The sequence below is a fragment of the Syzygium oleosum genome, unplaced genomic scaffold (genome assembly GCF_021117445.2).
Source record: "Syzygium oleosum isolate NSW1041296 unplaced genomic scaffold, Sole_v2.1 Sole_v2.06, whole genome shotgun sequence".
NCBI classification, from domain to species: domain Eukaryota; kingdom Viridiplantae; phylum Streptophyta; class Magnoliopsida; order Myrtales; family Myrtaceae; genus Syzygium; species Syzygium oleosum.
This window is the reverse complement of record NW_026607490.1, coordinates 8,947,073-9,091,251: the sequence shown is the minus strand read 5'-3', so window position 1 is coordinate 9,091,251 and position 144,179 is coordinate 8,947,073. Positions and strand designations below refer to the sequence as shown.

The 144,179-nt window shown below is 40.5% G+C and overlaps 2 protein-coding genes, 2 long non-coding RNA genes and 1 pseudogene across 4 annotated transcripts in view; 1 reads left to right on the top strand and 4 right to left on the bottom strand.

The window, feature by feature from the left end:
• Positions 1 to 30,582: 30,582 nt before the first annotated feature.
• Positions 30,583 to 91,156, bottom strand: LOC115669491 (probable serine/threonine-protein kinase PIX13; annotated as a pseudogene).
• LOC130138451 (uncharacterized) lies at positions 66,974 to 70,307 on the bottom strand. Its single transcript, XR_008816854.1, has 3 exons — positions 70,221 to 70,307; positions 69,157 to 69,474; positions 66,974 to 67,112 (listed from the first exon to the last, which is right to left on the bottom strand). It is a non-coding gene; the product is annotated as an uncharacterized LOC130138451 (long non-coding RNA).
• Positions 87,331 to 89,088, bottom strand: LOC115667997 (uncharacterized). The gene is made up of 2 exons (XR_008816852.1): positions 88,533 to 89,088; positions 87,331 to 88,333 (listed from the first exon to the last, which is right to left on the bottom strand). It is a non-coding gene; the product is annotated as an uncharacterized LOC115667997 (long non-coding RNA).
• A 16,951-nt stretch (positions 91,157 to 108,107) lies between the features above and the next one.
• LOC115668891 (protein LEAD-SENSITIVE 1-like) lies at positions 108,108 to 109,291 on the top strand. The gene is made up of 2 exons (XM_030590249.1): positions 108,108 to 108,219; positions 108,822 to 109,291. The coding sequence occupies exons 1-2, from the start codon at positions 108,108 to 108,110 to the stop codon at positions 109,289 to 109,291; spliced, it is 582 nt and encodes a 193-aa protein (XP_030446109.1).
• Positions 109,292 to 135,440: 26,149 nt separating this feature from the next.
• LOC115690827 (probable serine/threonine-protein kinase PIX13) overlaps positions 135,441 to 144,179 on the bottom strand; it is an 8,770-nt gene continuing 31 nt past the window's right edge. The window contains 8 exon segments of the mRNA XM_056312719.1: positions 135,441 to 135,810; positions 135,967 to 136,031; positions 141,017 to 141,033; positions 141,643 to 141,685; positions 142,077 to 142,216; positions 142,397 to 142,465; positions 142,468 to 142,528; positions 144,041 to 144,104. Of these exon segments, the coding sequence (XP_056168694.1) occupies positions 135,441 to 135,810; positions 135,967 to 136,031; positions 141,017 to 141,033; positions 141,643 to 141,685; positions 142,077 to 142,216; positions 142,397 to 142,465; positions 142,468 to 142,528; positions 144,041 to 144,104 (829 nt within the window).

Here is a 144,179-nt window from a genome sequence, read left to right as displayed (position 1 = left end):
AGTGCATTTATCTTAATTATGAAAAAAATAGGTTGGAATAAATAGATAATTAAAATAGAATTTCAAAAAATGGAGTAGCGGAGATCATGAGAATGAGGCTGCGCATGACAATGATTCTGTGCCTGGGAACAGATTTTGCTCAGAAATGATTCTTTTTTATTCTGTGCCTAGAATTGATTCTGAGCATTTTAAGGCGTTTGTTAACTGCCCAAAATTCCATCCGTGGAATAGAAAAAGAACATAAATGCGTTTGGTAACGCCACAAAATTTCTTTTTATTAATAATATTTTTAAATATTTTAATATTTCTTTCTTTTTTTTCTTTTCTTTTTTTCTTTTCCTCCTTCTTGGCCATGGCCTGCTCGCCGGCCATGACCGGTAAAATATTTTTTTATTAATAATATTTTTATTAAAAGTAATTTTTTCTTTTTTTTGGCCATGGCCTGGTCGCCGGCCATGACCGGTAAAATATATTTATTATTAATAAATTTTTTTATTAAAATTTTTTTATTAAAAATATATATTATTATTTTTTTTGGCCATGGCCGGTAAAATATTTTTTTTTAAAATATTTTTATTAAAAATATACATTTTTATTTTTTTGGGCCATGGCCTGGTCGCCGGCCATGGCCGGTAAAATATTTTTTTATTAATAATATTTTTTATTAAAAATATATATTGTTATTTTTTTTGGCTATGGCCTGGTCGCCGGCCATGGCTGGTAAAATATTTTTTTTATTAAAATATTTTTATTAAAAATATATTTTTTTCTTTTTTTTTGCCATGGCCTGATCGCCGGCCATAGCCTGTAAAATATTTTTTTATTAAAAATATACATTTTTATTTTTTTTTGCCATGGCCTGGTCGCTGGCCATGGCCGGTAAAATATTTTTTTTATTAATAATATTTTTATTAAAAATATATATTTTTTCTTTTTTTGCCATGGCCTGGTCACCGGCCATGGCAGGTAAAATATTTTTTTATTAAAAATATATTTTTTTCTTTTTTTTGCCAAGGTAAAATATTTTTTTATTTTAATAATATTTTTTATTAAAATATTTTATTCTCATCAGATCTAGCGAGGGCGGTTCTCGGGCAGAACATTAGAAACTACATTAAAAACCAAGAAAAGGAAGAAGAAAAAAAAATTGATTCTCAAAATTGTTCCCAGAATCAAGAAGCTACTTTTTTTTATTCTTGAAAACTGATTCTGGGAATAATTTTTGATAAAGTTGTGCCCAGAATCAAAAAATTAAACAAACGTATTTCTATTTCCAAACTGATTCTGAAAATAAAAGAACAGAATCAAATACTGTTTGGCAAGTTATCATGCTGAGCCTGAACGTGCGTGTGTGCGGATGTGCAGTGCAATTACCTCAACCCTCGTATCATCATCACTCTATGTAGTGTTTTCACGTAGGCATTAAATGGGGTGTTATCGAACAGTTAGTAATTATGAGGGTTGGAAAACATTTATGATCGAACAGTCAATTGGAAGACGTGGACCAACTGCCGTCCAGGAATGAAAAAGATTCAGAAGTACATCGATGTCGTTTTAGGGTCAAAACTGTCCTGTCCCCTTTTGGACACTTCTTTTTAATTGAGTTAATACAACAAAAAATTTACACAGATACATATATGATAAATTTATCTCAAAGTAATTTTTCGATCATAAAAATCTCAAATTGATACGCATCAATTTACCTCGAATTAATTTTTTTATCACTAAAAATTATAAATTGGTACGTTTGTGATAATTTTACATTTCGTTAGGTTCCGTTAAATTGGATTAATACCACGAAAAATTACAAACTAATACACCCGTGATAAACGGAAGGTAAAATCTCAAATTGATACACCCGTCGACTGCCGCATGACATCCAACTCATCAAATTGACGGTAAATTTAATGGAAAGTAAATTTGTTACAAGTGTACCAGTTTAGGGTTTTTGATTAATTTTAGATAAATTTATCATAGATGTATCAATTTATAATTTTTCGTAGTATTAACCTTTTTATATTCGCTTCTCTCACCACCAGAATCAGCCCATCAATCCATCTCCTCTCTTTTCTCTGCCCCTCATTTCTGATTGTGTGAAACAGAGCTCTCTCAATTGAACCAAAAAAAAAAAAAACAGAGTTCTCTCTGTCTCTCTGATTCATCACCAACCAAGGTACTCCAAATCCTCTCCTAAGTTGCGATCAAGAAAAATCCTACCCAGCTCCGGGAGGAAATGGCGACTCGGATTATCAACAAGGTGTTTCCGGTAGTGGTAACTCACGAAGAGATCGAACCCGGGAGTCACATTTATACATGGCGGCGGTATGGCTTGTACACCCACCATGGCAAGTGATTCATCCTCTTTTTTCCTTTCACATTATCATTATTATTTCTGCGTCGCATGGTTGCCTGAAATAGCTCGACTGAATTATCATCTTTCGTTTTGCCGAAGAACGATAGTTGTATCAGCTTGATAGATCAACTCGGCGATGATCAGATTTTGCTGTTGTCTTCGTTGTTTTCATTTCAATGGCTATTCATAAGTCTGATTTTGATCAAACATGGAATTCCATGAGAGACGAGTCACAGAACCTGAAGGGACCAGAAAGGAAATAACGATGATAAGGTAGTCCTCTGTTTCCTCTGTTTCTTCTGTTTACGAGGAAAGAGAGACCTTCCATCGCGTTAGAAAGAAGAAAGAAAAGATGGTGATTACTAAACACTCTTTGCTCCTGATCAAAATACTATGAGTCAAAGTCACAAAACCAAAGCTCTCCTAAACACGAAATGCGATGAGAAGCCAAGCCCTGATTCTTTTTCCCGACAATTCATGGTGTTGACATCAATTGATAGAAAATTATCCGATTCACATGGTTTTGCTCTCCTCGTTTCGTAATTATCATAAGCCTAACCAAGCTTTGTGATTGTACTGGGAATTTACGTCAGAGAGGGCATTGTGATTCATTTCACGAGAACAGGAGTTGACGTGACGTGTCTCGACTGTGTCCGACGAGAAGGCGAGAAACTCTACCCCCTCCACTCATACGCATATGGGCGGTCATCACCGGGCATTATGCTGACGAGATGGGGTACTTGCACGACCTTACTTGATACGAAATCGCCCCGGGAAGTCGCGAACAAGGCTCGCGAGCTTCACAAGGGCAGCGGTTTTGGCGAATACGACCTCTTCAATAACAATTGTGAGCATTTCGCCACGGTTTGCCGGACTGGCGTTCGGGAAAGTACACAGACAACGTAGATCTGTGCTTGTGAGCAGAAGATAAAGAAGGTAAAAGCATGGGCCTTAAAGCTTCTCAGATAATTAAGTTCAAGTGACCTAAAATTCGCGGTTACTCGGGCATCGAGAGTAGAAACTTGATCCTGCTCAACAAAATCCTTAAGCTCGGAGAACAGGGCAAATCACGGCGGCTGTGTCTTTCTCTCTCTCTCTTACATACCCCCACACACAAACATGCAAAATCAGCCAAGCAACTTTAGACACAAGTTCTTTACGGCCCAGATAATCTAATGGACTCATAGACATGGCACTGTCGAACTCATGATCAAGTGAGAAACGCCGGACACACAACAGACACAAAAGTGAGACAACAATTCCCATAAAATCCATATACACGAAAACTTATTGCCTCCACAGCTCGACTACCTTCCCTTTGCAATAACTACCTTTCTTTGCTCTACGAAGTTACAATCTCTATCTATCCCGTTGATAGTATCGTGCTATAGTGCAAAGCAATTGTTGAGAAAGTGTGTCAAGAAATGCCATGCCGGATACATATTGAGCAAAGGACTACAATGTTTCTCCAATAATAAGATTCAGATGTCCCCGTGATATAATTCGAGCTTGTAGTATGGCCGGTCCATTAGATAAATAAGTTCTCTGTTAGTATTTGTGTTGTGTTCTCCATCAGTAGAAAAAGCAATTTTCACGATTTCATTTTAGGTTTTTCTGATAGTGAAATTGTCTCCCACAAAGCCCAACCCTTGAACTTGATTTGCATGTCTACAGTAACATGATGAAGCGATCAGTTTTTTGGTAAACCTTCCTCGTTTGATGACTTGGGCCCTAAGAACTTTGGGGAAGCCCGATCTAAATCCGTCGGCCTAATCTTATGAAACCAGTCATCAGGGCTGGACAAGTTGACTGCGCACTATGGAAATGGCAAGAACCCACACGCATGACAAGAATTTTTCTATCTCCGGAGCGAAGCGAAACTGGCCAAAGTTGATCTCGCAGGGTATCTTGAAACCTCAAGGAATAGAAAATCTGGCCAACATATGAAGGGATTGAAATGATATGGATTCACAAGTGAATTACAACCGAACAGAATGCATCTATTAACAGGGTGCCACTATCTCTCCTGCTGATGCAAAGTAAGCTGAAACCCTTCTGTGACAAAAAAGAAAAGAAAAGAGGAATCTTTTATTTATTTTAAAATGACTTAGCATCACGTTAGCACCATTTGCCTTCCGCTGTCCACGTAGCGGTGCTCGTTGACGCGACCATGACAGAAGGTACATATGTCTCACAAGTACAAGTTTGGAGTTTTTGATGATGCCAAAAAAAATGGTGTATTGACATTACAATAAGCACAATTTAAGATTTTTGGTAATAATAACTTATATAATATCATCCAGAGATTTCTATATTACTTCCCCCTCTCCTTATGACAAAGGGTCGCACTGCATTAAACGAGAAATGCTCACAAGCATGGTTGATAAGAGCGTGGTCGAATTAATCTAGCACTCAAATGGGAGAAGAGGGGTTTGGGGAGAATATGTAATTTTGGCTGTCTTTCGTTGTCTGTTACTACAAGGAGGAAGCGACAGGTGGAGGATTTCCGGGGGCTCCAGGTGAGAATTATTACTTGAACTCTTAAACAAGTATTGTGTACGTAACGATGACATGTATAGTTTATTGAACCCTCCTGGTCAATCGGTCAACTCTGGAAAGAGTTCAGACCAGCCATCTGCTGCATAAACCAGTTTCGTTTTCGTTAATCTTCCTTTCCTTTCCCTCTTTCTGTTTCCTTTATTAGAGCTGATTTGTTGTGCAACTTGCACTTTGATGTGTGGATGCGACCTTCTACTTGGCCAGATTGGTGAAAATTTGATGAGACTAGCCAGGGGAAACCAATATGGGGTGGACATTACCAAATATTCAAACTGAGGCTAATTTGTTTCCTTTTTCTTTTTCTTTTTTATAATTTAAGTGCGCGATCGTAAGGAAATAGCGCAACAGTTCCAACACAGGGCCTCCCACTTAAGTCCGAGTTCCCCAGGGCACATCAATCGGATCACAACCATCGGTTCCTGAATCGGAAGTGTGGAAAGGCTTTTATCGTAAGGTCAATCTGATGGTGGGCCAGATGAATGACATCAATTAATTTAATGCACTTTGAATCTATTGAGAGGTCCGAGTAAACTTTATAATATAAAAGAAAAACCATCCATTAATTGCCAAATAATATAAATTAATCAAGGGTATTCACATGTTTCTTTGACGTTGCTCACGCACTCGTGCTCTTATCCGTGTTCATTCCCGGCCAACTCCTTCCTTTCCGTCTCTTCCCATGTCTCCATAATTCTTCTTTTCCTCCTTTGCCATCATCGCTGCCGCCATCAACCTTTCGAGACATGCGAGGGCTCAGCTTCTGGCACACCCGCAACAGCAGGAGTCGTGCAGGTGATTAGCTTCCAAAGGGCTTTTTTTCCTTCTTGTTCTTGTTCAACTTCAAAAAAAGAAAAGAAAGTCTCCAACTGTGTAGCTGGGAATTTCAGACCTCCCATACCAGTCTAACCTTTCACTTTTCTCTCTCAATTCCGCTTCACTCTTTTAGGAGCGTCGAAGCTAATCTAAAGCCAGCTCAAGCACACCAGTCCAGGAGGCCGACGAAGGGCCCCAAGAGAGAGAATGGTGGCTCAGATCATCGACAACGTATTCACAGTTATGGGAAGACAGGAAGATCTTAAACCCGGAGATCACATCTATACTTATCGGCTACATGGCTTATACACCCATCATGGTTAGTGATTCATCCTCTTCTTCCTTTTCCATTATCATTATTAATTTCCATCACTTGAATATCTGAATATGTGGCCCAACTAAATTATCCTTTCTGATCTTTCGTTTTTTGGCCAAAGAACAGTAGTGTATCTGGCTGATAGATCATTTCTGCAATCATTGAATCTTGCCCTTCCAGCTTCCAGCTCCTGTGTGTGAACCCTTGTTAACATTTGCACAGTAAGAGACGATAAACGCTGAATTCAGTACTCCTTCAACAGTTGTTTCCTTCTTTTCATTTCAAGGGCTCTATATCTGATTTTGATCACACATGGATTTCCATAAGAGGCAAGTCACAAAACATCGAACAGTTTACGAACTTCTTGGAAGTCACCCAAAAGAAAATAACGATAGTAATCTTGTAAACCCTATTTTCTTGGTGACCTTAGAGAGAAACTCCATTTTTTGAGTTGACACGCAACCGATCAACCCAAAAAGAATGAAACGCCACAAAAAAAAAATAAAAAAAATAAACAAACCCCTTAAATGCCAAAGTTAAGCCTACATCTTATCTTAAGCCACAGACATCAACTTATTTCTCTATTTGCTTAACCAAGAACAAAAATCAAACAATCAACTTTCTTTTGTCTGATCGGCAGCACTATCTCATGGACTTTTAAACAGGGTCTTGTTATTATACGAATTAGATCATCGCGATCATTTCACTTGAAAATAGAATAAAGTACAATTTCTGCAAACTTCAGCCATCTATGAGATTGAATTCACACGATAACCCATGTTTAATATCTTGTCCAACAAATATAAATTAATGCCGGCCTGGAACATTCGAAATCTCTTCTACTTGAGTGGGAACATGCCCGCAACAGATGGCTTTAAGCACCTCATTTGACTTAAGTGGGGACTAAGACGAAACTCAGATAATAAAATCCGGGATAGTACGACGCCGTGTGGAAAACGTACCTTAATTAAACCACGATAAAAATGATTGAAACTTGTGATTTGTCGTGATCGGAGTTTTTTCTCAATTAGCCTTTGAGTCTCCAACACAAAGATATGTTGGAGTTGGCGAATACTTCGGGGACTCTTGTTTCTCATACCGAGCATGTCCACATGAGCTTAGGGAAACCGAAATATGATCCGACGACATGTGACCCATGCGCATGGAATGTGGGGGTTCGGGGGCAGCGCCCCCGAAATGGGGGTCCCGCTGATCGGACAGCGGGCGGGGGTTCCGCTCCCCAGTGAGCGGACGTTGGCCCCGCTCGCCGGTGAGCGGGCGAGGGCTCGGGGGCAGCGCCCCCGAAACAACAACGGGTTTGCTAACCCGTTTGTTGTGGGATCAAAGGGATTTGAATAAGCTTGGGCTTTGGGCCCATTTTAAGTCCCATATAAATTGTACTCGTATAAGAAATCATTGTAACGAGTGGTTGTGATTGTAAAACCTAAAATATCATAGTAGAATCCTTTTGTAAAACGTAGCCCTATTCTGGAGTGAATCTGATTAAACTCGTGTGTCAATTTTTCTATTATCTGCGTGATTGTTCTGATTCGGTTCGGATATAACCCCATCAAGATAGACACTCGGCTAATTGCAAGTCGCGTTGCAGCTAATTTAATGTGGCTCGATCTGCAACTTAATCCATCTAAACTTGTAAATTATGATTCACTTGTGATAATCCTCTCTGGCTCGTTGATTCGACATACTCATTATTGGTTATGATAGGAATCTATGTTGGAGAGGGTTACGTGATTCACTTCACAAGAATAGGAGTCGACAAGACGTGTCTCGATTGCTTCTGGCGAGAAGGCGAGAAACTCCATTCCCTCCACTCGTATGCATATGGGCGGCCACATACTAGGGTTTATGCTGACGAGATGGGGGACTTGCACGACCTTACACGATACCAAATCGCCCCAGGAAGTCGTGAACAACGCTCGCAAGCTTCACGAGAGTGACAGTTTTGGTGATTATGACCTCATCAATAACAACTATGAGCATTTCGTCTCGTTTTGCCGAATCGGCGTTCGGGCCAGCGCACAAACGGCAATTGTTAGTGCTTGTAATTAGTGTTGGAAAATTTGGTTTGGAAATGGAATCGGAATGTAGTTGAACTTTGAGGCATGTAATCACTTTCTTTTAGGATCAATTTGCCTCACGAAATTACTCTAGGTTACTGGCAAATTCCCTTCAGGATACAACAAAGTCACGATGGGAATACTTGATAGCAATTCCAGTAAATCTCCTAAAACTCTTTGCGAAATAATTAAGAAAATTGCTGTCTCGTTTTTTTTCTAAAGAAGATGAAAATGAAGGAAGTTAAGCTGTTAAAAACCGAACAGAATTGTCCTATTTATAATACAAATAGAACACACCTCTTGGTGTCTAAACTGCCAATACGAACACACCCTTTCATGTCCGAAAAATTGCAATTTGGACATACCCCTTCGTGTGTGAAAACCGCCATTTGGACACAACCATTCATGTCCAAATAGTCATGAGTCAAAATAATAATAATTATTGATTAAGGCTTATTTTGGTCCACGACGCGCAAGCGCTGATTGCGCGTTAAAATCGCGCACCCGCACGTGGGTATTGTGGGGTCTAGCCCACTCATCCATTTTCTCCATTTACAAAAGTAAATAACACTTTAATTTATAAAAGTGGTCAAAACTTTCCTTTCTTTCCTATGTGGAATAAAGGAAAAGCCTTATTTGTTTGTTTTACAAACAAACATCAACAAGTAGAAGATCAAGGAAGTCGAAGAATGGGCCATGAAGTTTCTGCAGACGAATTAAGTTTAAGTGGCCCAAAAATTCTACCAATCTATCGATACACACACTTATCATGAACTTGGACAGAATAGTGTTTTTTTTATTGGTCCGGAAACAGAATAATGTAATGTAAATACGAATTTATTTGGGACTTATCAATTCAAGGCCAAAAGTTAAGAATAAAACAATAGCGAACCGAAAACCTTTCTTTTCCCCTATTTTATCTCCACCCCCTATTTTTTTTTTCGAATTTAATTGATCTCTGATCAGCAACATATTCTTCAATCAGCTCCAAATAATCTATCATCGAAATCGAGGCGAGCGTGACAGATTTGAATTTCAGACATCTAATTCCAACATGTTCCGGAAGGTAATCGTTGAAACATAATATTTTTGTTATATTTGTTCGTTGGTGCTTGTGCCTAAAGAGCGGTGGCTTTAGTTTTTGGAATTAGAAAAGAACTTCGCACGAGCGGCTCGCGTACGAGTCCATATATGTCTGCATGAGAGCACCACGTCAAGCGAATTTGACTCCTTTAGGAAGCTTATTTGATCATTTTCCGAAAAGAAAAATACTTTTGACCGAGACCTGTTTATTCGCGAAAAATAAATGGTTTGAAAAATATTTTTCCTAAAAATGATCTTTTGTATCGCTTACAAAACTAAATAAACGAAAAAAGTTTTTATCGTCCACAAAAATATTCAAACATAAATTGTTGTCGGTAATTTAAATATTTTTCATCGACTAATTATTTCAAGCATATTATTTCACAGAAAATGAATGATTTGAAATACATTTTATTAAAAATGATCGCTTGTATTGCTTAAAAAAATGAATGAACGTTTTGTTGTCCACGAAAATAATTAGACATAAATTTTTATTGATAATAAAAATATTTTTCATTGACTAATTATGAAGCGATGCAAATGATTATTTGTAGGAAAATGTTTAGCAAATCATTTATTTTCCGCGAAATAAATAGAGTCTAAATGAGTTCGCGATTACGTGAGAAACTAGCCAAATTTGCCATTATTTTGGAACCAAAATAAAAAGTCTCTTCCAATGTCTACCAAATTAAACAAAAAAAAGCAATGTAAGATTTTATTCAAAAAATCAAGCCAAGTTACACGAGTACGCCAAAAGCCACAGGACAAGTATTTACTAAACTTTGAGGAACCGAATATAAGATTTGATTTTGGAATTTTCAACGGGGAGAAGTACATGGGTTGTCATGAAAATTCAAAATTGATAGCACGACAAAATATAATCATTTTTTAGGACTTCAAATGTTGAGTTCAAATATTTACAAGCTGGGTGCATGCCACTTGAAGAAATCAGGTTTTTGCATATGGAGGAGATTTTGAATTACTTTGAATAGTAGTACATGTAATAATTTTATTTTATTTTCTTCGCTTGAAAACCATTCGTATTGAAATATTATTTTTGCCAAAACCTGAGAAAGAAGTATATAATTTTAGAGTGCATAAGCGATCCTTTTTGTCCATAAACTTGCTAGTAAGAGCAGGTCATGGAGACACATATTTTATTTCTATTAAACGAGCGAATATGCATTTTTGAGTAATGGTGTTTGTTTATTTATTTATTTATTTTCTATTATCTTGAAAGAATATTTCTTAATACAAAGGACATCATTCACTTAAGAAAACATGTCATGCAGCAAGTAAAAAATTCAAATCCACGAGATGTAACAAATTGATAGTTGACATGATTTTCAAGATGTACCCACTCTATTAATAAGTCTACAAATAATAAGATCGCTTAATACAAAGTGCCAAAATATTATTTTTAATTACAATTATAATAAATTCAAGTTCGACCTTACCAAAAAAAAAAAAAATTCAAGTTCGTTCATTGGCCCCATTATTATTATTATTATCATTATATCTCAATGAGACAAAGAAAAGATCCTTCTTTTCTGTTTCTCTTCACGAGAGTGACAGGATGGGCCCCACGCGCACTTTCTTTGTCTGAGCATCCGTGGACAAACATACATTCTCTTTTATATAGCTTTTGACTTCTTTTCACAATCAATCAATCAATCATTATTGTTCACGTGCGCAGTTGAAAGAGCAATGTCTCTTTTCTGTCGACCATGCACACGTGGGGATGCTAACGACGAAAGACTTTCGATTTTGATATGAAAACGACGTAATGTCAATAAATATTGGTCAAATATGCGAAGTGATATTTGAACTTTTAATTTATTTAATGCGATCTTTAAATTTTATTTTAATATGTAATATAATTTTTTAATTTTTAATTTATTCAATATGATCCCTCAACTTTTGGTACATATTCAATTTAATCAATATTCGATATTATCCCTGAACTTGAATTAATGGAATAACAACAACATTGAACGATATAAAAGCTTAAACTGTTAGATAAATACGTTGTTTAATATTTAATTACTGTAACATGCTCTCTCTCTCCCTTTGAGTCGTTCTACGGTAACCTAACAAAAAAAAAACACCATACCAAGAAACAATAGCATAAACCTCAAACAATCTAACCACCAGTCAAATGTCAGCGGGCCGTATACTTAGAAAAAGTCAACGATAGGAGCACTCAATTCTCTCCAACCAGACCGAGGCGAGCAAAGTGCTTGTCGTACATTTAACGATATCAAAGCCTTCAAAATGGCTCGCGAGATCGCCAACTCTGGCTCACACAGTTTAGGCATTGGCCTCTTTACAACGGTCTCATCGTTCGTCACTTAACGGCGTCGTCGGTTAGTGTTCCTCTTGTTCGTTCGTCCCCCGATCTAGGGTTTCGTTTATTTTTTACTTTATGTTCTCTTTTTGTCTCTCTTCTTCACTCTGCCACCATCACTGCAGTGTTCTGCACTGTGCGCGCGTGTGAACAGCATCCCCAATAATGATGCCTCACGTCTTTGATTCTCTTTATTTCCTTAAGTTTTTCATACGCTCGGACCGCTCGCCACGAGACTCACACTTGGAGGCCCAATCATGGTCGGCTCAGACCTTTTCAATGAGACGTCAATAAAACCCACAACCTAAAATTGAGGCATGGACCGGCCACCAGAGCAGCATGGGCCAAGAAGCAAATCAATGGGCCTAGCTAGCCCATACACAAATCCCTTTCGGCCCATCCAATCTGGCAGACTCATGGACACGACACGCACGCAGGATCAAATACCTTCCCTTCTGCAGCAAAACCAACTTTTTTTGCTCAACTGAATCATGTAAGTAAGTCTATGTTCCCTTGTCCATAGTATCACACTAGTAGAAAGCAATTATTGATAGTAAAATCTCCATGGCCAATGCGAATATAGAAAAAGGTACACGTTTTTCCCAAATAATATCGACCCAATGCCTCGTCCTAATGGTCCGAAAACTTCCGCAACACTAAGACTGCATTTGATCGTCTGGATTTCTAGTTATGATAGGATTGTATAAGATATGATATGAAATCCAAGGATTTTGCCATATCCTATCCTCTGTTTGATGAACCGCTGTAATAAAACCGGATATTTTCATATTTTATCACGTCCATATATTGTTTGTTATTTTGCGACATCAATATAAATGAATCTAAAAATGCACAAACAAATATTGTAAAATCTCTCATAATTCACTGCCAAATCTAGTAAGAGAATAAAACTATGATCATTCACTTTTGTGATTACGAAAAGTATAGTATTTGGACTTCTTCGCTACTTTTGTGAAACTTCGACATGAACCACAAAATTATAGAGGAGTTTCGAGAATTAGAAAGATTCTTTTCAAATTTGAATTTGTTTATTAAAATCTGGGTTATTCTACCTCATTTTTACTTACTCAAATTTTTTTTATTTTTCCATCTCTTTTTTTATTTTTTATTCCCTCCCATCAGTCCTTTATAAAAATTTTATCGACTTATAAACTATAGTATTATACCTGAAATATGTAATAATATAGATATTAAATATATATTATAAAGTAGAAAGAAATTCAATTATATAAATAATATAGGAATATATAAAAACGAAAATTATTTTTTTGTTATTCTAAATTATCTTTTCAATATTATAATATTTAAATATTAATTTATTTTTAGTATTTAAAAAGTTTGTTTCGAGAAAAATAGTTTTTATACCATAAACATGAAAAATACTATCCACCTTTATCCCACCTCCCCTTGGGATAATTTTATCCAGGCTATATCCCATTTATATCCGGTTTTTTCCTGTTTTGAGCATGCATGAACCAAACATAGGATAGGATAAATGTTATCATATCTTGAATTTTATCTTGATTACCAAACGCAACCTAAGGACCTTGGACTTACTACAATGACTCCCAGACTGGCCTCCCCCCTAAGAATAGCGCAACTAAACATAACTGGCCACGCTTGCTGAGTCACAAAGATAGTCACGATGGGCAACCGCGAAGGGATTTAACTTCTCTGGATGGCCTCCTTTGTGTCGTGGACCTTGTGTCGCCAACGTTTCCCTGTTGAGGGCGTAGAAGTGGATTTAACTTCTCTGGATGGCTTCTTGAGGGCGTAGAAGTGGCAGCCGCCTCTTCGTGGATGATGGATATCGAGGTGGTTCGCGGATGATGATGATGGTGGTGGTGAAGGTGTGAAGGCGTGAATGAACCAGAGGAAAATTTCTGCCACCTCCTCTCTTTCTCAGCTTTTTCGTCTTTCTTCTCTCTTGTGAAATCCCCCTTCGAATTGCACACTGACGATCTATATATCTTCTGGGAATGTGAATGTATGTGGGAAATGCTCAGAATCGAAGAAGAATGTCCCTCAATCTCTCCAATTTCATGAAGGTGCCGCTGCTGTCAATACATGGAAAGATTATTCTTGTGTGTGCCTCCCTCTATATGTCCCCTTCCAATGACTTGGATGGGCGGCTAATTCCAAAAAAAAACACCAACTCTACCTTGAGTGATGATTCTGGCCCGGAATTTTTTTGTCTCAATAAAAAACACAAACTTTACTTGAGTCCCGAATCTGACTCCCGATGTAAAATTTTCAAATTATTCGAGCTAGATTTGGGATTTAAGTGAAAATTGATGATTTTTTTATGAGACAAAAAAAAGTTTAGCTCAGAATTGTCGCTCAAAATAAATTTGATACCTTTTTTTGGAATAAGGCCCTTGTCCATATGCATAATTTGGGAATATGTCCCCCTCAAGCTCAATCCATAATTTTCCTTCCAAGTGTGGATGGGTTTCTCCAAATGCAAATCGGTGGCCAAGTACACGATGCTCTGTCTTTATATCTGTTCCCTCAAATAGTTAAGCATGTATGAATATATTGGGAATCTATACCAATTGCTTCTTTGACACAAAAATATTGATAATATAAAGCTTATTGTTTCGAATTTTGATCAAATCAATTTTGGCACGCACAATTTCGGCTACCGCGGGCTTAGTCCAATATTAAGCTCACAACCATCCACCGCCGGTCCAACCATTTGAACTACTAACGCAGATGCAATTTAATTGATGATTTTTGTTTAGGGGCCGTGGTCGATCCTTAATTTTCTATGCAATAAATGGCTAACTAGGTTGCCAAAATTTGTGTCAACAATTATTAAAAATTGTCCACGCTAGTGCTGGCTGTATCACGTAGGATGGCCAATGTCCACGTGAGCGATTTCGGGTCATAATTGGTCGGATGGATTCAATTGGAAGATTTGAAAGGTTTATGACTCAATTGGCAAAATTGAAAAGTTTAAGACTATATTGACAAAAGTGCAATAGATTGATAACTTTTTGGATAGTTTTCCCGTGTGCTTCTGGCTGACATATCCTCCCTCCCTCTCTATATTCCCTACTATACACGCAGCCTTTTTGTCTTGATTAAAAGCGGCTTGTACAATAATCATTTTTAAGGATGCCCCCATGATTGTGGGTTTTGATTCACTTTTGCTAGTTCAGAAGATTAGTCAAATTGATGCTTTCTGGTCGAAAAAAGGCTAGAAACTATCGAAACACAGGTCAAATATAGAAAAATCGAGTAACATAAGGTCTGGTATATATAAATCTGTAGCTCTATCAGAGTCAAACCTTTGTTGTTCCCGAACTCGGACGGTCTATACATGCATTTGAGAACGTTCCCACGAGTGGAACCTTCCAAAATAGACATCGAATCTCACCTCCACATAAAATGACAAAGTGAAGAACAAATGTATAATGAAATGTAAAATCTCATTCGGGAATCTTTTGATAAACATCATCACCATGTTTTTGAAGACTTGACTTTTGCTGAAGGTGATGAATGAACACCATCGCTCAAAAAGCTGCGCCCGCCATCCATGAAGAGTCACAGTTTCCCACCTTTAACTTGACATTTTTCAAGTTCGGGTCGATAAGGTTCCAGCACCATGCCATTTGTGGAAGTGGATTGAATGTTGATGGCATCAAGTTACAGATGACGCGATTGTAGAGAGAAGTATACAACAAAAATGGCATGTTACCGAAAAATAGGTAGATTAGTAATTATATAGTAAGTTGTAATATCACGATTGGAAAAGGGGAATCCACCGTAAAAAAATCCATTAAACTCACTAAGAGGGGGTCTCGGGAGCTAAATTGTGTTTTGTATAGTGTCAAATTGAGGTTTATATGGTTCCAATGAAGCACAACCAATTGAAAAATGTGTGTTTTTTCAGAGAGAAGAAAAAAAGACGGCATTCATGTATGCATGCATCTTGTCCTCTCCGCATATGTAAATTTAGATGCACAAGTACACATGCATATTCAATTATTCATATAATCCCATGTTATCTAGAGAGACGAGGCCAGCTGGTCCCACGAGAACGACAGGATGAAACGTAATATCTTTGGACCATGATTTCCTCCATTCGATCTTTGATAGGTGGAGTTGCACACGTTTTCATGGAGATTAAGAGAAATGGACGGGATCATGCGCATCCACATTTACAAGCACGTCCATCCAAAGCTTAAAACCTACAGCCAAATTGAGTCGGGTTCAAATTGAAAGTGACCAAGATACAGGAATTGAACATAGATGTAGCATGAATTGAACATGTGTAGATACAATATGAGTACTCATTAAATCAAGATCCACTGAACAGCATAGATGTAGCATGAACTGAACATGTGCAGCAGATGCAATGAGTAATGATTCCTATGTACTGTATTATTAAGAGAGAGAACTCGTGCCATTTATTAACTATCTTTCCATTATAAGGCCGATGGAAGATTTCCCCGGTAAAATCCGATGGCTCAGCCATTTCAATTTCATCTTTCGTGGTCTTGGGCAACTTACCAATGAGTTGTGCACGACAACATTTGATCTACTTTCTTGAGGAATAGTTCCTCATAAATAGCCACTTAGAAAAAGACTTATTACATTATCTACATTGTACAATGTAAACACGATCAACACATCACATCAACTCACTACAAAAAAACAAGGATTTAGCCACAGAAAATTAGCGACGAATAATTTTTCGTCGCTAATTTCCGACGAAAAAAAAATTCGTCGCAAATTTGCGACGGAAAAAAATCCATCGCTAATTTGGAACAGAATTTGCCATGAAAAAAAATTCGTGGCTAATTTGCGACGGAATTAGCAACGAATTTTTTTTCCGTTGCTAATTTGGGACGAAAAAAAATGTCGTCGCTAATTTGCTATGGAATTTGCCATGAAAAAAAATTCGTTGCTAATTTGCGACGGAATTAGCGACGAATTTTTTTTCCGTCGCTAATTTGCGACGGAAGAAAATATCGTCGCTAATTTGCGACGGAATTTGCCACGAAAAAAAATTCGTTGCTAATTTGCGACAAAAAAAATCCGTCGCTAATTTGCAACGGAATTTGCGACGAAAAAGTATTCATTGCTAATTTGCGACAGAGTTAGCGACTTATTTTTTTTCGTCGCTAATTTTGCGACGTAATTTGCGACAGAAAATAAATTCGTCGCTAATTCGCTAATAGTCTCCCTCGCTACTTGTAATATACCCCTACCCCCAATTTCTCTCTCTCCCTGCTAATTCCTCATATCCCTCTTCGATGTTCTCCCTCCCTCTCCCTCTTTCATTTCTCTCGATAAACCTCTCTGAGCGCGCGCAAATCAGTCTCGATAAAGCTTTTCTACCGGTAAGTGGGGTGGCTAATTTCGTGGCTAATTAGCGACGAATACGGTTCGTCGCAAAACTATTCATTGCTAGATTCGAAATTTTTTTATTTTATTGACTTTTTTTTCTCTTTTTTTTTTCCTAACTTCTAACTTCGTCGCCGATCGCCGGTTCGGCGATCGACGACCGGCGAGACCTCGCCCAGATCTGGGCAAGGCCGAGCGGCCTCGCCATGGCTGCCGCCGCTGGACCTCGCCGTCCAAATCTGTGCGGCGAGGTCCAACGGCGCCCAGATCTGGGCAGCGAGGTCGAGCGGCGGCCATGGCCGCTCGGCCGCCGCTCGACCTCGCCGCGACGGCGAGGTCCAACGGCGCCCAGATCTGGGCGGCGAGGTCGAGCGGCGGCCTCGCCATGGCCGCCGCTTGACCTCACCGCGAGGTCCAACGGCGGCCATGGCGAGGCCGCCGCTCGACCTCGCCCATGGCCGGCGAGGTGACCTGGCCCCCGATGTAAAATTTTCAAATTATTCGGGCCAAATTTGAGATTTAAGTGAAAATTGATGAGTTTTTATGAGACAAAAAAAAGTTTAGCTCATAATTGTCGCTCAAGATAAATTTGGTACTTTTTTTTGGAATTAGGCCCTTATCCATATGCATAATTTGGGAATATGTCCCCCTCAAGCTCAATGCATAATTTTCCTTCCAAGCGTGGATGGGCTGGTCCATATGCAAATGACCGTGTACATGGTGCTCTTTCTTTATATTTGTTCCCTCAAATAGTTAAGTATGTACGAATATATTGGGAATCTATACCAATTGCTTCTTTAACCAAAAAATTCTGATAATGTAAAGCTTATTGTTTCGAATTCTGATTAAATCAATTTTGGCACACACAATTTCGGCTACCGCGGGCTTAGTCCAGGTAAGCTCACAACCATCCACCGCCGGTCCAACCATTTGAACTACTAATATCTAACTAATATTTTTGTTTGGGGGCCAAGGTAGATCCTTAATTTTCTATGCAATAAATGACTAACTAGGTTGTCAAAATTTAGGTGTCAACAATTATTAAAAATTGTCCACGCTAGTGCTGGCTGTGCTACGTAAGATGACCGACGTTCACATGAGCAATTTTCGATCGTAATTGACCGAATAGACTCAATTGGCAAAATATGAACGGTTTATGATTAATTTGGAAAAAGTGCAATAGACTTAAGATTTTTTGGATAACTTTTCCCGTGTGCTCATGAGTGACATATCCTCCCTCCCTCTCTATATTCCCTACTATACGCCCAACCATTTTTGTCTTGATTAAAAGCGGCTTGTACCATTATCATTTTTAAGGATGCCCCCATGATTGTGGGTGTTGATTCATTTTTGCTAGTACAGAAGATTAGCCAATTGATGCTCTCCGGTTGAAAAAAGGCTAGAAGCTATCGAAACACAGATCAAATATAGAAAAATCGAGTAACATAAGATGTGGTTTGTATATAAATCTGTAGCTCTATCAGAGTCAAACCTTTGTTGTTCCCGAACTCGGATGGTCTATACATGCATTTGAGAACGTTCCCACGAGTATAACCTTCCAAAATAGACATCGAATCTCACCTCCACATAAAATGACAAAGTGAAGAAAATGTATAATGTAATGTAAAATCTCACCGGGGAATCATTTGATGAACATCATCACCATGTTTTTGAAGACTTGACTTTTCCTGAAGGTGATGAATGACACCATCGCTAAGGAGCCGGGCCCGCCATCCACGTGAAATGTCGCAGTTTCCTACCTTTAACTTAACAATTTCAAGTCACCTGCAAGGAAAGCTTCAAATTCTACTTGAGCACTCAAATTCGGGTGTTGACACCTATTTTCAATTTGCCAAAAATTAATTATATAAAAATTAGGAATTAAATTTTTAATTTCTAAAATGAAAAAAATGTTTTTAATTTCGGAAGGGGCCGGGTCGACCCGGCCCTCTCCCTTTTTTCCTCCTCTTGCGGGCCCAGCTCGCCCCTTCCTTTTCTTTTTTTTTTCCTTCCGCCTGAGCTGGGCCCTGCCCATCCCAGCTCTTTCTTCTCCCTTCTCCCTGCTGCCGGCCTCTCTCTCTTCCCCCATTTTGCTCCGTTATCCACCATCCAACCAACGGACGATGGAGCGGCCTTCCCTGTCCCCTCCAAGCAGAGGATGGACAAGGAAACACGGCAAGGAGATTGGCATTGATAGCCAGTCTCCTCCTTCCTCATTTCCCGGTCGCCCCTCTCTCCTCCTTCCTCTCTTCCCCCCAGAGCCAGAGCAGCCCCCTGCACCGGCCTAAACGGCCACAAAAGTCCTGAGTAAGCATTAGGTCGATGCGGGTCATTAATGGAGGAGATGAGAGCAGAGAGAGTGGCTAGACGTCGGCCATATAAGCTGGTGAGAGAGACAAAGAAAGGGTCGGTCCCCTTTGAACAAAAAAGAGAGAGAGAGAAAGAGAAGAAGAGAGAGAGTTTGAGAGAAAACAGAGAGAAAGAGAGCATATCGAGGGATCACCAGTTGCAAGAAGGAAGCCATTAGCCTCACCGTCGCTCCCAGATCAGCCGGAAGCCCCCCAGATGCGTCGCCAACCGGTGAACCTTCCCGGCCTCCGTTCCGCTTTGTCTGCCCTTGTTTTTGTGTGCGGTTTGGCTAGAACTCGTGTCGGCCATTTCGCGCGAATCCCGACCCATACCGTCGTTCCCCGTAGCCTGTATGTCATCACCAAAGGTAGGTACAAGTCACCAGAGGACACCGGTGCTCCGAAATAGGTCCAAATCTCCCGTTGTCATATGTGCACACCATGTGTTTGTTAAAATGTCTCAATGAGACCGATTTGGTTTTGATTTCTGCTGGTGAGTATATATGGTTGGGCAGTGGCTCAAACGATTTACGATGGCTTTGTAATGGTCACTAGGGATTAAAAGAAGCCAAGATGCAGCCTGGGTACGCCGACCAAGCTCCGACCAGCGTTTGAGTTAATGAACTCCGGTCGAGGCCTGGCCGGAGATCGGTTCGGTCGGCTCTCCGGCGACCAGGCACTGGGCTCTCTTCAGCTTGATGTGCTGAAGAGAGTGGTGCCACTGACTGGACGAAACAGCCGGCAAATCGCCGGATTTTCGCCCAGTCAGTGGCCCTTCCCCCTGCGTCTGAAGCATGGAAGAGCCGGACCAACCGGTCCTATTTGACCGGCCTATTTTGTCCTTTTCGAATAAGCCGGTCCCTGGTCGGGTCCGGCCCAGTTAAAAGCTCGGTTCATTGGCCAGGGTCTGCCATGGCCTGATTCGGATCCGAAAGTCCGACCCGAATCACTGATTCGGGTCGGGTTCACGGATCTGGGTCGGTTTTGACCGGACCCAGATCTGATTGACCTGACCCGATGATTATTATATTAATATTTTTCAAAAAAATTAAAAAATTAATTTTTTTTATAATTTTCTTATTTCTTTTAAAATTAGGAAATAGTTTAAAAATTAATATTTTTGAATATTTTTCTAAATTTTGTGAATTACTTGATAATCAATCATGTTTTAATCGGATAATCCCATAGAGCTATGCGATAGTATTTTGCATGTTATTATTACTGTTGTATTATTATTATGCATGTTGTTTCTAATTAGAATATAATTGCATAAATTGTCGTGTTTTGAATGTTGTCGCCTTAGTTAGGATTAGAATCCTAGACTGCATATCTATCTTGACTGCTAATTATTAATGATTGTACACTCGCTCGATCACCTCACATGTTAGGAGAAAGATCCTAAAATCAATCTAAATCGTCTGACAAATATTTTCAGAAATGAATAAGGTAAAAAGGTACCCAAAGGGCATTAGTTATCCAACTAATGTAACAAAGTCCCCAAACTCATTTAATCTTTGGTTCGTAGGAGTAGGGTGATTCTCCTGTCATCTTACTTAGGTTTCTAATTGACTCACCTCAAACCGATTAGTGGCGACTCCTAGATAAAAATCACTTGTAGGTTAAAAAACTTAAACCCTAAGTCGCGATATGGTATGGGTTTGGAAGAGCCCAAATTAAGTCCCGAACCTAAACTTAGCGCATACCAGGTGAGATCCCATTTTTATTGATGAAAACCTGAGGTCGGTCACGACATCGGGTATGGCTCATGCCATATGTGGAAGTGGATTGAATGTTGATGGCATCAAGTTCTAGATCACGCGACTGTGGAGAGAAGTATACAACAAAAATGGCATGTTACCGAAAAATAGGTAGATTAGTAATTATATAGTAAGTGGTAATATCATGATTGGAAGAGGGGAATCTGCCGTAAAAAAATCCACTAAACTCGCTAAGAGGAGGTCCTAGAAACTAAATTGTGTTGGTATAGTGTCAAATTGAGGTTTATATGTTTCCAATGAAGTACAACCAATTTAACTAGGTGTATTTTTTTTAGAGAGAAGAAAAAAAGACGGCATTCATGTACGCATGCATCTTGACCTCTCCACATATGTAAATTTAGATGCACAAGTACACATGCATATTCAATTATTCATATCATTCTGCGTTATCTAGAGAGATGAGACCAGCCGGTCCCACAAGAACGATAGGACAAAAATGCAATATCTTTGGACCATGTTTTCCTCCATTTGATCTTTGATCGGTGGAGTTGCACACATTTTCATGGAGATTAAGAGAAATGAATGGGATCATGCGCATCCACATTTACAAGCACGTCCATCCAAAGCTTAAAACCTACAGCCAAATTGAGTCGGGTTCAATCTGAAAATGACCAAGATACACTAATTGAACATAGATGTAGCATGAACTGAACATGTGCAGATACAATATAAGTACTCATTAAACCAAGATTCACTGAACAGCATAGATGTAGTGTTAAATATGTCTTGAATTTTATGTTCTCGGTCCGGTTCAACACCCGATCCGATATATTTTTGTGTGACCCAAAAATTGAGATTTAGTTCGCGACGCAGAGAGTTGGGCCGATAGGCCCAACTCGTAGCAAGTGAACAAATCTCTATGGCGGTCCGTCCGAGCTGGAACAACGAACCAATGTTTCGGGGGCATAGCCCCCGAGGAAATTTTTTTGGGAGCATTATTTATACCGCGGCTAGGTTTTCTCATTGTGATATAGAGAGAATTTTGTTTTCGGAGAGTTTTGTGAGCCGTGAGCTTTTGTTGTTGTTTCGACTTCTGAAAACTGTACTCTCTTTGATTATAGTGGAATCTTGTCTTGCCTCGCCCGTGGACGTAGATCACGATGTGATCGAACCACGTAAATCCTCGTGTTCTATGTTTGCTTTTCCGCGTTTGCTACAACATGTAGCATGAATTGAACATGTGCAGCAGATGCAATGAGTACTGATTAAGAAAATTCACACTTTCACATCTAGAGATATATATTTGTTGCTGATGATGATGGTTCAATGTGACTGTATTATTAAGAGAGAGAACTCATGCCATTTATTAACTATCTTTCCATAATAAGGCCGGGGGAAAGATTTCCCCGGTAAAATCCGACGGCTCACCCATTTCAATTTTATCTTTCATGATCGAGGGCTACTCACCTGTGAGTTTTGTGCACGACAACATTTAATGTACTTTCTTGAGAAATAGTTCCTCATAAATAGCCACTTAGAAAGACATATTTACATTATTTACGTAGACAATGTAAAGATGTGCCACGCTAACACGATCAACAACACATCACATCAACTTCTGTATTTTGTATAAGGGCTTCACTTTTCTTTTCTCCTCTTTTTATGGCTCGGACAAAATGAATCTAAAATCAAATTCTCAGTGACTATATGTATCATCTGGATGGACCGTGGCATAGAAATTATCATGTGCTCCCCCTCATCTCCTTCTTTTGGCTGTTTCGGATGAGTCAGCAGCACCCAGCACCCCATTTCAACCTCGCTAACCATCGCTCTCTCTGCTTCCCTCTCTTTTCCCAGCCTGAAGCTCTTACCCAAGTTCATTCCCACCCCACATCACATCAACTTCTGTATTTTGTATAAGGGCTTCACTTTTCTTTTCTCCTCTTTTTTATGGCTCGGACAAAATGAATCTAAAATCAAATTCTCAGTGACTATATGTATCATCTGGATGGACCGTGGCATAGAAATTATCATGTGCTCCCCCTCATCTCCTTCTTTTGGCTGTTTCGGATGAGTCAGCAGCACCCAGCACCCCATTTCAACCTCGCTAACCATCGCTCTCTCTGCTTCCCTCTCTTTTCCCAGCCTGAAGCTCTTACCCAAGTTCATTCCCACCCCACATCACATCAACTTCTGTATTTTGTATAAGGGCTTCACTTTTCTTTTCTCCTCTTTTTATGGCTCGGACAAAATGAATCTAAAATCAAATTCTCAGTGACTATATGTATCATCTGGATGGACCGTGGCATAGAAATTATCATGTGCTCCCCCTCATCTCCTTCTTTTGGCTGTTTCGGATGAGTCAGCAGCACCCAGCACCCCATTTCAACCTCGCTAACCATCGCTCTCTCTGCTTCCCTCTCTTTTCCCAGCCTGAAGCTCTTACCCAAGTTCATTCCCACCCCACATCACATCAACTTCTGTATTTTGTATAAGGGCTTCACTTTTCTTTTCTCCTCTTTTTATGGCTCGGACAAAATGAATCTAAAAGCAAATTCTCAGTGACTATATGTATCATCTGGATGGACCGTGGCATAGAAATTATCATGTGCTCCCCCTCATCTCCTTCTTTTGGCTGTTTCGGATGAGTCAGCAGCACCCAGCACCCCATTTCAACCTCGCTAACCATCGCTCTCTCTGCTTCCCTCTCTTTTCCCAGCCTGAAGCTCTTACCCAAGTTCATTCCTACCCCACATCACATCGACTTCTGTATTTTGTATACGGGCTTCACTTTTCTTTTCTCCTCTTTTTATGGCTCGGACAAAATGAATCTAAAATCAAATTCTCAGTGACTATATGTATCATCTGGATGGACCGTGGCATAGAAATTATCATGTGCTCCCCCTCATCTCCTTCTTTTGGCTGTTTCGGATGAGTCAGCAGCACCCAGCACCCCATTTCAACCTCGCTAACCATCGCTCTCTCTGCTTCCCTCTCTTTTCCCAGCCTGAAGCTCTTACCCAAGTTCATTCCCACCCCACATCACATCGACTTCTGTATTTTGTATAAGGGCTTCACTTTTCTTTTCTCCTCTTTTTATGGCTCGGACAAAATGAATCTAAAAGCAAATTCTCAGTGACTATATGTATCCTCTGGATGGACCGTGGCATAGAAATTATCATGTGCTCCCCCTCATCTCCTTCTTTTGGCTGTTTCGGATGAGTCAGCAGCACCCAGCACCCCATTTCAACCTCGCCAACCATCGCTCTCTCCTTCCCTCTCTTTTCCAAGTCTGAAGCTCTTACCCAAGTTCATTCCCACCCCACACCACCCACCTCTTCTCCCCTACCCCGAACTCCTTCCTTTTCCTCTCTTCCCATCACTCCATAATCCTCCTCCTCCTCCATTACCATCATCGCTGCCTCCATCAACCTTTCGAGACATCCAGGGGCTCAGCTTCTGGCACGCACACCATAGGAGCAGCGCGTGTGAGTAGCTTTCGAAGGGCTTTCGATTTTCTTTCACGTTCTTATTCAACTACGATTGGAGCTGGGATATTCAGACCCCCCATACCAGTCTAACCCTTCATTTTGCTCTCTCAGTTCCGTTTCATTCTTTTAGGTGCTTCACAGCTAATCTAAGAATAGCTCAAGCACGCAAGTCCAAGAACTAAGCGCATTTATTTGCCCTCAGCTCGGACTCATAAGCTTGAACAAGCTCCAAAGAGAAGAGAAGTGAAGAAGAGCTCGAAGAGAGAGAAAATGGTGGCTCAGATCATCAACAACTTATTCACAATATTGATGCTAGTGACAGGGAATGTGGTAAGACCGGAAGATCTTAAACCTGGAGATCACATCTATAGTTATCGACGATATGGCTTATACACACATCATGGTCAGTGATTCATTCTCTTCTTCCTTTTCCATTGTCAGTAGTATTTTTTGGAAACATGGATATCTGAACACGTGATTTTTTATTTTTTGGTCGAAAAACATGTGGCTTGACCAAGTTATCCTTTCTCATCTTTCGTTTTTGGCCAAAGAACAGTAATTGTATCTGCTTGATATATCATTTCAGCAATCACCGAATCTTGCCTTTCCAGCTTCCTGCTCCGTGTTAATTTTAGTTCTCCTTCAACAGTTGTCTTTTTCTTTTGATTTCAAGGGCTGTTCTTATATCTGATTATGATCACACATGGATTTCCATAAGATCAAGATGCGAGTCGCAAATCCATGAACAGTTCATGACCTTCTGTTAAGTGGCCAAAATCTTGTAAGCCCTATTCTCTTGTGACCAGAGAGAGAAACTCTATAACAAGCAAGTAGGATCAACCCCAAGGACAAACGCCAGAACAGAAACCCCTTCAATCCCAATACCGAACCCCTTGTCTTATCTTAAACCACAGACAACCCCTTAAGCCCTTGTCTTACCTTAAACCACAGACGTCAACTTATTTCTTTATTTGCTTAACAAAAAAGAAAATCAACAATCAACTTTCTTTTGTCTGATCGGAAGCACAAACTTATGGACTTAAATATGGTGTTGTTATTATGCAAATTACATCATAGCGATCATATCACTTGAAAATAGAATAAGGTTTTATTTTTGCGAGAGACAGACTCTGTGAGAGAGTATTCACATGATAAACCATATTGAATTACTTTCTCACACAGATAGATTAAAGCTGGCCTGGACCATTGGATAAATGTCATCGACTTGAGTGGGTACATGCCCACCAAAGATGGTTTTAAGCTCCTTAATTTATTTTAGTAGGGACTAAGGTGAAACTCAGATAGTTAATCCGGGAGAGTACGAAGACGTAATAAGACCTTCATTTTCTTTTGCCTAATTTGAGTGACTATTTTGAATATTACATATATACCTTTTTATATCAACTTTAGCAAGAATTTTTCGAACATTTGGAGATCTCATATGGGTCGATATCAATGTTTTCATAACTCTCACACACTCCTCTTTTTCACACCTGTGACACTGCTCTCCTATTTCTTTCTTTTTTGTCAAACATTTTTTCTCGTACAATTGTCTCTATATCTGAAAATTCTTATTCACATTTCCTTGATAGTTGAAAATAATACGTACCTCAAATAAATCACGTAAAATACTGAAACTTGTGGTTTGTCGTGATCGAAGTTTATTCTCTATGAGTCTTTGATTCTCTAACACAAAGACTAATAAAATTACGATTCACTTTGTGACAATCCTCTCTGGCTCACCGACCAACATCTGTTTGCTTCTCATTCCCTATTAAAAAGTTGATTTTACGGTAACTATTTGCTATGGGTGATTTGGACAATCGTTTCTTTTCTTTATTGCACATTCTCACCATCAATTCTAATAGGAATCTACGTTGGAGAGGCCATTGTCATTCACTTCACAAGAATAGGCGTCAAGAAGACTTCTCTCGATTCCTTCAGGCGAGAAGGCGAGAAGGTACATTCCCTCCACTTGTATGCACACGAGCAGCCACTACTAGAGTTTTGGTTGACGACATGGGGGAATTGCACGAACTTACTCGATACCAAATCACCCCAGGAAGTCGTGAGCAAGGCTTGCGAGCTTCTCGAGAGCAACAATTTCGGAGGGTACGACCTCATCAATAACAACTGTGAGCATTTCGCCTGGTTTTGCCGGACTGGCGTTCGGGCAAGTGCACAAACAGCATGGATCAGTGCTTGCGAGTGGAAGATCAAGGAAGTCAAAAAATGGGCCATGAAGTTTCTGCTGACAAATTAAGTTCAAGAGACTAAAAAATTATCACAGTCACATCACTTCACTTTAGTTGTATACCAGAAATAATCCACTGGTCCATTTTGGACTGGACTATAAAAGAAAAAATAAAGTATATTCCACGAGTGATCTCCCTTCCGTGACAATATTGTCATTTAGTTTGTCTTTGCTTTTTGGCCATCATTGTTGTTTACTTTCTTTAGTATATTCATTTTGATGGCAGGAAGCCGCAACAGCAGGGTTCCAATTATAAAACATGATATGTTGACCGATCCTTGTACCGCATTTGATGATGTTAGATTCGGTCTGTCTGAGTAGCGATAGAGACGGGCACACGCTAAAAAGTATCTATATATTAGCAGCTTCTTTTTCAGGCTTTCCTTCCTGTCACTTGCTACAGTTCCATGGATGTCTTTCTCTGAACAAGTTATTATATCGGGATCCAAAATTTTCCAGCACACGTGGGGGATTTTAATTGGCAATTATGAGGAACTTTCGGCAGCAGATCATGACAATCTATATTCAATGATATTCGGGGTCCAAATCAGGATGTCTTTTGTAGTTATAAATTTTTATGTGGAGGTTCGAGGATTTGGATTCCAAAATAATTTGAAGTAATTTCGTAATTCTTTTGTAAGTTAACATTTTCATTTCAATGGCCAATTCAGACCATCGCTTATTCAGGCAGCCTACAAGAGCAGCCAAGCAAGAACTTGGCCAGCAAGATTTAGGATTAGACGGAAACTATTTCGTGACAGAAAGGTCACGTCTTTTTGTATCTAGCTTTGTAAACGCAGCTTGGCTCATTGCAAGGTTAAGGCGGCGGTCACAGACGCCTCGCACACGCAGACGCACACAATCAGCATGGGCCTCAATTTGAACTTTAGGCATGGACGGGTCAGGGTCAGGGCAACGTGGGCCAACAAATGAAATCCATGGGCCAAGCTAGTTCACACACAAGTTCTTTGCGGCCCAGATAATCGAATGGACTCATAGACATGAAAACTCATGATCAACTGAGAAATGCAGTACACGCAAGAGAAAGGGAAGTGCTAGAACAATTCCCAGCAAATCCATGTACATGAAAATCAAAGCCTTCCAGCACAACTATCTTCCCTTCTGCAATGACTAACTTTCTTTGCTCTGCCAAGTTACAAAATCTATGTACCCGTTAATAGTATTGCACTGTATGCAAAGCAATTATTGGCTAAGTAGCACCGACACCAGCATCGACACGCGACACGATACGCCGACATGTCATTTAAAAAAAAATATAGAATTTTGACACGTTGTATATTAATTGTATATTTTTATATATACATTATAAATTATCATTTTTAAATTTGATTCAAATTCATAAATAAATAAATAATAAAAAAAAGCCTATAATGAATTTACACTAAAAACATTTATCCATCATTTATGAATAAAAAAAAGTCAAGTTAATAAAAAAGATTGGAAATTTTGGAAAAAGAGAAGAGGGAGAAAAGGGGTGAAAATTAAGAGCCATTAATGGCCCATCACTTCACAGACAGGCCATCCCTATTTCTACCTCCCTCCTCTCACCTAACCCTAATTTGAATTTACTTCTTTTTCTACACACAAAAAAGAGCATAAAAACACTCGAGCTGATTGAGGAGGAGGTTGAGGCTGACGCCCTCAGCGCCGGAGAAGCGGGAGGCGAAGGAGTTGACAGCATGGAGGGCGTCCACCTTGAGAATGTAGCCTCTCATCTTGAACTTCCTCTGTACATTCTTCTTCATCGCCATGCTCATCTCTCTCTCTCTATGACGAATGGACTCGCGTGTTGCCAGCGTGTCCGGCACGTTGACCATGTGTCGGAAATCCTACACGTGTTGACTGCGCATCGGAGCATGTCAAACGCATGTCGGACACCGACATGGCGGCTCCCGGAGCGTGTCAGTGCTACTTAAATTATTGGCAGTGTGTGTCAAAGATATGCCATCCCAAATACATAACGAGAAAAAACATTGCAATGTTTATCTAAGAGTTTTTTTTTTTTTTTGGTCAAGATGTTTATCTAAGAGTTCAACATTACCTTTTCTGCATGGTGAGGTCACTTCCAAGCCATTCATCAGGAGGATCTTGGAGACTCTATATTAACTGAACCTTTCCTACAAGAGTAATGTAAATAAGCTTAGGCTGATTCCTAGCATGACTAAATATAGCTTGACAGGCCTGCTGAGTAGCAACAGCAATGACGTTGATTACTTCTATTGCGTTACTCGCATGCTATAACCTTCATCTTACGTGATGTTATGTTCATATGCATCTTATTTTTGATTGGTCGATTATATTATTTCATACTAGACATGAAATATATTCTCGGAAGGTAGGATTGTCCATGATGGAGCCTCCTCCGACTTGGGACAGTTGAAAGAGGAATGCCTACGCACACATGCGGGATTTAATGGTATGAGATTTTCAATTTCGGTATACTTTAGGATCAGTATAAATACCACTTTTTCTAGAGTAGTAAAAGCTAAAAAGTACTCTAATATAACGAGCAAATAGTTCGGTTTGAGACTTCTTAATTTCTGATTTCTAATTTTTGTAGCCCGCTCATTAGAGTAATTTTACATACTGAATAGTGAATACCTCTCGTATTTATTAAAGTTGCATAAGTATTAGCACTGAAGTTGATTTCAAGTGATACGGAAGTCCTAAAAATATTTCAGATTGCAGAGTAATTTCTAAATTTTAACCCCCCAAAAGAAATCAGAAGTAAAGCTTAAGGTTTGCCCAAACACACCAGCTAATAACTAAAGCTATCATCATTTTTTACGAAATCATATTCTCTTACATCACAATAACCAAAACGAATATGTTTTCCCTGAGATATCGTGTTCATAGTATCACAATAGCACAAAGTAATTATTGACAGTGCGTGCGTCTGGCGAAGAAATGACATGGTGGATTCGTATCGAGAAAACGAATACGTTTTCCCTGAGAATTAACCCGATGCCACCTCTGGACGGTTCGAAAACATTCGAAGCACTCAACGTAAGGACCTTGGACTCATCACAATGATCGCCGGACCTTCCCCAATTAGAGTTAATTGAGATTGACGTATCTATTGGATCCGACAAGAGTTTTAATGTGGAAAGCTCGAGTGCACCGCTCATGTAGAGAAATCTCATAACTCATGATTATGGACTTTATCCCTCGCTTAGTGGCTGGTGAGCCTCGCCGGAGCTCACCGGCCACGGTGAAAAGAAATAAAAGAAAAGAGAAGAAAAGAGAAACTAAATAAAAAATTGAAAAAATTGAAAAAAATTGTCCTTGTCAGCATCAATTGTGTCACGTAGGACGCCCGATATCCACATCAGTAATTTCCAATCAAAATTGACCGGATGGACTAAAGTGACAAAACGTCAAAAAATTTAGGACTAAATTACCCAACTTGAAAGTTTTAAGACTGAATTGGCATAAGTTTCAATAGGTTTAGGACCATTTTTTGGGGAGCTTCTGCTGATGTTCAAAGCCTAAGCATGAAAAATAAAAACAAAAGAGCTCGGACTTTTGAAGAGGTACGAACTTCCTTTTGTAAACCTTAGATTGCTGACAGAATTGAGGATTAGCCACAGAAAAACTGTTCCCCTATTAAAGAAAGTACAACATCTCAATTCACAAGTCGATGCATGTGCTCATATCATATACTTATCATGAATATTCCAAAGAACTTACAAGAAAAACACAACACCTAGTAACTGCTCAGTAGAATTGAGATGAAACATCCACAGCCCAAGATTAATCCTAGGAAAACGCAGAGCAACAGACTTTGATCACATGACATGAAGTACGGACAACATAACAGTGAATTCAGGCATCCCATGTCATTTTTTTAGCAATGGCAGCTTCAACCGATTCCAGTTCTTCCACAACTTCAGTAATGGAAGGCAAGTCGCGAGGAGTCTCTTGGAGGCATTTTAAAGTTAGCAGCGATACTTGGAATGCAGAATCTATAGGATAATTGTCTGCCAATCTAGAGTCCATTATAGTCTTCAGGTTTTCTTTACTGCATTACAGTGGTCTGGCCCACGCCACTAAATGACATTTCAATACCGGATGGTTCAGATCAATTGCACTTAAGCCTGCTAGTATCTCAAGGAACACAACACCGAAACTGTAAACATCACTCATTACATAGAGACACCCTGTAATGTACAGCAAATCGTGAAGAGACATCGCAACAATGTCCACACTCGACCGGAAATTACTCAAAGCATTCAATGTATGTATGCTGGATGCTACTGAACCATTGACTTATATTGGTGCTATACTAAATTAAATGTGTGGAATTGATTAATTAAATGGTTTGGACATATATATGGATGCATCAGAATAGATTCTTCGTCAGTTGGAAACATTGGTCTGGAATAGCACTGGCCAGACCAATGTTTCCAACAGGTCGTGCTTGCCTAGGGACGACACTATTGGGCCCGTGTCGAGCTGGGCTCTATGAATTAGAGGTCTCTTCCTCTCATTTTCACCTTCGTTTTTCTCTCACAAATTCTAACGAATTTCGACTTTCTAACGATTTTCATTTTGAATATACGATTAGTTCGCCGGTCGGGACGAAATAATTTATTCTACCTCTGGGGATCATGATGTCCCGAGAGTCATCACCATATGTTGACTGTCTAGCATTGATCCCTCGTCCAAATGTTGCAAAAAGCAGTAGTCTCTTAAAGCGAATAGTCAACCGTCTCACTTTTTCTATGGATCAGAGGCCCAAAAAGCAAGGAGAATATATCCGATTCCGAAGTCTCTCTGCCCAACATAGATATCTGCTTTTATATATGACCGTGAAAAGGCAACGACTAGGCCACGATGAGTCGATGACCACATGACTGACCCGATCAGGCGACGACCGGGGAGATATTTGAACCATCCACCCCATTACATCTGACATGGCTGGGGTCCTTTGGAAAACATAGGGGCTGATGGCACGTGCCCAAGGGTGTTCAAGACCCGCATGCAGCCCAAAAAAGACTTAGTTTAAGAAAGGGAAAATGATACAAATAGTCCATGGATTTTAACTCAACGTGCAATATAGTTTATCAATTTTTAATTTGTTTAATGTGGTCCCTGAACTGTAGTTGAATGTGCAATGTGGTCCCTAAATTTTCAATTTATTTAACATGGTCCTTGAACTTTTAGTACATGTTCAACTTAGTCCCTGAATTATATGAAAATATTCAATATTGTCCTTCTAGTAATTCAAGTTTAGGGACGACATTTAACATTTTTATATAGTTTAAGGACTAAATTAAATATGTACCAAGAGTCCAAGAACCACATTATATGTTAGGCCAAAGTTTAGGGACCACATTGAACAAATTAAAGTTTCGGGGACCACATTACACATTAGACCAAAGTTCAGGAACTGTTTGTGTCATTATCCTTTTAAGAAATCCTATAAAGTTGCCTTAGTGAAATCAATCAGGCCTTCGACAAAAAAAAATAATCAAGGCTATAATCTCCATCTATTTTATAGAAATGATGTTGAAAATATTTTTCTAAAAATGATTGCTTTTATCGCTTGAAATAATTAGTCAATAGAATTTCTTTTCATTATCGACAACAATGTAGGTCTAAACATTTTTCATAGACGATAAAAATATTTTGTTTTCATCTATTTTAGCAAGCGATACAAACAATCATTTTTTAGAAAAATATTTCCAAATCATTAATTTTTTTTCAAAAAACAAACGTACTCGTAGACATGGACCGTGCTTGTACAGAGAGAGAGAGAGAGAGAGAGAGAGAGAGAGAGAGAGAACTTTTGTAGGCTCAAAGAACTCTTACTTGGGCCCGGACCAACCCTGCCCGACCCAACAATTCAAAGGGCCGATAGGCCTTCGAGACAGCGTGAAAATGTCAAATAGGATATCTTCGTTTTTTAGGTAAATGATACAAATGGTCCTTGAACTTTGGCCTAATGTATAATGTGGTCCATAAACGTTTAATTTATTCAATGTAGTCCCTGAACTTTATCTCAATATGTAATATAGTCCCTGAACTTTTAATTTGTTTAATGTAGTCCCTGGACTTTCAGTAAATGTTCAATTTAGTACCTGCACTTTATGAAAATATTCAATGTTGTCTTTGTACTTGAATTAATAGAAGGATAATATTGAACATTTTTATATAGTTCAACGACTAAATTAAACATGTACCAAAAGTCCAGGGACCACATTGAACAAATTAAACAATTAAAAACCTCATTGTACATTGGGTCAAAGTTTAGGGACCGTTTGTTTCATTAACTCTTGTTTTTGAGACTTCTCCTTGATACACAATGAGTCACAAATTAGCTTGTGAAAGTGCTCTTTCACTTGTTTCTATTCTCCTCTTGCGTAGAAATGGGAAACAAGCACTCATTGGAGGAAAATCTGTAATGTATTCAAGTATTAAGAGAATTGTATAAGTGTGGTCGATCAAGTACTTTTTCCATATCGACCAAAAACAAAGTATTTTTTCCATATCAAAAATGGCATTTTTATTATTTTGGAGAAATTAATCATCTTTCACTAGGAAATTCAAGTAGAACTTTTGTTGAGATTGTCATCTTACGTGGGTGCCATCTTTTTAGAACTGAATATTCTCATATGTCTCGGCAAAGTGACATGTCACTTGTCCCAATAATATGAAATACACCTTATAGTCCATGAGATATACCCTATTTCATGTTGCCCTAGACTTACCCAACATATGAGGTAGCGATCGTCGTGAATTAAGAGCTATATTCATGAATCTAACATAGTTATCAAAATTGCCATAGAAAACGTAACAATCTCACAATACAAAATACAATCAAGTTTCCTTGGTTCCAGATACGGTCAATTGAAATTCACGAGTCTATCAAATGGATACATCGGCTTCAATAAACTAGATTTGAAGTCCGATACAGGACTTGATTAGAAAATTCATGCTAGTTCAAGGGCTCGATTGGAAGAAAAAAAAAAGATAATTTAGGGACCAAAAGTAGACCAAAAAGTGAAAATTCATATCTCAAATTATAACTTGGATGTTGGTGGGACACTTTTGGAGTGCCCAAGAATCGTGACACCAGATGTGAACGGGGTCAAGAGATGGAAAGAAGTTGTTCATGCATGTTCACGTGCCGCAACTTGACTTTTTCGCGTGGAATATAATCAAACTAGTGTACTTTTATAACTAATCTCTTATCGCCCGCGTAATGCATGAGAGATTCACAGTATAGATACCAACCTGGAAAAAACCATATATGGGTCCAAAAACCTGCAGGACAAAAAGGGAAGCGTGCGGAGGAAGACCAAGGAGAAATTGGAATTATATTGGATGGAAGGATGATTAGGGAAAAGAATTTGAAGGTAAATTACAGCTTAAAGCAGCATCGCACCACATTAATACTAGTAGTCCTTGATCAGTTCCAAAAGAATGTGTAAAAACCGCCCTTTGTTGACCCACATTGGCATGGTGACTGAATAATTGCAATCGGTTTTGCTTAGGTCGAAAATTGCATTCTTTTATGGGTGCTTGGTGAGATAATTTTGAGAGCTATGACTTTGAAAAACACATTCAAGAAAAAAAAAAAAGCCAACGACCTAGTTACACCACCCACCCCCCAAAATCTCATAGAGCAAACCATCACATGGATTCAATTCACTTCCTTCTCATTTGTCTTCCCCAAGGACAAGAACATAAATCCCCATAATCAGGGGCCCCAGCTCGCATGGCCCCTCGGTATGCTAATGGTCAAATGGTTACACGTAGCTTCCCTCTGGGATTAAGAAATTAAGGGAAATTTTTTATGAGATTTGACCAATGGTACACGCAACTATTCACTAATTAAGATTTGTCCTTGGGACTTATCATTTGAGTTCGTCCCTCTAATCTCACTGAAGCTATATGTGAACAAACTGTGTATATTTATCACAGATATATCAATTTAGATTTTTTTATGATCAAAAAATTAATTTGAAGTAAATTTATCACTGATATACCAGTTTGGGGTTTTTGATAATAAAAAAATTAGTTTGGAGTAAATCTGTCACATGTATACCAGTTTGGAGTTTTTCGTAGTATTAAACCTTTTTTTCATTTTGGATAATAAATATTCCTCTAGGAGCAACCACATGCATGTGATGATATATACGTTCTCACATTTCACATAATCTTATTGAATCTTTATTGTAATTTCTAAAAGATATATCATGCTTCTTTAGATTTAATATCACTTTACTCATAGAAATATTAAAGCACGAGGCGCAAAATTTCAATATTGTGACATGAATGTCACTATTAACATATTAGTATACACACGTAAGTAAAAAATCGAATGGATAACCAGTTAACAACTTTTTCCCAAAGAATTTTGTATATCGGTTAAGACTTTCAAAGAGAATCTTCCGAACCAGCTAACAAACCTACCAGTCAATTGTGAGAGAAATTTATGTTTCTTCAAGTTATTATTGAAATTGTTTGTGGGCCTCATAGAGGTTAACCAACATTTCGATCGAGAAGTTCAAACTTTCCAATTCCTTTTGACAATAACTTTTTTGCATTTTTTTTAAGTTGCTAAGGAAGAGACTTTATCACAAAAAAATTGTTTTTCCATTCATAAACAGTATCCGTTTTTTCTTCTTCTTCTTTTCTTTATGCCTCTCCTCTTAATTGGGTCACGTCGGCAACTCGGCCAACTCATTATTCTAGAATTGCATATGTTGCTTTTCCAACAAGTGCTTGCCAGACACGTGTTGTGTTGCTTTATTAAACCCTAAAATGTCTCCCCAATCTAAGAAAAAAGTCAGCAAAATCTTTGTCCGTTCTAATTAACAACTCGATAGATGCGTTTTCAGTCGTCTTCGCATTAATCAAATGCAGTTGTCCTTGTAGCGGGAGCACAATAGACGGAACACTGTAAATTGAATGGCCCTTTTGTGCCTTCATGTTGACTGATTAGAGGCTTTAAATTAAGCTCTCACCTAAACGCACATGAGAGATCTTGCTATTTATTACCATGAGTGCAGACTTTTCAAACCAAACACAGCACATTTCTTAGACGAGTTGCACGACCCTACATCTATACATGTGTGCATGTGTGCATTTATATGTGTGTGTGTGTCTCCCTTTATAAGCACACATGTATGTACATGTAGCGTTTTCGGAAAAATATCAAATAGATAACAACATAGAATTTTAGAAATAATATGAAATGGAAAGAAGAAAATGGAATATGTAGGTGATCAAATAGAAATTAAAAAAAATGGAGCGGTTGAGATCACGAGAGTATGATTGAAAGGGTATTACTCTCTTTATTGTGGAGTCTTCTAAGAGTCAAAGATTGAGAGTGGAATCCTGTGCAATATGTACGCATGCATCTTATCCTCGCCATATGTGTATATACAGATGCGCAACATATGCATGCATGTTCATATCATCTCATCTTAGTTTAAGTGGTCATATATGCATACATGTTCATACTGGAGTGATGAGAACAATCACACAAATAGTGACAGGGCGAAGTGCAATATGTTTGGACCACTCCATTCTATTTTTGATTGGTGGGTTTGCACACGTCTTCATGTTTGGTGAGAGATTAAAAAAAGTTCCCATCCAAATCCATCCATCTCTCTCTCTCTCTCTCTCTCTCTCTCTCTCTACTCTTAGCTACCTGCTCATTCTACCTACTCATTCCGCCTAGTTTTGCTTATGGGTGATTGAGTTTTTTCAGTAGAACATTTGTAACATTTGTCCCGAATGAACACTTCTCTTATGTTTGAGGAAAGTCTTGAAAACCGACATCCTTCCTCCTTCCGATCAACCGCTTCTTTGTTCTTCATTTTTTATGCTATTAAAATCTCCGCTTACCTGTACGTATGCATTCAATTTTTAACATGATGGAAATTACGGGGTCTAGACTTGACCCTTTCCAATCATACACAAGACCTTTTTCTTTTTACATGATTAAAGCGTTAGTGTGCGAACGACACCGATTTTCAGTGCTCGCAACCGTAGAGTCAAGGACAGGCAGAAAATAGATTAGTTGGAGAAGTCGTTAACGGTAGCTTGAGTGATATAGATCCTCCCAATCTGGATTCCCTATCGAGGCTATCATGCACTGCACACAACCTTTTTCTGACATGATTAAGCGGCTTAGAACGTTGTCATTTTTATAGTGATGCTCCCGCATTGGTGGATGTTAATTCATTATTGGCGATGGCCCCATAACCATAAGGTGTACAATATAATATTCTCAACCGGGAAATCGTTTCATTTTAAGTCGCAAATTTCATTTCGATGATCCTGATAATCTATCGAACATTATCACTATAAAGGGGGACCCACCATCCATGAAAAAGTCGCAGGTTCCCACCTTCAACTTCAAAGTTTCAACCTCGCGCCCAGGAAAGGAGACAGACAAACGCGAAACCTTAAAAATTTTGTTCTCTCTCTCTCGTACCTAACCATTTTATGGGCCAGAAGCTACTGCAGATGCAACCCTAAAACTAACAAGAATATGCATTGTTGTGCTAATTAAATATTAAAGTGTAATCGGTTCGGTTAATGTCACAAAAGTGATGATTGATTGGTTACAGCGCTATCCATCGTGTAACAAAATATGTAAAATACTTTAACGCATTTAACTTTTTTCTCATTTTGAAGTATCACAACATTCGTTCACCATCAAAAGACTTGTTTGACGAAGAGAGATTAAACTTTTAATTAACAGGTAATCATTTTCACATCTTCTTTCATGCGCCTAAACTTTGGATGGATAGGATGATTCTTGGCGTTCCAAGTGGTTTTACTCCGAGTGGATCTCTATGAATATGGAGCACTCGTGAGGTGCAAGACCTTGTCCCCATTGTAAGTGAAATTCAAACTTATTACCGTGTTTTATTATCACAAGCTCAGTGTAGTTTTGGAGTTGGATACCGAGTCATATATAATATGATGATATTCTAAATTGACGCAATAAGAAATTAAAAGCGTTGCAGATGTGTCGTTTCTTGTTCATCGGAAAAATTACCAAAACAGTCATAAACCTATTGCAATTGTGCCAATTCAGTCATAAACCTTTTTTTTTGCCAATTCAGTCCTAAACCTTTTGCATTTATGCCACTTTAGTCCATCCGGCTAATTTTGGCCGGGCGATTCTGATATGGCAATTTTTAAATTTTTTTTAAAAAAATTTCGAATGTTTTTTCTTTTTTTTTTTCTTTCCTTCTTCCCCTGGCCGGTCCGGCGAGGGCGACAACCTTGCTTTCGTGGGCAAGGTCGGCCCTGGCGAGGGCGAGCTCACCTCGTCCTTGCTGGGCAAGGTCGTCACCCTCACCACGGCTGACCTCGCTCACGACGGCGAGGTCGTCCAGCAATGGCCAGATCTGGGCAAGCTCACCTCGCAGTCGCTGGGAGAGGCTCAACCTCGCCGTCGATCTCGCCAGATCTGGGCGAGGTCGATCTGGCCCTTGCCATGGCCAACCTCGCCCGAGATGACGAGGTCATCGCCCTTGCCATGGCTGGGCGAGCTCGCCCTCGCTAATGCCAGCGAGGTCGTCGCCCTTGCCATGGCTGAACTGGCCCACGGCCATGGCGAGACTTGACCTCTCCCAGCGATGGCGAGGGCGACGACCTCGCCCAGCGATGGCGAGGTGAGCTCGCCCTCGCCATGGCCGACCTTGCCCACGATGGCGAGGTCGTCACCCTCGCCAGGCCAATGGCCAATGAGGTCACCTCGCCGGCCCTAGTTGGCCGGTCCAGTGATTGGCCAGGGGAAGAAGGAAAGCAAAAAAAAAAAAAGGCAAAAAAATTAAAAATTGCCAAGTCTGTTTCAGTAGGACGACTTGCATCCACATCAGTGCCAGCCGGCCAAAATTGGCCGAATGGATTAAATTGACACAAATGCAAAAGGTTTATAACTGAATTGGCCAAAAGAAAATGTTTAGAACTGAATTGGCCAAAAGAAAATGTTTAGAACTGAATTGACACAATTATAATAGATTTATGACTGTTTTGGTAATTTTTTCCTTATTCATCCTAATAGCCGTGTTTTCATGTTTGGGACTCGTCAATCAAATTTGGCTTATGATGATTGATTGGATGGCTAAATAGTACATCAATTTGTAATATAAGGAAATTTTGGGTTGTGGCATCGATCCTTCCTATTTTGGTACTAGTGTAGTGTAGCCTTTCCAACGAACGAAGTACATTGCTAGGATTCTTTATCAATACCGAAACTAAAGGTTCGTTTGTTTAAGAGAAAACTTCATGATGATAAAGAAAATACTTTTCGAGAAATCATTTTTCAGAAAAATTGTTAGTTTTCCTTTATTTGGTAATATGTGATAAAATTTTTTTTCTAATATTTGGATCTCATTTGGAAAATGATTTCAATCCCATGACTTTATCTCAGGCAAAAAAAAATCGAATTTTTATGTTGTATTTTCTTTCTTTTCTTTTTTTTTCTTTTTTTCTTCTCCTTCTTCCTCCTTCGCCAGTCGTCGAGCCTCAATGATGGTCGTGACAGGCCATTGGCAAGGGCTGACTTGGCCAGCCTTAGGCGAGGTCGAGCTCGCCGGGATATGGCGAGGCTCGACCTTGACCTTGCCGTAGCGAGGCTTGACCTCACTCGAGACCGGCCCGAGCCTGTGGCCGGTCGCCGGCCATCGCTGAGGCCTAGCAATCGATGGAGGTGGAGGAAGAAGAAGAAAGAAAAGAAAAGAATAAAACAGTAAAAAATTCAAGAGAAGCACTTTCAGAAAGTATTTTCACTTTCCTAATTTTATGCACGAATACTTTTCTTGATCGGAAAGTGTTTTCGATTGGCTAATCATTTTTGGCGAACCAAACCGGTGAAAATTCGAAAAACTGATTCCGAGAAAATACTTCTGCTCAAACAAACGCGCCCCAAACCTAGTCAAATGAAGCTTGAAATAAAAGCAATCGATGCTTTCTGGTCGAAGAAAGCCCCAGGGACTATCAAACCACAAAAGTGACGGGGTCCCCCCCTTCAAATAAACGTGAGACTCCCTCCTTCCTTTTGTTGTCTCTCTCGTTCCTCAGCAAGAAAATCCAAAAAACCAAAAAATAAAACAGAAAAGAAAAATCCAATCTCTCTCTCTCTCTCTAAGAATGATAATTAATTTTCAAGAAAGCCCCTCAACTGTTTCCGTACTGACAATTAAAAATAGTTGTGGAGCATTTTGGATTTGAGGCGACCAAAAGCAAAGTAATACTGTGGTTCCCTTCTTTTCACTTCCCATTATGGGCTCAAGCGTCACTAAAGTGGCCTAGCAGCAGCTCGGCCCACAACCTCGTCGGCCCCGGGAGAGATCGCGGCCGGAGAATCGTGACAACTTTCATGCATGTCTTTTTTTTTTTTGGCCGGAAACTTTCATGCATGTTCACGTGCCGCAACTTCACTTTTTTCGCGTGGCATATAATCAAGCTATTGTGATTTTTTTTTGCCTAATCTCTTATTGGACGCGTGTACATGAGAGATTCACAGTATAGGTAGCAACCTGGCCAAAAACCATATATGGATTGAGAGGGGAAAGTACTAAAAAAGTCATCAATATATTGCATTGGTGTTAACTCAGTCCTAAATTTTTCAATCGGACCGATTTAGTTCGAAATCTTATGCATTTGTGCTAATTGAGTCTATCCGATTAATTTCAACCGAGAATCACTGACTTGGACGATGCCCATTTTACGTGGCGCGGCCGACACTGACGTTGATATTTTTTAATATATTTCAAATTTTTTATGGTATTTTTCTTTTTTTTTCTTTTCTTCTCTTTATTTTTTTTAGGGGAGGGGCTAAGGGAGCTGTGTCATGGCCTCCCTCAAGGCCGGCGAGGGTCGGTCGGCGACCCTTGCCAGCCCTTAGCCCCCCAAACCCAAAAAAAAAAAAAAAAATAGAGAGAAGAAAAGAAAAATACCATAAAAATTATTTAAAAAATTATTGAAAATATCTACATTAGTGCCGGTCACGCCACATAGGATGATCGGCATTCACGTAAGCGATTAATGGCCAAAATTGGCCGGATAAACTCAATTAACACAAATGCAGATGGTTTTATGATTAAATTGGTCCAATTGAAAAGTTTATGAATGAATTGGCACAAACATAATAGGTTTAGAACTTTTTTTGTACCTTCCCCTGGGTCAAATGCTACCTCCGGGGAGAAACGGAAAGCGTTTGGAGCAAGACCAATGAGAAATTGGAATATACAGGCTGGAAGGATGATTAGAGAGAGAATGTGAAGGTAAATAACAGCTTAAAGCAAAATCGCATCACATTAAGGCTCCGTTCGTTTGGCGGAAAATATTCTCCCGGAAAATATTTTCCGGGTTTTCCGGTGTTCGGGGGGCGGAAAACGTTTTCAGTGGGAAAATATTTTCCTTCCCCCCCTCACAAAATAGCCTAAGTCTATGGAAAATGATTTCCGCTTCTTCAAAAGCGGAAATCATTTTCCGGAACTTCTTCTTCTTCTTTTTCACTAAGGTCATCGGCCGCCGCAGGCTGCCGCCGCCGGCAAAAAATATTTTCCGAAACTTTTTCATATTGGTCGCCGAATACCGGAAAATTATGTTTCTGGAAAATATTTTCCAAGAAAATGACTTTCGGGAAAATATTTTCCAAAAGGAGAATATTTTCCGCCAAACGAACGAAGCCTAATACTAGTAGTTCTTGATCAGCTCCAAAAGAATGTGTATAAAGCGCCTTTTGTTAACCCGCATTGGTATGGTAATTGCAATGTCCGAAATTGCAATCTTTATGGGGTTTGGTGAGGTACTTTTGAGAGCGACCACTTTGGAAAAACGCAGTCAAGAAAGAACAAAACCGAACAACCTTATCCCCATCCCCTAAAAATCTCATAAAGCAGACCACCACATGGATTCAATTCGCCTTCTTTCTCATTTTTTTTCCCAAGAACAAGGACAAATCAGGGCCCACCTTGCATGATTGCTCGGTATGCCAATGGTCAAATAGTAGCACGTAGCCTCCCCTCCGGGATTGGACAACAAAAGGGAAAAAAAATTATGAGACTTGACCAATAGTACACGCAACACGGAAATTTTTTCACTAATTAAGATTTGACATTCGGGCTTATCATTTGAGTTCGTCCCTCTAATCTCCCTTAAGCTATATGTGAACAAACTACATATATTTATTACTGATATATCAGTTTAAAATTTTTTATGATAAAAAATTAATTTCGAATAAATTTACCTAAAATATATTGATTTAGAGTTTTTGATAGTTAAAAAATTAATTTTTTATTAAAGAATTGCATACATCGGTTAAGACTTTCAAAGAAAATCTTCCAAACTAGCTAATAGACCTACCGGTGAACCGTTAGAGAAATTTATGTTTCTTCATGTTCCGATTGAAATTGTTTGTGGGCCTCATAGAAGGTTAACCAACGGATCGATCAACAAATTGAAACTTTCCTTTTGAAAATAACGTTTTGTATTTTTTAAAGTTACTAAGGAAGAGACTTTTATCACAAAAAAACAATTAATTTTCCATTCATAAACAATATCGGTTTTTTCTTCTTCTTCTTCCTTTTTTTTTTTTTTATGCCTCTCCTCTTAGCATGCATCCTCTTAAATGGGTCACGTCGGCAACTCGGCCAATTCATTATTCTAGAATTGCATATGTTGCTTTTCCAACAACGCTTGCCGGACACGTGTTGCGTTGCTTTATTAAGCCCCAAAATGTGTCCCCCTATCTAAGAAAATAGTCAGCAAAATCTTTGTCCGACCCAATTAACAACTCATCTGGATGCATTGTCAGCCGTCTTCGCATTAATCAAATGTTGCCCTTGTAGTGGGAGCACGACAGACGACACGCTTTAAATTTGAAGGGCCCTCTTAAGCCTTCATGTTGACTGATTAGAGGCGCTTTTGATCGAGCTTTTTTCCCAATGCGCACATGAGAGATCATGCTATGAATTACCATCAGTGCAGACTTTCCGAACAAAACCCCAAACGTACAGCACAATTTTCTAACTCCAGTTGCCTGACACTACATTAATACATGCGCGCGTACATGTATGCGCGATCTCTAAGGTTACCCCACGGCACATAAACCTTCTTTTTTTTTTCCTCTCTCTCTGTACCATGGTTTCACTTTTCTGCCATAATTCTAACACGGTCAATCTCAAATTGAGTACTCTCTCACCATATGTGTCCTCTAGATGGACCTTGGTAACACCAAATTCACTCAACGCGATCTCATGGCGTGGAGAGGAAAGGAAAGGAAAGAGGAGGAGGAGGTGCTTGTTATTCTTCTTTCCCCGTTTCTCCAACTTGCAATACCGGATAATCTTTGCACGAGATATTGTTTAGAAATTATTTGCCCTCTGGCGGAAGAAGAGCCCGGAAACCATCAAGCCACAATAGTCAAAGGAGGAGGAGGTGCTTGTTATTCTTCTTTCTCCGTTTCACCAACTTGAATTACCGGATAATCTTTGCACGAGATATTGTTTAGAAATTATTTGCCCTCTGGCGGAAGAAGAGCCCGGAAACCATCAAGCCACAAAAGTCAAAGGGTCCCATCTTCAAACGAACGCGAGATTGCCCCTCTCGTTCCTGAGCAAGAAAATCCAAAAGACCACCCACAAAAAAAAGAAGAATGACAAGAAGGAGGAAAAAGAAAATATCCAATCTTCGTCTCTCTCTCTGTGTCTGAGATTGATTATTAATAATATTCAAGAAAGTCCTGTCCGTCAACCGTTTCCGTACTGACAATTAGAAATAGTTGGGGAGCACTTTGATTTGACGGGAGCGAAGTAAAGTAATTTTCGCGGTTCCCATCTTTCCTAGGGAGAAAGATGCGGAAGTGGATATATATGCGTAGCGTCAAAAGCTCCGGATCACCACGCAAATCGTTGAGGGGGTCTTTCCTTCGTCGCCTTTTCTATCCGTCATCGTCGAGAGATTTCCCGGCCTCGTGGCAAAAAAGACCACCCGCGAAGAGCGAAACGAAAGAGCACATCGAGATAGATCGAGGAGAAAACTGGAATTCATGTGGAAGAGAAGGCATGTATTAAAAAGAACAGGGCTTCGATTAGGTTTGTCGTGATTTTTAATACGAGGTCCGGAAATCTCTCAAATTGAACTAGGATCGAGGAGAGATTGGAATACATGTGAAAGAGACTGATTTGCAAGGAGCTATCCACGACCCCACCACCACCGCCCACCTGCCACCAAGGGAAATAACACGGAACGACAGAAGAAAATCCACAAACGGAAGAGATGTGGTCATGTTTTGGAAAACATAACGTAACATGGAACTAAGCAGCCACCTCCTACAAAAGCTATAAAAAGATTATAAAAAAAAAATCGCCATGTTCAAACCCAGTTGCCCTACCCCATTTTATATTGTACAATGCAAAATCCTTCGCCGGTGGCATCCGTCAATCCCCTCCCCAGTTCTCTTAACCCTGTGGCCTGCCGCTGCTGCTGCTACATGGGTCAAAGTCGATCGCTTCACATACTTATACCTCGTTCGCAGCACTTCAGGACGCACATGATGACTGTTCCGTTTCTCTACTTTTTCTTTTTCTTTTTTTTTTTGTTTCCGGAAACAAGTTTAGAACGGAAATCCATTTGGCAACACAGCTTTCATTTTTCTAATTCCAGAACAAATTTTTAGTCCAGAAATAGGTTTGTAACAAAAATGAGAAGTAACAAATTTTCTACTTTTCTGTATCTGAAACAGAAACGGGAAATAAAAACTCTTCTCATCGCTCGCCCTCACCTTCCGCCTACACACCGCCCATTGATAAATGGAGAAGAGCATAAGAGGGAGAAATTTTATGCGTTATCAAACGCGTATCTCTGTACAGAAACTCATGCAGGGAATGTAAATAGAAAATCTATTTTCGGAACAGAATGGTTATCATTCGCGCCCTTAGATGCTAGATAATTTGACGTCTCCACGTGATTTGCCACGGACAGTGACCTCGCAAAAGAGCCTCTAGACCGAAATGAAAAATGCTTGCGAAAATATCCCCGCCCATCGGTCCAAAGCGATCCTCCAGACCGAAATGAAAAGCATGCCAAGCAAGATTGAGTGGCAACTTAAACTTTGGACGGAAAGATGATAGGAAAAAGGAATTTGAACGTAAATTGCAGCTTGAAGCAACATCACGTCATTTTAATATTAATACTAGTAGCTGTCGTCGATCAGTGCCAAACCACCCCCCGCCCAAAAAAAAAAAGTGTAGTAACCCTCTTTTGTTGACCCACAGGTATCGCTATCCCGGTCGATGATTTACATGACAAGAAAGTGGTGCAAAATCGTGCAAAAATGCAGCCCGATGGATCAGAAAGCAAAACCATCACAGAGATCAAATCACATCTCTCTCTCTCTCTCTCATTTGTTACTTTTTGGCTTGTCATTTTGTGAAGCGTCGGGCGTGGACAACGTCGACCGTTTAGAGAACCTTCGACGTCGAACCGAGCTCACGCGCCACCTTACGTTCACTGTTCAGAAAGTCCGCAAACAAATGTCTCCACCAAATCTCGAGAAAACGAACAAAAAACTAAGAGATCATCCCGGACGCTATTATTGCATATGGAGGGAAAAAAAGGGAAAGGTTTCGGTTGAATTCAGAGAATGCAAGTGGTCGTGTCGTGTCACGAGTTATCCCAGATCCTAGTCCGACCCACTTTGCTCCTTTTGTTTTTGTTTAATCCGTTAAGTATAGACGGACGAGAGGGAGGCCATGCAATATGTCCATTTTCTTTCCCTAAGGCTCCAAGATTCAAAATGGCCCCCACCCCCCCCCCCCCCCCCCCCCCCCCCCCAATCTTTTTTTTATTATTATTATCGGCTATGTAACCACTCCCTCCTTCACCAACCTACGGTAACTCCGTTCCTTCTCTCTATTATCTCTCTCTCTCTCTCTCTCTCTCTCATCATCATCACCATCCACCATCAAACCAGACCCAAGGCACCCTCTCGTTCAAACCACTCGGTATCAATCCAGACATGTGCTCCCCCCTTCTTCACTTCCTCTCCTAATTCACAATCTAGAAAAACCCTCCCATCTCCTTCTCCGCCCTCCCATCTCCTTCTCCGCCAAAGCGCACAGACCACGGAAGGACCCGCAAAGGGATAAAATGGTGGCTGAGATTATCGACAAGTTATTCGCATTACGGACGCCACTATCAGGGGCCGTGGTCAGACCGGAAGAGCTTAATCCTGGGGATCATATTTACACTTATCGGCGGTTTGGCATGTACTCGCATCACGGTTAGCCATTCGTCCTCTTTTTCCTTTTCCATTATTGTTGTCGTTTTCTCGCGCAACATGGTTACCTGCTGGACTGAATCATTGTTTGTTATCTTTCATTTTGCCAAAGGACAGTAGCTCTATGTGCTTGACATGATAGTTCAACTCAGCGATTATCAAATCTTGCCCGCCAAATCAAAATTATTTTATCTTCGTTTCTTTCTCTTGTTTTTCTTCTTGTTTTTTCTCCCTTTCGTCTCCTTCTTTCAGTTCTGCCATGGCAGAGCACCATCAACCCAGCCATGAGATCATCTTATCCCCGTTTGGTGGCCTTCAGGATGCCACCGCCGACGGGGATGTTGTGGAGGGCACTGCCGGCGGTCCCGTGGCCATGGCAGCTCTTGCAAAAGTGTGCAACTAAAAGAGGTCGTAGTTGTTGTAGTAGCAGAACTTGGTGCTGGTGGAATCGCGGCGAGGGCATTTCGGCTGCTCTTGCTCTGGAAGCTGAGGCCTCGTCGTTTTTCTCTTCTTTTTCTTGTTCTTTTCTCCTTCGTCTCCTTCTTTTAGTTCTGCCATGACAGAGCACCATCAACCCAGCCATGAGATCAACTTAACCCCGCTTGGTGGACTGATGCTGCCACGGACGGGGATGTTGCGGAGGTCACTGCCGGCGGTCTTGTGGCCACGGCAGCTCTTGCAAAAGTGGTGCGACTAAAAGAGGTTGTAGTTGTTGTAGTAGTAGAACTTGGTGCTGGTGGAATCGCAGCGAGTGCACTTTAGCTTTTCTTGCTCTGGGAATTGAGGCCTTGTCGCTTTTTTCTTCTTTTTCTTGTTTTTTCTCTCTTTCGTCCCCTTCTTTCAGTTCTGCCATGACACAGCACCATCAACCCAGCCATGAGATTATCTTAACCCCGTTTGGTGGCCTTCGGGATGCCGCCGCCGATGGGGATGTTGTGGAGGGCACTGCCGGCGGTCCTTTGGCCACGGCAGCTCTTGCAAAAGTGCGTGACTAAAAGAGGTCCTAGTTGTTGTATTAGCAGAACTTGGTGCTGGTGGAATCGCGGCAAGGGCATTTCAGCTGCTCTTGCTCTAGGAGCTGAGGCCTCGTCGTTTTTCTTTTCTACGGGGATGTTGCGGAGGTCACTGCCGGCAGTCCCGTGGCCACGGCAGCTCTTGCAAAAGTGGTGCGACTAAAAGAGGTTGAAGTTGTTGTAGTAGCAGAACTTGGTGCTAGTGGAATCGCAGGCATTTCAGCTGTTCTTGCTCTGGGAACTGAGGCCTCGTCGTTCTTGGCGGGGCTCACCCACGCTAATTTGTATACCTTCTTCATTATTACATTTCCGCATCCGCGCATCCGGCCTCCCGTCCTAGGCCTCATCCTCGCCTTCACCGGCTCTCTGTCTCACCGAGTCCTCGACGACGAGTTCTAGAGGACTTTGAACACCAAGAAGCTGATGCCATTGCCGGTGGGGCTCACCCACACTAATTGGTTTACCTTCTTCGTTCTTCCATTTCCACAGCCGCCTATCCGGCCTCCCCGTCCTCCGGCCTCGTCCTCGCCTTCACTGTCTCTCTGACTCACCGGGTCCTTGGCGAGCTCTTGAGTACTTGGAACCCCTAGAAGCTGATGCCGTTTTTGGTGGGGCTCACCCACACTAGTTTGTTTACCTTCTTCCATTTCCACAGCCTCCCATCCGGCCTCCCCGTGGTCGGCCTCATCCTCGCCTTCACCGGGTCCTCGACGGCGAGTCCTCGAGGACTTTGAACGCCAAGAAGCTGATGCCGTTCCCGGTGGGGCTCACCCACACTAATTTGTTTTACCTTCTCCGTTCTTCCATTTCCACAACCGCCCATCCGGCCTCCCCGTCCTCGGCCTCGTCCTCGCCTTCACCGTCTCCCTGACTCACCGGATCCTCGAGGACTTTGAACGCCAAGAAGCTGATGACGTTCTCGGTGGGGCTCACCCCCACACTAATTTATATAGCCTCTGTTGTTGGACCCGCTCATTCCTTCTTCATTTGTCCATGTCCCCCCCCCCCCCCTCTCTCTCTCTCTCTCTCGTCGCTAGTAAATAAAAAAATGGTGAGATGAGAAGCTGGTTTTTCCCCCGGACAATTCGAGCTATTGGTATCAAATGATAGAAAATTATCCTATTTACATGGTTTCTCCTTTTTTTTTCCTTCTTCCTGGACATCTTTCCTCCTTCAGTCGTCTCTCTCTGAATATTCTTCTTCACATTTCTTGAAAGGTCAAAATTAGTCGGTATAAAAACGTGCCTCAGTTAAATCACGTAAAACATTGAAACTTTGTGATTTGTCGTCATCGAAGTATATTCTCCATCCGTCTTTGATTCTCCAACACAATCCTCTCTTGCTCATCGACCCACATCTATTCACTTCCCATTCCCTATTAATAAGTTGATTACGTGGTAACTATTTGTTATGGGTAATTTGGACAACCGATTCTTTTTCTTTATTTCACATGCTCACTATAGACTCTAATAGGAATCTACGTTGGAGGGGGCCATGTCATTCACTTCACAAGAACAGGAGTCGACAAGACATGTCTCGATTGCTTCCGGCGAGAAGGCGAGAAACTCCATTCCCTCCGTTCATATGCGTATGGGCAGCCGCTGCTGGAGTATTGGTTGACTAGATCGGGGACCCGCACAACCTTGCCCGATACCAAATCGCCCGAGGAAGTCATAAACAAGGCTTGGGAGCTTCACGAGGGCGATAGTTTCGGCGAATACAATCTCTTCAACAACAACTGCGAGCACTTTGCCACTTTTTGCAAGACCGGCAATCGGGCAAGCACACAGACAGCATTAATCAATGCTTTTGAGCTGAAGGCCATGGGAATCAAGGACTGGGCCATCAAGATTCTGCAGGGAATTAAAGCTCAAGTGAACCAAGAACCCGTCCAACTTGCCTTCCCCCATCTGTCTCCTTGCTAGCAATTATTATCGTCTTTTTGAGAGAGTTATTGTTTGTCAACGAGCAGTAAAAGGAAAGGGAGTTTAGTCTTCTATGTCCAATTTAATAAATGGTCAAATCACACCTTGTTACCCACGTACAATGAGACAGCCAACTATCTCTCTTTCTGTTGACAATTTTGTCATATGTTCCCTTTCCATTTATGATTTTTATTCTTGCAGCATATTAATGCTTTAGGCCGTGGCAGCGTGAAATGACGATGAGACCCTTTTACCGCATTTTCAATGAGGTTCGATTTGGGTCTTTCGTGGGTAAGTGATGGCGATGGGACACGTGAGCCCCACACGACGAAAGAAGATATATCTATGATTGGGACAGCTTTTTGAGACTTTCCTGTCCCACTTGTGACAGTCAGAGAAATGTCCGGCCCGCACGTACGGGGGGATCTTAATTGTTAACTATACGAGGAACATTCCACCAAATCAGATCTTGACCGCCGATATTTAGTGATGTCCGCCTCCCGTCAGGATGACTTTTGCTGTTGTAATTTTTTATGTCGAGGTCTGAGTATTTGGAATCTCTAAATACGTAGAAATCGTTCTAAGATAATTAACATATTTTATCTGGCCTTCCAAACCCAGCTTGCCTTACCGCGTGGTTATAAGGCGTCACCCGCATGAACTGTTGGCGGGTTTGGGCGGCAACTCGTGTTCAGATAGCAAACTTGATTGTTGGGCAGGCTAGAGCCGCTCGACGAAATTCTTAAGCGTGGAGAATTGAGCTGCTTTCAGCCAAATCATGATGGCACGGGCGTACTCTCTCTCTATCACACGCACAATCAACATGGGCACATTTTGAACTCAAGGCATGGACGGGTCAGTCCAACTTGTGCTAACAAGCATATCCATTGGCCAAGCTAGTTCATAGAGTACGAGAAGATGAATCATGCAGGTGAGCGGAGGTGATGAATAAAGAATTACCGACCGTGTCCGAGAAAGACAAAGTTGGGATCAATCGTCTAAGAGACGGTGTTTCCTATCAGCTGTAACTACTTCTTTCCAGGGTTTCCACGACTTCATTCATCAATGGCCGGTGCTTGGGCAGAGCGGAGACATTTGAATGCAAGTGCGGCAACGTAAAGAGCATCCTTAGGAGGATATTGCCCTTCCAGTCGAGAGCCCATGATTCTAGTCAATTTCCTTTTAGAAAGATTAGGTTAGACCCCCTCCACCAAAATCTGCTAATTAGTCGTACAATTTTCATCATACGATCGCATTCCAGTCAAAAGCTCAACTAGTACCATCTCGAAGCTATAGACATCGCCCTTCACATATAAATGACCTGTTCAACCAGAATGATGTGATAATCTAGCATGAATTTGCTAAACATGGCTTCAGCCATGGTCAAACTAAGTCCAAAGTGCAATGTTCTCTGCTATGATCAACCCCAAGCAATGCAGAAAGCCCATCATATTACCTGTGGCTATGTACTCGGGTGCTGGCGCAGCCATAAGTTCCAATAACCTGTGTCGTCACATGTGTTATGTCTTTGTCTGGACCTTTTCTTGCCAAATCAAAATCTGATATTTTGGCATTATAGGACTGTCGAAACACATGCATGTTGACACCTAAATTTCGGCGCATCATTTAGTGGTTAATTGCATAGAAAATTAGGGATTAAATTTTAACCCCTGAGCAAAAATATTACAAATCGCATAGCATAAAGTTTAGGTTCATATAGATTAACTGCATTTCGCATCGGATCGGCGGTGGTAAGCGAGCTTAAAATTCATCATGTAAATCGAGCTCGGGCACCGAACGAGACTCGGCTCACTCAGAAAGCATGGGCCGAAAATCACACGCAAAAGGGCTTGGTTGTCTTAATTTGAGCTTAAATTAGCCCATTATGCTTAATTAAAGAAAAGCCCAAATTAATTCAGCCCACTTAGAATTAAATTAAAGGTTAAACCTAAGCCCATTAGGACTAGAAAGCCCGGCTAATTGACCTAGGTTTACACTATAAATATATGTTTATGTCTCATAATCGGGAGGGGGGGTTCTCATAATTTTTCAGATTGGATTTTTAGAGAGACATACGAGAGAGAGAGAGAGAGAGAGAGAGAGAGAGAGAGAGAGAGAGAGAGAGAGAGAGAGAAGGAGACCGCCCGCCGTGCCACACCACCGCCGCGCCGCGTCACTGCCCGCCGCACCACGTCGGAGCTGCACTCCGCCTCGGCCATCGCACGCACGCGCTGCCGCGCCACGCCGCGAGCGAAGCCTCCCGTCCTCTCCCCGCCGCGCGCCGCCGCCCCCGCGTGCCATCGCCGCGCGCCGCTGCCTCCTGCAGCGCGCTGCCGTCTCCCGCCGTGTGCCATCGCCGCTGCACGCCTGCCTGCCTCTGCCTCGTCGCACACCACCGCCGTGCCGGTTCCACCGCCGTCTGGACGTCCCTGCTCCGCCCGCCTGTGTCGCCACTGCTCGCTGCACAGCCGCCGGAGAGCTGCCCTACACCCGCTTCGCGCCCGTAGCCGCCTGACCGCTGTTCACTAGGCCGGGAGCCGCTCGCACCGCCGTTAGCCTTACCGCTCGTGCCGCTGCTCGCTCGCACGCATGCCGGGAAAGCCGCCCGTCCCCGCCTGTTGGCCGCTGCCCGGAGACGCCCGCCGCGCCGCCGTTCCCGTCGTGTCACCGTCGCTAGCCGCCACTGTTCCCGACGTTGCTCCGCCGCTCCCGACACACCGCCGATCCGCAATCCCGATCCGCTGCGGATTCAAATTAGGAAAGAAATCTGTAAATCAGGTAATTATCATATCCCGATTTGATTCGAATATTTGGTTGCCTAATTTGTGCTTATTGATATCTAATTTTGCATATTTAGATAATAAGCATTATTCCAATTAGGATTTTATTTCTTTTTTTTGAAATCTTGGATATCTATTACTTTTCAAATTTCGATAAAAAAAATACCAAAAATATTACTCTAGAATAGTTTAATTTCTTTAGTTTGAAATTGCATGTTTAGATAATTGGCATTTTTAATTCCGAATTTCATAAAAAAAAAATACAAAAAAAATAATATGCCCGTCATTAGAAATAGGTCACGTCGTCGCATGACATATAGTTTGCATGTTAGGTTGCATTAATCGCATGTCAATTTTTGCACGTCATTACATATAGGTGCTATTTCATTTAAATAAGTAAAAAATAAAAAAAAGTAAATTTCTGCACCTTTGAACTCTAAGTCAGGATTTATCAAAATTGTCAAATTGAGTATTTTTCTTGAAATTGGTACCGAAAGGACGTTAGGGAATCTAGCGTAACCAAGTCCCCGAATCTATAATTTCTGGTTCAAAGAAATAAAATAATACTCCCGCTATTTTATTTAGGTTTCTAATCAACCTACCTTAAATGATTAGTGGCGACTCCTATTGAAAATATTCACATTTCATGATTGGACTTAAGTTGCGATTTGGTAGAGTTTGGGAGAACTCGAGCTAAGTTAGTTAATTTAATTGATCTAGTAATCCATTAACCTAAAATCAAAAACCCGATTTTTTTTAGGTCGTGACAGCATGGCGACTCCGCTGGGGACATTAACTTGAATTTTTTTTAAAATTTTTTTTAAGGAGGACTTAGGCCAAAAATTTTTTATGGAAAAATCACTCGATTTGACAAAATTTGATTGAATTCTCATTCTTAGGTGTTAAATGGTTTTGCAGGATGGGAGTTATAAGGGGAGTAGTGATTGGCTAACCCTTTATTTTGCAGGCTTGGTGGAGTGGAATTGTGATTTAATTTTTGTACTATTGAAGTGGTGTTTGCGTATAATTGTTGTGCATGATTTACAGTATTTGCACTACACCACACACAACCTGTGACCGGACCTGGGTCACACCCATAGTTTTAAGATGGTATTTGGATGGTTCTTTAACCTTGGCGGTAAGACTTCGCTAAAGGTTATCCCATTTGGATCTCGAAATTTTTTTTCAAAAAATGGCTCAAGGGTCGTCCTCATGCACGTGAGGCTACAATGCATGGAGGTTACCCTTGTTGACCGAACCAAGCCGAAGTGATTGGATCCGACTAGTCATGACTATGGTATGCGAGGCCGCGACTAGTCATGATGATTGTACGCGAGGCTGCGACGTGTCGTTCCGTTCATCATTTCACTTTGCAAAAGCCATTAGGATAGATAGATTAAGATTTAAACTCACGATTCATGTGCATGTCTCTGTGATTGACATTTTTTCCCCAAAGACGGTAATTTCTCGAGCTTTATCTTTGGTTTTCTGTATCTTATTTTGAGTCGGTCCATGGTTTAGGTTGAGTCTTTTGGCACGTGGTCTATATAAGAATGGGTCGCCTCGATATCCGTTTCGTGCCTACTCCGAAGCTAGAGCTCAAGAAGTTATGGAGCCAGTTGAAGCCAGATGGTCAGCAGTACGTTCTCAAGCGTATTGGATTCATGCTGCCAATCCTAAACATAGATGTTCAGAGCGGGATCATGCAAGCACTCGCTCATTTTTGGTGCCCCGAGACAACCACATTTGTGTTGGGAGGTAAGTTTGAGCTCACACCGACTCTGGAAGAATACAATATTGCCATTGGGAAATCGATTGAGTTGGATATAGTTGAACCACCCATTAAGGTAGATCCTGTGGTAGTGCTTGCTGAATTTTTGAATTTGACTAAAAAGGAAATTGAAAAAGTGCTAAAGGGTAATTGTCAAGCATGCCCATTATCTTTTCTTATTGAATGTTTCGAAAATAACTCCGTCCTCATGAGATCTAAAATTTTTATCTTAGTTTTTTTTGGACTCATCATTTTTCCATTCCGTCAAAATGCTATTGATCCCGTCATGGCTTGGACGGTAAAACTAATATGTGGTGGAGTGAGTTTTATAAACACAATTCTGGCAGAGACTTTCATATCTCTGACACGATTCAAGAAAGGAAAAGATAGAACTTTTCGAGCCCCGATTGAGCTTTTACAAATCTGGCTTTTCTCACACCTTTCTCAATTTGGGGAAAATATGACTGTATTTGAAATGGGCATGACTGATAACCCTATTTTAAGGTTCAAACAAATACAAGATCAAACTAAGAGTTTACACTATACACAATGGGTCCATCTGTTCAAGGATCCAAGCTCTAAGATTTTCTTTTGGCAAGCTGTGTGGTTTCGGGAGGTTGAGGCTCGACTATACCATGGCGATCAGAAGCCCGTACCTTTGATGGGCATTTATGGGGTAACCTGCTATCAGCCCCTTCGGGTTACACGTCAATTCCGAGTTCTGCAGGATGTCCCATCTCCACTTAGGCCCAATGAATTTTAAGTCCAATGCGAGAACGGCGAGTCATACAGAGTCGAACTTAGGCGTCATTCTGAAGCTTGGCAGAATTGTTCCACTCAGAAGCTGATTTGGCCCACAGATGAGCCCACCGGAAGGATGAAGCGTCACTTTGCCACGGCCCGGTATGTTCAGTATCATACCATCCCTGCTGAGATACTCCCGAAGATCCCGGTCATGACAGTACGGCATACCCTTCAGACTCAAATCAAAATCAGCGAAGAAAAGGCGATGAAGGCCCAGGATAAGGCAGATGCTCTGGCTGAAGAGAATGCACGATTACGGCGGGCCTTGAAGGCCCATTCGGCCAATCAAGCCGAGATTGCAGCCATCATTGACGAAAAGCTGAAAGAACACATGAATACAATCAATGAGCAGATCACGGCTGCCATGTCCAAAATGATGAGTGATCTCATGGCCAAGCAGCAGCAGATCAATGTTGCCTCCCAATCGGAGATTCCACCTCCAACCCGTCAAGGCCTCCGCCTTGACAAAAATCTCCTGCAGTAAACACTAATCCAACCCTTCAACTGGATGATGCCATTTTGATCGACACTAGTGCTTCTCCGTCGGTCCCTGTTCCTCATTCACCCCCCAACGATGAGAATGCCAAGTTGTTGGCCAAGCTCGACCAGAGGTTACGTGAAGTGGAGGGAACTCAAAGTGTTCCGCCTGTTGATTGTCCATTTTTACCCGGGTCCAAGTGCCTGATAAATTCAAGATGCCAACCTTTGAGAAGTACGACGGCACCTTGAACCCAATTCAGTACATCGATATGTACCAGGGGCTCATGAATAGATATGTGTCTAACGGACCCCTAATGATCCAAACCTTCCAAGCAAGCTTGAAGGATGCTGCAATGAAGTGGTATACCAACCACCAGATCAACCGGAAAGACTCGTGGGAAGAGGTGGCAAACCTTTTCGTCAAGCACTTCAAGTTCAATCTCGACATCACTATTACAAGGGAAGACCTGGAGAGAGTTGAGCAGAAAAAGGGCGAGACTCTGAAGGAGTATGCCACTCGTTGGAGGAACATGGCAGGGCAGATCATGTCTGAACCCTTAGAACGTGACTTAATGAAGTTGTTCGTGTCCACTCTACCGCAGTCGGTTCGTTCACGAATGTTAGTAATGGCCGCCCAATCATTTGGCCAGCTGATAGCCATGGGTGAGGAGATTGAGACCGGGATCAAGAAAGGATGGTATAGTGAGTCAAGTTCATCAAGCAAGAGATTTACTAGTAAGAAGGACAAAGAGCATGTCCCTGAAGTCAACATGACCTATGTGCAGAAGACGCCAGCTTAGAACCCGAAGCTACAATTTAGCACCCAGCAGACGACCTCTTATGGACGGCAAGGCCAGCAAGACCCACGCCAACAGCGCAAATCCCGCCAGTTTACTCCACTTTCCGGGACGTTATCTCAGGTACTGGCGGTGCTGAGGAAGAAGAACTTGCTGAATTCAGAGCCACAAAGATCTAACGCTGCCGGCTATGCAAAGTATGATCCGTCGAAGAAATGCGATTACCATAAAGGTGAGGTTGGGCATTCGACAGATGATTGCCAAGTGCTCAAACATCGAGTGCAGGATCTACTCGAGACTGGAGCGTTTGCACTACAGCCAACCGGTAAGCCCAATGTGCATATCAATCCACTCCCTGATCATTCGAGCAGTACAAATGTTGTTCTTGGCCCGGGAGTCAAGCAGGTTCGAGGCTTCAGGGTCCTTCTCGAAGATATGTTCGATGCTTTAGTCCGGGCTGGTTATGTTTCGACCGGTGAGGTGGTGTCACTCGGTGACATAAGAAAGAAAGTGAATGAGTTGGTGAAAGAGGGGATGATTGGGAGAGCAGATGAATTCGGGGTAGTGGCCGCTATATCCCAAGTCATCATTGATTGGAATGAAGAACTCGCAAGGATGACCGATGAACAAGTGAAGTTGGATCCTGACATGCTCGCTCTCGAGGGCGCCTCTGACAATGACCTCGGGATCATTATACCCGACACTCCGGAAGTATTGATCCTGGCATCACCTCAGCCCTACGCTTGTGAGAGTGACAAGATGGTTCCATGGTCGTACGACGTTGATCTGATAACGAGGTCAGGGCGAACTTATCCTGATAAGCAACCGGCCAAGCCAGTGGCTGAGAAAGAAGCGAAGGAATTCCTAGCTGTGATTAAGGCTAGTGAATATAACGTGGTTGATCAGCTGAGAAAGTTACCTGCACAAGTCTCGTTGTTGGAACTTCTCCAGACATTAGATAAGCATCGGAGTGCTCTAATGAAGGTGTTGAGTGAGATTCATGTGCCCGAGACTATTGAAGAAGATAAGCTAGAAGGGTTTATCGGGACAATCCTCCTCAAAGATCAAGTAGCATTTTCTGATGAGGAAATCCCAGTTGAAGGACGTGGTCATAATAAGGCGCTTCACATATCAGTGAAGTACAAGGAGACTCACATGGCTAGGGTGCTTGTTGATAACGGGTCGGCTCTGAATTTATGCCCGTTGGCTACTTTGAAAAGGCTGGGCATTCCTCCATCTACCATGCAAGCAGCCAAGACTTCTGTTCGAGCCTTTGATGGAGTAAAGAAGGATGTCATAGGCCAGATTAACTTAAAGCTGCTGATCGGACTTTCAGTATTTGATATTCTTTTTCAAGTGCTGGATATCCCTTCTGCTTTCAATTTCTTGGCTGGGACGGCCATGGATTCATAATGCAGCGCGACCCTCCGGTTGCATCGAAGATCAAGTTTGTGGGTCAAGCAAAGTTGGTTACAATTTATGGAGAGGAAGATCACCGAATCTTCAATGCAACATCGATCCAATACATAGAACCCGATCATGTTGAGGAGGATAGCTATCATTCATTTGAGATAGTTCAAGTTGTTCAAGCTTCCTCTGATATGCCGTTGCCCATTCCTGAAGTTTGTAAAGTAGCTCTCATGGTGGCTAAGGTCATGGTCGGTAATGGTTTTAAGCCAGGTCAGGGTCTTGGGAAAGAAGGCCAAGGCATTCATGCCCCGATCGAGACAAGTGGACAATCCCACAAAGCTGGTTTGGGATATCATGGGCAGGGAAGCCGCGAATAAAGCAACGATTGTTGCAGAAGCCGAACAGGAGCAGGTCAAAGTCCCTTACCACCTTCCATCAACGACACCTTTCACTCGGCTGGAGTTGTGGGAGGATATGAGCATTTAAATCTGAGCCCGACTGAGGATGATCTTGGGCTTATCTTTCCTGAGTCGCCGCAAGCCCTAACTGACTCACCTAAGAAGCACGGTAAAGCGATTCTGGTCAGTTTGTCTGACGATTCTGAGGATGACCAGCCACCCTGTATTTTCAAGAAGCCGGAGTCGAGGGTGGTGGACTTTGATGATGGTATACCTTACCTCACCGGTTGGTTTGCTGAGACCTCCATTTCTGCAATCACTGAAGGACCACTTGAAGGGATGGGTGCTAGCCCTCAAGAGTAATCATTTTTAGTTTTCGTATCTCCCCTGCGTGGGAATCGTTATTGTTCTTTTCGATTGTCATTCCTATTCATGTTGCACTTAGGTTTTTCAATCCAATAAAATGTAATTCATTGGTTCAATATCAATAAAATTACAGCGTTTTTTAGCATTTTGAATCTTGTTGAAGTGTCCCACATCAACCCGATGACGATAACCAACGATTGAAAAATTTGTCATCTACGGTAAGAACTGAGGGTTGGGCTTCTCAAGAATTCTCGTTTCGAGGTCTTCGAAAGCAAAATGAATTTCAAAAAAAGCAAAGAACAGTTTTCAAAAATTGCATGTAGTTAAGCCCTGTCTTGTCTTTTTGATCCCTTTCTTTCATGTTTCAGGACTAATCTCGAGGCATGCGAAGGGACGGGAATCATGGATCCTCATATATGTGATGCAAGTCAATCCGATGACTCAGACGATTCTAATCCGAATGATGAAGAGATACGACGGAACTTAGAAATCCATGAGAAATCCAAGCCTCTGACTGTTGAAGAAACCGTAGTGATCAATCTTGGCGACACGGAGAATCCTAGAGAGGTGAAGATTGGGGCACGTCTCCCTGAAGATGTGGCCAAACGCTTGACCCAATTGTTGAAGGATTATCAAGACATCTTTGCCTGGTCTTATGCTGACATGCCGGGTCTCGATCGATCGATTGTCGAACATTGTTTACCGACTGATCCTTCAGTTGAGCCTGTGAAGCAAAGGCCGCGAAGAGCTAAGCCAGAACTGGCAAAGAAGATCAAGGAAGAGGTCATGAAGCTTCTTGACGTGGGATTTATTGAGACTACTCAGAGTGGGTCGCTAATGTAGTCCCAGTGTTGAAGAAAGACGGTCGGGTTCGAGTATGTGTCGACTACCGAGATCTGAACAAAGCTAGTCCTAAAGATGATTTTCCACTTCCGCACATTGATGTGCTTGTGGACAGCACAGCTAGGTTCGAACTATTCTCCTTCATGGATGGTTTCTCAGGTTATAATCAGATCTTGATGAACGAAGATGATAAGTTGAAAACGGCATTTACCACTCCTTGGGGGACATTTCATTACAAGGTGATGCCCTTCGGTCTCAAAAATGTTGGGGCAACTTACCAGCGGGCAATGGTCACGTTGTTCCATGACATGATACATAATGAGATTAAGGTCTATGTTGACGACATGATTGCAAAAACTCGGCGTGGAGAAGATCACATAGAAACCTTGACGAAATTATTTCGACAGGCTTCGTAAGTTCAAATTACGCCTCAATCCGTCAAAATGCGTGTTCGGGGCAGCCTCTGGCAAACTACTTGGCTTCATCGTTAGTAACAAAGGGATTGAGATTGACCCGTTAAAAGTGAAAGCCATTTGTGAAATAAAATCTCCCTCTTCGGTGAAGGAAGTTCGTAGCTTAATGGGCAGACTAAACTATATTGTCAGATTTATTTCTCAGCTATCTGAGACAGCGAAGCCTTTCTTTAAACTCCTCAAGAAGAATGCGCTGGTTAGATGGGATGAAGAGTGTGAACTGGCATTCGACAAGATTAAGCACTACTTGATGAATCCGCCAGTGCTTGTTCCACCAACGCCGGGCCAACCTCTGATCCTGTACCTTACAATCTACAGTGAATCCTTAGGTGCCATGCTTGCTCAGAAAAGTGAAGAGGATGGAAAGGAGCGTGCGATTTATTATTTGAGTAAGAAATTCACCGCCTCTGAGATGAATTATTCCGAAGCAGAAAGAACGTGCGCAGCATTGGTTTGGGTACTACACAGATTGAGGCAATACACTTTGCACTATCAGATATTGCTTGTGATAGAGTGTGATCCCGTCAAATACTTGCTCAATCAACCCGCTTTGGTTGGAAAACTGGCAAAATGGCAGATTCTCATCTCAGAATTCAATGTTCAATTCATGTCTCAGAAACCAGTCAAAGGACGAGTAATTGCTGATGTCTTGGCTGAAAATCCTAGGAAAAATGAGGATCTGGATCCGTTAGAAGATAGAGTCATGCCAATTGATGAGTATGTATGGACCATGTATTTTGATGGAGCCGTAAACTTGTCAGGATCAGGTATTGGGGCAGTTTTAATATCTCCAGGCGGACAACATTATCCGGTCGCAGCGAAACTGATATTTCCTTGTACGAACAATATCGCCGAATATGAAGCATGCATCCTAGGGTTACAAGCTGCAATTGAAATGGGAGTAGCTCAACTTAAGGTGTTCGGAGATTCAACCCTCATTATTCTTCAGACCGTTGGTAAATGGCAAACTAGAGATGTTAAGTTGCAGCCCTATCACGTCTATCTGGAGGAGTTGGTGGAAGAGTTTGAAGACATTACGTTTGAATACTTGCCAAGAACTCAAAACAGTTTTGCCGATGCTCTGGCTACGTTATCGGCAATGCTACGAGTGACAAGCGGTTTAGAAGTTGAACCTTTGAAGATAGAAGTCTTACAGAAACCGGCTTATTGCATGACCACAACAGAAGAGCCTGACGGCAAGCCGTGGTATCATGATATCAAGACATATCTTCAAACACAGGAGTTTCCTGAGAAAAGTACCGCATCTGACCAAAAATATATCATGAAAATGGCGTCAAAGTTCTTCTTGAGCGGAGAATGCTTATACAAACGGTCCTATGATTCAGTTTTATTAAGGTGCGTTGATTCAATCGAGGCTGTTCATTTGATGCTAGAAGTACATGAGGGAGTATGTGGTCCGCACATGAATGGTCATATGCTGGCAAGGAAGATAATGAGGATGGGTTATTACTGGCTCACTCTAGAAAGTGATTGCATTTAGCATGTCCGAAGTTGACACAAATGTCAGATTCATGGTGACAAGATTAAAACTCCTCCGAATGAATTGCATCAAATGTCTGAACTATGGCCATTTTCTATGTGGGGCATTGATATGATTGGCCCAATTAATCCTAAAGCGTCAAATGGGCATCGGTTTATCCTGGTCGCTATCGATTACTTTTCGAAGTGGATCGAAGCTATGTCCTATACGACAGGGACGGCCCGGATTGTGGTGAAGTTCATTCGTCGAGACATCATTGCTCGATAAGGTGCACCTGAGACTATAATTACTGACAATGGGTCGAATCTAAATAATAAATTGGTGGATGATCTATTCAAGGAGTTCAAGATCAAGCATCTGAATTCCTCTCCATATCGTCCGCAGATGAACGGAGCAGTCGAAGCAGCCAACAAGAATATCAAGAAAATTTTGGCTAAAACAGCTGAGAACTATCGTGATTGGCATGAGAGATTACCTTTTGCACTTATGGCATATCGGACTTCTATCCGGACGTCTACATGGGCAACTCCATATTCTCTTGTGTACGGTATGGAAGCAGTTCTACCTGTTGAGATTGAAATTCCTTCATTACGTATTCTTTCATAGGTACAATTGGCAGAAGCAGATTGGATCCAGCAGAGGTTGGACCAGTTGAATATGATTGATGAGATAAGGCTTAGAGCTCTATGTCATGGCCAGTGCTACCAACAACGAGTTGCTAAATCTTTCAACAAGAAAGTCGAGCCTCGACATTTTCAGGTAGGTGACCTTGTCCTGCGAAAGTTATTGCCGATAGTTCCTCTTGCAAAAGGAAAATTCGCCCCAAATTATGGCGGCCCGCACATTGTGAAGAAAGTCCTTCTAGGAGGTGCTTTGATTTTGGCCGAGAGGGATGGTCGTGTTTTTTCCAGTCTAGTTAATTCTGATTCTGTGAAGAAGTATTACACTTGATTTGTACTCATTCTGACTTTGTTTCTATCAAGTTTCAAATCGAATTTCATAAATCAATTGATGTTACTAAGCTTTGTTTGAGGAAGGCTTTTGATTTGGCAATCTGTTTCTGTCCTAATGAAGCGATCATATTGCATGAGAGACTTCAAGATGATGAAAGGCAAGTCATGTCCATATACGTCCTGAATAATAATCCCTAGTGCGAGTTGAGTGAAAATTCCGTGCTGAAAAGGTAAAGGATTATCTCACGAAAAGTATGACGACCAAAGTGATGAGAGGCATTCATTCCCTCTATCTAAACACTACAGGTTATCATTTGCTTAACCCCTTTGAACGGAATTTCATTTCTTACCCCTGTCGGGAGCAACCCCATACCGGGGCAATTTCTTCGAAAGTTCAAAATGGTTAGAATTTTCTTGCTTTCACTTGCATCAATCTTCAAGTATATTTATTGCATGCAAGTTCTGTGTTAGCTCGAGTGCCTTAGATATGACGAAGATCATTTCTTTCTATATCCTTACATATTATACCCTTTGCATACCCAATTTGAGTGATTAACTCATTTCAACCCGATTGATGATCATCCTTGTGATAAACAAATGAAATCATCTCAAAGTAAGTTCAAGGCAAATGGGAGCTCGAAAGAAAATTCATCAGAAAGGACGCAAAAGGACTCCATTAAATCGAAGTTCTCTCTCTTGGAAAAATCTCTCGAAAGGAAAATCTCTCTCTCAAAAAAAAAAAAGAGAGAGAAAGAAAGACTTCAGCAAGAACTGAGTCGATATGCAAAATCATTCTTCAAGGAAAAGACCATTTGAAGGTTTATTTGTGGAGCAATTGCCATAGATAGATCAATGGTACCAGTAGCGTGATTGGATGATCACCAATCTCCATGTTCATAATACCCCCCTTTTGATAAAATAAGCCATTCATTTCAAGCCTACCCGAACCTACGTTACAACCCTTTACCGAAGTCTCTTCAGAATAGGGCACTTGAGTTAACGTAGAGTTTCAAATGCTTATAAATGTTGCTCGAAGAAGTGCGAGCAAGATTTTTCTATCTCATTTTTGTAGCATTCCTGACTTGTAAATCCGGAGCAGCTGGTGATATCGATTCTTTCAATAGCCTCGACTCGAAGAGTCCTTTTTGCTAAGCCATTGACCAAACCCACGTTTTAGTCCTTATAAAGACCTCTCAGATTGGTCAAGTCATACTGATTTTGAGAATATCCGAACCCTTGTCAAGCACGATGAAGAGAGTTTGAGTGATTCTTATACCCGCATCAAAGGTCGGGTCAAAAGCCTTTCATTGAGAGTGAGTAGAAAGTCCTTTCTGATTAAAGGTCTCTCATTTAATGTGATCAAATTGTCAAAAGGACGAAATGGTTGTTCTTATTGATAAATTCCCCAGTGAAGCTTGGTAATGCAAGCATATTCATGAATTATGTTTTCTCTGCCCCTGCGCATGTGTTGTTTTAACCTTTTCTCAGGAAAAAACAGGTGCAATGCAATTGGCTTTGCCATTTTTATAACACAAGAAGAAATCAGATACATCTACTAATTATTCTTCATTGTTTCCCAGAATGTGAGACATGACCTCTTTCATATGTTCGCCAAGTGGAACAGGTGACATATCATTTGGTATTGCCAAGTGGAGTACACGGCACACCCCATTTTATGTTCGCTCAGTAGGATAAGCGGCATAGTTTCTCATTTGGTGTTGCCAAGTGGAGTACGCGGCACACCCCATTTTATGTTCGCCCAGTAGGACAGGCAGCATAATATCTCATTTGGTGTTGCTAAGTGGAGTACGCGGCACACCCCATTTCATGTTTGCCCAATAGTACAGGCATCATAATTTCTCATTTGGTGTTGCTAAGTGGAGTACGCGGCACACCCCATTTCATGTTCATCCAATGGAAGAGGTGACATGATCCTTTTAGTGATTGCCCAGTGGTATGGGTAACACATCCCATTCTTTCTTTATATCATGCGCTATTTCGCATCCGTAGGAAACTACAGGTAAGAGATAGGCAATTCAGTACCTCGAGAACCTTACTTCCAGTGGACCAGAAGTTTGGAGATCGAGGGAAGTCAAAGCATTATAAAGCTTTCCCTCGCTTGGACGCTTTTTGTGCGATCCGTATGTAAGGCTCTTTCACCGCTCTACACGAAGTGAGAAGCCTTAGCATACGTTCTTTATTGTTTGCATATCATGCATCATTGCATAAAAAAAAAATTCATCATTTTGCATAGTTTAAATTTAGGACTCAGTCTTTGAGCGAAACCTCTGCGAGCCTCCACTCAAAGAGGGGCAGCTGTTGACACATAAATTTCGGCGCATCATTTAGTAGTTAATTGCATAGAAAATTAAGGGATTAAATTTTAACCCCTGAACAAAAATATTACAAATCGCATAGCATAAAGTTTAGGTTCATATAAATTAACTGCATTTCGCATCGGATCGGCGGTGGTAAGCGAGCTTAAAATTCATCATGTAAATCGAGCTCGGGCACCGAACGAGACTCGGCTCACTCGGAAAGCATGGGCCGAAAATCACACGCAAAAAGGCTTGGTTGTCTTAATTTGAGCTTAAATTAGCCCATTATGCTTAATTAAAAAAAAAGCCCAAATTAATTCAGCCCACTTAGAATTAAATTAAAGCTTAAACCTAAGCCCATTAGGACTAGAAAGCCTGGCTAATTGACCTAGGTTTACACTATAAATATATGTTTATGTCTCATAATCGGGAGGGGGGTTCTCATAATTTTTCAGATCGGATTTTTAGGGAGACATACGAGAGAATTTTGAGAAAAGTGAGAGAGAGAGAAGGAGACCGCCCGCCGCGCCGCACCACCGCCGCGCTGCGCCACAGCCCGCCGCACCACGCCGGAGCTGCTGCGCCCCTCAGCCATTGCACGCCTGCGCGCGCCACCGCCTGCCGGCGAAGCCTCCGTCCTTTCCCGCCGCGCGCTACTGCCCCCGCCGCATGCCACCGCCGCGCGCCCGCTGCCTCCTGCCGCGCGCTGCCGTCTCCCGCCGTGTGCCACTGCCGCTGCACGCCTGCCTGCCGCTGCCTCGTCGCACACCATCGCCGCGCCGGTGCTACCGCCGCCTGGACGTCCCTACTCCGCCCGCCTGTGTCGCCATTGCTCGCTGCACAGCCGCCGGAGAGCTGCCCTACACCATCGCTCGCCAGCGAGAGCTGCCCTGCACCGCCGTTCACCAGCCGGAGCCGCCTGCACCGCCGTTAACCCACCGCCTGTGCCGCCGCTATTTGCTGCACAGCCGCCGGAAAGCCGCCTATCCCCGCCTGTTGGCCGCTGCACGGAGACGCCCGCCGCGCCGCCGTTTCCGTCGTGTCACCGTCGCTAGCCGCCACTGTTCCCGACGTCGCTCCGCCGCTCCCGACGCACCGCCGATCCGCAATCCCGATCCGCTGCGGATTCAAATTAAGAAAGAAATCTGCAAATCAGGTAATTATCATATCCCGATTTGATTCGAATATTTGGTTGTCTAATTTGTGCTTATTGGTATCTAATTTTGCATATTTGGATAATAAGCATTATTCCAATTAGGATTTTATTTCTTTTTTTTGAAATCTTGGATATCTATTACTTTTCAAATTTGGATAGAATTTAGAATTTTCAAAATCTTTTGAATATATCCAAGATATTTAAGATATCTAAATTTTTTCAAGATGTGATCGATTAGGAAAATTTCCTAATCCGCAACCGCACACGTGGAAATAAATCTATCTATCAGGCTTTAGATAGAGTTATTTCCATAGCGGGTATTTCGAATTTTAGGATCGATCTGTCAGGCTTCAGATCGAAACTTAATTCGAAAGATTTAGCGGTTATATTTTTTTTTTACTGGATTTTAATTTCGAATTTCGATAAAAAAATACCAAAAATATTACTCTAGAATAGGTTAATTTCTTTAGTTTGAAATTGCATGTTTAGATAATTGGCATTTTTAATTCCGAATTTCATAAAAAAAATACAAAAAAAATAATATGCCCGTCATTAGAAATAGGTCACGTCGTCGCATGACATATAGTTTGCATGTTAGGTTGCATTAATCGCATGTCAATTTTTGCACGTCATTACATATAGGTTAGCTTTCATTTAAATAAGTAAAAAAAAAAAAAAAAGTAAATTTCTGCACCTTTGAACTCTAAGTCAGGATTTATCAAAATTGTCAAATTGAGTATTTTTCTTGAAATTGGTACTGAAAGGGCGTTAGGGAATCTAGCGTAACCAAGTCCCCGAATCTATAATTTCTGGTTCGCAGAAATAAAATAGTACTCCCGCTATTTTATTTAGGTTTCTAATCAATCTACCTGAAATGATTAGTGGCGACTCCTATTGAAAATATTCACATTTCATGATTGGACTTAAGTTGCGATTTGGTAGAGTTTGGGAGAACTCGAGCTAAGTTAGTTAATTTAATTGATCTAGTAATCCATTAACCTAAAATCAAAAACCCGATTTTTTTTAGGTCGTGACAATGCCAAACAAAAGGTCAAAGTGAATAAGGTCTCTTTTCTACTGCCAGCGTGATCTATACACCAGTAAACTTGGACAAGGCAGATTTAATAAGCTTAGCTGGGGCTAATGACTGGTATTATAAACTACCTATGAAAAGAGTAGCTTGGGAATATGCAATTTTAGACAAGCATAACAACAAAGTCCCCCAACCAAAAAATAAGGAAAACATACTCAGGTGGCGAATCAGGTTTTGACGATGTTTTGCAATGATAACTCCCGTGTTATATGTGAAAACCTGGCCAGAATGAAAGCCTGAATGCATAAGGTTTCAAATTCTTGCTGTTGCCAGAATGCAGGAGGAAATTGCAAAAAGAGAGATGTTGCAAACTTATGTGAGTTATTTCAGCACAGGAGAAGATTTTGGAACCAAATTTTAAAGGTAACAACAATGTGGTATTGCTTAATTTAATCTAAGTAACGAACGTGAAACTTACTGAGTCCAGCAATATGTTTGAGGGCTTAAAATCTCTGCACATTATTTGCCTGCCTAACTAGTGCAAGAACGTGAGGCCTTTGGCTGCTCCTATTGCAATTTTAATCCGTGTGACCCATGGAAGTGGTTTAATGGCCGACGCCCTTTGCAGCAGGAAAGAAACATGATTTGTGTAGTACATTGAAACAGGAAAATATCATATTTACCATAAATTTAAGGCAACCATGTATATATCGCCCAAGAAAGAACCTTACTTCCAAAGAGATGGTTCTTTAGGCCTTTGGCTTGAACTCATGGACAAGTAGTTCTTTATCCTCCAAACAGTATCCCATTAGCCTGACAATGTTTGGACGAGATAAGCTGCCCAGGAAGTTCACCACTGACTGCAAAAAGTTATCACTCTCTAATCAAAATAGGGTAAAACCTCATAATTTCACATTTTTTAAGTAGACGAAGCAAACAGGCATCTTCCGCAGAAAAAGAGAGGAGACAGAGCGACTAATTTGTGTGATAAGAAATTAAAGAAACCCAGAATGGCACCCTCAGAGCCGTCTACCGTGGACTCACCCTACAAATTTTAGATGGTAACAAATAATCTGAAATAAAAACTGGGATGAAATATTCAATGATGCATCATCAACCATGTTCAATAGTAAATCCTGACATGTGAACCACATAGTTGAATTTCGTATGCCTTACTGTAAGTACACAACCTCATATTCATGTAAACCAAGGAGTAAGCCAATCTTAAGTGCTCAATCTATTTATAAAGCAAGTAAACATCCCTCGCATGATTTTGACATCGGCAAAGCCAATTGAGGATAAGATTGATGACTGTATGGGTGACCATGTAGAGTCTAAAACACAGAATCATACAAGCTCTGATATGCAACATCAGAATAGAATGCACTCATCTTGTGTAGTACAAAATATATGTCCACCTTCCAAGAGAGACAATAGCATCTTGAGTGAAGATCAATTTTGAAAAATTCATATGCTAAATGGACTTATGTGGAGGCTAAGTCCTTCCCTCCTCATCTTTTCCCTTTTAAAAGACTTGCATGCTATTAACATTTTGACCTCCATTCACCAGGTGATTCATGAAAAAGAAGATGGCATAATCTTATTCATTCTTCCAAGGATACTTGAAGAAGAATAGTTATGTCCAGTGTCTCCTAAAGTACCATAAGTTTGGACTCAAACAATTATGTCACCTCACTTTCAAGGCCGGCCAGCATATTTTTCCACAAATAAAATATCCTCACTAAGGATGGTTTAAGTTCCTAGAACAATGTGGAGAAATTCCAGAAGTGGCTATAATGTCGTAAAACTCATATTGGGATTTAATGTTTCAGGTACATTGTAGTGACATCCTCTGAGTTTAGCTTAAAAGGCAAGGATATAAGTCACAATAGTTTCTGATGCAGGACCTAAATTCCTTCTGTAAAATGCAAGAAGACTCCCTGCATTTCAAAATTTGCAAGCTATTACAAGACTTTTACCATAATATTTATAAACAATGAAGATTCGTAAGACATTTCTACTCCACCTCTCAAGAACCTTAGAGATAGAAGCTAAGCTGGCAAAGCTTCTCTCATCCTACTTGTTTCCTCCACTACCATGCTGTTTGGCTGCTGGAAAACAAACACGCATGTAATATGCACTACACAACTTAGACATAACAACTGTAGGACAGGATTGTGGAATCTCAAGATTTAGATCAAGAACACAGGTGTTCACTTGAGGCATCTATAGATCAAATGATCGTATAATTTACAGCAGCTTGCCTTCTCATCCACACACCCCGAGATGGCCACTCAAATGTGCTTTCCAAAACAGATATGCCTTAACCATTTGTGTCTCACCACTTTACATCCTGACAACCTGTTCAGCAAATTGGTGAAAACAGCTCTTCTCGAAATTTTTTGACTACTTAAATCTCCAACGGTACATGCGTACGGAATCTTACATGAGCCATGTATTTCACCCAGCACTTTGCCTGCTGTTTTGATTTTGAATAGAGATAAAATAAACACCGGAAAATTAATGACGCCAGGCGTAGGATAGGCAAATTTTTACTCTTCTATTGCATGTCTGGAAAATACTTACACTAACCCAGAAGTCCTTGAAAACAGAATCTGACAAGATTTTTCAATGTTTTTATGTGGACTTGAAACCATACAACGGAAAAGCAAGCTGACTTTTCTCCAAGCTCTTGCATAGAATTGCTCTTGGTCATAGGACAAGTCACGGACCCTACAATAAAGGACAAAGGGAGCAAGCACTGTCTTTTCTAAATAATTGCAATCCTAACAGAATAATCTGGTCCTCATCATTGATCACACCCCCAGAAATATGTGTTCAGTAGGGCAACGACATATATTCTCGAAAGGAAGAAAGCAAATTGAGATAGTGAGCTTCATATGAAATTAGCCACACAAAACCAGAACAATCTAGCAACAAAAAATGCCACTAACATCTATCATCTCGTTCTCATTTTTCTACAACAAACTATGTATCTGGACACGATTCTTCCCCCACCATCAGAATAGAGCTTCTTGCTAAAAACGCAATAGTGATCAACATTAAATACTGCAAAGCACATGCAACCCGAGCTTTCCTGAGAGGAACTAAGATTACCTTCCACTCTTTGAATCCTTGCATGCTCTCTGGGTTCAATTTTTGGATGGCAATTGGAGTCATTCTTTTGCTCTGGGAAGACCCCTTCTCATCAAGGCAGCCTTTGAAGACTACCAAAACCACCCTTGCTGAGAAATGTATCAGATCTGAAGCTTCTTGTTGCAACTTTCAGCTATGCAAAACTAAAGACTCTGACTTCTGAAGTGGAGCAACATTACCATTTGGAATAGACTCATTTGACCTCCCTCCCAAGCTTCAGCTCAGGCCAACCTCAGAAGATGATGAACTGCTTAACAGTCACAGCTGGTCCTCCTGTGACTACACAAGTGAAGAGAAAAAGTTGAAGATTTGCTGTGAGCTGAAGACAGGAGCTAGAGATGAGCAGGAACTAATTGAGTTATAGAGATGTCAGCAGGTGGGAAAAGAGTTAGTTAGCGAAGTTAGAATCTGAAGTTGTTAGTGGACATGTGTATGAAGCATATTCCTTCATAATCCGCTTTGTCTGTAAGTTGAGGCTTGCCTGAATTTCAGGATAATTCAGAAAGCGGGAGGGCAATAACTAGTATGACATGCAGAATATCTATAAGATGTATAGTTAGGATTCCAGCCCTTGCATTGAAGCTCTGACACAGTGTTAAACATCACTTTAACCCGAACGCTCAAACTGTTGGGACTGAGTCCATCTTGTATATCAAACACGTTCCATAAGTACGCTATGACCACTATGTTGCATTCTCGTGATGAATGCCTTCTTCTTCTCCTCGTTCATATCTGCTCTCTAAATCATTTTATTCTCATTTCTCGTCTCAATTTCTTTCTAATTTTCTTTTGCCTCAGTATACCAGCTAAAGCATCAAAACAACTTAATCTATTGATCCAATGAAATGCCTAAACCAAATGCAAAGGGTAACAAAGTCCAACCAGAGGAGGAACTAAAACCAAAATTCTGTGACACAATTTCCTACTTGCTAACTCATATGCAACAAAAACAACCAAATATCATAACTTTAACCCATGGAATCCCAATTTGAAGTTCACAATTATCATAAGGGTACAACAAACACCTGCATTCTCAGGGCAAGACCGGCTGGAGATTACATCCTAAAAACGCACAACTCATGGTGAAAAAGACATAGAAAACAAAACAAGAAAGCAAGAAAGAATTGCAGAAGAAACAAGGAAATTACCAAAACCAAACAAGCAAGACAACTCAAGCCAACGAATTCGAAATTCTATCAATTAAGAGAGAAACGGATATAAAAAGTCGAGTAAACAACTTTCTCAGCTAAGACTCGACTAATTTACACTTATTCATCAACATAAAGAATCCTACGCATCAACGAAAAGCTTACCCATAGCAGAATAGTAATTGTTATCCCCTGTCCCGGGTAGCAGCGACCTTATTGTCAAAATAAAGTTTTTTCGAAGTGCTAAAACATCTTAAATTTGGCCGACCCAAAAGATAGCCCCAGGCAGGCGAAAACCAGCGCCAAACATAGTAATCAGTAATTGGTTCCAGCAGCGCACGCAAAACTTCAAAAATTCACTCCTACCAAACCTTAACTCCACAACACCCTAAATGTTCATTACTACATGATTTTGGAGCTAAACAACTCATGGATCGAACCGGCAACCTCAGAATTCAAATAGATCCGAATTCACCACTTTAGCTACAAGAATTTCCTTCGATCGAAACGGATAAAGAGTTTGAATCCTTACGGGACACTACGAAACGAAGTTAAATCCAGCCCGTGGAGACACTCAAAGCACGCAAGAAACCCTCCTTTTTTCTTTGGGGTTAATTCCAAAAAAAAGAACCAACTTTAGGCCGAGGGACAAATCTGGCCTGAACTTTTTTTTGTCCAAGAAAAAAGCACCAACTTTAGGTCGATGGACAATTTTGGTCCGAACTTTTTTTTGTCCTGTAAAATAACACCAACTTTAGGTCAAGTGACAATTCTGGCCCCAACTTTTTTTGTCTCGTAAAAAAGAACAAACTTTCATCTAAATCCCAAATCTGGCCTTCATTGACTTAGAACCATTGATTATCCAACTTGACTATTCCACCTTAGCAATAAATCCACGTGGCTTGCTAATTGGATTTAATGCAATATTTATTGTCTTTTTCTCTGAGCCATAATTTGAAGAATAACGGTGAAACTGTTCGCCTCCTTCACTTCACCAGCAAGTCAAAAATATCTTCAGATTGAATCTCTCTAGCCAGACGTAATCTGAAGCTGACCACCGCCTATTGACAGACGTCATGGACGAGATTCGCCAAGCTCACCACCATAACCTTTTTTCTCAAACAATGGTAACTTTAGACAGAAAGTCAACGAGGGCCAGATTTGGGATCAGGGTGAAAGTTGGCTATTTTTTATGAGACAAAAAAAATTGGGGCAAGAATTGTCACTCGACCTAGAGTTGGTGCTTTTTTACAGGACAAAAAAAAAAGTTCAGGCCAGAATTGTCCCTCGACCTAAAGTTGATGCTTTTTTATGGAACAAAAAAAAGTTTGGGCCAGAATTATTCTTCAACCTAAAGTTGGTGCTTTTTTACGGGACAAAAAAAAGTTCATGCCAGAATTATCTCTCGACCTAAAGTTAGTGTTTTTTTTTTGGAATTAGGCCTTTTTCTTTGTTGGTTTATCCGAACTCTCTTCTCTTTCTCTCTGGGTGCCGTTGCTTTGCTTTCCTTTCTGTTCTTCAGGTTTCTCTGCAGGGAGTGGAAAGAGCCCGTTTTAAATGGGCTGGGCTGAGAGGGCTGATTTGGGCCTCTAGGCTTCCTTTTTTTCTAAAGCCCAATCCTTACAATTCCCATCGGCAGATATATCTTCTCTCATCCGCGAAATTTGACTGTCTGAACTTCAGTATAAAAATTTGACGTCGGGAAATTCTATGGTTATTGAGAAAGAAAAATTAAAATCGGCTGATTTTAAAAAGATAGTAATTAATGAATGTTAAAAAAATGACAATAAAATTGTTAATCTTACTATTGATTAAGGAAAACTACGAGATGATTATATAATCACGGAGTTAAGTACCCAAAGATAGGAAAAGAAAATCTACAATCGATTCACATTATTTATGATATTCCATGAAAATTTATAAAATGTCAGCAAGTTCAACCCTACGAGGCATCGACGTAAATTACAATATTTGAGGGATGATTATTAACTTGTCATTTACAATGACTTAATTACCGAGTGTTAATATATTCAAGTTACGATTACCGATTCTGTGGTCAAGCTACTGTTCAAAAAGGTAAGTTACTAGTCATAAGTGAAACCAAGTTACGACGATTAAAAATAATGACCTGTATAAATCACAATAGTCAGAAATTGATTAAGTTGACATTAGTTTTATGTTGTTGAGATTTCGAGTTCCCGAATCTTGCAGATCTTTGTACACCATAGTTTGTGTTTTCAACCCTGTATTGTTATTACCATGTTCAATAAACTGTATACAGATTGAGCCTAGATTATTGTGCTTATGTTGTAAATTTGATCCAGCCTCCAATATACTCTTTGTAATTGTGCCTTTTATTCAGAAACAAAACAATGGGACATATCTTATCTGCAACATGAATAGCACCAAATGACACATGTTGTTCGTTCTGAATGGACAACTGAGCAGCTCTTTGCTTTAAACGACTCCACCAATAACCCAACTGTGTCTCAGAGCTCAAAAATCACTGTGAGAACGGATCGAACCGCATGACACCTCCTGGCGGTTGATTGGGGACCGAATACAGCACGAACAAATTCACGACTGCAATAAAGATGAGCTTCTGCTCATGTTCAAATCCTGAACATGAACAGAATAAGAGCTCGGACTCTTGAAGAGCTGTGGATTTCTTTTGTAAACCTTAGATTGCTGACAGAATCGAGAATTTGCCAAAACATTCTCTTAAAGAAAGTGCAATCACAATATCTCAGTTCACAAGCCGATGCACGTACTGATATAGTTCATGAATATTCCAAAGTACTAGCAAGAAAACACAAACGCCTAGTTACTGCTGGGTACAATTGAGATGAAATTTCACAGCCCAAAATTGATCTTGGGAAAAATGGGAAAATGTGGAGCAATAGACCACTACAAAAAAACATGGATTTTGCCACGGATATTTGCGACGGGGAATTTTTCGTCGCTAATTTGCGACGAAATTTTTTTTCCGTCGCAAATTAGCGACGAAAATTATTCGTTGCTAATTTGCGACGGAAAATAAATCCGTCGCAAATTTGCGACGGATTCCAAAAATTGTATTGCATTTTCCAATGCGTCGCAAATTTGCGACGGATTCCAAAAATTGTATTGCATTTTCCAATCCGTCGCAAATTCGTTTAGCGACGAATTTTGCCAAATTTTTTCGTCGCAAAATTCGTCGCTAAACCTTGTTTTTTTGTAGTGTTCTAAAACTAAACCTAAGTTCTTCTAAATCTAATCACGATGATTACCATGTCTCAATCTCTCGTGATAAGGACGAGGACTACATAAGGAATATACTCCATCACAAGACAAACTAAATATTGCCTAATGAAATCAATCTAATGCAAACTAACAATTATTAATTGAAATTCAAACTAAATTGGATGATTGTCACAAGTTCAAATTCAAAAGAGATTGGACGATTTGCTACACGTCCAATTCTAAGAGAGGTTAGATATTACAAATTCAAATTAGATAAGAAGATCTATTATAAACTCAAGATATTAGATAATCTCTTAAAATGTTCTCGTCCCAAATAAGCTTTTTTAGATTCGATAGGTGCAAATCTTATCTTCTTTTTTTTCAAGACTTAGATATAGATAACACATATATCTATTTAGTTGAATATGGCGGTTTCCTCCGCACGTAGCTCTTATGTATGCGTAAATATATGGGTAAATAAATTATAGCAATTTTCAAATAGATCGGAATCGGGTGAATGTATGAAATGTAAAGTCAATGTATCTATATGGGGATATCTATAGGAGATCATAAAAAGAGATATTCTTATTTAGACCTAACCAATTTGATCTAACCAATTAGATGAATTACTTCTAAAGGGTTACATTCGAATGAAGAGTGAATAGAGGGCATGCCTTATATTAGAGAAATATTTAGAAGATTCCCTATATTTCTTTTAATTGACTGTAATTGATATTTTCCCTTTTAGATAGTCATCCTATAAAACCGATAAATAGGTTCGTGTACTCTTCATTTGACAATGATATATATATATATAGATATTGCTCTTAATTTTTTTTATCACATTCTTAACTTGGTATCAGAGCCCTATTGTTATTTGAGAAAGCGTCAATCGAGTCTGTTTGTAACAACGACATCCACATCAGTCATGTTTCTCCACAGTGTTCGTAATGCTAGTCACATCGGCCCATTTCGCAACAACCTCCCGTAGTTGTTTGACATTCCTCCGCTGCTCTAATAAAAAAAAAAAAACATCACCAAACTTGCCGCCCTTAGACGAATTAGATCATGACATTTACTAATTCGTCAAATATGAGTAATGTGTCATTGTATGTAAAAATGTAGAAGCATATCTACTCAAGGTTCCGACGGAATTAGCGACGGATTCGAAAAATTGGTTGGTATAAACATTTCCGTCGCTAATTCCGTTGCAAATTAGCGACGGATTTGAAAAAATGGGCGCCATGTGCCGCGAAGATCACTTCCGTCGCAAATTAGCGACGGAAAAATAAATCCGTCGCAAATTTGCGACGGATTTGGAAAATGCCCTTTATTTTTGGAATCCGTCGCAAATTTGCGACGGAAAAATAAGTCCGTCGCAAATTTGTGACGGAAAATAAGTCCGTCGCAAATTTGCGACGGAAAAATATGTCCGTCGCAAATTAGCGACGGAAAATAAATCCGTCCCAAATTTGCGACGGATTTGGAAAATGCCCTTTATTTTTGAAATCCATCGCAAAATCCGTCGCAAATTTGCGATGGAAAAATAAGACCGTCGCAAATTTGCGACCGAAAATACGTCCTCTGCTCCGACCTTCTCAGCTCCTTCTCCATCTTCTTCCTCTTCCTCTTCTTCTCTCTCTCTCTCTCTTTCTTGATCTATGCAGCCTGGCGATCTCTCCTCAGACCTAACGAGGAATCGCCGCGATCTATCCCCTTCTCTGCTGCTCCAGCTCAGGTAAGATCCTCGCATTCCCCCGTCTTCGCTCCATCATCGGCCATCAAGGTGCAGCTCCACGTGTCTCCCTTCGTTTCTTTTAGCTGTTCTTTGTCTTTGGGCTTCTGGAGGTTGCATTTTGACTTTCTGCTGTTTCGATGTCCGCGTGCTTTTGTTGTTTTGGGTCTGTTCGTTTGCTTCTTCTTGTTGTGAAATTTCGGAACTTGGGGAGGTTCGAGCTGATGGGCGTGTTGTTCTTTTCCCCTCCATCGACTGTCTCGTTCAGGTCCTGTCATGAGCTGATCGCGTCTCGCTGTTGGGTCGTTCTTCCGGTGGAGAATTTTTGCGGGATCTCGAAGCGGAGTGAAGTAAAGTTGTTCCGAAGTTTAAGCTGAATCTTGTGCCTTTTTTGGGGGTCGATGAGGAATACCGCGGCGACCGGCGACGGGGCGGCCCTGGTGTTTCTGTGCTTGTCCGCGTCGTTGGCGGCGGCGGTGGTTTTGGGGGCGAACTATGTGCCCACCGATAAGATCCTGCTGAATTGTGGGGCGGATCTGCAGACCACCGATACCGATGGCCGGGTGTGGACCTCGGACATCGGTTCCAAGTTCCCGTCTTCCACCGCGAACTCGATCACGGCCGCGGCCGCCACGCAGGACCCCTCGGTGCCCCAAGTCCCGTACATGACCGCGAGGATCTTCCCGTCTAATTTTACTTACAGTTTTCCCGTGGCATCCGGTCGGAAGTTCGTCCGGTTGTACTTTTATCCCTCTTCGTACAATTCGTATAAAGCGTCCAATGCCATATTCTCTGTTTCTACTGGGGATTATACTCTTATGAAGAACTTCAGTGTGGCCCAAACGTTGGAGGCTTTGAACTTTGCATATGTTTTGAAGGAGTACTCGGTCAATGTTGAGGGGCAGACGCTGGACCAGTTGGTCGCAAATTAATGACCAAAAAAAAAATTTCATCAAAAATTAGCGACGAATTTTGCCACGAATACATTTCGTCGCAATTTGTAGACCAAAAAAAAAAAACATTTCGTTGCAATTTAGAGACCAAACAAAAATTTCGTGGCACATTAGAGACGAATTTTGCGACGAATACAGTTCGTGGCTAATTTGCGACGAATTTTGCCACGAATAATTAGCGACGAATTTTGCGACGGACAATTAGTGACGAATACAGTTCGTGGTTAATTTTCGACGAATTTTGCGACGAATTTTTTGCGACGAATAAAGTTCGTGGCTAATTTGCGACGAATGTTTTGCGATGAATTTTTTGCGACGAATTTTTTGTTGTTGCAAATTAGCGACGAAAATTGATATTTTCCGTCGCTAAATTTTGCGACGCCGAATTATCGACGGATTTTTTCCGTCTCAAATTTGTTTAGCGACGAATTTTGCGACGAACAATTAGCGACGAATTTTGCGACGAATACAGTTCGTGGCTAATTTGCGACGAATTTTGCGACGGATAGTGTTCGTGGCTAATTTGTGACGAATTTTGCGACGAATTTTTTTCCGTCGCAAAAATTTGCGACGACTTATTAGCGACGGAATTTTTTCCATCGCTAATTTCGTCGCAAATCGCATTTGCGACGGATTTTGGCTTTTTTTCCGTCGCAAAAATCGTCACTAATCCGGCGTTTTTTTGTAGTGCCTATTATAATTGTGCCAATTCAGTCATAAACCTTTTTTTTTGCCAATTCAGTCCATCTGGCCAATTTTGGCCGGGCGATGCTGACATGGCAATTTTTTAATTTTTTAAAAAAAAATTTCGAATTTTTTTAAAATTTTTTCCTTTTTTTTTTCCTTCTTTCCCTGGCCGGTCTGGCGAGGGCGACTACCTCGCCGTCGTGGGCAAGGTTGGCCCTGGCGAGGGCGAGCTCACCTCGTCGTTGCTAGGCGAGGTCGTTGCCCTAGCCACGACCGACCTGGCTCACGACTGCGAGGTCACCCAACAATGGCCAGATCTAGGCGAGCTCACCTCGCCGTTGCTGAGCAAGGTTGTTGCCCTCGCTATGGCCATCGGCGAGGTCGGCCATGGCGAGGCTTGACCTCGCCGTTGACCTCGCCAAATCTAGGCGAGATCGAGCTCGCCCTTGCCATGGCTGACCTCGCCTGTGACAACGAGGTCGTCGCCCTCGCCATGGCTGGGCGAGCTCGACCTCGCCTGCGACGACAAGGTCGTCGACCTCGCCTGCGACGTCAAGGTCGTCGCCCTCGCTAGTGCCAGCGAGGTCGTCGCCCTCGCCATGGCCGACCTTGCCCACAGCCATGGCGAGGCTTGACCTCGCCCAGCAACAGCGAGGTGAGCTCACCTAGATCCGACCATGGCTGGGCAACCTCGTCGTCGCAGGCGAGGTCGGCCATGGCAAGGGCGACGACCTTGCCCACCGACGGTGAGGTGAGCTTGCCCTCACCATGGCCAACCTCGCCCACGACGTTGAGGTCGTTGCCCTTGCCAGACCAATGGCCAACGAGGTCACCTCACCGGCCCTAGCCCTTGGCCGATCCGGTGATTGGCCAAGGGAAGAAGGAAAGCAAAAAAAAAAAAAAAAAAGGAAAAATAAATTTTTGAATTTTTTTTAAAAATTAAAAATTGCCACGTCAGCATCGGTCGGACGGCTTGCATCCACATCAGCGCTAGTCGGCCAAAATTGGCCTAATAGACTGAATTGGCCAAAAGAAAAAATTTAGGACTGAATTGACATAATTACAATAAATTTAGGACTATTTTGATAATTTTCCCCTTGTTTATCCTAATAGCCGTGGTTTCATGGTTGGGACCTGTCAATCAAATTTGGCTTATGATGATTTTTTTTTGGGTGGAAATGATGATTGATTGGATGGCTAAATAGTACATCAATTTGTAATATAAAGGAATTTTGGGTTGTGAGATTGATCCTTCCGATTCCCGTACTAATGTAGAGTAGCCTTTCCAACGAATGAAGTATACTGCTGGGATTCTCTATCAATACATAACTACAGGTTCATTTGTTTGAAAAAAAACTTCATGATGATAAAGAAAATACTTTTCGAGAAATCATTTTTCAAAAAGATGATTAGTTTTCCTCTATTTAGTGATATGTGACCGAAAAAAATTTCTAATGTTTGGATCTCATTTGAAAAATGGTTTCAATCCCATAACTTTATCTCAAACAAAAAAAATCGAATTTTTAAATATATTTTTTATTTTGTATTTTCTTTCTTTTCTTTTTTTTTTTCTTTTTTTCTTTTCCTTTTTCCTCCTCCACCTGTCGCCGGGCCTCGGTGACGACCGCGACAGGCCATTAGCAAGGGCCGACTTGGCCAGCCTTAGGCGAGGTCAAGCTCGCCAGGATATGGCGAGGCTCGACCTTGACCTCGCCATAGCGAGGCTGGTGAGGCTTGACCTCACTCGAGGCCGGCTCGAGCCTATGGCCGGTCACCGGCCATCGCCGAGGCCCGGCAACCGACGAAGGTGGAGGAAGAAAAAGAAAGAAAAGAAAAGAATAAAACAGTAAAAAAATTCAAGAGAAGCACTTTCGGAAAGTATTTTCACTTTCCTAATTTTATGCACGAATACTTTCCTTGACCGGAAAGTGTTTTCGATTGGATAATCATTTTTGACGAACGAAACCAGTGAAAGTTCAGAAAACTGATTCCGAGAAAATACGTCCTCTCAAACAAACTCGCCCCAAATCTAGTCAAATGAAGCTTGAAATAAAAGCAATCGATGCTCTCTGGTCGAAGAAAGCCCCAGGGACTATCAAACCACAAGAGTCACGGGGTCCCCCCCTTCACATAAACGTGAGACCCCCCCCCCCCCTCCTTCCTTTTGTTGTCTCTCTCGTTCCTGAGCAAGAAAATCCAAAAAAACGAAAAAGAAAAGAAAAATCCAATCTCTCTCCCTCTCCCTCTCTCTCTCTCTCTCTCTCTCTAAGAATGATAATTAATTTGCAACAAAGCCCCTGCTTGTCAACCGTTTCCGTACTGACAATTAAAAACAGTTGTGGAGCATTTTGGATTTGAAGCGACCAAAGGCAATGTAATACCGCGGTTCCCATCTTTTCACTTCCAATTATGGGCTCAAGCGTCGCTAAAGTGGCCTAGCAGAATCGTGACAACTTTCATGCATGTCCTTTTTTTTTTTTGGTCCGAAACTTTCATGCATGTTCACGTGCCGCAACTTGACTTTTTTCGCGTGGCATATAATCAAGCTATTGTAATTTTTTTTTGCCTAATCTCTTATTGTACGCGGGTACATGAGAGATTCACAGTATTTGTAGCAACCTTGCCAAAAACCATATATGGGTTGAGAGGGGAAAGTACCAAAAAAGTCATCAACATATTGCATTGGTGTTAACTCAGTCCTAAATTTTTCAATCGGACCAATTTAATTCTAAATTTTATGCATTTGTGCCAATTGAGTCCATCCAACTAATTTCAACCGAGAATCACTGACTTGGACGATGGCCATCTTACGTGGCGCGGCCGACACTGACGTGGACATTTTTTAATATATTTCAATTTTTTTATGGTATTTTTCTTTTTTTTTCTTTTCTTCTCTTTATTTTTTTTTAGGGGAGGGGCTAAGGGAGCTGTGTCGTGGCCTCCCTCAGGGCCGGTGAGGGTCAGTCGGCGATCCTTGCCGGCCCTCAACCCCCCCCCCCCCCCCCCACAAAAAAAAATAAAGAGAAGAAAAGAAAAATACCATAATAATTACAAAAAAAATTATTGAAAATATTTACGTTAGCGCCGGTCACGCCACATAGGACGATTGGCGTTCACGTAAGCGATTAATGGCCAAAATTGGCCGGATGGACTCAATTAACACAAATGCAGAAGGTTTCATGATTAAATTAGTCAAATTGAAAAGTTTATGAATGAATTGGTACCAACACAATAGGTTTAGAACTTTTTTTGTACCTTCCCCCGGGTCAAATGCTACCTCCGGGGAGAAAAGGAAAGCGTTTGGAGCAGGACCAAGGAGAAATTGGAATATACAGGCTGGAAGGATGATTAGAGAAAGAATGTGAGGGTAAATAACAGCTTAAAGCAAAATCGCATCACATTAATACTAGTAGTTCTTGATCAGCTCCAAAAGAATGTGTATAAAGCGCCTTTTGTTAACCCGCATTGGTATGGTAATTGCAATGTCCGAAATTGCAATCTTTATGGGGTTTGGTGAGGTACTTTTGAGAGCGACCACTTTGGAAAAACGCATTCAAGAAAGAACAAAAGCGAACAACCTTATCCCCATCCCCTAAAAATCTCATAAAGCAGACCAGCACATGGATTCAATTCGCCTTCTTTCTCATTTTTTTTTTGCAAGAACAAAGGACGTAATCAGGGCCCACCTTGCATGATTGCTCGGTATGCCAATGGTCAAATAGTATCACGTAGCCTCCCCTCCGAGATTGAAGAACAAAAAGGAAAAAAAAATTATGAGACTTGATCAATAGTACACGCAACACGGAAATTTTTTCACTAATTAAGATTTGACATTCGGACTTATCATTTGAGTTCGTCCCTCTAATCTCCCTTAAGCTATATGTGAACAAACTACGTATATTTATTACGGATATACCGATTTGAAATTTTTTATGGTAAAACATTAATTTCAAATAAATTTACCTAAAATGTACTGATTTGGAGTTTTTTGTGATCAAAAAATTAATTTTTTATTAAAAAATTTCATACATCAGTTAAGACTTTCAAAGAAAATCTTCCAAACTAGCTAATAGACCTACCGGTGAACCGTTAGAGAAATTTATGTTTCTTCAAGTTCCGATTGAAATTGTTTGTGGGCTTCATAGAAGGTTAACCAACGGATCGTTCAACAAGTTGAAACTTTCCTTTTGAAAATAACGTTTTGTATTTTTTAAAGTTACTAAGGAAGAGACTTTTATCACACAAAAAAAAATTTAATTTTCCATTCATAAATAATATCGATTTTTTCTTCTTCTTCTTGTTCTTCTTCTTTTTTTATGCCTCTCCTCTTAGCATGTATCCTCTTAAATGGGTCACGTCGGCAACTCGGCCAATTCATTATTCTAGAATTGCATATGTTGCTTTTCCAACAACGCTTGCCGGACACGTGTTGCGTTGCTTTATTAAGCCCCAAAATGTCTCCCCCTATCTAAGAAAATAGTCAGCAAAATCTTTGTCCGACCCAATTAACAACTTATCTGGATGCATTGTCCGCCGTCTTCGCATTAATCAAATGCATTTGCCCTTGTAGTGGGAGCACGACAGACGACACGCTTTAAATTTGAAGGGCCCTCTTGCGCCTTCATGTTGACTGATTAGAGGCGCTTTTGATCGAGCTTTTTTCCCAATGCGCACATGAGAGATCATGCTATGAATTACCATCAGTGCAGACTTTCCGAACAAAACCCCAAACGCACAGCACAATTTCCTTAACTCCAGTTGCATGACACTACATGAATACATTCGCGCGTACATGTATGCGCGATCTCTAAGGTTACCGCATGGCACATAAACCTTCTTCTTTTCTCTCTCTCTATACCACGGTTTCACTTTTCTATCGTAATTCTAACACGGTTAATCTCAAATTGAGTACTCTCTCACCATATGTGTCCTCTAGATGGACCTTGGTAACACCAAATTCACTCGACGTGATGTCATGGCGTGGAGAGGAAAGGAAAGGAAAGGAAAGAGGAGGAGGAGGTGCTTGTTATTCTTCTTTCCCCGTTTCTCCAACTTGCAATACCGGATAATCTTTGCACGAGATATTGTTTAGAAATTATTTGCCCTCTGGCGGAAGAAGAGCCCGGAAACCATCAAGCCACAAAAGTCAAAAGGGTCCCATCTTCAAACGAACGCGAGGTTGCCCCTCTCGTTCCTAAGCAAGAAAATCCAAAAGACCACAAAAAGAAAGAAAAGGAGGAGGAAAAATAAAATATCCAATCTCTCTCTCTCTCTCTCTGTCTGTGTCTGAGATTGATTATTAATAATATTCAAGAAAGTCATCTTCGTCAACGGTTTCCGTACTGACAATTAAAAATAGTTTTGGGGAGCACTTTGATTTGACGGGAGCGAAGTAAAGTAATTTTCGCGGTTCCCATCTTTCCTTGGGAGAAAGGTGCGGAAGTGGATATATATGCGCTGATAGCGTCAAAAGCTCCGGATCCCCCCACAAATCGTAGAGGGGGTCTTTCCTTCGTCGCCTTTTCTATCCGTCATCGTCGAGAGATTTCCGGGCCTCGTGGCAAAAAAAGACCACCCGCGAAGAGCGAAACGAAAGAGCACATCGAGCTAGATCGAGGAGAAAACTGGAATTCATGTGGAAGAGAAGGCACGCATTAAAAAGAACAGGGCTTGCAATAGGTTTGTCGTGATTTTTAATACGAGGTCCGGAAATCTCTCAAATTGAACTAGGATCGAGGAGAGATTGGAATACATGTGAAAGAGACTGATTTGCAAGGAGCTATCCACGACCCCACCACCCCCACCTCCCCACCAAGGAAAATAACACGGAACGACAGAAGAGAATCCACAAACGGAAGAGATGTGGTCATGTTTTGGAAAACATAACATAACATGGAACTAAGCAGCCACCTCCCACAAAAGATATCAAAAGAAAAAAAAAATCGCCAAGTTCAAACCCAGTTGCCCCGCCCCCATTTTATATTGCACAATACAAAATCCTTCGCCTGTGGCATCCGTCAATCCCCTCCCCAGTTCTCTTAACCCTGTGGCCTGCTGCTGCTGCTGCTACATGGGTCAAAGTCGCGATCGCTTCGCATGCTTATACCTCGTTCGCAGCACCTCAGGGCGCACATGATGGCCGTTCCATTTCTCTACTTTTTCTCTTTTTCTTTTTTCGGTTCCCGGAAGCAAATTTGGAACGGAAGTCCGTTAGGCAACGCAGATTTTATTTTTCTAATTCCGGAATAAATTTTTAGTCCAGAAATAAGTTTGGAACAGAAATGAGAAGTAAAAAATTTTCTACTTTTCTATATCTGAAACAGAAACGAGAAATAAAAACTCTTCTCATCGCTCGCTCTCATCTTCCGCCCGCACGCCGCCCGTCGATAAATGGAGAAGAGCGTAAGAGGGAGAAATTTTGTGCCGTTTTCAAAAGCGTATCTCTGCACAGAAACTCATGCAAGGAATATAAATAGAAAAACATATTTTCGAAACAGAATGGTTACCATTCGCGCCCTTAGATGCTAGATAATTTGACGTCTCCACGTGATTTGTCACGGACGGCGACCTTGCAAAAGAGCCTCCAGACCGAAATGAAAAATGCTTGCGAAAATATCCCGGCCATCCGTCCAAAGCGACCCTCCAGATCGAAATGAAAAGCATGCCGAGCAAGATTGAGTAGCAACTTAAACTTTCGATGGAAAGATGATAGGAAAAAGGAATTTGAACGTAAATTACAGCTTGAAGCAACATCACGTCATTTTCATATTAAAATACTAGTAGCTGTCTGAGCAGTGCCAAAACCCCACACACCCCTCCCGCCCCTCCATCTTTTTTTATTATTATTATCGGCTATGTAAGCACTCCCTCCTTCACCGCCCTACGGTAACTCCGTTCCTTCTCTCTATTATCTCTCTCTCATCAGCACCATCTATCATCAAACCAGACCCAAGGCACCCTTTCGTTCCAACCCACTCGGTATCAGTCCAGACTTGTGCTCCTCCCTTCTTCACTTCCTCTCCTAATTCTCAATCTAGAAAAGCCCACCCATCTCCTTCTCCGCCAAAGCGCACAGACCACGGAAGGACCCGCGAAGGGATAAAATGGTGGCTGAGATTGTCGACAAGTTATTCGCATTACGGACGGCACTATCAGGGGCCGTGGTCAGACCGGAAGAGCTTAATCCTGGGGATCATATTTACACTTATCGGCGGTTTGGCCTGTACTCACACCACGGTTAGCCATTCGTCCTCTTTTTCCTTTTCCATTATCGTTATCGTTTTCTCGCGCAACATGGTTACCTGCTGGACTGAATCATTATTTGTTATCTTTCATTTTGCCAAAGGACAGTAGCTCTATGTGCTTTGTATGATAGTTCAACTCAGCGATTATCAAATCTTGCCCACCAAATCAAAATTATTTTATCATCGTTTCTTTCGCTTGTTTTTCTTCTTGTTTTTTCTCCCTTTCGTCTCCTTCTTTCGGTTATGCCATGGCAGAGCACCATCAACCCAGCCATGAGATCATCTTAACCCCGTTTGGTGGCCTTTGGGATGCTGCCGCCGACGGGGATGTTGTGGAGGGCACTGCCGGCGGTCCTGTGGCCATGGCAGCTCTTGCAAAAGTGTGCTACTAAAAGACGTCGTAGTTGTTGTAGTAGCAGAACTTGGTGCTGGTGGAATCGCAGCGAGGGCATTTCAGCTGCTCTTGCTCTGGGAGCTGAGGCCTCGTCGTTTTTCTCTTCTCTTTCTTGTTTTTTTCCCTTTCGTCTCCTTCTTAAAGTTCTGCCATGACAGAGCACCATTAACCCAGCCATGAGATCAACTTAACTCCGTTAGGTGGCCTTTGGGATGCTGCCACAGACGGAGATGTTGCGGAGGTCACTGCCGGCAGTCCCGTGGCCACGGCAGCTCTTGCAAAAGTGGCGCGACTAAAAGAGGTTGTAGTTGTTGTAGTAGCAGAACTTGGTGCTAGTGGAATCGCAGCGAGTGCATTTTAGCTTTTCTTGCTCTGGGAACTGAGGCCTCGTCGTTCTCGGTGGGGCTCACCCACGCTAATTTGTATACCTTCTTCGTTAATACATTTCCACATCCGCGCATCCGGCCTCCCGACCCAGGCCTCATCCTCTCCTTCACCGGCTCTCTGTCTCACCGAGTCCTCGACGACGAGTTCTCGAGGACTTTGAACACCAAGAAGCTGATGCCATTCCCGGTGGGGCTCACCCACACTAATTGGTTTACCTTCTTCGTTCTTCCATTTCCACAGCCGCCTATCCGGCCTCCCCGTCCTCCGGCCTCGTCCTCGCCTTCACCGTCTCTCTGACTCACCAGGTCCTAGGCGAGCTCGAGTACTTGGAACCCTAGAAGCTGATGCCGTTTTTGGTGGGGCTCACCCACACTAGTTTGTTTACCTTCTTCCGTCTTCCATTTCCACAGCCTCCCATCCGGCCTCCCCGTCGTCGGCCTTATCCTCGCCTTCACCGGGTCCTCGACGAGCTCTCGAGTACCTCGATCGCTGAGAAGCTGATGCCGTTCCCAGTGGGGCTCACCCACACTAATTTGTTTACCTTCTTCGTTCTTCCATTTCCACAACCGCCCATCCGGCCTCCCTGTCCTCGGCCTCGTCCTCGCCTTCACCGTCTCCCTGACTCACCGGATCCTCGAGGACTTTGAACGCCAAGAAGCTGATGACGTTCTCAGTGGGGCTCACCCCCACACACACACTAATTTTTATAGCCTCTGTTGTTGTCCATGTCCCCCCCTCCCGCTCTCTCTCTCTCTCGACGCTAGTAAACAAAAAAATGGTGAGATGAGAAGCTGGTTTTTCCCCCGGACAATTCGAGCTATTGGTATCAAATGATAGAAAATTATCCGATTTACGTGGTTTCTCCTATTTTTTTCCTTCTTCCTCGACATCTTTCCTCCTTCAGTCGTCTCTCTCTGAATATTCTTCTTCGCATTTCCCTATTGATAAGTTTGATTACGTGGTAACTATTTGCTATGGGTGATTTGGACAACCGATTCTTTTTCTTTATTTCACATGCTAACTATCGACTCTAATAGGAATCTACGTTGGATGGGGCCACGTCATTCACTTCACAAGAACAGGAGTCGACAAGACGTGTCTCGATTGCTTCCGGCGAGAAGGTGGGAAACTCCATTCCCTCCGTTCATATGCGTATGGGCGGCCGCTGCTGGAGTATTGGCTGACTAGATCGGGGACCCGCACGGCCTTGCCCGATACCAAACCGCCCGAGGAAGTCGTAAACAAGGCTTGGGAGCTTCACGAGGGAGATAGTTTCGGCGAATACAATCTCTTCAGCAACAACTGCGAGCACTTTGCCACTTTTTTCAAGACCGGCAATCGAGCAAGCGCACAGACAGCATTAATCAATGCTTTTGAGCTGAAGGCCATGGGAGTCAAGGACTGGGCAATCAAGATTCTGCAGGGAATTAAAGCTCAAGTGAGCCAAGAACCCGTCCAACTTGCCTTCCTCCATCCGTCTCCTCGCTAGCAATCATTATCGTCTTTTTGAGAGAGTTACTGTTTGTCAAGGAGCAGTAAAAGGAAAGGGAGTTTAGTCTTTTATGTCCAATTTAATAAACGGTGAAATCACACTTTGTTACCCACGTATAATGAGACAGCCAACTATCTCTCTTTTTGTTGACAATTTTGTCACATGTTCCCTTTCCATTTATGATTTTTATTCGTGCAGCATATTTATGCTTTAGGCCGTCGCAGCGTTAAATGACGAGGAGACCCGTTTACCGCATTTTCAATGAGGTTCGATTTGGGTATTTCGCGGGTAGGTGATGTGATGGGACACGTGAGCCCCACACGACGAAAGAAGATATATCTATGATTGGGACAGCTTTTTGAGACTTTCCTGTCCCACTTGTGACAGTCAGAGAAATGTCCGGCCCGTACGTACGGGGGGATCTTAATTGTTAAGTATACGAGGAACATTCCACCAAATCAGATCTTGACCGCCGATATTTAGTGATGTCCGGTCCCGTCAGGATGTCTTTTGCTGTTGTAATTTTTTATGTCGAGGTCTGAGTATTTGGAATCTCTAAATACGAAGAAATCGTTTTAAAATAATTAACATATTTTATCTGGCCTTCCAAACCCAGCTCGCCTTACTGTGTGGTTATAAGGCGTCACCCGCACGAACCGTTGGCAGGTTTGGGCGGCGACTCGGGCTCGGAGAGCAAACTTGATTGTTGGGCAGGCTAGAGTCGCTCGACGAAATTCTTAAGCGCGGAGAACTGGGCTGCTTTCGGCCCAATCATGATGGCATAGGCTTACTCTCTCTCTATCACACACACCTACACAAGCACAATCAACATGGGCACATTTTGAACTCAAGGCACGGATGGGTCAGTCCAACTTGTGCTAACAAGCATATCCATTGGCCAAGCTAGTTCATAGAGTACAGAAGACGAATCTGCATTGAGCGGAGGTGATGAATAAAGAATTACTGACCGTGTCCGAGAAAGACAGCCGAGTTGGGATCAATCGTCTAAGAGACAGTGTTTCCTATCAGCTGCAACTACTTCTTTCCAGGGTTTCCACGACTTCATTCATCAATGGCCGGTGCTTGGGCGGAGCGGAGACATTGGAATGCAAGTGCGGCTACGTAAAGAGCATCCTTCAGAGGATATTGCCCTTCCAGTCGAGAGCCCATGATTCTATTCAATTACCTTTTAGAAAGATTAGGTTAGACCCCCTCCACCAAAATCTGCTAATTAGTCGGACAATTTCCATCATACGATTGCATTCCAGTCAAAAGCTCAACCAGTACCATCTCGAAGCTATAGACATCGCCCTTTCACAGATAAATGACCTGTTCAACCAGAATGATGTGATAATCTAGCATGAATTTGCTAAACATGGCTTCAGCCATGGTCAAACTAAGTCCAAAGTGCAATGTTCTCTGCTATGATCACCCCAAGCAATTCAGAAAGCCCATCATATTACCTGTGGCTATGTACTTGGGTGCTGGCGCAGCCATAAGTTCCAATAACCTGTGTCGTCACATGTGCTCTGTCTTCGTCTCGACCTTTTCTTGCCAAACGAAAATCTGATATTTTGGCATTATAGGACTGTCGAAACACATGCCAAACAAAAGGTCAAAGTGAATAAGGTCTCTTTTCTACTGCTAGCGTGATCTATACACCAGTAAACTTGGACAATGCAGATTTAATAAGCTTAGCTCGGGCTAATGACTGGTATTATAAACTACCTATGAAAAGAGTAGCTTGGGAATATGCAATTTTAGACGAGCATAACAACAAAGTCCCCCAACCAAAAAATAATGAAAACATACTTGGGTGGCGAATCAGGTTTTGAAGATGCTTTGCAATGATAACTCTCGTGTTATATGTGAAAACCTGGCCAGAATGAAAGCCTGAACGCATAAGGTTTCAAATTCTTGCTGCTGCCAGAATGCAGGAGGGAATTGCAAAAAGACAGATGTTGCAAACTTATGTGAGTTATTTCAGCACAGGAGACGATTTTGGAACCAAATTTTAAAGGTAACAGCAATGTGGTACTGCTTAATTTAATCTAAGTAACGAACATGAAACTTACTGAGTCCAGCAATATGTTTGAGGGCTTGAAATCTCTGCAGATTATTTGCCTGTCTAACTAGTGCAAGAACATGAGGACTTTGGCTGCTCCTATTGCAATTTTAATCCGTGTGACCCATGGAAGTGGTTTAATGGCCGACGCCCTTTGCAACAGGAAAGAAACATGATTTGTGTAGTACATTGAAACAAGAAAAGATCATATTTACCATAAATTTGAGGCAAGCATGTATATATCGCCCAAGAAAGAAGCTTACTTCCAAAGAGATGGTTCTTTAGGGTACCCTTTGGCTTGAACTCATGGACAAGAAGTAGTTCTTTATCCTCCAAACAGTATCCCATTAGCCTGACAATGTTTGGACGAGATAAGCTGCCCAGGAAGTTCACCACTGACTGCAAAAAGTTATCACTCTCTAATCAAAATAGGGTAAAACCTCATAATTTCACATTTTTTTAGTAGACGAAGCAAACAGGCATCTTCCACAGAAAAAGAGAGGAGACAGAGCGACCAATTTGTGTGATAAGAAATTAAAGAAACCCAGAATGGCACCCTCAGAGCCACCTACAAATTTTAGATGGTAACAAATAATCTGAAATAAAAACTGGGATGAAATATTCAATGATGCATCATCAACCATGTTCAATAGTAAATCCTGACATGTGAACCAAATAGTTGAATTTCATATGCCTTACTGTAAGTACACAGCCTCATATTCATGTAAACCAAGGAGTAAGCCAATCTTAAGTGCTCAATCTATTTATAAAGCAAGTAAACATCCCTCGCATGATTTTGACATCGGCAAAGCCAATTGAGGATAAGATTGATGACTGTATGGGTGACCATGTAGAGTCTAAAACACAGAATCATACAAGCTCTGATATGCAACATGAGAATAGAATGCACTCATCTTGTGTAGTACAAAATAGATGTCCACCTTCCAAGAAAGACAATAGCATCTTGAGTGAAGATCAATTTTGAAAAATTCATATGCTAAATAGACTTATGTGGAGGCTAAGTCCTTCCCTCCTCATCTTTTCCCTTTTAAAACACTTGCATGCTATTAACATGTTGACCTCCATTTACCAGGTGATTCATGAAAAAGAAGATGGCATAATCTTATTCATTCTTCCAAGGATACTTGAAGAAGAATAGTTATGTCCAGTGTCTCCTAAAGTAGCATAAGTTTGGACTCAAACAATTATGTCACCTCACTTTCAGGGCCGGCCAGCATATTTTTCCACAAATAAAATATCCTCACTAAGGATGGTTTAAGTTCCTAGAACAATGTCGAGAAATTCCAGAAGTGGCTATAATGTCGTAAAACTCATATTGGGATTTAATGTTTCAGGTACATTGTAGTGACATCCTCTGAGTTTAGCTTAAAAGGCAAGGATATAAGTCACAATAGTTTCTGATGCAGGACCTAAATTCCTTCTGTAAAATGCAAGAAGACTCCCTACATTTCAAAATTTACAAGCTATTACAAGACTTTTACCATAATATTTATAAACAATGAAGATTCATAAGACATTTCTACTCCACCTCTCAAGAACCTTAGAGATAGAAGCTAAGCTGGCAAAGCTTCTCTCATCCTACTTGTTTCCTCCACTACCATGCTGTTTGGCTGCTGGAAAACAAACACGCATGTAATATGCACCACACAACTTAGACATAACAACTGTAGGACAGGATTGTGGAATCTCAAGATTTAGATCAAGAACACAGGTGTTCACTTGAGGTATCTATAGATCAAATGGTCCTATAATTTACAGCAGCTTGCCTTCTCATCCACACACCCCGAGACGGCCACTCAAATGTGCTTTCCAAAAGAGATATGCCTTAACCATTTGTGTCTCATCACTTTACATCCTGACAACCTGTTCAGCAAATTGGTGAAAACAACTCTTCTCGAAATTTTTTGACTACTTAAATCTCCAACGGTACATGCGTACGGAATCTTAGATGAGCCATGTATTTCACCCAGCACTTTGCCTGCTGTTTTGATTTTGAATAGAGATAAAATAAACACCGGAAAATTAATGACACCAGGCGTAGGATAGACAAATTTTTACTCTTCTATTGCATGTCTGGAAAATACTTACACTAACCCAGAAGTCCTTGAAAACAGAATCTCACAAGATTTTTCAATGTTTTTATGTGGACTTGAAACCATACAACGGAAAAGCAAGCTGACTTTTCTCCAAGCTCTTGCATAGAATTGCTCTTGGTCATAGGACAAGTCATGGACCCTACAATAAAGGACAAAAGGAGCAAGCACTGTCTTTTCTAAATAATTGCAATCCTAACAGAATAATCTGGTCCTCATCATTGATCACACCCCCAGAAATATGTGTTCAGTAGGGCAACGACATATATTCTCGAAAGGAAGAAAGCAAATTGAGATAGTGAGCTTCATATGAAATTAGCCACACAAAACCAGAACAATCCAGCGACAAAAAATGCCACTAACATCTATCATCTCGTTCTCACTTTTCTACAACAAACTATGTATCTGGACACGATTCTTCCCCCACCATCATAATAGAGCTTCTTGCTAAAAACGCAATAGTGATCAACATTAAATACTGCAAAGCACATGCAACCCGAGCTTTCCTGAGAGGAACTAAGATTACCTTCCACTCTTTGAATCCTTGCATGCTCTCTGGGCTCAATTATTGGATGGCAATTGGAGTCATTCTTTTGCTCTGGGAAGACCCCTTCTCATCAAGGCAGCCTTTGAAGACTACCAAAACCACCCTTGCTGAGAAATGTATCAGATCTGAAGCTTCTTGTTGCAACTTTCAGCTATGCAAAACTAAAGACTCTGACTTCTGAAGTGGAGCAACATTACCATTTGGAATAGACTCATTTGACCTCCCTCTCAAGCTCCAGCTCAGGCCAACCTCAGAAGATGATGAACTGCTTAACAGTCACAACTGGTCCTCCTGTGACTACACAAGTGAAGAGAAAAAGTTGAAGATTTGCCGTGAGCTGAAGACAGGAGCTAGAGATGAGCAGGAACTAATTGAGTTATAGAGATGTCAGCAGGTGGGAAAAGAGTAAGTTAGCGAAGTTAGAATCTGAAGTTGTTAGTGGACCTGTGTATGAAGCATATTCCTTCATAATCCGCTTTGTCTGTAAGTTGAGGCTTGCCTGAATTTCAGGATAATTCAGAAAGCGGGAGGGCAATAACTAGTATGACATGCAGAATATATATAAGATGTATAGTTCGGATTCCAGCCCTTGCATTGAAGCTCTGACACAGTGTTAAACATCACTTTAACCCGAACGCTCAAACTGTTGGGACTGAGTCCATCTTGCATATCAAACATGTTCCATAAGTACGGTATGACCACTATGTTGCATTCTCGTGACGAATGCCTTCTTCTTCTCCTCGTTCATATCTGCTCTCTAAATCATTTTATTCTCATTTCTCGTCTCAATTTCTTTCTAATTTTCTTTTGCCTCAGTATACCAGCTAAAGCATCAAAACAACTTAGTCTATTGATCCAATGAAATGCCCAAACCAAATGCTAAGGGTAACAAAGTCCAACCAGAGGAGGAACTAAAACCAAAATTCTGTGACAAAATTTCCTACTTGCTAACTCATATGCAACAAAAACAACCAAATATGATAACTTTGACCCATGGAATCACAATTTGAAGTTCACAATTATCATAAGGTTACAACAAACACCTGCATTCTCAGGGCAAGACCGGCTGGAGATTACATCCTAAAAACGCACAACTCATGGTGAAAAAGACGCAGAAAACAAAACAAGAAAGCAAGAAAGAATTGCAGAAGAAACAAGGAAATTACCAAAACCAAACAAGCAAGACAACTCAAGCCAACGAACTCGAAATTCTATCAATTAAGCGAGAAACGGATATAAAAAGTCGAGTAAACAACTTTCTCAGCTAAGACTCGACTAATTTACACTTATTCATCAACATAAAGAATCCTACGCATCAACGAAAAGCTTACCCATAGCAGAACAGTAATTGTTATCCCCTGTACCAAGCAGCAGCGACCTTATTGTAAAATAAAGTTTTTTCAAAGTACTAAAACAACTTAAATTTGGCCGACCCAAAAGATAGCCCCAGGCAGACGAAAACCAGCGCCAAACATAGTAATCAGTAATCGGTTCCGGCATCGCACGCAAATCTTCAAAAATTCACTCCGACCAAACCGTAACTCTACAAATGTTCATTACTACATGATTTTGGAGCTAAACAACTCCTGGATCGAACCGGCAACCTCAGAATTCAAATAGATCCGAATTCACCACTTTAGCTACGAGAATTTCCTTCGATCGAAACGGATAAAGAGTTTGAATCGTTACCGGGCGCTACGAAACGAAGTTAAATCCGGCCCGTGGAGACTCAAAGCACGCAAGAAACCCTCCTTTTTTCTTTGTTGGTTGAACTCTCTTCTCTTTCTCTCTGGGTGCCGTTGCTTTGCTTTGCTTTGCTTTCTGCTCTTCAGGTTTCTCTGCAGGGAGTGGAAACTGGAAAGAGCCCGTTTTAAATGGGCTGGGCTGAGAGGGCTGATTTGGGTCTCTGGGCTTCCTTTTTTTTCTAAAGCCCAATCGTTACAGGCCCATCGGCAGATATATCTTCTCTCGTCCTCGAAATTCGACTGTCTGAACTTCAGTATAAAAATTTGGCGTCGGGAAATTCTATGGTTATTGAGAAAAGAAAAATTAACATCGGCTGATTTTAAAAAGGTAGTAATTGATAAATGTTAAAAAAAATGACTATGAAATTGTTAATTTTGCTATTGATTAAGGAAAACTACGAGATAATTATATATTCACGGGGTTAAGTACCCAAAGATAGGAAAAGAAAATTTACAATCGATTCACATTATTTATGATATTCCATGAAAATTTATAAAATGTCAGCGAGTTCAACCCTACGAGGCATCGATGTAAATTACAATATTTGAGAGATGATTACTAACTTGTCATTTACAATGACTTAATTACTGAGTGTTAATATATTCAAGTTACGATTACCGATTCTGTGGTCAAGCTACTGTTCAAAAAGGTAAGTTACTAGTCATAAGTGAAACCAAGTTACGACGATTAAAAATAATGACTTGTGTAAATCACAATAGTCAGAAATTGATTAAGTTGACATTAGTTTTATGTTGTTGAGATTTCGAGTTCCCGAATCTTGCGGATCTTTGTACACCATAGTTTGCGTTTTCAACCCTGTATTGTTATTACCATGTTCAATAAACTGTATACAGATTGAGCCTAGATTATTGTGCTTATGTTGTAAATTTGATCCAGCCTCCAATATACTCTTTGTAATTGTGCCTTTTATTCAGAAACAAAACAATGGGACATATCTTATCTGCAACATGAATAGCACCAAATGACACATGTTATTCATTCTGAATGGACAACTGAGCAGCTCTTTGCTTTAAACGACTCCACCAATAACCCAACCGTGTCTCAGAGCTCAAAAATCACTATGAGAACGGACAGAACCGCATGACACCTCCTGGGGGTTGATTGGGGACCGAATACAGCACGAACAAATTCACGACTGCAATAAAGATGAGCTTCTGCTCATGTTCAAATCCTGAACATGAACAGAATAAGAGCTCGGACTCTTGAAGAGCTGTGGATTTCTTTTGTATACCTTAGATTGCTGACAGAATCGAGAATTTGCCAAAACATTCTCTTAAAGAAAGTGCAATCACAATATCTCAGTTCACAAGCCGATGCACGTACTGATATAGTTCATGAATATTCCAAAGTACTAGCAAGAAAACACAAACGCCTAGTTACTGCTGGGTACAATTGAGATGAGATTTCACGGCCCAAAATTGATCTTGGGAAAAATGGGAAAATGTGGAGCAATAGACTTTGACCACATCACGCTAGTAGTTAATTCAAGCATCCCATGGTATTCTATTAGCATTGGCAGCTTCTCTTGATTCCAGTGCTTCCCTGACTTCAGTCATGGAAGGCCGCTTGTTAGGAGTCCTGCGGAGGCATCTTAATGCTGGCCGTGCTATTTGGAATGCAGAATCTATACAATAATTGTCCTCCAATCTAGAGTCCATTATGGTATTCAGTTTTCTTTTACTGGATAAGAGTGGTCTGACCCACTTCACTAAATGATGTTTCGATGCCAGACGGTTCCAATCTATTGCACTATAACCTATTAGTATCTCAGGCAATACGGTGCCAAAATGACATAGAGGTGCCCTGTAAAATCGAAGAGTTTTATATAACGTTGCAGCGAAGTGCCAAATATAACTTCTTGAAACACCCTATTATAGTCATAATTCAAGACTGCACATCCTTCAGCACTAAATCACCAAAAAGCACTTTACAATGGCAAATGTTTTATCGGATTACCAATCATTAGGTATTCAGGGGCAGCATAGCCTATGGTACCCACGATTCATGTTGAAACACATGACTCCCCCTCTTGGGGACCAGACTTCACCAATCAAAAGTCCGAGAGTTGGGCTGTGCAAGACTGCAGAAGAACCAGACAGTAAATTAGACTCGGTTTCCAGCCTAAATATAAATTGCAAACTCTCATGATTCTAGCAACAAACAATATGGGGATATCTAAAGCAGCTGGGGACCGGTTCATGCTGTCTCGTGTTCTGAACTTAATATCAAATCTAAGAAGAATGGATTTGCAATCAACCAAACACCTTTCATCCATCAAGCAGAGGGAAACGTAGGATCTCCACTTGCTATAATGACTCTTTTCTCCTGGTTAGAGGACACAATTCCAAGTCTTCTAAAGGAGAAACTAGGCATGTCTCTGTCATAATTATCCTCCTCCCAAGAACTTGACTAGACTGATGATAGAGTTCATATGAATTTTATGAAACAGGACAGTAACCATTATAAGGAGGATAAGATATCAACCGCATCTAGCAAAATATTTAAGTTTTGAAATCCCTGACTAATAGTTTCCTCTCAGGAACTGTGCAAGGAGGGCAGGCCTCTGGCAGCCCCGACCGCAATCTTGAGGCGTACATCCCATGGAAGATGAGCAGTGGAGCTCTCTGTACCAGAGTAATGGGCAGTGTAATAATGCTTAAATGCAAGTACATGTTCAAACTAGCTTGAATTTTGAAATCAGAACATTCGTCAACAATGACTATCAACTGATCAAGAAGATATGCTAAACAATTGGCATCTTTATGGAGACATTTCAGAAATTCACAGAGCGATTAGGCCACTTGCTTCTGAAAAGGTTCAAGCTGCCCTATGGTTTGAACTCATAAGCAAGAGCTAAATTTTCATCCTTTCGACAAAATCCCAGGAGTTTGGCAAAGTTACGGTGAGATAGCCTTACAAGAAACTGTATCTCCGTGCCCCAAACTCTGTTTTCAGGCTGGACCATAGTTCTGTGGCTATTTTCTTCTAAACGCCACCGCTCATATGCAGAAGGAAAGTTCTGCTTGAAGTTTGGCAAGGTTAGGGTGAGCTTTGTTGGGAATCGAGCACCGATTCCAGAAAAATAACCCAAACAAATGATCCTCACTAGCAGAATATAATAATAAAAGAACAGAATCGAAAGAACACACCAGAGAATTTGTTATCGAAGTTCACCCAAACCTGGGCTACATCTCCGCGTAGAGGCACTCTGCGAATCCACTAGACTTCGAAGAAAGTAGGAATACAATTATGATCTTCTCTCAAGATCGGAGCACAAAGAGATTGAGAACACTCACAAAGAAAAAACTCACTTTTTTCTTCTCTCTTTTCTTTTCTCTCTATTTTCTTCTCAGCGCTTGACGGCTAACTTCTATCAATAGCTGATACATAAAGCGTAGCTTTTAACCTAAAAGCAAAATTAATAGAAAAGACAAAAAAGCCCTTAATAACAATATTTGACTTCATCCTCCAACAATCTCCCACTTGAAGACAAATACACCCGATGCACCAAGCAACTTTGCATCCATCTACTTCAAAAGTTAGTAACCTGAACTTGTGTCTCTGCGATACTCCTCATCAATTAACATGGAGTAATACCAATGGTAGTAGTACAGAGAATAAGTTTCTCTCTGTCTACTACCTTGGTAAACATATCAGCTGGATTCTTCAAGCCATCAATCTTCTGTAACTTTAACTCATTATCTTTCAATGCTGACTTGATGAAATGATAACGCTTCTTGATATGTCTAGTTCTTGAGTGATAAGCTGCATTCTTTGCTAAGTGTACTGCACTTTGACTAGCACTCCACAGTGTGCTCACTGGCTGCTTTTGATGTAGCCCCTCCATGTAATCTTGTAACCACATGATTTCCTTGGAGGCTTCCGTGATCGCCATGTACTCTGCTTCTGTCGTCGATAGAGCCACTACTTTCTGTAGTTGAGATACCCAACTCACTGCTGTACCTGAAACTGTAAATACATATCCAGTGGTACTTTTACCACTATCTCGATCACCCGAATGATCTGCATCCACATAACCCTGCAGCTCTAGAGATGTCCCTCCATAACAAAGAGAGTAATTTGATGTACCTGCTAGATATCTCAATATCCATTTTACTGCATTCCAATGCTCTTTGCCCGGGTTCTGCAAATATCGACTCGCAACTCCCAGTGCCTGTGCAATGTCTGGTCTCGTGCTCACCATGGCATACATTAAACTTCCCACTGCTGATGCATATGGGATTGCCGCCATCTCATCTTTCAAAGCCTGAGTACTCGGACACATATCCTTAGAAAGTTTGAAGTGACTCGCTAGAGGAGTGGCAACTGGTTTTGCCTTATCCATGTTAAATCTCTTTAACACCTTCTTCACATAGTCTTCTTGCGACAACCACAATTTCTTATTTTTTCTGTCTCTGATGATTTTCATGCCTAAGATATTCTTGGCCTCTCCCAAGTCTTTCATAGCAAACTGCGATGCCAACATCTTCTTCACTTCTGCGATTTTCTTCATATTGGAACTAGCCACCAGCATGTCATCCACATACAAAGAGAGATATACGATATCACCATCGCTATACTTGTGAAAATAAACACAATGATCAGCTTCATAATGTGCAAAGCCTTTTTCTTCCATGAAACCATCAAACCTTAAGTACCATTGCCGCGGAGCTTGCTTCAAGCCATACAAGCTTTTCTTCAAGCGACATATCATGTGCTCTTTACCTTTGACCTCAAAACCTTTAGGTTGCGCCATGTATAACTCTTCATCTAGGTCCCCATGCAAAAACGCCATTTTCACATCCAACTGCTCGAGATGAAGATCCTCCACTGCAACTATACTCAGCAAAACTCTAATTGATGTCATCTTTACTACTGGTGAAAATATTTCGGAGTAGTCAATTCCTTCTTTCTGAGAAAAGCCCTTGACCACAAGTCTCGCTTTGTATCTGCTACTACCATCTACTTCATTTTTTATCCTGTACAACCACTTATTTAACAAAGCCTTTTTACCTGCAGGCAACTCTGTTAACTCCCAAGTTTTGTTCTGAAGTAACGAGCTCATCTCGTCTTTCATAGCATGCTTCCACTGCATGTGAGATGTGTCTTTCTTTGCCTCATCATAAGTCTCAGGTTCTCCCGAATCTGTATATAAGACATGGTTCATAACAATATTAGCTGATGGATAAAAAATTACCTTTGGCTTTCTAACTCGTGTAGACCTCCTCAAGATAGGTACTTCTAGGTCGTCAGTATGTTCTGGATCACCGCGTTCCTCTTGAAATCCCTGTTCATTGATAATAGGTTCATCTTGAACCTCCCCTTCAGGTACATTTTGATTTGTTGGAACTATTTTCACAGGTATTGTGTCCAGCTCAACATATTTTGGTTCTACTGCCTTCTGATGCTCCATCTGATGATCCTTGTACATCTTTTCTTCATGGAATACCACATTCCAACTGCGGATGACTTTGTTATTTTCATAATCCCAAAGCCTATAGCCATACTCATCGTTACCATATCCAATAAAGATGCACTTCTGGGATTTAGCATCAAGCTTCTTCCTATCCTCCCTATCAATAAGAGCATATGCAATACAACCAAAAACTTTTAAATATGAATAATCAATCTTTTTACCTGACCACTGCTCTTGCGGTATTTCTCCATCAAGCACACTAGATGGACTCCTATTAATCAGATAAACAGCTGCATCAACTATAGCGGCCCATAAGTGTAGCGGAAGACCCGCATGTAGCCTCATGCATCTCGCACGTTCCAGAATGGTTCTATTCATCCTCTCAGCTACACCATTCTCTTGAGGAGTTCTAGGAACAGTCTTCAACCCGTGTATACCTTCTCGGCTCAAGTATTCTGCAAATTCCTTACTCGTGTATTCACCACCATTATCAGATTTTAGAGCTTTAATTTGATAACCTATCTCTTTTTCTACCATGGCCTTCCACATTTTGAACATCCAGAATACTTCTGATTTTTCTCTGAGAGCATAGACCCAAGTCTTCCTTATTGCATCATCAATGAATGTGACAAAATATCTCTTACCACCATAAGAGAGTTTAAAAGCCGGTCCCCACACAACCGTATGAACCAACTCTAATTTTTTACCTTTATTCTGTCGCCCATTCAACTGAAAACTGACTGCCTTTTGTTTTCCATAAATGCAACTCTCACAGAAATCTAATTCAACTTTCTGCAAACCTGGAAGTAACTTCCTTGAGTGTAACTGTTTTACACCCTTTTCACCAAGATGTCCCAAACGATAATGCCAAAGAGTAGACAAATTACCTGTAGCCACTGTAGTTGCAACCATATCACTGATATTGTCTCCCTGGAGAACGTAAAGTGTACATGTACGTTTTCCCTTTGCTACTACTCTTGCCCCTGAGGTTATCTTCCACTCTACGCATCCAAAGGTTGTTACCAAACCTTCTTGATCAAGTTTACTAGTTGAGATTAGATTTTTCTTTAATTCTAGGATATGTCTAGTTTCGTGCAAAACTAGACGTCCTCCACCTGAGATGTTCACAATCACAGTTCCTTTTCCAACAATTGGACACATGTGGCCATTTCCCACAACCACTTGCCCAAAATCTCCACTGGCATAATCAGCAAATATGTCTCTTTGCGAGGTGCAATGGAAAGAAGCACCGGAGTCAATAAACCACTTGTCTGTCGTCAAGTCATACCCTGCAGATAAACACAAGTTCTCTAGCGAAGGTTCATCGCTAACCACATTAGCTCCTTGATTCTCATCCCGCTGCTTCTTTTTGTAGGCCTCACATTGAAACTTCCGATGTCCAGTCTGGTGACAAAACCAACACTCATCTTTTGCGACCTCTCTCTTTCCCCTTGACTGTGATCTATCGCGCCCGCTGAATTTTCCTCTGCTTTTACTTCTCCCACGGTTCTCCACTGCTAGTGCCGTGGAAGATGTAGATGGCGAAAAATTATTTCCACCTGAGACTTTTCTTCGCATCTCTTCATCCATGATACTACTCACAGCATCATCCAGAGTCAAATCATCCTTCATGGTGCTTGAAATTCCCTGCACTGCGGTGTTGTAGCTTTCTGGAAGAGAACATAAAAATAATAAAGCTTGAAGCTTCATATCCAGATTTATGCCTGCGGATTCCAACTGACCTGTGACTTGCGTGAAACTATTAATATGCTCTACTACGGAACCTCTATCAGATAACTTCATATTAACCAACTTCTTCAGCAAAAATACCTGATTTGATGTGGATGGCTTCTCATATATATTCATAAGAATATCCATGACTTCTTTTGCAGTTTTTGCTTTCGCGATGTGGTACCCTGTCTTTTTCATCAACCCTAGACGAATCGCACCTAATGCCTTTCGATCAAGAATTTTCCATCCTGATTCTGCTGTCGGATCCACTTCCGCTATTTCAGGTTTCCAACCCTCAAGTGGCGCATAAAGATCTTTCTGATAAAGATAATCCTCGATTTGGAGTTTCCACGATCCGAAATCCTGCCCGTCGAACTTATCGATCCTGATTTTATCTTCTGCCATATCGTTTGCTTTCAATCAAAAGTCACCGAAAAACCCCTCGATGTTCTCAATTAACCAACCAAGCTTTGATACCAGTTGTTGGGAATCGAGCATCGATTCCAGAAAAATAACCCAAACAAACGATCCTCACTAGCAGAATATAATAATAAAAGAACAGAATCGAAAGAACACACCAGAGAATTTGTTATCGAAGTTCACCCAAACCTGGGCTACATCTCCGTGCAGAGGCACTCTGCGAATCCACTAGACTTCGAAGAAAGTAGGAATACAATTATGATCTTCTCTCAAGATCGGAGCACAAAGAGATTGAGAACACTCACAAAGAAAAAACTCACTTTTTTCTTCTCTCTTTTCTTTTCTCTCTATTTTCTTCTCGCTTGACGGCTAACTTCTATCAATAGGCGATATATAAAGCGTAGCTTTTAACCTAAAAGCAAATTAAGAGAAAAGACAAAAAAGCCCTTAATAACAATATTTGGCTTCATCCTCCAACAAGCTTATCTGTTCTGCTCAAGAACTTTGTTTGCTTGTGCAAGTGATGTAGACTAATGTACAACGGTGTGATTGTGTTCTTTGGTGGACAAGAGCTTGTTCAATGGTGCATTTTGCTTGCTCAATTGAAATTCTTTTTCCAGAGATTTACATTGGTGTAGGATAGAAGGCTATGACATACAAGTAGCCTGATTATTGCACATCTCCCAGCTATAGTGATTGAAGCGTAATTGCACATTTGCTTATCCGTTTTTCGTAACTTCTGCTTTGTCTTGAATCTTCATGCTATTGATATTTTTTTCATGATCTTGAAGTCCTGCGTTGGCCTTAGACCCATTGATCGACAAGATTTGCCGGGTCTGACCTCTTTTTTTCACTCTAGTGGTACTGATCTTGACTAGCTGGCCTTTATTCCTCGTCCAAAATCCATTTCGCCCAAAAGTTGCAAGAAGCAGTACAATCTTTTAAAGTGAACAGTCAAACCTCTCCCATTTTCTATGGATTAGAGGCCCAAAAAGCAACGAGAATGTCCGATTTCAAACTCTCACTAGCCAACATAGCAGTCTGAAACCAACGACATCTGCTTTTATATATATGATTGTGAATGGCAATGACCGGACTACGATCAGGCCATAACTAAGCCTATCAGGCCACGACCAAAGATTTTAAACCAGGCACCCATTATTACCTATGATTTCGCCGGGTTCCATTGGAAAACATAGAGTTTGGCGGCGCGTGTTCAGGATTCACATCCAGCCTAAAGAAAGGTTTTAGCCTAAGCTTGCCAATGATTCGAATATGCTACGAGTCCTATGGACATGGAGAGAGAGAGAGAGAGAGAGAGAGAGAGAGAGAGAGAGAGAGAGAGAGAGAGAGAGAGAGAGAGTGGACTTGCTCGGGCTCAAAGAATTCTTACCTGGGCCTGGCCCAACTCTGCCTGACCCAACTATCCGAAGGGCCAATGGGCCTCCAAGATGGCATGAACATGTCAAGTAGATAATTTTCACGTGTTTACAATTTTTATTGATTCTCGTTTTGTTGAGATATGGAAAATAAGTAAACCTGTCAAAATGATTCAGAAACTCATTTCTTAAACCATATTTCATGTGTTAGTTATATTCAGTAAATGGGTTATAAATGGATTTATGATGGTAAAGCCCAAAATAATATGGGTGTTAAATAGATTCACAACTTACTTAGACCGAACCCACCTCTATGACTCTCTTTACCCTCTCTCGTCCTCACTCAATCTTGCCCTCGCTTACTTCGTTCTCGGCACCTCAATTTCGGTATGAATTTTCCTAAATTTGGTTAAATATAAATATAGAAGTGTTTCATTGATATGGGCCAGGTTAGGTATTAGTCACTAGATTTGTATTGCATGGAAAATGAGTCAATTTTGGTAGGACCACTTTTACCCGACCCGACCCAACCCACCAGTTTGACGGGTCTAGCAAAGCCTACGAGAATAACTTAATTTAATTACATTGATGCCTACAACTAGGCAATAAAGCCAATGGAATATATTCTACGGTTAATACCATGAAAAATCCCAAACTTGTACACCCGTGACAATTTTACTCAAAACTAATTTTTTTTATCACAAAAAACCCTAAACTAACAATTTGAGGTGAGCATGGTTCCAGGGTAGAACCTATAACCTGATAACCTGACTAGTGGGAACTTATAAGTTCCAAGTTTCAAGGTATGTAGGGTTAGTTCCAGATTCCAAAAAGTTGGAAAACTTGTTTTGATGAGTAGAACCTGGAACCTTAAACCTTAGACAAGTTTTTTGTATTTTTTCTTGATCTATGTCTGCGCGTGATCCTGTAGTGTTTCATGACATTAGATTATTCGTGTATAATTTGGAACCACTAGTCTGACCTTTCATTTTATGACTCGTTAATTTTTCATATTTTGTGTCTCTAAATATAAATTGTAGACAATGGACCGTAGCAGCAAGTGATGGTCATTAAAGGTAATGATTCACTGCAATTATTTCAATTAATAATACGAGATAAAACCTGGATAGACCTTGGAACCCGTGACGGGGGTAAGTTTCGTGTTTCAAGGTATATAGGGTAGGTTCCAGGTTAAAAAAAATGAGAAACCTTTTCCCATGGGTATGTTCCAAATTCCAGGTGGAACCTGTACGGAACTTGGAACTACTCGCCCCTACAAACTAATACACCCCTAATTCAAACCCCTCGTCTTTGAGTCGATGCAATTAGAATGGAATCCGCAGGCAAAAGCATAGGTATTTATGAACGAAATTAACACCACAGAGTTCTCTTCTCATTGGACAAACGATACCCAAAGTTTTCAACGCACGTCACTAGGTGCCACGAGTATAGAAAATTTAATTATTATGTGGATCCAATGCAGACATATCATAAGTGTACATGTCTTCAAATCAAATAAGGTATCCGAGTATGTGATCCCACTTTATAATTTTTTTTAGGATTAATATCATAAAAAATCCCAAACTATGCATACAGCGATACATATATCTCGAACTCTTTTATGTCACTAAAAACCATGAACTTGCCCATTGTAACACAAATACTTCAAACCTTTTTTGTGTCATAAAAAATCCCAAACTTATACAAGTGTGACAAATGTACCCCGAATGGAACTAAAATAAAGGGTATATATATCACACATGTATAAGTTTAAGTTTTTTCTTGACACAAAAAAAAAATTGGGGGTATTTGTGTTACAATGGGCAAGTTTAGAGGTTCAAGTGACACAAAAAAAAAGTTTGGGATATTTGTGTCACGGAGAGAATAATTTGAGGTGTTATGTGGCATTTGCCCGTTTTTTTATTATACTCCTTTAAGTACATAAACGAGACTAGTATTTAAAAGGGATAAGTATAACAAAAGTTCTAAAATTGTCGCGAGAGTGAGATCGAGTCCTAAAACTTTCAAAAAGCACAATCAAATCATAAAACTTGTCAAGTTGGTACGATCAAGCCCTCTCGTTAGGTCCTTCAAACTTGGCTAACGGAAAATGCTGTCGTAATGTTTTATTTTCTCACTCCTAAGTGGAGTTAGAGTTAACCGAAGCACTAAAACGACGCCATTTTGATCCGAATCCTAATTTTTACACCAAATTTAATTAAATTGGGTTAAAAAATCCAATGATTTTTCCAAAAAAAAAGACAAACTAAAAAAAAGCTAAATTAAAAAAAACACACACACACACACAAAAAAAACCGACGCAAAGAGGATCAGGCCCTCCGCCTGTGTAGCAACGAAATTGGAGGATTTTTCTAATTGTGATTGTAATTCTTTAGGCAGCGACATTCCTGTATTTCTCATCTGCAAGTTTGCTGCAATGACGACCCATGAGAGACCGGCATCGAACGTAAACGTCTTCTCGCACAGCTTGAGGAGGATGCAACGGAAATTTATATGTTCGTGACGACATCCCAACCACATCGGAGGGATGAAAAAGGGCTTCTTGACCTTGGGGACCACCGCTTTGACATTGAGATTTTGCCGATGTGGTTGGGTAGAAGTTGGAAATCTATGCTGGTGATAATGCAGGAGATTGACAACCGCCCGATGTGTTGGGGACCAACACCGCAAAGTTGGAAATCAATGCTGGTGATAATGCAGGAGACTTTGCCGGATCAGTGTCGGCTGGAATATTTAAAGATTCAAAATAAAGGGTAGGGATTTTCTACGGCTAGAAAAATAGCAAATTGATCAATATATGCTCCTAGGTTAGTTAGAGACCTCGCACCAAAATTGACTCGTTGGTGATTGAAGAGAGAATGAAAATGAAGGAACTTTGGTGCATTAAGTGATTTAAATTAAACTTTAGTGCTCTAATTACAAATCTCAATAAAATTAAGAGATCACAAGTGAAACTTACTTAATATGGAGCCATTTCATATCAGGTAGCTCCATAGAATTGGAACTTTTTTTTATACTTATGTTAGGTGTTTGTACTTTGGCTGATATAAGACAACTGCTAGAGTCATCTGTCTCGGTGAAACGGCAAGGCAATTATTATAATATGTCCTCACATTTTACACAATCTTATAAAAACTTTATTGTAATTTCTAAACAGTAGCTCATGCTCGATATCAATTTTCTCATTAAAAAGTTAAAGTATGGGGCCGCCAATATTTCACTATTTTGACGTGAATTCCTCTATATTACATTAATATAGTAACGTAAGTAAAAAAAAAAAGTTAACGGATAATCAGAATACAACCATATCAAATCTTACAAAGTTGGGAAAAATAATTCACTTTAAGCATTGATAAACACAAAATATATTAGGGTTAATACCACCAAAAACCCCAAGCTAGTATACTTGTGACAAATTTACCCCAAACTAATTTTTTGACCATAAAAAATCATATACTGGTACACTTGCGACAAATTTACCATATGATAATTTCCGTTAAATTTTATCGTCAAATCGTTATACTTGATTACATGTGGTAGTTAACGGGTATACCAATTTAGGGTTTTACCCTCCATTTATCACAGGTATACTAATTTGTAGTTTTTCATGATATTAATCTATTTTAACGGAAACTAACAGAGGGTAAATTTGTCACAAATGTACCAGTTTTGGATTTTTGGTGATTAAAAAATTAATTTAGGATAAATTTGTCATAGATGTATCAATTTGGGGTTTATAGTGGTTAAAAAATTAGTTTTTGGTAAATTTGTCACAAGTATTCAGTTTGAAAATTCGTACTCTACATATGTGGGCTGGTTGATTGACAGTTTATTCGACGATCCTGATTTGGAAGGATTCTAAGAAAAGATTGAAAGCGACGACTATTTGTGCCCATCATCATGCATCAAAAGGCCATCGCTTGGATCCAACCGCATGTTTCTCCATTTTCTTCTTTCCCAACAATAAGAGGGCACGAGATCAATTTACACGTGAAACCAAAACTCACACTCACACCACCTCTCTTAAATGAGTTGTGTGCAATTGCCTACGTTCGCTGTTAAAGCCTTTTTAATCTTTAGGATTAATACCATAAAAAATCTTAAATTTTATGATAATTTTACCTCAAATTAATTTGTAATCACCAAAACTCGTCGAACCCGGTATACTGTTTAGTTTCGTTAAATTTTCTTCGTAAAATTGCTGAGTTTGATGACTCGTGATAATTAATAGGTATACCATTTTGGAGTTTTACCCCTTTATTTGTCACAAGTTTATTAATTTGTGATTTTTCATGGTATTAATCCAATTTAATAAAGGGTAAATTTGTCACAAATTTGTCAATTTAGGGTTTTTGGTGGTTAAAAAATTAATTTATAGTAAATTTGTCATAGATGTACTGGGTTTGAGATTTTTTATGGTTAAAAAATTAGTTTTTGGTAAATTTATCACAAATGTTTGGTTTGAAAATCCGTACTCTACATATGTGGGCGGGTTGATTGATTGATCGGGATCAGTTTATTCGACGACCCTGATTTGGAAGGATTCTAAGAAAAGATTGAAAGCGACGACTGTTTGTCCCCGTCATCATGCATCAAAAGACCATCGCTTGGATCCAACCGCATGTTTCTCCATTTTCTTCTTTCCCAACAATAAGAGGGCACGAGATCAATTTACACGTGAAACCAAAACTCACACTCACACCACCTCTCTTAAATGAGTTGTGTGCATTTACGTACGTTCGCTGTTAAAGCCTTTTTAATCTTTAGGATTAATACCATGAAAAATCTTAAATTTTATGATAATTTTACCTCAAATTAATTTTTTAATCACCAAAGACTGTCGAACTGGTATACCTGTTTAGTTTCCATTAAATTTTACTGTAAAATTGCTGAGTTTGATGATCCGTGATAATTAATAGGTATACCATTTTGGAGTTTTACCCCTTTATTTGTCACAAGTTTGTTAATTTGTGATTTTTCATGGTATTAATCCAATTTAATAGAGGGTAAATTTGTCACAAGTATAACGATTTGAGATTTTTTATGATAAAAAAATTAGTTTTGGTAAAGTTGTCACATGTGTACAAATTTGGTGTTTTTTATGATCAAAACATTAATTTGAGGTAAATTTATTACATGTGTACCAATTTAGAGTTTTTCGTGTTATTAACCATAATCTTTACCTATGTGTTATTACCCACATTTGCTATGGTGTTCATGGACAGAGACGTCTTGCGACTAGTCGTGGTCCCAGCCCTTTTTCAATACGCGATCTCCCCAAGTTCTTCGTCTCCTTTAGCTTTTTTTTGTCCATTTCAATCTGCAAGCCGTCGACCAAAAAAAGCAAAAAATAAATTTATCAAAACATTAATTTGAAGTAAATTTATCACATGTGTATCAATTTGGAGTTTTTCGTGTTATTAATCATAATCTTTACCTATGTGTTATTACCCACATTTGCTATGGTGTTCATGGACAGAGACGTCTTGCGACTAGTCGTGGTCCCAGCCCTTTTTCAATACGCGATCTCCCCAAGTTCTTCGTCTCCTTTAGCTTTTTTTTGTCCATTTCAATCTGCAAGCCGTCGACCAAAAAAAGCAAAAAATAAATTTATCAAAACATTAATTTGAAGTAAATTTATCACATGTGTATCAATTTGGAGTTTTTCGTGTTATTAATCATAATCTTTACCTATGTGTTATTACCCACATTTGCTATGGTGTTCATGGACAGAGACGTCTTGCGACTAGTCGTGGTCCCAGCCCTTTTTCAATACGCGATCTCCCCAAGTTCTTCGTCTCCTTTAGCTTTTTTTTGTCCATTTCAATCTGCGAGCCGTCGACCAAAAAAAACAAAAAATAAAAATCTACAAGCCATTATAAATCCACCTCTGGCCTCGCTCAAGGTCCCCAAGTTGGCAAGTCCCCCGTCTTTCTCCCCGTGGGAAATCCATCTCTCCCCCCCTCTCTCTCCCTCTCATCACCAAACCATACCCAAGGCACCCTTGCATTCAAGCCCACGCAGTATCGATCGAGAATTGCCTTCTTTAGCTGCTTCAAATCCTTTTGTAGTCGCGATCAAGAAAAGCCCCGTCCTTCTCCTGTTCGGTTTCGCTCTTTTTGGGCGTGTCGAAGCTAATCCAAAACCAGCCCAAAGCACATAAGTGCAAGAGAGTAGAGGAGGACCGGAAATGGCGGCTCGGATTATCAGCAAGGTGTTCCCAGTTGTGGTAACAGAGGAAGAGCTTGAGCCCGGGGATCACGTTTATACGTATCGGCGGTACGGGGTGTACACGCACCACGGTGAGCGATTCCTCCTCTTCTTTCTTTTCCATTAGCAGCAGAGCGGTATCATTTTTTCCGTGACATGGTTATGGGAAGTGGCTCGACCAAAGTATGCTTTCTTCTTATGTTCCACAACATGGTTTTGTGATCAGGCTCTGTTTTTGTTATAATCTCACCAGGCTCTGGTTTTGTTATAATTTTCGGCCTGCATGGCCTACATCTGCTTGATAGATCATTTCAGCATGATATCTTGCCGTTTTCTTCTTTTCATTTCGAGGGGGTTCGATTATTATCATTTATAATGACAATAAGGTAGCCTCTGTTTCCCTCTGTTTCTGTGGAAAGAGAGAGCTGCCATGGCGTTAGAAAGAAGATAAACAGATTGGCGATTACTAGACACTTTTTGCTCTTGATCAAAATGATTCGAGTCAAATTCATAAAACCAATCTCTCCTAAACGCACCTGGAAATGAAAAAAGTGATGAGAAGCCAAGCACCGATGCTTTTTCTTGACAATTCATGCTATTGATATCAAACGATAGAAAATTGTACGATTCACATTGTTTTGCTCTCATCGTTTCGTATTGCTATAAGCCTAATCAAGCTTTGCCATTATACTAGGAATTTACATTGGAGAGGGCACCGTGATTCACTTCACGAGAACAGGAGTCGACGCGACATGTCTCGATTGCTTCCGGCGAGAAGGCGAGAAGCTCCATTCCCTCCGCTCATATGCATATGGGCGGTCACTACTGAGGTTTATGTTCACAAAAAGGGGCACTTGCACGACCTTACCCGATACAAGATTGCCTCAGGAAGTCGTGAACACGGCTCGCGAGCTTCATGAGCGAGGCGGTTTCGGCGAGTACGACCTCTTAAATAACAATTGTGAGCATTTCGCCACGTTTTGCCGGACTGGCGTTCGAGAAAGTACACAGACGGCATGGATCAGTTCTTGTGAGCGGAAGATCGAGAAAGCCAAAGCATGGGCCTTGAAGCTTCTCAGAGAATTAAGCTCGAGTGACCCTAAAATTCGTGGAGAATTAAGCATGGGCATCGAGAGTAAAAGCTCGATCGCTGAGCAGGCTTGAGCCGCTCAACAAAATCCTTAAGCTCGGAGAACAGGGCCGGTTCCGGCCAAATCACGGCAGCTCTCGCTTACTCTCTCTCTCTCTCTCTCTCTCTCTCTCTCTCACATGCCCCCACACACAAACATACAAAATAAGCCTAGCTACTTTAGACGTCACTTCCTTACGGCCCAGATGGTCCCTTGGACTGATAGACATGGCGCAGACTAAGTCATGATGAAGTGACAAATGCAGTACACACAACAGACCCAAAAGTGCTGCAACAATCCCCATCAAATCCATAGGGATGAAATATTATTGTCTCTATAAAGTTATAAAATCTAAGTAAAGAGCATTTATAGACAAAGTAAGTCAGAGAAATGTCATGCCGGATAAATATCGAGCAAAAGAGTTCAATGTTTCTCCAAGAATCCAATTCAGATGTCGCTGTGATTCAATTCAAGCTTGTAGTAGGGCCGGTCCAGCAGATTAGAAAGTTATTTTACTTATCCATGAAGAAAACCCCCATCCTGATTTACCATAATTTGTGTTGTGTCCACCATTAGTAGAAAAAAGAAAATTTTAAGAAAAACCCCATCTTACTAACGCAGATTAATCTGAAACCTTTCTTCTTATGTCCTTCATTAGGGGTGTTAGAACCGAACCAAAAAACCAAATCGAACCGAAAATTTTGTGCATTTCGGTTCAATTCAGTATTCAATTCGGAAAATGAAAAACGAACCGTTCTTTTTTGCCGATTTGGATAGTTTCGATTCGATTTGGTTCAGTTCATAATCTAAATCGAACCAAAAAGTTTCATGTTTCGATACCGTAGCAACTCTGCCCCACTACAATCTCCTTCTCATCCATAGCCTCCTCCTCTTTCTCCTCCAATAGCACCGGACTCGCGCTCAACCCTCTCTCCACGATCAAATTCCTCTCCTGCAACAGTGCGGCAACGTTTGTTTTTGGGTTAATACCACGAAAAACCCTAAATTGGTACACTTGTGACACATTTACCCCAAACTATTTTTTTGACCATAAAAAACCCAAAACTGGTACACCTGTGACAATTTTACCCCGAACTATTTTTTTGACCATAAAAAACCCCAAACTGGTACATCTGTGACAATTTTACCCCGAACTTACCACAAAAAACCCCAAACTGGTACATATGTGACAATTTTACCATGAATTAAAATTTTAATATTATTTTTTATTTTTTTCGAATTTTTATTTATTTTATTTATTTTTTTCCTTTTATTTTTTTTTCTTTATCTTCAACCTCTGGCCGGTTGCCGGTCCGGCGACTGGCCAGAGGCGGAAGCCGGGGAGGGCCGCCCTCGCCGGCGTCGGGCGAGGGCCGCCCTCGCCGGCTTCGGGCAAGGCAGCCCTCGCCTGGGCAGGCGAGGACGGCCCTTGCCTGAGTCGGGCGAGGGCTGCCCTCGCTAGATCCGGCGAGGGTCGCCCTTGCCGAGTCGAGCGAGGGCGGCCCTCGCCAGCGGTTGCCGAGGGCGGCCCTCACCGGCTTCCGCCTCTGGCCGGTCGCCAGACCGGCGACCGGCCAGAGGTTGAAGTGAAGAAAAAAAAAAAAGAAAAGAAAAAAGTAAAAAGAAAAAATTCAAAAAAATTCAAAAAAATAAAAAAATAATATTAAAAATTAGTTGGGGTAAAATTGTCACATGTCGGTTTGGGGTTTTTGTGTATGTCGAGGTAAAATTGTCACATACTGGGCTTTGGGTTTTATGGTTAAAAAAATAGTTTGGGGTAAATGTGTCACAAGTGTACCAGTTTAGGATTTTTCGTGGTATTAACCCTTTGTTTTTATACACAGGTCAGATCTTTTGGTTTTTTGCTTTTTGTCTTTATACACTAGTCAAACTCACTTTCCTTTTTGAAAAAGAAAGAGAAAGTCGTTTCTAGCAAAAAAAAAGAAAGAGAAAGTCGTTTTCCTTCGGTTTCTTTTCGTTTTTTTCCTTCTCTGCAAAATGTCTCTCTCGTGTCTTCCTCTTCTCCATTCAGCTCTCTGAACGCGACTCGCTCTCTCCACTCCATACCCCACCATCAGGTCCACCACCACCACCACCCACCCTCCCTCACCTTCGCAGTGCCCAAACCTTCTTCTCTCTGCCTCTTTCCCAAGTCCCACCACCACCCTCGTGTCGGTTCCACAAGGAGCAGAGGTGGGTTCGCATTGAAAACCGAATCGAACCAAATCGAAATGCGCAAAATTTTCAGTTCAGTTCGGATCGGCGCGGTTCAGTTCATATCTTGATTCGATTGCGACCACCCTACTCACCAGCCATTGGGAGAGGACTTCGCGGCTCTCACGAGGTGTGGGCAGGGGTTGCGACTCTCACCCTCACCTTTGACTGGCGAGGGCTGGTGCCCAACCCTTGCCGGGCTTGGTATAAAAAACGGAAAATGAAAGAAAGAAAAAAAGAAGAAAAAAATAGTTAAAAAATTCGAAAAATATTAAAATATTATTAAAAGTTGTTAACGTTAGCGTCAGTCGGGCCACATCGGACGGCCAGCGTCCACGTCAGCGATTTTCGGCTAAAATTGGCTGGATAAATTTAATTAGCAAAAGGTCCAAAGATTTAGGACTAAGGTTTATAATTGAATGGGCAAAAATACAATAGGTTTAGAATTTTTTGAACAATTTTCCCCAGAAACTTATAGTACAAATAGCAACCTCGCAAAAAGCTTGCTCTTTTATTGTACACGTGAAAGTAACCATCTATGGGTCGAACGCTACCTCCAGAGGGAAATGGAAAGCATGTGGAGCAAGATCAATTAGAAATTGGAATATATTGGATGGAAGGATGGTCAGCAAAAAGAATTTGAAAGTAAATTACAATACTACTGGTTCTTGATCAGTTCCCCCCCAAAAAAAAATCGTGTGTAGCCTTTTGTTGAACCCCCTCGATATGGTAATTGCAATCAATGCGCAGGCCCAAAATTGCATTCTTTAGGGGGTTTGGTCATTCAATAATGTTTGTAAATGCGTTTAGATGGTGGTTCAGTCATATCTTTCTCTTTCTTTTCCCAGGACACAGGTCCTCGTGGCGAAAGGATCTTAAGATAGATATGGTGAAGGACTGTTTAGTTGCCATTTTGGGGGTACACAAATTCACGGTGGAATTGTGAAGGGGAATCACCGCATCCACATCTATGCATTATATAAAAAGAGGAAGTTGTACATGAAAGTATGCTTTTTAACATGACTGCGATTTATACAAATTAAAACTTGCTAAAATTATAGCCAAGATCGAGTTCCACGACACCGTGTGCATGTAGCGTCGTTCCGGAAATTGTCAAATATACGACGATGTGCAATTTTAGGAATAATGTTTATGGGAAAGAAGAAAATGGAATACTTAGATGATTAATAGAAATCAAAGAATGGAGCAATTACGAGGATGAGGGTATAATTGAAGGGTTAATCCCTCTTTTGTGCTAACGTATAGATTTGATCGAATTACAAAGGGATAAGTGCATTGAAAATCCTATTGTGGAGGGCCTCCATAATAGGTTCGCTAAGCCATTGCACCATTATGATCTGTACAGTGACGCCAATAGCAGTTTCACCACTTTGCACGTTCAAAGCACCATCCCAATTCATCTTCAGGAATCCAAATTTACTTGCTCCGCCCTCCATTAAGATTCAGAGAAATCTTCATGGTGGCCTTTAAGTCTTGCTCGCAAGTTTTCAGTATGACTAGGACAACATTCCAACACATTAAGTCTCATTCAATCAAGCTTTTACGGATTCCCATCGAGAGGATTCGGTTCTTTGGGGTCGCACTCTCTACCAAATTGATGCTAACAGTTGAATTAGAGGGACCACATGCGGGATCCACTTGACCCGGCCAGCGATATACTCTAAGCCTATGTGCATCACGGTTTTGTAAATATTTGCTCACCTAACTCTTGCATTTCGATGGAAGTAGGATGTTGTGGGTCACTTTGGACTGCCCAAGAATCATAGAGCGATTTAAGGAAAATTATCCACAAAGTCTTGAACCTATTGTACTTTTTGTCAATTCAATCTTAAACATTTTCACGTGTTGCCAATTGAGTTTATCTGGCTAATTTTAACCTAAAATCGCCAACATGGATGCCGGAAGTCCCATGTAGGACAGCCAGCGTTGAAGTGAATAATTTTTTATAATTTTTAAAAATAATTTTTTTTTCTTTTTTCTTTTTTCTTTTTTATTTTTCTTTCTTCCTTTTCCTTTTTTTTTTGTTCTACCAAGTCCGGCAAGGGTCACCGGCCGACCCTCACCGACCACAAGAGAGAGCCGGTTGACCTCGCTGACCACAAGAGAGGGTCGGCGACCCTCACCGACCATTGGGCGAGGGCTTCGCTGCTCTCGCGAGGCGAGGGCAAGGGCTGCGACCCTCGCCCTCACCTTTGACCGGCGAGGGTTGGGCACCAGCCCTCGCTGGGCTTGGAATAAAACACGGAAAAAGAAAGAAAGAAAAATAGAAGAAAAATTAATAAAAAAAATCAAAAAATTGTTAAAAATTGTCTACGTTAGCGTCAGTGGGGCTATGTAGGATGGCTGGCGTCCATGTCAGCAATTTTTAGCTAAAATTGATAAGATGGATTCAATTGGCAAAATTTCAAAATATTTACGACTAAGGTTTATGATTGAATTGATAAAAATACAATAGATTTATGACTTTTTGGACAATTTTCCCGAGAGACTTATAGTACAAATAGCAACCTCGCAAAAAGCTTGCTCTTCTATTGTACCCGTGAAAGTAACCATCTATGGGTCGAACGCCACCTCCAGAGGGAAATGGAAAGCATGTGGTGCAAGATCAAGTAGAAATTGGAATATGTTGGATATCGTGGGTAGCCTTTTGTTGAACCCCCTAGATATCGTAATTGCAATCAATGCTCAGGCCCAAAATTGCATTCTTTAGGGGGTTTGGTTATTCAATACCGTTTGTAAATGCGTATGGATAGGGGCCAATCGTATCTCGCTCGCACGGTGCACGCGGCTTTCCCTTTGAATTTGAGCTTTCGTTAATTTCCCATCTCATCAAGATGGCCAACATTCCGACAAAAAAGAAGAAGAAGAAGAAGAAGAAGAAGAGAAGATGGCCAACATGATTTTTCCGGCACCCAAATTCGCGGTGGAATTGTGAGGGGGAATTACCGCGTCCACATCTATGCATTATAAAAAGAGAGGAAGTTGTACATAAAAGTATGCTTTTTAACATGACTGTGATTTTTATGAATTTAAACGTGCTAAAATTATAGCCAAGATCAAGTTCCACGACACCGTGTGCATGTGGCGTCGTTCCAGAAATTGTCAAATATGTGACGATATGCAATTTTAGGAATAATGTTAATGGAAAAGAAGAAAATGGAATACTTGGATCATTGATAGGAATCAAAGAATGGAGCAATTATGAGGATGAGGGTATAATTGAAGGGTTAATCCCTCTTTTGTGCTAACGTACAGATTTGATTGAATTACAAAGGGATAAGTACATTGAAAATCCTAAAACTTGTTACGAAAGTGCAATTAAATTCTATACCTTATCACAAAAGTGCAATTGAGTCTTAAAACTTTCAAAAAATGCAATCAAATCTTGAAAACTTGCCAAATTGGTCCAATTTAGTAATTCTATTGATTGCACTTTTTAAAAGTTTTAGGACTCGATTATACTTTCGTGACAAATTTTAGGATTTGATTGTGCTTTTTGAAAATTTTATGACTCGATTACACTTTCGCAATAAATTTTAAGACTTGATTGCACTTTTTAAAAATTTTAAAACTCCATTATATTTTCGTAACAAGTTTTATGACTTCTAGTGCATTTATCTTAATTATGAAAAAAATAGGTTGGAATAAATAGATAATTAAAATAGAAATTCAAACAATGGAGTAGCGGAGATTATGAGAATGAGGCTGCGCATGACAACGATTCTGTGCCTGGGAACAGATTTTGCTCAGAAATGATTCTTTTTTATTCTGTGCCTAAAATTGATTCTGAGCATTTTAAGGCGTTTGTTAACGGCCTAAAATTCCATCCCTGGAATAGAAAAAGAACAGAAATGCGTTTGGTAACGCCACAAAATTTCTTTATATTAATAATATTTTTAAATATTTTAATATTTCTTTCTTTTTTTTCTTTTCTTTTTTTCTTTTCCTCCTTCTTGGCCATGGCCTGCTCGCCGGCCATGATCGGTAAAATATTTTTTTATTAATAATATTTTTATTAAAAGTAATTTTTTCTTTTTTTTGGCCATGGCCTGGTCGCCGGCCATGACCGGTAAAATATATTTATTATTAATAATTTTTTTTATTAAAATATTTTTATTAAAAATATATATTATTATTTTTTTTTGCCATGGCCGGTAAAATATTTTTTTATTAAAATATTTTTATTAAAAATATACATTTTTATTTTTTTGGGCCATGGCTTGGTCGCCGGCCATGGTCGGTAAAATATTTTTTTTATTAATAATATTTTTTATTAAAAATATATATTTTTATTTTTTTTGGCTATGGCCTGGTCGCCGGCCATGGCTGGTAAAATATTTTTTTTATTAAAATATTTTTATTAAAAATATATATTTTTTCTTTTTTTTTGCCATGGCCTGATCGCCGGCCATAGCCTGTAAAATATTTTTTTTATTAATAATATTTTTTATTAAAAATATACATTTTTTTTGGCCATGGCCAGAAAAATAATTTTTTTATTAATAATTTTTTTATTAAAAATATATATTTTTTCTTTTTTTTGTCATGGCCTGGTCACCGGCCATGGCAGGTAAAATATTTTTTTTATTAATTTTTTTTATTAAAAATATATTTTTTTTCTTTTTTTATTAAAAATATATATATTTTTTCTTTTTTTTGCCAAGGTAAAATATTTTTTTATTTTAATAATATTTTTTATTAAAATATTTTATTCTCGTCAGATCCAGCGAGGGCGGTTCTCGGGCAGAACATTAGAAACTAGATTAAAAATCAAGAAAAGGAAGAAGAAAAAAAAATTGATTCTCAAAATTGTTCCCAGAATCAAGAAGCTACTTTTTTTTATTCTTGAAAACTGATTCTGGGAATAATTTTTGACAAAATTGTGCCCAGAATCAAAAAATTAAACAAACGCATTTCTATTTCCAAACTGATTCTGAAAATAAAAGAACAGAATCAAATACTATTTGGCAAGTTATCATGCGGAGCCTGAATGTGCGTGTGTGTGGATGTGCAGTGCAATTACCTCAACCCTCGTATCATCATCACTCTATGTAGTGTTTTCACGTAGGCATTAAATGGGGTGTTATCGAACAGTTAGTAATTATGAGGGTTGGAAAACATTTATGATCGAACAGTCAATTGGAAGATGTGGACCAACTGCCGTCCAGGAATGAAAAAGATTCAGAAGTACATCGATGTGTTTTTAGGGTCAAAACTGTCCTGTCCCCTTTTGGACACTTCTTTTTAATTGAGTCAATACAACAAAAAATTTAAACGGATACATTTATGATAAATTTATCTCAAAGTAATTTTTCGATCATAAAAATCTCAAATTGATACGCATCAATTTACCTCGAATTAATTTTTTTATCACTAAAAATCCTAAATTGGTACGTTTGTGATAATTTTACATTTCGTTAGGTTCCGTTAAATTGGATTAATACCACGAAAAATTACAAACTAATACACCCATGATAAACGGAAGGTAAAATCTCAAATTGATACACCCGTCAACTGCCGCATGACGTCCAACTCATCAAATTGACGGTAAATTTAATGAAAAGTAAATTTGTTACAAGTGTACCAGTTTAGGGTTTTTGATTAATTTTACATAAATTTATCATAGATGTATCAATTTGTAATTTTTCGTAGTATTAATCCTTTTATATTCGCTTCTCTCACCACCAGAATCAGCCCATCAATCCATCTCCTCTCTTTTCTCTGCCCCTCATTTCTGAGTGTGTGAAACAGAGCTCTCTCAATTGAACCAAAAAAAAAAAAACCGAGTTCTCTCTGTCTCTCTGATTCATCACCAACCAAGGTACTCCAAATCCTCTCCTAAGTTGCGATCAAGAAAAATCCTACCCAGCTCCGGGAGAAAATGGCGACTCGGATTATCAACAAGGTGTTTCCGGTCGTGGTAACTCACGAAGAGATCGAACCCGGGAGTCACATTTATACATGGCGGCGGTATGGCTTGTACACCCACCATGGCAAGTGATTCATCCTCTTTTTTCCTTTCACATTATCATTATTATTTCTGCGTCGCATGGTTGCCTGAAATAGCTCGACTGAATTATCATCTTTCGTTTTGCCGAAGAACGATAGTTGTATCAGCTTGATAGATCAACTCGGCGATGATCAGATTTTGCTGTTGTCTTCGTTGTTTTCATTTCAATGGCTATTCATAAGTCTGATTTTGATCAAACATGGAATTCCATGAGAGACGAGTCACAGAACCTGAAGGGACCAGAAAGGAAATAACGATGATAAGGTAGTCCTCTGTTTCCTCTGTTTCTTCTGTTTACGAGGAAAGAGAGACCTTCCATCGCGTTAGAAAGAAGAAAGAAAAGATGGTGATTACTAAACACTCTTTGCTCTTGATCAAAATACTATGAGTCAAAGTCACAAAACCAAAGCTCTCCTAAACACGAAATGCGATGAGAAGCCAAGCCCTGATTCTTTTTCCCGACAATTCATGGTGTTGACATCAATTGATAGAAAATTATCCGATTCACATGGTTTTGCTCTCCTCGTTTCGTAATTATCATAAGCCTAACCAAGCTTTGTGATTGTACTGGGAATTTACGTCAGAGAGGGCATTGTGATTCATTTCACGAGAACAGGAGTTGACGTGACGTGTCTCGACTGTGTCCGACGAGAAGGCGAGAAACTCCACCCCGTCCACTCATGCGCATATGGGCGGTCATCACCGGGCATTATGCTGACGAGACGGGGTACTTGCACGACCTTACTTGATACGAAATCGCCCCGGGAAGTCGTGAACAAGGCTCGCGAGCTTCACAAGGGCGGCGGTTTTGGCGAATATGACCTCTTCAATAACAATTGTGAGCATTTCGCCACGTTTTGCCGGACTGGCGTTCGGGAAAGTACACAGACAACATGGATCTGTGCTTGTGAGCAGAAGATAAAGAAGGTAAAAGCATGGGCCTTAAAGCTTCTCAGATAATTAAGTTCAAGTGACCCTAAAATTCGCGGTGACTCGGGCATCGAGAGTAGAAACTTGATCCTGCTCAACAAAATCCTTAAGCTCGGAGAACAGGGCAAATCACTGCGGCTGTGTCTTTCTCTCTCTCTCTTACATACCCCCACACACAAACATGCAAAATCAGCCAAGCAACTTTAGACACAAGTTCTTTACGGCCCACAAAATCTAATGTACTCATAGACATGGCACTGTCGAACTCATGATCAAGTGAGAAACGCAGGACACACAACAGACACAAAAGTGAGACAACAATTCCCATCAAATCCATATACACGAAAACTTATTGCCTCCACAGCTCGACTACCTTCCCTTTGCAATAACTACCTTTCTTTGCTCTACCAAGTTACAATCTCTATCTATCCCGTTGATAGTATCGTGCTGTAGTGCAAAGCAATTGTTGAGAAAGTGTGTCAAGAAATGCCATGCCGGATGCATATTGAGCAAAGGACTACAATGTTTCTCCAAGAATAAGATTCAGATGTCCCCGTGATATAATTCGAGCTTGTAGTATGGCCGGTCCATTAGATAAATAAGTTCTCTATTAGTATTTGTGTTGTGTTCTCCATCAGTAGAAAAAGCAATCTTCACGATTTCATTTTAGGTTTTTCTGATAGTGAAATTGTCTCCCACAAAGCCCAACCCTTGAACTTGATTTGCATGTCTACAGTAACATGATGAAGCGATCAGTTTTTTTGGTAAACCAGCCTCGTTTGATGACTTGGGCCCTAAGAACTTTGGGGAAGCCCGATCTAAATCCGTCGGCCTAATCTTATGAAACCAGTCATCAGGGCTGGACAAGTTGCCTGCGCACTACGGAAATAGCAAGAACCCACACGCATGACAAGAATTTTTCTATCTCCGGAGCGAAGCGAAACTGGCCAAAGTTGATCTCGCAGGGTATCTTGAAACCTCAAGGAATAGAAAATCTGGCCAACATATGAAGGGATTGAAATGATATGGATTCACAAGTGAATTACAACCGAACAGAATGCATCTATTAACAGGGTGCCACTATCTCTCCTGCTGATGCAAAGTAAGCTGAAACCCTTCTGTGACAAAAAAGAAAAGAAAAGAGGAATCTTTTATTTATTTTAAAATGACTTAGCATCACGTTAGCACCATTTGCCTTCCGCTGTCCACGTAGCGGTGCTGGTTGACGCGACCATGACAGAAGGTACATATATCTCACAAGTACAAGTTTGGAGTTTTTGATGATGCCAAAAAAAAAATGGTGTATTGACATTACAATAAGCACAATTTAAGATTTTTGGTAATAATAACTTATATAATATCATCCAGAGATTTCTATATTACTTCCCCCTCTCCTTATGACAAAGGGTCGCACTGCATTAAACGAGAAATGCTCACAAGCATGGTTGATAAGAGCGTGGTCGAATTAATCTAGCACTCAAATGGGAGGAGGGGTTTGGGGAGAATATGTAATTTTGGCTGTCTTTCGTTGTCTGTTACTACAAGGAGGAAGCGACAGGTGGAGGATTTCCGGGGGCTCCAGGTGAGAATTATTACTTGAACTCTTAAACAAGTATTGTGTACGTAACGATGACATGTATAGTTTATTGAACCCTCCTGGTCAATCGGTCAACTCTGGAAAGAGTTCAGACCAGCCATCTGCTGCATAAACCAGTTTCGTTTTCGTTAATCTTCCTTTCCTTTCCCTCTTTCTGTTTCCTTTATTAGAGCTGATTTGTTGTGCAACTTGCACTTTGATGTGTGGATGCGACCTTCTACTTGGCCAGATTGGTGAAAATTTGATGAGACTAGCCAGGGGAAACCAATATGGGGTGGACATTACCAAATATTCAAACTGAGGCTAATTTGTTTCCTTTTTCTTTTTCTTTTTTATAATTTAAGTGCGCGATCGTAAGGAAATAGCGCAACAGTTCCAACACAGGGCCTCCCACTTAAGTCCGAGTTCCCCAGGGCACATCAATCGGATCACAACCATCGGTTCCTGAATCGGAAGTGTAGAAAGGCTTTTATCGTAAGGTCAATCTGATGGTGGGCCAGATGAATGACATCAATTAATTTAATGCACTTTGAATCTATTGAGAGGTCCGAGTAAACTTTATAATATAAAAGAAAAACCATCCATTAATTGCCAAATAATATAAATTAATCAAGGGTATTCACATGTTTCTTTGACGTTGCTCACGCACTCATGCTCTTATCCGTGTTCATTCCCGGCCAACTCCTTCCTTTCCCTCTCTTCCCATGTCTCCATAGTTCTTCTTTTCCTCCTTTGCCATCATCGCTGCCGCCATCAACCTTTCGAGACATGCGAGGGCTCAGCTTCTGGCACACCCGCAACAGCAGGAGTCGTGCAGGTGATTGGCTTCCAAAGGGCTTTTTTTCCTTCTTGTTCTTGTTCAACTTCAAAAAAAGAAAAGAAAGTCTCCAACTGTGTAGCTGGGAATTTCAGACCTCCCATACCAGTCTAACCTTTCACTTTTCTCTCTCAATTCCGCTTCACTCTTTTAGGAGCGTCGAAGCTAATCTAAAGCCAGCTCAAGCACACCAGTCTAGGAGGCCGACGAAGGGCCCCAAGAGAGAGAATGGTGGCTCAGATCATCGACAACGTATTCACAGTTATGGGAAGACAGGAAGATCTTAAACCCGGAGATCACATCTATACTTATCGGCTACATGGCTTATACACCCATCATGGTTAGTGATTCATCCTCTTCTTCCTTTTCCATTATCATTATTAATTTCCATCACTTGAATATCTGAATATGTGGCCCAACTAAATTATCCTTTCTGATCTTTCGTTTTTTGGCCAAAGAACAGTAGTGTATCTGGTTGATAGATCATTTCTGCAATCATTGAATCTTGCCCTTCCAGCTTCCAGCTCCTGTGTGTGAACCCTTGTTAACATTTGCACAGTAAGAGACGATAAACGCTGAATTCAGTACTCCTTCAACAGTTGTTTCCTTCTTTTCATTTCAAGGGCTCTTCACATATCTGATTTTGATCACACATGGATTTCCATAAGAGGCAAGTCACAAAACATCGAACAGTTTACGAACTTCTTGGAAGTCACCCAAAAGAAAATAACGATAGTAATCTTGTAAACCCTATTTTCTTGGTGACCTTAGAGAGAAACTCCATTTTTTGAGTTGACACGCAACCGATCAACCCAAAAAGAATGAAACGCCACAAAAAAAAAAAAAAAAAACAAACCCCTTAAATGCCAAAGTTAAGCCTACATCTTATCTTAAGCCACAGACATCAACTTATTTCTCTATTTGCTTAACCAAGAACAAAAATCAAACAATCAACTTTCTTTTGTCTGATCGGCAGCACTATCTCATGGACTTTTAAACAGGGGCTTGTTATTATACGAATTAGATCATCGCGATCATTTCACTTGAAAATAGAATAAAGTACAATTTCTGCAAACTTCAGCCATCTATGAGATTGAATTCACACGATAACCCATGTTTAATATCTTGTCCAACAAATATAAATTAATGCCGGTTTGGAACATTCGAAATCTCTTCTACTTGAGTGGGAACATGCCCGCAACAGATGGCTTTAAGCACCTCATTTGACTTAAGTGGGGACTAAGACGAAACTCAGATAATAAAATCCGGGATAGTACGACGCCGTGTGGAAAACGTACCTTAATTAAACCACGATAAAAATGATTGAAACTTGTGATTTGTCGTGATCGGAGTTTATTCTCAATTAGCCTTTGAGTCTCCAACACAAAGATATGTTGGAGTTGGCGAATACTTCGGGGACTCTTGTTTCTCATACCGAGCATGTTCACATGAGCTTAGGGAAACCGAAATATGATCCGACGACATGTGACCCATGCGCATGGAATGTGGGGGTTCGGGGGCAGCGCCCCCGAAATGGGGGTCCCGCTGATCGGACAGCGGGCGGGGGGTTCCGCTCCCCAGTGAGCGGACGTTGGCCCCGCTCGCCGGTGAGCGGGCGAGGGCTCGGGGGCAGCGCCCCCGAAACAACAACGGGTTTGCTAACCCGTTTGTTGTGGGATCAAAGGGATTTGAATAAGCTTGGGCTTTGGGCCCATTTTAAGTCCCATATAAATTGTATTCGTATAAGAGATCATTGTAACGAGTGGTTGTGATTGTAAAACCTAAAATATCATAGTAGAATCCTTTTGTAAAACGTAGCCCTATTCTGGAGTGAATCTGATTAAACTCGTGTGTCAATTTTTCTATTATCTGCGTGATTGTTCTGATTCGGTTCGGATATAACCCCATCAAGATAGACACTCGGCTAATTGCAAGTCGCGTTGCAGCTAATTTAATGTGGCTCGATCTGCAACTTAATCCATCTAAACTTGTAAATTATGATTCACTTGTGATAATCCTCTCTGGCTCGTTGATTCGACATACTCATTATTGGTTATGATAGGAATCTATGTTGGAGAGGGTTACGTGATTCACTTCACAAGAATAGGAGTCGACAAGACGTGTCTCGATTGCTTCTGGCGAGAAGGCGAGAAACTCCATTCCCTCCACTCGTATGCATATGGGCGGCCACATACTAGGGTTTATGCTGACGAGATGGGGGACTTGCACGACCTTACCCGATACCAAATCGCCCCAGGAAGTCGTGAACAACGCTCGCAAGCTTCACGAGAGTGACAGTTTTGGTGAGTATGACCTCATCAATAACAACTATGAGCATTTCGTCTCGTTTTGCCGAATCGGCGTTCGGGCCAGCGCACAAACGGCAATTGTTAGTGCTTGTAATTAGTGTTGGAAAATTTGGTTTGGAAATGGAATCGGAATGTAGTCGAACTTTGAGGCATGTAATCACTTTCTTTTAGGATCAATTTGCCTCACGAAATTACTCTAGGTTACTGGCAAATTTCCTTCAGGATACAACAAAGTCATGATGAGAATACTTGATAGCAATTCCACTAAATCTCCTAAAACTCTTTAGGAAATAATTAAGAAAATTGTTGTCTCGTTTTTTTTCTAAAGAAGATGAAAATGAAGGAAGTTAAGCTGTTAAAAACCGAACAGAATTGTCCTATTTATAATACAAATAGAACACACCTCTCGGTGTCTAAACTGCCAATACGAACACACCCTTTCATGTCCGAAAAATTGCAATTTGGACATACCCCTTCGTGTGTGAAAACCGCCATTCGGACACAACCATTCATGTCCAAATAGTCATGAGTCAAAAATAATAATAATTATTGATTAAGGCTTATTTTGGTCCACGACGCGCAAGCGCTGATTGCGCGTTAAAATCGCGCACCCGCACGTGGGTATTGTGGGATCTAGCCCACTCATCCATTTTCTCCATTTACAAAAGTAAATAACACTTTAACTTATAAAGTGGTCAAAACTTTCATTTCTTTCCTATGTGGAATAAAGGAAAAGCCTTATTTGTTTGTTTTACAAACAAACATCAACAAGTAGAAGATCAAGGAAGTCGAAGAATGGGCATGAAGTTTCTGCAGACGAATTAAGTTTAAGTGGCCCAAAAATTCTATCAATCTATCGATACACACACTTATCATGAACTTGGACAGAATAGTATTTTTTTTTTTTGGTCCGGAAACAGAATAATGTAATGTAAATACGAATTTATTTGGGACTTATCAATTCAAGGCCAAAAGTCAAGAATAAAACAATAGCGAACCGAAAACCTTTCTTTTCCCCTATTTTATCTCCACCCCCTATTTTTTTTTTCGAATTTAATTGATCTCTGATCAGCAACATATTCTTCAATCAGCTCCAAATAATCTATCATCGAAATCGAGGCGAGCGTGACAGATTTGAATTTCAGACATCTAATTCCAACATGTTCCGGAAGGTAATCGTTGAAACATAATATTTTTGTTATATTTGTTCGTTGGTGCTCGCGCCTAAAGAGCGGTGGCTTTAGATTTTGGAATTAGAAAAGAACTTCGCACGAGCGGCTCGCGTACGAGTCCATATATGTCTGCATGAGAGCACCACGTCAAGCGAATTTGACTCCTTTAGGAAGCTTATTTGATCATTTTCCGAAAAGAAAAATACTTTTGACCGAGACCCGTTTATTCGCGAAAAATAAATGGTTTGAAAAATATTTTTCCTAAAAATGATCTTTTGTATCGCTTACAAACCTAAATAAACGAAAAAAGTTTTTATCGTCCACAAAAATATTCAAACATAAATTGTTGTCGGTAATTTAAATATTTTTCATCGACTAATTATTTCAAGCATATTATTTCACAGAAAATGAATGATTTGAAATACATTTTATTAAAAATGATCGCTTGTATTGCTTAAAAAAATGAATGAACGTTTTGTTGTCCACGAAAATAATTAGACATAAATTTTTATTGATAATAAAAATATTTTTCATTGACTAATTATGAAGCGATGCAAATGATTATTTGTAGGAAAATGTTTAGCAAATCATTTATTTTCCGCGAAATAAATAGAGTCTAAATGAGTTCGCGATTACGTGAGAAACTAGCCAAATTTGCCATTATTTTGGAACCAAAATAAAAAGTCTCTTCCAATGTCTACCAAATTAAACAAAAAAAAGCAATGTAAGATTTTATTCAAAAAATCAAGCCAAGTTACACGAGTACGCCAAAAGCCACAGGACAAGTATTTACTAAACTTTGAGGAACCGAATATAAGATTTGATTTTGGAATTTTCAACGGGGAGAAGTACATGGGTTGTCATGAAAATTCAAAATTGATAGCACGACAAAATATAATCATTTTTTAGGACTTCAAATGTTGAGTTCAAATATTTACAAGCTGGGTGCATGCCACTTGAAGAAATCAGGTTTTTGCCTATGGAGGAGATTTTGAATTACTTTGAATAGTAGTACATGTAATAATTTTATTTTATTTTCTTCGCTTGAAAACCATTCGTATTGAAATATTATTTTTGCCAAAACCTGAGAAAGAAGTATATAATTTTAGAGTGCATAAGCGATCCTTTTTGTCCATAAACTTGCTAGTAAGAGCAGGTCATGGAGACACATATTTTATTTCTATTAAACGAGCGAATATACATTTTTGAGTAATGGTGTTTGTTTATTTATTTATTTATTTTCTATTATCTTGAAAGAATATTTCTTAATACAAAGGACATCATTCACTTAAGAAAACATGTCATGCAGCAAGTAAAAAAATTCAAATCCACGAGATGTAACAAATTGATAGTTGACATGATTTTCAAGATGTACCCACTCTATTAATAAGTCTACAAATAATAAGATCGCTTAATACAAAGTGCCAAAATATTATTTTTAATTACAATTATAATAAATTCAAGTTCGACCTTACCAAAAAAAAAAAAAATTCAAGTTCGTTCATTGGCCCCATTATTATTATTATTATCATTATATCTCAATGAGACAAAGAAAAGATCCTTCTTTTCTGTTTCTCTTCACGAGAGTGACAGGATGGGCCCCACGCGCACTTTCTTTGTCTGAGCATCCGTGGACAAACATACATTCTCTTTTATATAGCTTTTGACTTCTTTTCACAATCAATCAATCAATCATTATTGTTCACGTGCGCAGTTGAAAGAGCAATGTCTCTTTTCTGTCGACCATGCACACGTGGGGATGCTAACGACGAAAGACTTTCGATTTTGATATGAAAACGACGTAATGTCAATAAACATTGGTCAAATATGCGAAGTGATATTTGAATTTTTAATTTATTTAATGTGATTTTTAAATTTTATTTTAATGTGTAATATAATTTTTTAATTTTTAATTTATTCAATATGATTCCTCAATTTTTGGTACATATTCAATTTAATCAATATTCGATATTGTCCCTGAACTTGAATTAATGGAATAACAACAACATTGAACGATATAAAAGCTTAAACTGTTAGATAAATACGTTGTTTAATATTTAATTACTGTAATATGCTCTCTCTCTCTCCCTTTGGGCCGTTCTACGGTAACCTAACAAAAAAAAAACACCATACCAGGAAACAATACCATAAACCTCAAACAATCTAACCACCAGTCAAATGTCAGCGGGGCCGTATTCTTAGAAAAAGTCAACGATAGGAGCACTCAATTCTCTCCAACCAGACCGAGGCGAGCAAAGTGCTTGTCGTACATTTAACGATATCAAAGCCTTCAAAATGGCTCGCGAGATCGCCAACTCTGGCTCACACAGTTTAGGCATTGGCCTCTTTACAACGGTCTCATCGTTCGTCACTTAACGGCGTCGTCGGTTAGTGTTCCTCTTGTTCGTTCGTCCCCCGATCTAGGGTTTCGTTTATTTTTTACTTTCTGTTCTCTTTTTGTCTCTCTTCTTCACTTTGCCACCATCACTGCAGTGTTCTGCACTGTGAGCGCGTGTGAACAGCATCCCCAATAATGATGCCTCACGTCTTTGATTCTCTTTTATTTCCTTAAGTTTTTCATACGCTCGGACCGCTCACCACGAGACTCACACTTGGAGGCCCAATCTTGGTCGGCTCAGACCTTTTCAATGAGACGTCAATAAAACCCACAACCTAAAATTGAGGCATGGACCGGCCACCAGAGCAGCATGGGCCAAGAAGCAAATCAATGGGCCTAGCTAGCCCATACACAAATCCCTTTCGGCCCATCCAATCTGGCAGACTCATGGACACGACACGCACGCAGGATCAAATACCTTCCCTTCTGCAGGAAAACCAACTTTTTTTGCTCAACTGAATCATGTAAGTAAGTCTATGTTCCCTTGTCCATAGTATCACACTAGTACAAAGCAATTATTGATAGTAAAATCTCCATGGCCAATACGAATATAGAAAAAGGTACACGTTTTTCCCAAATAATATTGACCCAATGCCTCGTCCTAATGGTCCGAAAACTTCCGCAACACTAAGACTGCGTTTGATCGTCTGGATTTCTAGTTATGATAGGATTGTATAGGATATGATATGAAATCCAAGGATTTTGCCATATTCTATCCTCTGTTTGATGAATCGCTGTAATAAAACCGGATATTTTCATATTTTATCACGTCCATATATTGTTTGTTATTTTGCGACATCAATATAAATGAATCTGAAAATGCACAAACAAATATTGTAAAATCTCTCATAATTCACTGCCAAATCTAGTAAGAGAATAAAACTATGATCATTCACTTTTGTGATTACGAAAAGTATAGTATTTGGACTTCTTCGCTACTTTTGTGAAACTTCGACATGAACCACAAAATTATAGAGGAGTTTCGAGAATTAGAAAGATTCTTTTCAAATTTGAATTTGTTTATTAAAATCTGGGTTATTCTACCTCATTTTTACTTACTCAATTTTTTTTTTATTTTTCCATCTCTTTTTTTATTTTTTATTCCCTTCCATCAGTCCTTTATAAAAATTTTATCGACTTATAAACTATAGTATTATACCTAAAATATGTAATAATATAGATATTAAATATATATTATAAAGTAGAAAGAAATTCAATTATATAAATAATATAGGAATATATAAAAACGAAAATTATTTTTTTGTTATTCTAAATTATCTTTTCAATATTATAATATTTAAATCTTAATTTATTTTTAGTATTTAAAAAGTTTGTTTCGTTAAAAATAGTTTTTATACCATAAACATGAAAAATACTATCCACCTTTATCCCATCTCCCCCCTGGGATAATTTTATCCAGGCTATATCCCCTTTATATCCGGGTTTTTCCTGTTTTGAGCATGAACCAAACATAGGATAGAATAAATATTATCATATATTGAATTTTATCTTGACTACCAAACGCAACCTAAGGACCTTGGACTTACTACAATGACTCCCAGACCTCCCCCCTAAGAATAGCGCAACTAAACATAACTGGCCACGCTTGCTGACTCACAAAGATAGTCACGATGGGCAACCGCGAAGGGATTTAACTTCTCTGGATGGCCTCCTTTGTGTCGTGGACCTTGTGTCGCCAACGTTTCCCTGTTGCCGCCTCTTCGTGGATGATGGATATCGAGGTGGTTCGCGGATGATGATGATGGTGGTGGTGAAGGTGTGAAGGCGTGAATGAACCAGAGGAAAATTTCTGCCACCTCCTCTCTTTCTCAGCTTTTTCGTCTTTCTTCTCTCTTGTGAAATCCCCCTTCGAATTGCACACTGACGATCTATATATCTTCTGGGAATGTGAATGTATGTGGGAAATGCTCAGAATCGAAGAAGAATGTCCCTCAATCTCTCCAATTTCATGAAGGTGCCGCTGCTGTCAATACATGGAAAGATTATTCTTGTGTGTGCCTCCCTCTATATGTCCCCTTCCAATGACTTGGATTGGCGGCTAATTCCAAAAAAAAACACCAACTCTACCTTGAGTGATGATTCTGGCCCGGAATTTTTTTGTCTCAATAAAAAACACAAACTTTACTTGAGTCTCGAATCTGACTCCCGATGTAAAATTTTCAAATTATTCGAGCTAGATTTGGGATTTAAGTGAAAATTGATGATTTTTTATGAGACAAAAAAAATTCAGCTCAGAATTGTCGCTCAAAATAAATTTGATACCTTTTTTTGGAATAAGGCCCTTGTCCATATGCATAATTTGGGAATATGTCCCCCTCAAGCTCAATCCATAATTTTCCTTCCATGTGTGGATGGGTTTCTCCAAATGCAAATCGGTGGCCGCGTACACGATGCTCTGTCTTTATATCTGTTCCCTCAAATAGTTAAGCATGTATGAATATATTGGGAATCTATACCAATTGCTTCTTTGACACAAAAATATTGATAATATAAAGCTTATTGTTTCGAATTTTGATCAAATCAATTTTGGCACGCACAATTTTGGCTACAGCGGGCTTAGTCCAATATTAAGCTCACAACCATCCACCGCCGGTCCAACCATTTGAACTACTAACGCAGATGCAATTTAATTGATGATTTTTGTTTAGGGGCCGTGGTCGATCCTTAATTTTCTATGCAATAAATGGCTAACTAGGTTGCCAAAATTTTTGTGTCAACAATTATTAAAAATTGTCCACGCTAGTGCTGGCTGTATCACGTAGGATGGCCGATGTCCACGTGAGCGATTTCGGGTCATAATTGGTCGGATGGACTCAATTGGAAGATTTGAAAGGTTTATGACTCAATTGGCAAAATTGAAAAGTTTAAGACTGTATTGACAAAAGTGCAATAAATTGATAACTTTTTGGATAGTTTTCCCGTGTGCTTCTGGCTGACATATCCTCCCTCCCTCTCTATATTCCCTACTATACACGCAGCCTTTTTGTCTTTATTAAAAGCGGCTTGTACAATTATCATTTTTAAGGATGCCTCCATGATTGTGGGTTTTGATTCACTTTTGCTAGTTCAGAAGATTAGTCAAATTGATGCTTTCTGGTCGAAAAAAGGCTAGAAACTATCGAAACACAGATCAAATATAGAAAAATCGAGTAACATAAGGTGTGGTTTATATAAATCTGTAGCTCTATTCGAGTCAAACCTTTGTTGTTCCCGAACTCGGACGGTCTATACATGCATTTGAGAACGTTCCCACGAGTAGAACCTTCCAAAATAGACATCGAATCTCACCTCCACATAAAATGACAAAGTGAAGAATAAATGTATAATGCAATATAAAATCTCATTCGGGAATCTTTTGATAAACATCATCACCATGTTTTTGAAGACTTGACTTTTCCTGAAGGTGATGAATGAACACCATCGCTCAAGAAGCCGCGCCCGCCATCCATGAAGAGTCACAGTTTCCCACCTTTAACTTGACATTTTTCAAGTCACCTTCAAGGAAAGCTTCAAATTTTACTTGAGCATTCAAATCCGGGTTGATAAGGTTCCAGCACCATGCCATTTGTGGAAGTGGATTGAATGTTGATGGCATCAAGTTCCAGATGACGCGATTGTAGAGAGAAGTATACAACAAAAATGGCATGTTACCGAAAAATAGGTAGATTAGTAATTATATAGTAAGTGGTAATATCACGATTGGAAAAGGGGAATCCACCGTAAAAAAATCCATTAAACTCGCTAAGAGGGGGACTCGGGAGCTGAATTGTGTTGATATAGTGTCAAATTGAGGTTTACATGGTTCCAATGAAGCACAACCAATTGAAAAATGTGTGTTTTTTCAGAGAGAAGAAAAAAAGACGGCATTCATGTATGCATGCATCTTGTCCTCTCCGCATATGTAAATTTAGATGCACAAGTACACATGCATATTCAATTATTCATATCATCCCATGTTATCTAGAGAGATGAGGCCAGCCAGTCCCACGAGAACGACATGATGAAACGTAATATCTTTGGACCATGATTTCCTCCATTCGATCTTTGATCGGTGGAGTTGCACACGTTTTCATGGAGATTAAGAGAAATGGACGGGATCATTCGCATCCACATTTACAAGCACGTCCATCCAAAGCTTAAAACCTACAGCCAAATCAAGTCGGGTTCAAACTGAAAGTGACCAAGATACAGTAATTGAACATAGATGTAGCATGAATTAAACATGTGCAGATACAATATAAGTACTTATTAAATCAAGATCCACTGAACAGCATAGATGTAGCATGAACTGAACATGTGCAGCAGATGCAATGAGTACTGATTTCTATGTGATGTATTATTAAGAGAGAGAACTCGTGCCATTTATTAACTATCTTTCCATAATAAGGCCGGGGGAAGATTTCCCCAGTAAAATCCGACGGCTCACCCATTTCAATTTCATCTTGCGTGGTCTTGGGCAACTTACCAATGAGTTGTGCATGACAACATTTAATCTACTTTCTTGAGAAATAGTTCCTCATAAATAGCCACTTAGAAAAAGACTTATTACATTATCTACATTGTACAATGTAAACACGATCAACACATCACATCAACTTGTGTATCCTCTGTATGGACCGTGGCTCAAAGTTTATCTTGTGCTCCCCTATTTTCCGCTCTTCCCATCGCTCCATAATCCTCCTCCTCCTCCATTGCCATCATCGCTGCCTCCATCAACCTTTTGAGACATCTGAGGGCTCGGCTTCTGGCACGCATACCTTAGTGAGTAGCGAGGGTGATTAGCTTTCGAAGGGCTATCGCTTTTCTTTCTCATTTCTTTCTTGTTCTTATTCAACTACAACTGGAGCTGGGATTTTCAGACCCGCCATACCAATCTAACCCTTCATTTTGCTCTCTCAGTTCCGTTTCATTCTTTTAGGTGTTTCAAAGCTAATCTAAGACGAGCTCAAGCACGCAAGTCCAAGAGAGTGAAGAAGGGCTCGAAGAGAGAGAAAATGGTGGCTCAGATCATCATCAACTTATTCACAATATTGATGCTAGTAACGGGGAATGTGGTAAGACCAGAAGATCTTGAACCTGGAGATCACATCTATACTTATTGACGATATGGCTTATACACTCATCATGGTCAGTGATTCATCCTCTTCTTCCTTTTCGATTGTCATTAGTATTTTTTGGAAACATGGATATCTGAACATGTGGCTCGACTAAGTTATCCTTTCTTATCTTTCGTTTTTGGCCAAAGAACAGTAATTGTATCTGCTTGATATATCATCTCAGCAATCACCGAATCTTGCCTTTCCAGCTTCCTGCTCCGTGTTAAAACTTGTCAAAATTTGCACGGTAGAAGACAAGTAACGTTAATTTTAGTTCTCCTTCAACACAGTTGTCTTCTTCTTTTGATTTCAAGGGCTGTTCATATATCTGATTATGATCACACATGGATTTCCATATGATGCGAGTCGCAAAACCATGAACAGTTCACGACCTTCTGGGAAGTGGCCAAAATCTTGTAAACCCTATTCTCTTGTGATTAGAGAGAGAAACCCTACAACAAGCAAGTAGGATCAAACCCGAGGACAAACGCCAGTATAGAAACCCCTTCAATCCCAAAACCAAGCCTCTTATCTTATCTTAAAACACAAAAAAAACCCTTCAATCCCAAAGATAAAACCTATCTTATCTTATACCACAGACAACCCCTTAAGCCCTTATCTTACCTTAAACCACAGACATCAACTTATTTCTTTATTTGCTTAACAAAAAAGAAAATCAACAATCAACTTTCTTTTGTCTGATCGGAAGCACAATCTCATGGACTTAAATATGGTCTTGTTATTATGCAAATTAGATCATAGCGATCATATCACTTGAAAATAGAATAAAGTTTTATTTTTGCGAGAGACAGCCTCTGTGAGATTGTATTCATATGATAACCCATATTTAATTACTTTCTCACACAGATAGGTTAAAGCTGGCCTGGGCCATTGGATAAATGTCATCGACTTGATGTTTTTAAGCTCCTTAATTTATTTTAGTAGGGACTAAGGTGAAACTCAAATAGTTAGTCCAGGAGAGTACGAAGACGTGATAAAACGTTCGTTTTCCTTTGCCCAATTTGAGTGACTATTTTGAATTTTTCATATATACCTTTTTATATCAACTTTAGCAGAAATTTTCCATAACTCTCATACCACTCCTCTTTTTCACACTTGTGACACTGCTCTCCTATTTCTTTCTTTTTCCTCAACATCTTTTCTCATTCAGTCGTCTCTATGTCTGAAAATTCTTATTCACCTTTCCTAGATAGTTGAAATTAATACGTACCTCAAATAAATCACGTAAAATACTGAAACTTGTGATTTGTCATGATCGAAGTTTATTCTCTATTAGTCTTTGATGCTCCAACACGGAGACTAATAAATTGCGATTTACTTTGTAACAATCCACTCCGGCTCATCAACCAACATCTATTCGCTTCTCATTCCCTATGAAAAAGTTGATTTTACAGTAAATATTTTGCTATGGGTGATTTGGACAATCGTTTCTTTTCTTTATTGCACAATCTCACCATCAATCATAATAGGAATCTATGTTGGAGAGGGCATTGTCATTCACTTCACGAGAACATGAGTCGAGAAGACTTCCCTTGATTTCTTCCGGCAAGAAGGCAAGAAGCTCCATTCCCTCCACTTGTATGCACATGAGCGGCCACTATTGGAGCATTGGTTGACAAGACGGGGGAATTGCACAAACTTACCCAATACCAAATCACCCCAGGAAGTCGTGAGCAAGGCTTGTGAGCTTCTCAAGAGCAACGGCTTCGGCGAGTACGACCTCATCAATAACAACCGTGAGCATTTCGCCTGGTTTTGTTGGACTGGCGTTCGGGCAAGTGCACAGACAGCATGGATCAGTGCTTGCGAGTGGAAGATCAAGGAAATCAAAAAATGGGCAATGAAGTTTCTGCTGACAAATTAAGTTCAAGAGACTAAAAAATCATTGCATTCACATCACTTCACTTTAGTCGTATTCCAGAAATAATCACATTGGTCCGTTTTGGACGGGACTATTAAAAAAAAAAGTATATTCCGCAAGTGATCGCCATCCCTTGTCAATATTGTCATTTAGTTTGTCTTTCCTTTTGACCATCATTGTCGTTTACTTTCTTTGGTACATTGATTTTGATGGCAGGAAGCCGCAACCACACGGTTCCAATATTAAAACATTATATGTTGGCGATCCTTTTACCGCATTTAATAAGGTTAGATTCGGTCCGTCTGAGGCTTTCCAGTCACTTGTGACAGTTCCATGGACGTCTTTGTCGGGAGAAGTTATTATATCGGGATCCAAAATTTTCCAGCACACATGGGGGATTTTGATTGGCAATTATGAGGAACTTTCGGAAGCAGATCATGACAATCTATATTTAATGATATTTGGGGTCGAAATCAGGATATCATTTGTAGTTATAAATTTTTATGTTATGAGTCTTGCATTTACATCTTAATAGGACCAAATATAGTTCCAAAGTCCGAAGTTCATCTTCAGTATAAAATTTGAATGTATTTCGCCTTAAAGCAGGTTCTATAACTTAATGATACTCAGCTTAGAGTATGAATACGTTTGATGATATCCATACATAAATCTTTCGATATCCATATGTTGCTTGATGATGTCCACATAATGACCCTGATGAAATCCATGAAGTAATAGTCCATAAACATGGTATCCAGACAGATTTAGAGTTGAGTTTGAACAAAGTCTCTTTAAAGATTAGTTCCTGAATCACTAAAGCTTCAAGGCATTCATTAAAATTTAAAGAAACACATGGATCGTTTTGTTAACTTTAAAACTTGTTAGGAGGTTTTCTCAACACCAAAACATCCGAAACACTCAACATAAGGACCTTGGACTCATTACAATGATCGCCAAACCTTCCCCAACTAGAGTTAATTGAGATTGATGTATCCATCAGATCCAACAAGAGTTTTAATGTGGAAAGCTACGAGTGCAATGTTCATTTAGAGAAATCTTATTACCCATGATTATGGACTTTATCCCTCGCCTAGTGACAAGAAACAAAAGAAAAGAAGGCAAAGAGAAGAAAAGAAAAAAGAAAGTAAAAAGACAAGAAAAACTAAATAAAAAATTAAATATTGAAAAAAATTGTCCATGTTAGCGCCAGTGTGCCACGTAAGATGCATGTTGTCCACGTCAGCGATTTCAGGCCAAAATTGACCGAATGGACTAAATTGGCAAAACGTTAAAAGATTTATGACTAAATTTGGTAAAATTAAAAGGTTTATGACTGAATTAGTACAAGTAAGGTTTATTACTTTTTGGTAATTTTTCCCGCAATAAAAATGAGCTTCTGCTAATGTTCAAAGCCTAAGCATGCAAAATAAATACAAAAGAGCTTGGACTTTTGAAGAGCTACGAACTTTCTTTTGTAAACCTTAGATTGCTGACAGAATTGAGGATTAGCCATAGAAAAACTGTTCCCCTCTCAAAGAAAGTACAACATCTCAATTCACAAGTCAATGCATGTACTCATATACTTATCATGAATATTCCAAAGAACTTAAAAGAAAAACATGACACCCGGTAACTGCTGGTAGAATTGAGATGAAGCTTCCATAGCCCAAGATTAATCCTAGGAAAAACGGGAAAATGCGGAGCAACAGACTTTGATCACAAGACACGAAGTACGGACAACATAATGAGTGAATTCAGGCATCCCATGTCATTTTTTTTAGCGCTGGCAGCTTCAACTGATTCCAGTTCTTCCACGACTTCAGAAATGGAAGGTCGCTCGCGAGGAGTCTCTTGGAAAGTTAGCAGCACTACTTGGAATGCAGAATCTATAGGATAATTGTCCTCCAATCTAGAGTCCATTATAGTCTTCAGGTTTTCTTTACTGCATAACATTGGTCTGGCCCACTCCACTAAATCAAGTTTCAGTGCCGGACGGCTTGGATCAATTGCACTTAAGCCTGTTAGTATCTCAAGCAACACGACACCAAAACTGTAAACACCACTCGTTACATAGAGATGCCCCGTAAAATCCAAGAGTTTTATGTAATGTTGCAGCAAAGCGTCAAAAAATAGCTTCCTAATGCACTTCCTATTATTGTCAAAATTCAAGGCCGAACATCCTCCAGCACTAAGTCACAAAAAATCACTTTTCAATGGAAAAAGTTATATTGGATTACCACTTGCTAGGTATTCAGGGGCAGCATAGCCAGGGGTACCTATAACCTGTGCTGAAACATGTGACATGCCCTCTCAAGGACCATGACAGAAAACAAAGAAAATGGAGGAAATTCTATATTGTATTGATCTGCTATGAATACATGTACATTGGTCTATATATAATGCTAGAATGAAGAAAAAAAATGAAATAATATACAAGATTACAATTTTTCATTTTGCTAAGCTAATCACGGATTGACTGAATCAATTGAGTTTCAATTAGGATCAGTGTTTCAATCTGAATCATCCAAATCTTCAATAGTATCAAATCTCATCTCCAACACTCCCCCTCAAGCTGGTGGCTTGTATATATCAAGGACGCCTAGCTTGCTCAATAGGTATGTGTGTTGTCTTTGACACAATGGTTTAGTGAAGATGTTTGCAGGTTATTCTATGGTTCCAATTCCTCTTGTTAGAATGATCCTTTCTCGAATCTTATCTCGAGTGAAATGACAATCCGTCTCTATATGTTTCGTTCTCTCATGAAAGACTTGATTTGTCGCTAATTTGAGAGCAGCATCATTATCACAAAATAGTTTGCTTGGCCCATCAATTTGTATCCCAAGATCCGAGAGTAGACCTCGTATCCAAACTATTTCGCAGACTATTTTTGCCATAGCTCAATACTCTGATTCAGCTGATGACAGTGAAACAGTTGACTGTTTCTTTGTCTTCCATGAAATCAGTGATTCTCCGAACTTGATGCAAAATCCAGTAATGGATCTTCTAGTCATTGGGCAAGTAGCAGAGTCTGTGTCGTAGTAGGCTGTCATTTTCATGTTGCAATCACGAGACAAGAATATACCAAGTCCTGGGCATCCTTTTAAATACTTCACAACCTTCAGTGCTGCATTCATGTGAGACTGCGTTGGATTGTGCATGAATTGGCTGAGTATTTGCACTGAATAGCATATATCAGGTCTTGTCATGGTGAGATATATTAATTTCCCAACAAGCCGCTAATATGCCGCTAGATCTTTAAGTAATGGATCTTCGATAGATGAAGATGATCACACATCATAGTCATGTGTCGTCAATTTTGTATCTACTTGATTGAAATAACAGCAGGTTTACACCCTGACATTCCTGCTTCTGAAATAATTTCCAAGATGAATTTCCGTTGACTATGGCTGATTCCTTGTCAGATCGAGCGATTTCAATGCCAAGAAAATATTTGGAAGGTCCCAAATATTTGATGTGGAAAGTGGAGTGCAGATATTCTTTGAACTTCTTAATATGAGAGCCATTATTTCCCATAATAAGTATGTCATCAACATATATTAACAAATAGATTGATGAAGTACCTACAGTCCATGTGAATAGGGCGTAATCATGTTTGGAATGCTGAAAACCTGCATTTGTTAGTGCAGCAGTGAATTTGGCATACCATTGCCTAGAGGCTTGTTTAAGCACATACAAGGATTTACGGAGACGACACACACGAGACTCCCCCTGGCTTCGTAAACCCTAGGAAAGTTCCATATAAATTTCTTCTTCCAGATCCCCATGAAGAAAAGCATTGTGGACATCCATCTGATGCAGTTGCCAATTACGAATAGCAGCAATTGATAGAAAGGAACGGACAGTTACCTCTTTGGCGACCGGAGAAAAAGTTTCATGATAATCAAATCCTTCTCATTGCGTGAATCCTTTAGCAACTAAACGAGCTTTGTATCGTTCGACGGAGCCATCTGCCTTGAATTTAATCTTGTATATCCATTTACACCTAATGGGTTTCCGATTAGGTGGTAATGAGACAATATCCCAAGTGTGATTCTTTGTGAGGGCAGTAAGTTCTGCCTCCATCGCTTTTTGCCATCGAGGATCACTTGCTGTTTCATTGTATAAAGATAGTTCTTGTTCCTTGGAAATACGACTAAGACAACACATATGTTTTGTTGATAGTCGACTAAATGAGACATATGAGGAAACAAGATGTTGTGTACCTGGGGAACTCAAGGTAGAACAAATGTAGTCCTTTGTCCAAGTCGGAGGGCAAACATGCTGTTGAGAACGTCGAGGTTGCTTAGTTATTGTTTGTTCAGGAACTGGTGAAGAATGCGCTTGAGTAAATTGTGGTGAAGATTCTACTAATGAATCAGGCAAATGAATATCCTCAGATGATAACTCTGGTGAATCAACCATTGTATTCAAGGTATCCCTCATAACCGGTACAAAAGGCTTCGGTGCTATGAGAATATGTTGGGAAGTCATAGACAAATCTTCGTCGGATAAGAAACGACGGTTGTTCGAGGAAGAGAGAGATGATGAAGACGTCATCTCTTGAAAAGGGATTACATCCTCGTGGAATATAACATCTTTGCTGATAAAGAAATTCCCTGTAGAAATCTCCATAACTCGGTACCCTGTTTGAAGAGAGGGATATCCCATGAAAATACATTGTGTGGCGGGGGGATCCATTTTATCCCGAGGGCCCACAGTTGTTGCATAACATAAATAGCCAAATAATCTAAGATGATCAATTCCGAGCTGTTTTCCATAAAGCATTTCAAAAGGAGTCCGTTCATCAAGTATTCGAGTTGACATGCGGTTAATCAAATAGGTTGCAGTGACCACACAATCTCCCCAATAATTTTCGGGAATCGAAGGTTGATATTTGAGTGCTCGAGCTACCTCCAAAAGATGTCTATGTTTGCGCTCAACAACCCCATTTTGTTAGGGAGTGTAAGTGCAAGAACTTTCATGCAGTATCCCATGAGAGGATAGAAAAGATATGCAATCAGTAGTAAAGAATTCCCGCCCATTATCTGTATGAATTCGCTGTGTAGATTTGTCAAATTAATTTTTAACTAGAGAAATGAATTTCGACAAATTGGAAAAGGTTTGATTCTTGGATTGCGTAAGGAAAACCCAAGTGGCTCGAGTACAATCATCAATGATTGTGAGGAAAAAACGAGATCCATCACGATGTGGAATATGATAGGGACCTTAGATATCCATATGAAGTAAAGAAAAAGCACTGTTAGCTCGAGACATACTGATTGGGAAAGATGCTCGAGATTGTTTAGCCAATGCACATATTGGACACTTTGGATGGGGAAAACGCGCACTATGACCCAAACGTTTATGAAGAAGGATATTTTTATTGCCAGTGGTTGCATTACAAGAAATGCTTTTATTCAATAAATCTAAATCTCCCGAGTAATCAATCCAGAAATATAATCCTTGTGCAACATTACCCAAGCCCATCAGTTTGCCAGTCGAATGGTCCTGAAAGAAGCAATTTTTGAAATTGAATATGGCACGACAAGAATTATCTTTGCAGGCTTTTGAAATAGATAGGAAGTTGAATTCAAAATTAGGAATATATAGGACGTTTTTAAGGAAAAAATTTGGATTGATAAGAACTGTGCCAATTTTGGTAACGTAGGTGACGTTCCCATTTGGAAGGCGTACAGACATGGAAGATTTTGGTCTTTTATGAACATCGGAAAATAATTGCTCATTGCAAATTATGTGGTTACTAGCACCCGAATCAATTATCCACGCATCAACTGAAATGGAATTTGCCTTGCAAATAAGAGTACCTGAGAAATTCGCATCCTTGTCGTTGGCCTTCAACCGACTAAGAGCTCTCATAATATTTTGGTGCTGGTCCTGATTAATTGTCTGATGTGCCCCATCGATTTTTTGTACTGAAACCTGGTAAGCAGAAAATTCTTTTCCTTTTTGTCTCTATCATTCGATTTTCCATGTAGTTTCCAACATGTATCAATAATATGATGTGGGCGTTTACAATATTCACAATATTTACCTTTGGATTTGGAATTTTGCCCACTAACTTTTGATGATGTGTCACTTCGTGGAGCGCTGGTTGTCTTATAAGCAGGCATCAACGTGGCCTAATGAGAGCCGTTGGATTCGATCGAGCTAAAGGAAAAAGATAGTCGTCTGATCTTGTCTGCGAATCCCAACCGTCAGATTTCATCCATCGATCCCAGCCGTCCATCATAATGTTTTTAGGGTTGCCATCATTTTCCCTAATTGCAGTGGCCATTCGTCGAGGTCCAGAAGACCCAAGACCTCTAGAAGTCAACCCAAGATCTCCATGGCTTTCGTCTGCTCGTCAAGACCCAAAAAAGCCGAGACCTCCGCAGCTTCCATTCATCAGTTCCGACGGAGTAGCGCCAGATGGGAAAGCAGCAAGAGCGACACCTTCACCTACCCGTGCATGTTCTGCCGCGGCCAACTGTTGGCTTTCCTCTTGGACAGCCAATTGATAGATCCGGCCAAGCGAAGGTACGGGGTCCATGGCGAGGATTTGTGAGCGGAAAGGTGAGTAACTTTCGTTGAGTATCAGCAAGAATCGAGTTGTCTTCTCTCTGTCCTTTATGGGCCGGTACTGTCGTAGCGTCTCTTCTGGTCCTTCGAGTTGCTCTTTGGCCACCTCGAGCTCATTCCACAGAGTCGAGAGTCGATTGAAGCAAACGGTAACCAACGAGTTTCCTTGCTTCAATTCCGATAGAGCCTGTGTGAGTGAGAAAATCTTGGCTCGGTCAAGTTTTCCATACATTTCTCGGATATTATCCCAAATCATCTTCGAGTCTTCAGTCGGTGGTAGTCCGGCTGCAACGTCAAGGGTCAAACTATTCCCAATCCATGTGCGGATGAGCTGGCTGCATTTGCGCCAGTGACGTTGCAATCGATCGTTAGACGGGAAGGGTACGGTTTCGTCAAGGAACCCATCTTTATCCTTCGTAACCAAGGCTCGCCGGAAATCTCGAGCCCAGGAGCTATAATTTTCTGGTCCGGCGAGTTGCATGTTGATGAGTCGCAATTCTGGTCCGTCGGCCGGCGATGTGTATATTGGGTCGCCGGGCTCCGGGCGGCTACCGCTAGTCAGAACAACATAGGGCATGAAACCGGGTCCCAATACTAGGTAGGGATTTCCCCTTGGACTCGTCCGAATGGATTCGGATCTATGACCCAGACCCGGCGTCGGCCCACTTTTATTGGGCTGATTTACGGGATTTGAAGCTCCTTCTCCTGGTGACGTGTATTGGGCCCATGACTGATTTGGCCCGATGGCCCATGGGCCTTGCACCGAAAACCATTGGACCGGTGGCCATTGGACCGGGTCGGGAATCTGAGTAGCAGTAATAGTAGGATCCGAGTCAGCAGCAGTAGCAGCAACAGGATCGGCAGAAGATTGTTCCTCTTCAGTTAAATCAATTTGCTCCGAGGCTTGATTTTCAGGTGAGTTAGAACTGTCCTCCATTGAAGGGTTCTTGGGCATGGTATTGTCAATGAATTCCTTTCCGGTTGCTGATCTGTTTTGCAGGACTAAACTTGCAACAGCAAATCAGAAAAAAAAACGGAGGCAATTCGAAGGATTTTTTCTGCAGAAGCTAGCTCAAGAAAGACCGCTTTGATACCATGACAGAAAACAAAGAAAATGGAGGAAATTCTATATTGTATTGATCTGCTATGAATACATGTACATTGGTCTGTATATAATGCTAGAATGAAGAAAAAAAAGGAAATAATATACAAGATTATAATTTCCCATTTTGCTAAGCTAATCAAGGATTGACTGAATCAATTGAGTCTCAATTAGGATCAGTATTTCAATCAGAATCATCCAAATCTTCAATAGTATCAAATCTCATCTCCATCAGACCAGACTTCACCAATCCAAAGTCTGCAAGTTTGGCCGTGTAAGACTGCAGAAGAACCCAACAGTAGATTAGACTAGGTTTCCAGCCTAATTATCAAAGCAAACTTTCAAGAGTCTAGCAAATAGCAATATGGAGAAATCTAAAAGCAGCTGAGGACAGGTTCAAGTTCTCGTCTCGTGTTCTGAACTCAATATCAAATCTAAGAAGAAAAGATTTGCAATCAACTATACCCTTTTCATCAATTAAGCTGAAGCCAATATAGGATCTCCGCTAGCTATTTTGACTCTTTTGTCCCGGTTAGAGGACACAATTCCAAGACGTCAAAGTGAGATACTAGGAATGTCATTGTCATCATTATCCTTCTCCCTAGAATTTGACTAGATATATGTTCTATGATAAACGACTCTAATCATTATAAGGAGGATAGAACATTAACCCCATCTAGCCAAATATTTGAAGTTTTGAAATCCCTGTGTATTAGTTTCCTCTCAGAACTGTGCAAGAAAGCCAGGCCTCTGGCAGCCCCAACCACAATCTTGAGGCGTACTTCCCATGAAAGATGAGCAGTGGAGCCCTCTGTACCAGAGTAATGGACAGCGTAAAATGTAAGTAATGCTTAAATGAAGGACATGTTCAAACTACCTTGAATTAAGCACAGGCTTCAAATATTTTATCAACTGATCAAGAAGATATGCTAAACAATTGGCATTCTTAAGGAGACTTGTGAGAAATTAAAAGAGCAATCAGGCGACTTACTTCTGAATAAGTGGTTGTTCAAGCTGCCCTTTGGCATGAACTCGTACACGAGCTAAATTTTCATCCTCGACAAAATCCCAGGAGCTTGGTAAGGTTAGGGTGAGAGAGCCTTCCAAGAATCTCTATCACCGTCTGCACGACAATTAGAAAATAAGCAAAACATAGTCTCACAGATGGTCAGTATGAAAAGACATGAAAGAAATGGAAGCCCTCACAGTAGACCAGGAAGAAAATGTTTTAATCCTTAGGCTTCAATTGGTCAACAGGAATGAAACAATGACAATAGAATAGCTGATATTGGATCGAGAGGTACAGAATGGGAACTGAGACCTAATTCCCAATGAAATGTTCAGTTTAACTAGTAGTTTGACTGAAGACTCATGGCCTTTGTGTGTCTTGTGTTATAAAATGCATATCAGCATTGGTTATATGCACTTCAGATCATATTAGCTATTTAGAAAATGTCTAGCTCGCATGAAACCAGTAGTAACTTTGCAGAATCATTGAAATTTGAAACTGAAACCAATTATAATTTGCGATCATACTGGTAACTTTATCTTGCGGTGGTGTATCCACCCTACATCGTTTGATTGGCCTTGCAATTTGTTCCGGTTCTTGAACATGGAAGCAGAATTCGCTCGAAGGATGAAGGAAACGAGTACACTATGAATCGGACCACATTTCAATAGTCGAAGAAGGTTGAATGACTCCGTCAGTCAAGGCTGATGAGTGAGACCGAGTCTCCTAGGGGCTATGATCACATCGAAGAGGTGGATCATTACATAGATGGGAGTCTGTGAAATTAAAGTTGCGCAGTTTCTTCATTCCTTGCAATCGAATCCCATTTTGTAGGCTCTTCTAATAGTTAGGGTCATACAAGCCATTGGCCACAGACACTCTCATGGCATGGGTTTTCTTAGTCCATTACAAAAGAAAAAAAATGCAAAAAGAAAGTTCATTCTCTGTCAACTAAATGGAGTCATAATATCTAATTTGCCAAGGACCTTAGTGACTAAATAATCTCAAAATCAAATCTAAAAGCATATTTTCAACTGTAATTAGATCTTCGATTTTTCCTTTTATCTCAATTATTGAAGCAAAATAGCTTCTTAGAAAATTCATGCATGTTCAAAAACTTGATTAGACAAATTAAAAATTCAAGAACTCGGTTAGAGGAATAAAATGCGCTAGTTTAGGGACTAAACTAGCCTTTTGCCTTTCATAAACATATGACATGTTGTAGCCAAAATTTGTCACTTCCAAGTACGAGCTCAAGCTCCGTTAAATTGGCCGGACAGCGCCTCAGTTCACCAGGGTCGACTCCAAGAGAGATCGCACCCTCCAAAAGGCTCGCCCACGTGACCTGATCGTGGGGTCTAGACACACAGACCCCGACCTCGAAGGCCAGCAGAGAGGGTGTAGACCCTTTGCTTAGCGTATGCGGGTTGGCTTAGTCCTCTCGCCAAGAGCACTTTACCCCTCAAAAGAAACCCAACAAGAGTATAAAAGAAAAGTAATGTCCTTTGCCCAAAAGGTAAGTCGGATCTTCCCTTGGTACATTTCTCAAGAAGGATTCTTTCTCCCATCCATTGATTTAAGTATCGGAGGATCTTCATTAGGCCAAATCTACGAGACTGCCTTTACTTTGTGGTAAGTAGTTAGGTTCATTCCTTCGAAGGTTCCAGCAAGCTCGGCAAGGGCCAAAACACTGCGCATCAACAAGACAGATGTTGCTGTGATTCAATTCAGAGTTGTAACAAGGCTAACCCATTAGATAAATATG

Coding starts and splice junctions, on each gene's coding strand:
- LOC115668891 (XM_030590249.1), top strand. CDS start 108,108: ATGGCGGCTCGGATTATCAGCAAGGTGTTCCCAGTTGTGGTAACAGAG. Junction 108,220..108,821: donor CGGGGTGTACACGCACCACG/GTGAGCGATTCC, acceptor CCATTATACTAG/GAATTTACATTGGAGAGGGC.